This window comes from Oryza sativa, chromosome 10, assembly GCF_034140825.1.
Source record: "Oryza sativa Japonica Group chromosome 10, ASM3414082v1".
Lineage (NCBI taxonomy): Eukaryota > Viridiplantae > Streptophyta > Magnoliopsida > Poales > Poaceae > Oryza > Oryza sativa.
The window spans coordinates 750,062-891,921 of NC_089044.1; the positions used below are offsets into that span (position 1 = coordinate 750,062).

At 41.5% G+C, this 141,860-nt stretch overlaps 13 protein-coding genes, 2 long non-coding RNA genes and 2 pseudogenes across 21 annotated transcripts; 8 read left to right on the forward strand and 9 right to left on the reverse strand.

Moving 5' to 3' along the window:
• Positions 1-17,261: 17,261 nt before the first annotated feature.
• Positions 17,262-21,345, reverse strand: LOC4347965 (protein NRT1/ PTR FAMILY 8.3). Its single transcript, XM_015758372.3, has 6 exons — positions 21,212-21,345; positions 20,593-20,672; positions 20,295-20,397; positions 19,970-20,187; positions 19,352-19,884; positions 17,262-18,174 (listed from the first exon to the last, which is right to left on the reverse strand). The coding sequence occupies exons 2-6, from the start codon at positions 20,641-20,643 to the stop codon at positions 17,385-17,387; spliced, it is 1,695 nt and encodes a 564-aa protein (XP_015613858.1). The 5' UTR covers positions 20,644-20,672; positions 21,212-21,345; the 3' UTR covers positions 17,262-17,384.
• Positions 21,346-27,072: 5,727 nt separating this feature from the next.
• LOC9272029 (protein NRT1/ PTR FAMILY 8.3) lies at positions 27,073-31,800 on the reverse strand. Of its 4 annotated transcripts, none has more exons than XM_015757530.3 (6): positions 31,597-31,800; positions 30,691-30,849; positions 30,366-30,468; positions 30,050-30,267; positions 29,431-29,957; positions 27,073-28,051 (listed from the first exon to the last, which is right to left on the reverse strand). In XM_015757530.3, exons 2-6 carry the CDS (start codon positions 30,745-30,747, stop codon positions 27,256-27,258), a joined length of 1,701 nt encoding a protein of 566 aa, XP_015613016.1. In that variant the 5' UTR covers positions 30,748-30,849; positions 31,597-31,800; the 3' UTR covers positions 27,073-27,255. The 4 variants fall into 4 exon arrangements, with proteins under 4 accessions (XP_015613016.1, XP_015613015.1, XP_015613017.1 ...); XM_015757529.3 differs by having other exon boundaries at positions 31,534-31,673; XM_015757531.3 differs by having other exon boundaries at positions 31,501-31,622.
• A 5,817-nt stretch (positions 31,801-37,617) lies between these two features.
• LOC4347967 (uncharacterized) lies at positions 37,618-38,243 on the reverse strand. The gene is made up of 2 exons (XR_003239098.2): positions 38,112-38,243; positions 37,618-38,028 (listed from the first exon to the last, which is right to left on the reverse strand). It is a non-coding gene; the product is annotated as an uncharacterized lncRNA (long non-coding RNA).
• Positions 38,244-43,270: 5,027 nt separating this feature from the next.
• Positions 43,271-46,639, reverse strand: LOC4347968 (protein NRT1/ PTR FAMILY 8.3). 2 transcript variants are annotated; one of them, XM_066304908.1, is made up of 6 exons: positions 46,459-46,588; positions 46,312-46,381; positions 46,074-46,179; positions 45,738-45,955; positions 44,871-45,391; positions 43,271-44,316 (listed from the first exon to the last, which is right to left on the reverse strand). In XM_066304908.1, the coding sequence occupies exons 2-6, from the start codon at positions 46,375-46,377 to the stop codon at positions 43,485-43,487; spliced, it is 1,743 nt and encodes a 580-aa protein (XP_066161005.1). In that variant the 5' UTR covers positions 46,378-46,381; positions 46,459-46,588; the 3' UTR covers positions 43,271-43,484. The 2 variants fall into 2 exon arrangements, with proteins under 2 accessions (XP_066161005.1, XP_015614916.1); XM_015759430.2 differs by having other exon boundaries at positions 46,312-46,639.
• A 2,942-nt stretch (positions 46,640-49,581) lies between these two features.
• On the reverse strand, positions 49,582-54,773 carry LOC107275823 (wall-associated receptor kinase 2). Its single transcript, XM_015759429.3, has 3 exons — positions 53,809-54,773; positions 53,311-53,478; positions 49,582-50,872 (listed from the first exon to the last, which is right to left on the reverse strand). The coding sequence occupies exons 1-3, from the start codon at positions 54,728-54,730 to the stop codon at positions 49,749-49,751; spliced, it is 2,214 nt and encodes a 737-aa protein (XP_015614915.1). The 5' UTR covers positions 54,731-54,773; the 3' UTR covers positions 49,582-49,748.
• Positions 54,774-61,508: 6,735 nt separating this feature from the next.
• On the reverse strand, positions 61,509-65,342 carry LOC4347971 (protein NRT1/ PTR FAMILY 8.3). The gene is made up of 5 exons (XM_015757658.3): positions 65,186-65,342; positions 64,252-64,354; positions 63,941-64,158; positions 63,322-63,857; positions 61,509-62,457 (listed from the first exon to the last, which is right to left on the reverse strand). Exons 1-5 carry the CDS (start codon positions 65,231-65,233, stop codon positions 61,632-61,634), a joined length of 1,731 nt encoding a protein of 576 aa, XP_015613144.1. The 5' UTR covers positions 65,234-65,342; the 3' UTR covers positions 61,509-61,631.
• A 3,128-nt stretch (positions 65,343-68,470) lies between these two features.
• LOC4347972 (uncharacterized) lies at positions 68,471-69,249 on the forward strand. Its single transcript, XM_015757759.3, has one exon. The coding sequence runs from the start codon at positions 68,628-68,630 to the stop codon at positions 69,099-69,101; it is 474 nt and encodes a 157-aa protein (XP_015613245.1). The 5' UTR covers positions 68,471-68,627; the 3' UTR covers positions 69,102-69,249.
• Positions 69,250-71,713: 2,464 nt separating this feature from the next.
• Positions 71,714-77,448, forward strand: LOC107276375 (wall-associated receptor kinase 2). Its single transcript, XM_015758421.3, has 3 exons — positions 71,714-72,648; positions 75,302-75,475; positions 76,193-77,448. Exons 1-3 carry the CDS (start codon positions 71,721-71,723, stop codon positions 77,353-77,355), a joined length of 2,265 nt encoding a protein of 754 aa, XP_015613907.2. The 5' UTR covers positions 71,714-71,720; the 3' UTR covers positions 77,356-77,448.
• A 2,648-nt stretch (positions 77,449-80,096) lies between these two features.
• Positions 80,097-81,777, reverse strand: LOC4347973 (cell number regulator 10). Of its 2 annotated transcripts, XR_001540406.3 has the most exons (5): positions 81,519-81,777; positions 81,280-81,351; positions 80,934-81,152; positions 80,385-80,533; positions 80,097-80,293 (listed from the first exon to the last, which is right to left on the reverse strand). XR_001540406.3 is itself a non-coding variant. In XM_015757860.3 (4 exons), the coding sequence occupies exons 1-4, from the start codon at positions 81,706-81,708 to the stop codon at positions 80,454-80,456; spliced, it is 561 nt and encodes a 186-aa protein (XP_015613346.1). In that variant the 5' UTR covers positions 81,709-81,777; the 3' UTR covers positions 80,289-80,453. The 2 variants fall into 2 exon arrangements, 1 of the variants encoding a protein (XP_015613346.1); XM_015757860.3 differs by having other exon boundaries at positions 80,289-80,533.
• Positions 81,778-92,046: 10,269 nt separating this feature from the next.
• Positions 92,047-94,778, forward strand: LOC107276819 (protein NRT1/ PTR FAMILY 8.3). Its single transcript, XM_015758389.3, has 2 exons — positions 92,047-92,580; positions 93,152-94,778. Exons 1-2 carry the CDS (start codon positions 92,224-92,226, stop codon positions 94,463-94,465), a joined length of 1,671 nt encoding a protein of 556 aa, XP_015613875.1. The 5' UTR covers positions 92,047-92,223; the 3' UTR covers positions 94,466-94,778.
• Positions 94,779-95,557: 779 nt separating this feature from the next.
• On the reverse strand, positions 95,558-99,322 carry LOC4347974 (transmembrane 9 superfamily member 2). Its single transcript, XM_015758388.3, has 7 exons — positions 99,142-99,322; positions 98,441-98,481; positions 97,590-98,166; positions 97,250-97,387; positions 97,003-97,159; positions 96,399-96,883; positions 95,558-96,156 (listed from the first exon to the last, which is right to left on the reverse strand). The coding sequence occupies exons 1-7, from the start codon at positions 99,279-99,281 to the stop codon at positions 95,937-95,939; spliced, it is 1,758 nt and encodes a 585-aa protein (XP_015613874.1). The 5' UTR covers positions 99,282-99,322; the 3' UTR covers positions 95,558-95,936.
• Positions 99,323-103,637: 4,315 nt separating this feature from the next.
• On the reverse strand, positions 103,638-108,001 carry LOC4347975 (uncharacterized). Its single transcript, XM_015758385.3, has 2 exons — positions 107,657-108,001; positions 103,638-105,897 (listed from the first exon to the last, which is right to left on the reverse strand). Exon 2 carries the CDS (start codon positions 105,827-105,829, stop codon positions 103,895-103,897), a length of 1,935 nt encoding a protein of 644 aa, XP_015613871.2. The 5' UTR covers positions 105,830-105,897; positions 107,657-108,001; the 3' UTR covers positions 103,638-103,894.
• A 6,180-nt stretch (positions 108,002-114,181) lies between these two features.
• On the forward strand, positions 114,182-117,107 carry LOC136353722 (uncharacterized). Its single transcript, XR_010737115.1, has 3 exons — positions 114,182-114,618; positions 115,772-115,863; positions 116,806-117,107. It is a non-coding gene; the product is annotated as an uncharacterized lncRNA (long non-coding RNA).
• Positions 117,108-121,861: 4,754 nt separating this feature from the next.
• On the forward strand, positions 121,862-124,089 carry LOC4347977 (probable NAD(P)H-dependent oxidoreductase 1). Its single transcript, NM_001403940.1, has 2 exons — positions 121,862-122,650; positions 123,432-124,089. The coding sequence occupies exons 1-2, from the start codon at positions 121,910-121,912 to the stop codon at positions 123,654-123,656; spliced, it is 966 nt and encodes a 321-aa protein (NP_001390869.1). The 5' UTR covers positions 121,862-121,909; the 3' UTR covers positions 123,657-124,089.
• Positions 122,467-126,414, forward strand: LOC124946349 (uncharacterized; annotated as a pseudogene). The gene is made up of 2 exons (NR_175784.1): positions 122,467-122,650; positions 125,983-126,414. The product of NR_175784.1 is annotated as an uncharacterized protein (transcript).
• On the forward strand, positions 124,965-126,418 carry LOC4347978 (probable NAD(P)H-dependent oxidoreductase 2). The gene is made up of 2 exons (NM_001403941.1): positions 124,965-125,732; positions 125,983-126,418. The coding sequence occupies exons 1-2, from the start codon at positions 124,986-124,988 to the stop codon at positions 126,202-126,204; spliced, it is 969 nt and encodes a 322-aa protein (NP_001390870.1). The 5' UTR covers positions 124,965-124,985; the 3' UTR covers positions 126,205-126,418.
• Positions 126,419-137,576: 11,158 nt separating this feature from the next.
• The window catches only part of LOC107277249 (deoxymugineic acid synthase 1-B-like), a 24,499-nt pseudogene continuing 20,215 nt past the window's right edge, over positions 137,577-141,860 (forward strand).

Sequence of the window (141,860 nt, forward strand, 5' to 3'; positions counted from 1 at the left end):
TCTATGTTTTACATCTCAATCAAATCTAACGGTTTAGAATATTGGACCCACCATATTAACTAAAAATCAAGAGATAGATATTAATGCTATGTGATAGTTTGAGAGCGATTTTAGATTGCTACGTGGCGGTTTAGGAGCGTTTATAGCAAGTTTAATGGACTTTTAGTATATAATAGATAGATAAATAAATAGATATGGATAATGCTAAAAAGTCTTATAACAGTAGCAGCAGTAGTCTAGGTGCACTTCATTTAGGCTCTGTTCGTTTCCTGGAGTTCCCAACTCCCCCATCTCATTTTTTGCGCGCACGCTTTTCAAACTGCTAAATGGTGTGTTTTTTGCAAAAAGTTTATATACGAAAGTTGCTTAAAAAAATTATATTGATCCATTTTTTAAAAAAAATTAGCAAATAATTAATTAATCATGTGCTAATGGACTGCTTCGTTTTCTGTACCGGAGGGATGGGTTCCCAACTCAACCAAAAGAAGCCTTAGGTTGGATGGGAACCACCCAGGCGAGCCCCATCATGCGACGTGTCATTACCACAACAATGCTGAGGATGCTGGAGTTGAGATAGTTCCCAGCTGCAATGCCGAGCTGCCCAAGCACAAAGCTTAGGCTCTTCATGGTGTCTGGGGACTGGTCATATATAGAACAATTCAATCATGCCAATGCAGTCGAACAACTTGGCGGCGCTGAGGTTGAGGCAGGATGGAGCATTCCACATGATGCTCATTGCATTGGCTGTGGCCGGCAAAGTGCTTTGATTCGAGCAATGCCGAGTAGACCATAGCTATTGTAGAAAGCTACTCCATGGATGTGTGCAACACTACTCATGTTGGAGTGGCGATGCATATACGGACTATATTTTAAGTAATGGCAGGACCTATACTTTGCAAAACAAACATCTCACAACAAGAAAACAAAATTTCAAAATTGGAAACTTTCTTATTACCAACATGCAGCAGCTTGTATTTGGTGACAATTCAAGTACCTGAATTCACTAGTATGATGGGTCTTGAAATTTGATTCTGTAGTTAACGGTAACTCATGGAGGGTTGAGCTATCATCAGATAGTTGCAGATGTCAATTTCTTACAGACGCAAAAATCATCGGGAATCACTTTTCACTAGACTTTCTTCATCAGGTTTATTTCACTTGTACACCCTTCTACCGGCCACGAACACTGCGATACAGAGACTCATCAGAATCTGACCCCCCAACCAATGTTGTCCCACGCCTAGAGAAGCACAATTGCTGATAGCTGGGATCCGATGTTGATCAAGAAGTAGTAGCAGTTGAAGAATTAGTGATGAGCACTTTTTATTCGTCTCTAGTAGGTCAGCAAGATCAAACTGATCAGCCCGGAAGGCTGAAGTGCAGAACTTGATGCCTCCGGTTCCAAATGAGACAAGGTAGAGCCCATGATACACCGCAACACAATGAATGCCGAACAAATGCAAATGCACTAGAATTGATGCTGAAATCGTCGGAATGAGCATCCCGTGATTAAAAGATATATTACTATTGGCATATAAAATATGGCCCTAAATAGATTGGCCAGTTAATATTTTTCTTATTGCACTTACAATTATTTAAATTGAGAGAAAAATTATGATTACCCAATATTTTTCCCAATATGTATCAGCCAAGAAGCCAAAGAAGATTCAATATAGGTTGCTTTTGAATGTTAAAGAGGTCAAAAGAGGACCGTAAAAATGAAATCTTGAATCAACATGACCTTTTCGATATTACCTAAAATGAAAAGGCATGATCTCCAATTTCCAATCTTGAATCAATGCTATGCTTCAGAGCAGGCTGGTTGTTAAAATCCACCATTGCATCACTTCTATATTATGAACCTTCATCCTACATGGCAAGCTATATATCTAAAGTAACAAGGTTGACAAATTCAAAACGGTTGGATAAAACTTGAATTTGTCAACCTGGTTACTGGTTACTTTAGATAGTTTGAACAAGAAAAAGAAAATAATATTCACTAGCTTAGATAAAATTTGGAAATAATAAACTCAATGTACTGTAATGAACTCAGGTTGACAAATTCATCCTACATGGCATTCATTGAATTTGTCAACCTGGTTACTTTAGGTCTGTTTAATTTGATGCCATTTTCAACCTTACCAAATTTTGGTAAAGTTACTAAAAAAGTGGCTACATTTAATTTGCTGCCAAATTTTGGTAATTATATAAGAAATCCTACCAGTTGCCAAAATTTTGGCATTTGCCAAAATTTGGTAAGGTTTTTTTGGCATCAAAGTGAACAGGCCCTTAGATAGATTGTCAACCTAAAATTTTTTACTTTAGATAGTTTGCATTCATTTCGGTTAGATAAAAATTTCATAAAATTCAGAAAAAGAAAAAAAAACTCAGGTATTTAGTAGTATACTAGAATTTGAACAAATATTCACTAGCTTAAATAAAACTAGATGGGTGGCCCGCGCAATTGCGCGGCTAGCATCCAAACAAAATCATATATTTTTAGTATGATTTTAATTAAAATTTATTAAATAGCTATCTCATTGTCTTAAGACTTTGAAAGACCAAAACTTATCATCCCCGTGTTTTTAATTATATAGTTATTTAAAAGTCACACCAGTTGCTACCCATTATGTCATTTCCTTCTTTATTTGCTTGCTCGATCTACCACTATTTCTATCATTCTCCTTAGAACCTTTAAAAATTGGATCTTATAGTTTATAGAGTTTATTGTCACGTTGGATTTCGTTTTTATAATTTCTAGACGTCCCGTCAAACGTTGCCATTATACTCCTCTATGGCCTGTCCATTATCTCTTTTCTTTATTGTCATTGAGATTTTAAAAATCGAACATAATTATCGTTTGGGTTCAATTTTACTTTCTAAAAGTCCTGCCAAACCATCAGCGACTTTGCCATTGAACTTCTCTAGGGCTCGCCCGCTGCCTCCCTTCTTTATTGTCATTGAGATTTTAAAATCGAACATGATTATCATTTTTTTTTTACTTTTTAGAAATTCCGAACCTTTAAAAATTGGACCTTGTAGTTTTTAGAGTTTATTGTCTTGTGAGGTTTTATTTTTTATAATTTTTAGAAGTCTCATCAAACGATGCCACTATGCTTCTCTATAGCCCGTCCGCCGCCTACTCTTTATGGTCATTGTGATTCTAAAAATCAAACATAGCTATTGTTAGAATTCATTTTTTTATTTCCTAGAAGTCCCGTCAAACGTCGGCGGCTCTAGAACTATACTCCTATACACCCCGCTGTTGACGTAAAATACGAGGCCTGGGAGATCTGGTTAACTCCAGTACAGGTCCAAAACTCGCCTTCGGGTATGCTAGCGTGCCAGTTGATTTGATCCTGTAATCCACAAGAAATAAAAACAAAGAAACCGCGGTTAAACCTATAAACGATAGCCGATCGGCTAGGTGCCGATGACATCTCATTTATCTTTGAGCCGATGTCATATGTAAATCGATCGGTGGTTGTAAATAGATAATAAAGAACTAAATCTATTCGATCGGCTGTAGATATTTGACGGAGCTTGGGGCTCCTCACCGGGAGACCGCGCAGGCCCCCCTTTGCCGGTTCGGCCGGGGGCCCTGGGTGAGATTCTAAGCTCCTAGTCTATGTGTGGAAGGTTCGCGAGAGTGGAAACACACAAGACACGGGCGATGTATACAGGTTCGGGCCGCTGAGAAACGTAATACCCTACTCCTGTGTTTTGGTGGATCTGTGTATGAAGAAGCTACAAAGTGCCAGCCAGCCCCCGATCGTTCTGGGATCGTTCTTCTTTCTTTTTCTTTTTTTTCTTTCTAAGTGGGCAAGGTCCTCCTTTTATATCTCAAGGGGATACCACATGCACCATCTCTCCCTCTCTTTCTTTTGTGTGGGGACTCATCCTCTCTTCCCTCCAACTTGACTTCTCTTCATTAATGGACGGAGATTTGTATGGCTGCCGTCCGAATGACCTTCTGATGGGACGGCCCATACCTACCTCCACTTCCGCCGGAAGCAGGCGCGACGTGGGAACATGGCTGTCTGCTGACGACATGACCATTGTCAGACCGGTCACAAATCGGTCATTCTTGTCCACCACGTGTCAGTTTAACAATCTGCATGTTCGCCCTTCTTCATACAATATCTTGCCTGTAATGGTTAGGATAAAGCCTGGCATATATCTGACCGGAACCAATGTGCCATCTCCAGGAGCTAACACGCCGGCTCCGGCTAGGGACGAGTGCTTGGAGGCTCTCGTCCTGACGGGATGGGGCGAGGCGTGCGTCAGACCGCCTGTCGCCACCTAACCCACGATCTGATCGGTCTGTGACTGGTCACAGACCGGATAAACGAGCGCGCTGCACTGCGTTACATGCGGCGTGACGCGCTCGTCCAAACCGCAATAAATGTGGTTAGGTGAGCCCCGCTATGCTCACCTACCCCATATACGCGGCGCAAAACCCACAAGGGGTCAGGGCGCCTCGGCCCTCGGGGCCGAGACGGGAGCGGTCCGACCCCTCGGGGAGACAAAGAGAAGGGCGGCCGTATCACCCTCGGGCCCGACCCCCCCCGAGGGGGTTAGGCCACGTGGGTGATCGTGTCTGCCTCAAGTCTCTAAGTCATGATACTCCCGGTCCCATGTCACCGACAGTAGCCCCCGGCGTTATGCCAGGGCGATCGCCCTCCCCGAGGGAAGCGGTCGGGCGTGACGCCACTTCTAAGGCCTGGTGATAGGTGGGGCCGGTTCCTACAGGTGCCGTCGAACTACATCACCCAGAGGGCGGTGTGAGGCAGCTGCGATGGGCCCGAGCTGGCCTCGGGGGCGGAGACGAGCTCGGGAGCTGGGGTCCACTCCGCCACAAAGTCGGCGAGGGCCTGGCTCTTGATCGCGTGGCGTGGTTCAAAGCGCAAATCGAATTCAGAGAGTTCGATTGCCCATTTCACCATCCGTCCAGTACCCTCTCGGTTATACAAGATTTGGCCGAGGGGATAAGACGTAACCACCGTGACCCGATGCGCTTGGAAATAATGGCGCAGTTTCCTCGAAGCCATCAGAATAGCGTAAAGCATCTTCTGGGCCTGAGGGTATCGGGTCTTGGCGTCCCGGAGGGCCTCACTAACAAAGTAGACGGGCCGCTGCACCTTTCGGTGGGGCCGATCCTCTTCGCTAGGGGCCACATCCCTGGGGCGCTCTTTGTCCAAGCGGCCTCGCGGGGTGCACTCGTCTTCTGTGCCGACGACCTCGGGGTCGGAGGACGACAGGCGCGGCCTTCCCGCAGTGGCCTCGGGGCCATCCTGGGGGTCGGGGGCGCCTGGCACCGTCGGACAAGCAGGCGGAGGGCCAGCTCCGGCCGTCTGGGGCCTTGGGCCGCCGTTCGACTCGGGGGCCTCTCCTCCCTGCTCTCTCTCTCTTCGGGCAGAATCCCGGCGGTCGCAAATCGCGCGCATCAGCAAGGGAAAACCGACCGACAATAATGAGCGGCCCCTCGGCTCGCGTTTGCCTTCAACTCCGACGAGGAGTGCGGTGACGACGGTGCGGACGACAGCGACGGCGAGGCCGGCTACCCGGGCGCGTCGGAGTGAGCCCCCAGGCCTCCGCCAATCTTAATAGCTTTTCCTTCTTGTTCCGAGGCCTTCGGGCCCCCTTCTTGTATAGACTAATTTAATCTGCAATCAAATAAAGAGGAAATTTTTTGTGTCAATTCTATTTGTTGTGTGTATGAGACGACGATGCCTGTGCCACGGTCCTTTTGTGTCTTGGCTTGAACAAGGGCTCGTGCCCAGGTCCTAGTCCTCAAATGGCTCGGGTCGGGGCTAGTGCCTGGGGAGATCCACATGTCGAGACTGGCCAGGCCGGGAGCGTGGTGACCGAGGGTTATGGGTGACCCGATTGTGGGTTTTTGCCGATTCCCCCCCGGAGTTCATCACGCCCCGGGGCACGGCTCGGTTCTGGGCCCCGTTTGGCGATTTTAGCCGACCCGAGCCCCCGAGAGCAGGATTGAACACGAGTGACCTATTTCAAGTCAAGATCCTTTAAAAGGAAACAACAGCACAGATACAGCCTTTAGGAAATCGAAAATGCTTTTATTGAAATACAGAAGAGAAAAAAGATAAGCCCCCGGCCAACCCTGCACGCCCGGGGGGGTGCGGGGTTGGCCCGAGCCCAAGACCTGACACCCGACCCCCACTAGGGGTAGAAGCGACGAAGGTGTTCGATGTTCCACGGGTTAGGCAGCTCTGTGCCGTCGCCCGTGGCCAGCCGAACGGAGCCCGGCCGGGGGACGCCGATCACTCGATACGGACCCTCCCACATTGGTGAGAGCTTGCTCAATCCAGCACGCGTTTGGACGCGGCGTAGGACGAGGTCATCGACGCAGAGTGATCGGGCCCGGACGTGGCGCTGATGGTAGCGCCGCAGGCTCTGCTGGTAGCGCGCGGCTCGAAGGGCCGCGCGCCACCTTCGCTCCTCCAAGTAGCCGAGGTCAGGGAGCGTCGGCTTCCTTCCTTTTGTCGCTCACAGGCCTCCCCTTTCGGGTGGCCAGCGAAACGCCTTCGACGGCGAGGACATGACCCTCGTCGTCGGAATGGGCCGACCTCTTCTTCCTCCTCCTGTCCCGCCGCCCTGATCGAGCGGCGGACCCGGGGGCGGCCGAAGCCGCCACACCGGAACCGGAGAGGTTCCAAGTCCAGGCCTCCTCCTTGCGAGCCACTCGGTCCGCGAGCTGAAAAAGCTCCGCGGTAGTCTGGGGCTCTTTGGAGGCGATCTTTTCGAGCATGCGGTTGTGCCGCACACCCCCCCTGAACGCGTAGATCACCGCGTGTGCAGGGATGCATGGTATGGTGTTGCGGACTTGACAGAACCGCTGAATGTACGAGCGAAGTGACTCATCATCCCTTCGCTGTACTGCGTGCAGGTCCGCTTCTTCACCTGGGCGCGGATATGTGCCTTGAAAGTTCATGGTGAACTGTTGGCACAAATCCTCCCAAGAGTGGAAGGACGCGGGTGGCAAGTTCATTATCCAACCCCGTGCCTGTCCCTTCAGGGCCATGGGAAAGAAATTCGCCATGACCCTGTCGTCACCCCCGGCGGCCTCGATCCCGGTCGTGTAGACCTGGAGAAACTCGGCGGGGTTGACGCTCCCGTCATATTTTTCGGCGATGGTGGGCCGGAACCTTGGGGGCCAACGGACGTTCCGAAGGCTCGCCACAAAGGCTCTACAGCCGACACCACCAACCGGGGGCACGGAGGGTTGATCCCCGCGTCTGTGTTGATGTGACACTCCGGACGAGGAGGCGCCCTCCGTTGCGTGGGCAGCACGTCGGCCATTACGCCGGCGCTCGATACTGATGCGGGCATCCGGCCCCCCACGCAGATCTTCCTGGGTCGGAGGCGCTGACGAAGGAGTGGCGGCCGAATGGCGAGCTACAGCCGCCGCTCGCCGCGCCCTCCGCCGAACCGAGACCGCGCAGGCCCCCCTTTGCCGGTTCGGCCGGGGGCCCTGGGCCGCTTGGACAAAGAGCGCCCCAGGGATGTGGCCCCTAGCGAAGAGGATCGGCCCCACCGAAAGGTGCAGCGGCCCGTCTACTTTGTTAGTGAGGCCCTCCGGGACGCCAAGACCCGATACCCTCAGGCCCAGAAGATGCTTTACGCTATTCTGATGGCTTCAAGGAAACTGCGCCATTATTTCCAGGCGCATCGGGTCACGGTGGTTACGTCTTATCCCCTCGGCCAAATCTTGTATAACCGAGAGGGTACTGGACGGATGGTGAAATGGGCAATCGAACTCTCTGAATTCGATTTGCGCTTTGAACCACGCCACGCGATCAAGAGCCAGGCCCTCACCGACTTTGTGGCGGAGTGGACCCCAGCTACCGAGCTCGTCTCCGCCCCCGAGGCCAGCTCGGGCCCATCGCAGCTGCCTCACACCGCCCTCTGGGTGATGTAGTTCGACGGCACCTGTAGGAACCGGCCCCACCTGTCACCAGGCCTTAGAAGTGGCGTCACGCCCGACCGCTTCCCTCGGGGAGGGCGATCGCCCTGGCATAACGCCGGGGGCTACTGTCGGTGACATGGGACCGGGAGTATCATGACTTAGAGACTTGAGGCAGACACGATCACCCACATGGCCTAACCCCCTCGGGGGGGTCGGGCCCGAGGGTGATACGGCCGCCCTTCTCTTTGTCTCCCCGAGGGGTCGGACCGCTCCCGTCTCGGCCCCGAGGGCCGAGGCGCCCCGACCCCTTGTGGGTTTTGCGCCGCGTATATGGGGTAGGTGAGCATAGCGGGGCTCACCTAACCACATTTATTGCGGTTTGGACGAGCGCGTCACGCCGCATGTAACGCAGTGCAGCGCGCTCGTTTATTCGGTCTGTGACCAGTCACAGACCGATCAGATCGTGGGTTAGGTGGCGACAGGCGGTCTGACGCACGCCTCGCCCCATCCCGTCAGGACGAGAGCCTCCAAGCACTCGTCCCTAGCCAGAGCCGGCGTGTTAGCTCCTGGAGATGGCACGTTGGTTCCGGTCAGATATATGCCAGGCTTCATCCTAACCATTACAGGCAAGATATTGTATGAAGAAGGGCGAACATGCAGATTGTTAAACTGACACGTGGTGGACAAGAATGACCGATTTGTGACCGGTCTGACAATGGTCATGTCGTCAGCAGACAGCCATGTTCCCACGTCGCGCCTGCTTCCGGCGGAAGTGGAGGTAGGTATGGGCCTTCCCATCAGAAGGTCATTCGGACGGCAGCCATACAAATCTCCGTCCATTAATGAAGAGAAGTCAAGTTGGAGGGAAGAGAGGATGAGTCCCCACAAAAAAGAAAGAGATGGTGCATGTGGTATCCCCTTGAGGTATAAAAGGAGGACCTTGCCCACTTAGAAGGGATGGATGATTTTTGGAGAGAAGAACGATCCCAGAACGATCGGGGGCTGGCTGGCACTTTGTAGCTTCTTCATACACAGATCCACCAAAACACAGGAGTAGGGTATTACGCTTCTCAGCGGCCCGAACCTGTATACATCGCCCGTGTCTTGTGTGTTTCCACTCTCGCGAACTTTCCACAAACCAAGAGCTTAGAACCTCACCCAGGGCCCCCGGCCGAACCGGCAAAGGGGGGCCTGCGCGGTCTCCCGGTGAGGAGCCCCACGCTCCGTCAAGAAGGCAGGCTAGAGATTGATATTCTAAGCACGACTTAATAGATCAAACTCAACTGATGCAACATTAAGTATGAAAAGAAGAACAATATCTAGACAATCAAGCCGCTGGAAGTTTCATAGAGTGGTAGATATCTCATATAATCTAAGTCAACATCGATGTCTAACCTAATTGGTTGCCCTCTATCGATAGATGTTAGCCGATTGTAGGTTAGATAGCGAGATTGCCAAAGATTATATAAGATATATGATAACTCGACGAATTACATAAACAAGATTAGAGTGTCATAAAGATGGAAGCACTAATCCCAAGAACGCAAGCCGTCATAACAAGTTTTACCTCTTGTTAAAGATCAAAACCGATGCAGCTCAACCCGAAAGCAAGAACTCGTCGAAATAAAACTAAAGTGAAAGGGTGGCGATGCGCCGAAATTGTATTGAACGTGTGTGTTAATTGATTACATAGGGTTCGGGATCTATTTATACCCGAAAATTACAAACTATGTCCGTATCGGACACGACTCTTATCTCTAACAAACTCTAAGATACCATAAGTCTTTGCGGCAGATTTTTGCCCAAACATATCTCTAAGGAATTTACATAAAATATCCTAATTAATAGATACAATTGCCTTCTCAAGACTCTATCCATGCGCGACAATCATCTTGAAGCACATCAACTCAACCTGATGTTGCACACCAAGTCGTATTGTCAGAATCGGTTGTATCGGCTTACCCAGTCTGACTCGGACCCAGCCGATCCTGATCGTAGCCGATCCGGACTCCAGCTGATTCTTGCTCTGTTCTCAAATCAATCTCCACCTTTGATTCTGCTTTGTTCTTATCCTCATCTCCGATACTGATATAACCAAATTTGGTTGTTAACACCCGCCCGCTGCTTCTCCTTTTTATTGTCATTGAGATTTTAAAAATCAAATATGATTATCAATGGGGTTTATTTTTTTACTTTCTAGAAGTCCCGGCAACCGCCTTGTTCATTTGCTTCACGGCCTGCTTATCGTCCCTCCTTTTAATCGTCATTACGATTCTATTTGGTGTTTTATTAACAGTTTTTATATGTCGTATCAACCGCCACCACTCTACTCCTTTATAGTTATGTTGCTTAATTTATCTCGTCATGTGTTTTAGATGGTCTTTTCTTTCAGTAGTCTTTATGTTTATCAAAAATTTTAGTTATTTATAAATTGTATTCCTAATTGAAATCTTATTTTTCTTTTTCTAATTTCAGAATTTATTTTTTCAAATTTTAATTAATATCGTATTGTGTTCTTTTAATATTCTTATTTTTTATTTTCAATTTCATTTGTTTTAAAATTGTATTTCTACTTGAACTCTCTTTTAGTTTTTCTAATTTTGGATACTATTTTATTTTTATTTTAAATTTTAATTAATCTCGTATTGGGTTCTTATATGGATTCTTCTTTTAATATTGCTTTTTTTTAATTCTTAATTTCAGCTAATTTTAAATTGTATTCCTACTTGAACTCTTATTTTATTTTCTTTTGCTAATTTCGGATTTATTTATTTTTATTCCGAATTTTAATTAATCTCGTATTGGACTCTTATTTTAATATTTCTTATTTTTTAATTCCGAATTTCAGTTATTTTTAAATTGTATTCCTACTTGGACTCTCATTTCCTTTTCTAATTTTGTATTTTATTTTATTTTTATTTCAAATTTTGATTAATCTCGTATTGGGTTCTTATATAGAAACTTATTTCAATATTCCTTATTTTTAATTCCGAATTTCAGCTATTTTTAAATTGTATTTCTACTTGGACTCTCCTTTCCTTTGCTAATTTTGGATTTTATTTTATTTTTATTTTGAATTTTGATTAATCTCATATTGGGTTCTTATATGGAAACTTCTCCCAATATTGCTTATTTTTAATTCCGAATTTCAGCTATTTTTATATTGTACTTCTACTTGGACTCTCCTTTTTCTTTTTTTTTCTTTTTCTCCGATTAATGTGGGAATTTCTACCCCCCACAGCGAATGTGGTACCTCCTTTCAAAGCTGTTTTAATAATATAACTAGCTGGGTGGCCCGCGCAATTGCGCGGCTAAGCACCTAAACACAATTATAAATTTTTTGGTATAATTTTGCTTAAAATTTATTAAATAGCTATCTTGTTGTCGTAAGACTTTAAAAGACCAAATCTTATCATCTCCGTATTTCCAACTATATATTAAAATTTATTAAATAGCTATCTTGTTGTCATAGGACTTTGAAAGACCAAATCTTATCATCTCCGTATTTCCAACTATATAGTTCTTAAAAGTCAGACCAGCTGCTACCTCTTACTTCTGTCATATCCTTCTTTATTTGCTTAGATCTACCACTATTTCTATTCATTCTCCTTGAAACCTTTAAAAATTGGATCTTATAGTTTCGTTTTTATAATTTCTAGAAGTCCCGTCAAACGCTGTCATTATGCTCTTCTACGGTCCGTCCACTGTCTTTTCTCTTTATTGTCATTGGAATTTTAAAAATCAAACATAATTACTGTTCGGGTTCATTTTTTTACTTTCTAGAAGTCCCACCAAACTGTCAGGGGCTTTGCTATTGTACTCCTCTATGGCTCGTCCGCTGCCTCCCTTCTTTATTGTCATTGAGATTTTAAAATCGACCATGATTATCATTGTTTTTTTACTTTTTAGAAGTTACGAACCTTAAAAATTGGTAGTTTTTAGAGCTTATTGTCTTATTGGGTTTCATTTTTTATAGTTTTTAAAAGTCCCATCAAACGATGCCACTATACTCCTCGAAGGCCCATCTGCCGCCTACTCTTTATTGCCATTGGGATTCTAAAAATCGAACAAAACTATCGTTAGAATTTACTTTTTATTTTCTAGAAGTCCCACCAACCATTGGCAGCTCTGTAACTATACTCATATACACCCCGCCCGCTGCTTCTCCTTTTTATTGTCATTGAAAATTTAAAAATCGAATATGGTATCAATCGGGTTTATTTTTTTACTTTCTAGAAGTCCCGGCAACCGCCTTGCCTATTTGCTTCACGGCCTGCCTATCGTCCCTCCTTTTAATCATCATTAGGATTCGATTTGGTGTTTTATTAACAGTTTTTATATGTCGTATTAACTGCCACCACTCTACTCCTTTGTAGGCCTGCTACTTAATTTATCTCGTCAAATGTTTTAGATGGTCTTATACATGCATAGATCATACTGGCGAAGATATTGTACCTTAAATTTTATTTGCCATGTCTTATAAAATACGAATATGTTTAGGCCAGGGTGACCGACGGGGGTGGAGCAGGATCGAGCGCTCCCCCCCTCCCCGTGCGCACGTTCCCTGGCCCCACCACGTGTCTCAAAAAAATATTTCACCTGGTGTACTCATAATGTTTTACTATCTATAGATTTAATGTTGCAGTGAATTAAAATATTATTTTGTAACAAATCACCCACATATTTTGGAAACCCTCTATTAAGAAAAGTCGTTTCATTTATTTGTTCCACTAAAAATGTTTCACCTAGTGTACTCACAATGTTTCACTACGTATAGATCTAATGTTGCAGTAAACAAAACTTCTTTTGCAACAAATCACCCACATATTTTGAAAATTCTCTATTAAGGGAATTTGTTTTTTTGTTCCACAAAAAATGTTCCACCAAGTGTACTCACAATGTTTCACTATGTATAGATCTAATGTTACAGTGAACTGAAACATTCTTCCGCTATTTGCTAAAATATTGTTTTTATATAAGGTGAAATAACGCCGGATTTGATAATAAGCTAAAAAAATTTCGTCGGAATATATCCATGTGTGGTCTTGTTTTGAATATTTAATTGCAACGAATTTAATGGTGTAATCGGATCATGATTTGGATAAATAATTTAAGAGAAAAAAGAGTTTAAAGTGGTTTTGCACGCATGCATGGCTCTGACGTTATGCTGACGTTAGCGTCCGATTTTTTCACGCTTGGATGGGGCGCCCGATCGGTAGTCTCATCCTATAAAATAATGTATATCTATGTTGATTTCTTCGTAGCATACTTGCTTTGCTTCTAGATCGATTGTGGGCTATCTCCGCCCAATGTCTCTGCTATCTTGGCATGTGCATACGGCATGACATGCATGCAGTGTTCTCCCTCTTTACTATCAATGGCCATATATATATGGCACGTATATTTTCCAGCCACATATGAAACGTGGATCACTATAGTTCAATTTGCACTCTAATTACCATCTAAACATAGATTAATGTAATTTGTCTGATTACTGTCCATAAGACCATAGCATCCATACTCAGACAACCTGTCCGACTCCTAATCAATCAACATGTCCGACTTCTATTCATTCAACATGTCCGACTCCCATATTTCCTATTAGATCAAAGTTGCTTTCTATTTAGACTCAATATTGTCATGAATAATCTACACCACTAAAATCTAGTACAACTACGATTTAACGGTGTAAATATTTATCCTTTTATCCGATTAATGTGGGAATTTCTAACCCCCACAGCGAACGTGGTGCCTTCTTTCAAGGCTGTTTTAATAATATAATAGATAATAGATTTGGAACTTTCAGCCAGTAGACCATCCAACCAGTAACCATCATAAACCCAAAATTTTTGGTCCGAAATTGTGAATCCTTGTTATACTTAGAGATGCAGGATCACAATTCACATCAAGGTGATATAATAGCACCTGGCGAGAGGCTGGTGATGAATCAGAGGCCTCTGATCATCTGCTGCATCCATTATGGCCTCACTGCTAAAGCCTACAATCTTAATATTTTGGTACGTAAACCAACAATGCTAAGTAACTCGTGACGAAGGAATTACACACATCCCGATGTACTTGTCAAGCATCTCCTATAATCATCGTTCTCAAAGCTCTAAATGGTACTAAGAAAGCACCTTTGTTGTACATGTTATGGAGGGCGTGGTATGTCCGAAATGACCAGATTCATAGCAAAAGGCATGGCAAAAAACCTGGGTCTGTAGCCTTTCTTGTCGATTATGAAAACACATTGTTGCCGATCCGACAACTAATGATGACAAAGGGAAATGAAAGATGTATGTTGAACAAACTGAGAATGTAGGGCATGGTATCTCTGAAATGATCAGATTCATATCAAAGGCATGACCAAAATCAGCTTGTGCAGAATGAGAAATGGCAATGCCACCAGAAGGACATGCGAAGGTTAACATGGATGTCACTTTCAAGAAAGAAACTAGTGAATCAAGTGGTGGAATTAATTATCGTGAGAGATAGCAGGGGTCTGGTGTTGCTGGCAACTAGCCCTTGCAATTATGCAGCTCTGTGGTGCTGGCTGAGGCACTAGCCTGCTTAGAGTGACTCCGGGTGGCAATGGAATGGATTCATACGCCGCAGCTTCTCCACGCCCCCTTTGTCGGTTCAGGCATGCAGCTCATGTTGCGCCAGCCATGAAAATGATGGTCTTGTTCTTAGCGTCTGATGAGCTCGCAGACGCCGTATTCGTGAATCGTGATGGAGTAGGCAGCCATGGAGGTGAGGCAGGGCAAAGCTAGGGCACACAACGAGAGACGGGGGCGATGTCATTGGAAGTGTTGGCACGTGCTTTGCTCAACCAAGAGCGTGGGGGCAGCAGCCAACCTTTGGCCTCGTACATTACATCAACTAGATGATGCCCCGCGCTTTGCTGCGGGATATATGTTAGATAATGGAGAAATAATGAAATGATTTGGATTGAAATATTATGAAAATGATTTGAGAATGATGATCTAGCATGTGTATGTTTAGTTTTAGAATGAAGTAATTTGTTGGGCTTTGTGTGCTTAATGGGTTGATGCAGCATGCTTGAATTTAGGTTTTATAAGTGCTAATAAATACAATGCTTCCATGTTGAGCTTTAGGTGTTTATAATTAGTAGGCATTAGCTTCATAGAAAGAAGAGGTTAGAAATTTACATGGATGCCACAAATCTATTTTCCAGATATACCCTTGTACTACACCTACTACACCAACTTTCAGCTCTAGTAGAAATAATCTAATGGATGGCTCATCCAAGGGTACTTTACAAAATCCAATAATTTAGTTTCCTCAACAGCAGTAGTCCTCTGGTCATCCATCTACAGAACATCATCTAACTATATCATATAACCAAGATTAATTATCCACTCCTACCAAAAAGCGAGAGATTAACTTATTCACTGACAAGCAGGCCGAGGCATTAGATAGGAGCAGGTCGTTGTCTCCATTTCCCCATCTGTGTTAAAAGCAATTGAAATCCCCTACTAATCCCCATCACGACCATCTCCACCAAATCTGCCCCAAATCCAAATGGAAGAATTAGAATTCGTCACCTCTCCAGCCACTTCGCTTACTTTGAACAGTAGCAGCAGCAGCGAAGAGAAAAATAAAAAATCAACCGCAAGCGAGCACGGTGCAGGGACCAAGCAGATTGCAGGATAGCCCTCTGGGGAAGGTGATCCAGGAGGATTTGATGCACTGCTAGAAAAAAAAAAATTTTACAAGCGGACCAAAACGATTTTTTCAGGCAGCCATCCACTCCGCCTGCACTTCAAGGCTTGCGAAAATACACGATTTTTGCAGGCAGACATTTGCTTTGAAATTAAATTATTGTATGTAAGCCTTATTTGCTTGAAAATCTGCAGCTTGTATCCCAATGATAAGAGGTAGAAAATTGGACAAAGTTTGTTTTTTGTGAGAGAGATGTAGGATCGAATAGCAAGAACTAAGCCAACCAGAGAGGGTAAATGGTTGGTGTACCCAAAAACCAAAACTTTTAGCGGAATTAAAAGTTACCCACAAATCGATGAATCGCAGTCTGACCGAAGTAGATGCGCCGGTCTAACCGCCTGGAAACTGTCGGTCTAACCGCCGTAGTCGCTTTGGTCTAACCGCCGTTACCCCGTCGGTCTGACCGGTGGTGTCTCACCGGTTGGACCGCCGAACCCGAGCAAACACAAATTGAAGATCTCTCAAAGTAGATGACGACTTTATTACTTCTCTCTGTGTTTACAAAGTGCAACAACAGCACTCCTCACGAAAATCTTGATCAAACTCGAAACCCTAACTATTCTCATAACTCAATACTCTCTAAAGCAATACCGGGAGGCCACGCCCTTCCTTTCTATTTATACATGAGGTAGGCAGCCTAAAGCCACGAACCAAACTCATACAAGAAGTCCTAATCCACCTAGGAAACCTTCCCGTACAAGAAACCAACTTTACAAACTCCAATTGTACCAAATTTAGACTCCTTCCAAATTTGACTCCGCAACGCACACAATATCTCCATCGTATGTCATATGGAATCTTCACCAACCATGTGCATTGATCTTTAGCCTAAGTATTCCGCATGATATTTGACCATCCGGACGTCACCTTATCTCCAAGTTGACTCCCGATCCATCACCGGCAATACTCTCCTGAGGCATCAAGTCACCTACACATGAATCAAACAAAGAAACCATATTCTGAGACCAAGCTATCTCTAACTTGACTCATTGTTAGCAAACAACAGTATTACATACTCATAGTATCCATATAGAAGCTATAAACATGAACTATCCACGGATATCCAAAGAAACAGCCCGAAACCAAAACCGAAACTGATACAGAGTCCGCCGGACAAACCGTGGGCAGGCCGGTCCGACCATTCACATACCTCCGGTCTGACCGGCAGCACTTGCCCAGTCTGACCGGACCTGACAATCAGCAGCACCTATTCATCACCTGAAAATCCAATCATCTTCAAAACCACTTCACCAATAATCTCTAAATATGAAAACCAATAATCTCATATGCCAATTGTTCATCACACAAAGAAAGTTGAAATTATTTTGGGTTTCCAGTCATCTCCGTTTCCCATCTGTGATTAAATTTTGGTAAAATATGGCCGTGTTGCTTTTCAGAAATGCAAAATGAAATATATTACCTTCGTCTCAGAATAAGTTAATCTAGTACGGAATATGATATATCCTATCCAGATTCACAGTAGTGCGATATAACTACTAGGATATGTCACTTCCCGTACTAGCTTAACTTATTTTGGAATGGAGGTAGTAGGTTAAAGTGCCTCCATTGGCCTAGATTTCCATACAAAATCTGCATTTTCTTGCATCCCCAGTAAGTTGGCAAGAGATCAAAAAAGAGTGACAACAATTTAATTTTAGAAAATGATGACGAAAAAGAGTATAAATGTCAAGATGGCAGTGTGTTATTATTGGCCTCTATCTCTGATTGAGCAATGCAAGAACTGCAGCAGGTTGAGGACACTGACAAGAGCCATCATCCAGAAGAAGTAGTCAAGGTGCCCCTCATCGAGGTTGTCCGGGATCCACCCAGCGCCGCCGCCACGCGTCGTGGCCGCCACCACCACGCCGAGCACGCCGGAGTTGAGGTAGTTAGCCGTCGCGACGGCCAGGTGCGCGAGCGACGTGCCGAGGCTCTTCATGGACCCCGGCGACCTCTCGTAGAAGAACTCCAGCATGCCGATGCTGGTGAACACCTCCGCCATGCCCAGCACCAGGTAGCACGGCGCCTGCCACATTATGCTCATCGCCTCCTCCTCCGCCGCCGGTCGCCGTCGCCGCCTCTCCACCTGCGCCGAGTACGCCATGGCCACCGCGGACAGCGCGAGGCCGACGCCGATGCGCTGCAGGTGCGAGAGGCCCCGGTCGTTGCCGGTGGCGCGCCGTGCCAGTGGCACCAGCACGGCGTCGTAGACGGGGACCCAGATGAGGACGGCGACGACGTTGAAGGTGGCGAGCGAGGCCGGCGGCACGGTGAAGGGGCCGACGCGGCCGTCCATGGCCGCGCTCTGCTCGATCAGCGTCGACGACATCTGTGCGGTCACCACGAAGAAGACGAGCAGCGAAGCCCACACCGGGAACACCCGGAGCAGCATCTTGAGCTCCTCCACCTGCGACACCGTGCACAGCCTCCATGGGTCCGGTTGCACCGGCGAGTTGTCGTCGGAGTCGGACGGGATGGCAGCTTTGTCCAAGAACCTGGACACCATGCGGAGAGGGAGGGCAGGGGATTATGTTTTCTTTGAGATTAGATTTTCGAGAATTTGAAAATAGTGGGCCCATTGTTTGGTTCATAATTCTTAGACATTTTAGATAAGGTTGAGATTAAATTTTTATATCTTTGACATTCAATAACTTTAAATTATTTGTCTTACAAAGTACTATAATAAAAGGAAAATATATTTATTTATTGTATGTATTATAAGAGAAAAACATAGTTACATATATATTTTGTAAATCGTGTTAATATCAAAAATATCAAGAAGTATTATGGAACAGGCCAAGGGAGTAATAACTTTTAAGATAGCAAATAACCTTTACAAAAATTAGAATTGGAAAATCATTAATTAACATCTGTTAATTAAGTGGTATATTATCAAAGTAATCTATAGAGTGGCAAATAGTTAGAACATGCCTGGCAGGGGTTTAAGCTCATCTGGATCCTTATCCGGTAGAGCTGAAGCCCATATTCCTTTTCTTTAAGAGCAGAGCAGGTGAATCTAATTTATAAAACATTTTAAAATGATGGAGTTAACTTTTCCTAGGTCCACAACTCTAGATCCATTTCAGATTTTGGAGCTCTTCGAACATGCTGTTAATTACCCCATATGTCGCATGGCAAATCGCCTCAAGAAAGAACAAGGAATTATTCTCTGAGAGTAAATTAGAAACCGATGTATCCTTAAGTTTTTGGTTGCATTGGTGTTTTTAGGTGTTAAGTGTAGCTTTGAGGAATGATCTTGAGAAGTTTGTAGGATGGTGTTTTCCGTGTGATCCCTTTCTTGGTAACTCTTATCAATGAAATGAGACAAAGTTCTGCTTTTGTTTTCAAAAATAAACTGTTGATATCTCTTGAAGCAATCGACGAAGGTGAATTCCACATATAGGAAATTTTAGTCCACAAAACGCGACAGATTTTTCTTGGTAGGCGTGGTATAATTATAAGCTCAATGATCGTTCAATAAATTGTTATTAGAAGATTCCTGCTTAGTTTAAGGTTCAACACATACTCTAAACATAGTTGCACAAAATGCCACTCATATCATAAGAGTGATGGTGAAAAATATATAAGCTTATCACTAGGTTGTGGACCTTGAGGTTAATGTCTGCAGCAGTAACTAGACATATATTTTGATGATATGATGAGCAATAGTACCTGAATCGAGTGGTATGTTGAATCCTATAGCCACCTTCGGTCAGTGAAGGCAGCTCATGCAGGAGTGAGCTATCATCAGGCAACTTGAGCCTGTGATTCCTCGCAGCTGCAACCACAACCTGGGACACCCTTGTCAATGGACTCCTTCCCAGCTTCCTGTACCTGTACACCCTCCTACCGGCGACGAACATGGAGAGGCCAAAACCCATGAGCAGCATCGGAGTCGCGAAACCGATGCCCCACCCTATGTTGTCCTGCACCCAGACAAGCACGGTAGTGGACAGCAGCGTGCCCATGTTGTTTGAGAAGTAGTAATAGTTGAAGAATGAGCCCTTTGTCACCCGTTCTACCGGGTCGGCACCGTCGAATTGGTCAGCCCCGAGGGCCGACATGCAGGGCTTGATACCTCCAGCTCCAAGTGCAATGAGGTAGAGCCCTAGGTAGGCGACAACACGACGAATGTCGTCGCCATTGTTGTAGGAATCATGAAGGAGAAATGGAAGCGACGCTGAAGTCGTCAGAATGAGCATTCCCTGACAAAAATAGGAAATGTTCATGGAGCAATTTTACTTGATAGATTAGATTATTCAGTTAATAGCCTCTGATTGTTGCACTTACTATGCTGTAAACAGAGAGGCATATTACAATTGTCCTGTATCTTCCCCAAAATGTGTCCGCCAAGAAGGCTCCAATGAGTGGTGTGAAGAAGCAAGTTCCAATCCAAGTCGACACACTTCGGGCAGCATTGACATTGCTTTCCTGGAGCACACTCGTCAGATACCTGACTAAGTTCTTCACGACCGCAGAGAAGCACAGGCATTGAGTGAATTCAGCACCTAGTTCATATATGTTCAGACCCAATATATATTGGTTAAAAGTTGTGCAGGTTTAACAAAGAAAGTGTTAAATTTGTTTGGAATATTTCTGAACTTCTCTGAAATACCTAAAATGAAGAAGCATGCTCTCCAATTCCCTGTGCTATGCTTCAGTGCGGGCCTTCTGTCGATATCAACCGTTCCATCGCAGGTGTATTGCGAACATTGTTCCTGAATGACAATGCCAGTGCTAATTTTTATTACACAGAATCGGCGTTAAATGTATGTGCAAATTTGCTGCGAGAACTCATGTATTTCTTGTTTCTTTCTGATAAACTGAAGCCAAATTAATTATCGACTTTACATGTCATGTGTCACATGGAGATGCAATATATTTGGTACCAACTTAAGGTAATAGAATAGTACCTGTGGAGGCAGGTGATGAATTAGTGGCCTCTCCTCATCTGCTCCCTCCATGTGATAAACTTTTTGCTCCCTCAGATTCCCTACTTTGTAGACAAGGAAAGCATATATCTATAGTTACACATGCATTGAACTGTAGTAAAAAGTAATGAGCATCCATGAGTATATTTTTGTCAACTATCACAGTCTTTTTCTTGGATATTTAGATTTAGAGCTACCCCTGTTTCTTGTCATATTCAATCATAAAAGCCATTGTCTAAAAAAAATCAATCATGAAAATAAATAAACGAAAAACACAGAACTAAGAAGTGAAGTGTAAAACAGAAATAACCTTGAACAATTGTACTCTGTTTCATGAACTTTTTTCATTATAAGGTAAGACAGAGTTCAGGGAATAATCGCCAGTACATCGGCAAACAAAGTAACAGAAAGCACTGAACCATCCTTTGCAGAACGAAGGTTAACTGAATTAAGGAAACAGACCTCTCATTTTGTCAAGTGGAAAAAGACCTCTCACTACTAAAAAAGAACAAGTAGATTCATTCAATGCCTATATACTTTTTTTGTGCATGAAAAAAAGCTCATATGTAGAATTGATTCAGGAAAAAGAAGTGCGGTTTACCTGTAACATGCAACTCCCTAAAATGTTCTCAAACAATAGAATCCTACAATATGCTGCACAAGAAGTAGACTTTGCAAGCAGCCATGGATGATGGATCCTAGAAGCACTAGCAGAGAGAGAGAGAGAGAGCTGAGGAGAGTGAGGCAGTGAGCAATGGAGATGAGGGAAGAAGAGGCAGTCGGAGGTGGGAGGGGAGATGGTGAACTGTGGAGACTGGAGATTAGCGGAATATCAGTAGGTGAAACGACAGAACAACAAAAAGATCTATTTGTAGGAAACAGGATCACAGGAATCAGTCACATTGCAGGTATTCTCTTTATTTAATAACTAGTATGGTGGTCCGCGCAGATTGTGCGGCTAGCATCATTATATTTTCTCTCATATAATAGCATATATATTTTCTCAATGTATTATTCAAATATGTTAAAATGGCAACATAATTTTAAATTTTGTACTATCTTTACGAAACTACTAATGTGTAATATTCATATTGTATTTCATATATGTGTTAGTTATTAATTATTTTTAATATTAAATTTTAGTTATTTGTAGATTATATATATTCCTATATGGACTCCAGACTCGTCTTTTAATATTTTTTTTAATTCTGAATTTTCTGTAAATTGTATTTCTATATATACTTAGGCTCTTCTTCTAATATTATTATTTTTATTTCTGAATTTTTATTATTTCTAATTGTATTTCTATGTGGACTCTAAACTCATCTTTCAATATTCTTTAATTTTTAATTTCGAATTTCATTTACTTCTAAATTGTATTCCTGTATTGACTTTGCACTCTTCTTCCCATGTTTTTTTAATTTAGAAGTTTGGTTATTTGTAAATTGTATTTTTTTATGGACTCTAAACTCTAATTTTAATTTTATTATGTTTATTCCAAAATTTAGTTAGTTTTAAATTCCTATATAGACTCTATACTCTAATTTTAATATTCATTATTTTTAATTCTGAATTTCTATTATTTCTTAATTGTATTTCTATGTGGACTCTATACTCTACTTCTAATATTCGTTATTTTTAATTCCGAATTTCTATTATTCCCTAATTGTATTTCTATATGTACTCTATACTCCTCTTCTAATATTCTTTATTTTTTAATTCCGAATTTTAGTTATTTCTAAATTATATTTCTATATGGAATCTATACTCTACTTCTAATATTACTTATTTTTAATTTCAAATTTCTATTATTTTTTAATTGTACTTCTGTATGGACTCTGTACTCTACTTCTAATATTCCTTATTTTCAATTCTGAATTTCTATTATTTCTTAATTATATTTCTATATGGACTCTATACTCTTCTTCTAATATTCCTTATTTTTTAATTCCGAATTTTAGCTATTTTTAAATTGTATTTCTATATGGACTCTGTTTTTCTTTTTCCCTGATTAATATGAGAATTTCTAGGCCGTGAGAGCGAACGTGGAGACTTCTTTTTTTATTCCTTTAATAAGATAATAGATAATGGAAAGGCTAGATTCCTAGTGTATGTTGGCATGTGGGAATTTTTTTTTCTTGAAAACACACTTTTTGCATAGTGTTTTGCGTGAATATACCGATTTTAAGAACTTCTGAAAAAATATATTGGTGTCACCTCATATATAGCACGACACAGGTGTCACACTAATAGATTTCACGCTAACTATAGGATGATGGTGCCATAAGAGAGATTTCGTGCTAGTTTGGTTTGGTGGAGCGGTGGACGCAATTTTAAAAATGTCGCGCACTATTCAACCACTAAATTTTAAAACATTGAGCTAGGATTTAAAAATAAATAAAAACAATGACTGTGAGTAGTTCGAATATCACGATGGTGTAATCCAATACCACATAAATTCTAATAATCCAGTGCATCATATGAGTTCCTTTCAGTACGGAAATGAAGAAATACATGCACAAGGAAAAATATTACATTCGATGAATATTGCGTTCGGCTTTTTTCTCTATCACTTGTCGTATGTCCACATACACTTTTTTGAGCGCATATATATTTTTATAACTTAACAGAAAACAAAACTTCACTCATAGCTTTGAAATAGTAGGATGTATATGAGGCTATGATGCCCTTGCCATTATTAAATGAGGGGTACATGAGATGAGAGGCTGAGAGAATAGTTGCAAATAAAATAGGAAGAAATTTTTATGATGGGTGGTTGGAGGAAAAAGTAGTAGAGTAGAATACTTGATATTTAGGACAAAATTTGAATCCTTATATCCCCTTTTATCTGTGGAAACAGAGGGAGTAGGTTGGCGTGAATTACCATTGGAACTCCTGTTTTCCAGTTCACTAGTAACTTGGGTATTGGTAACCCACAATAGATCTATGTATCTATCTATACCTATACTAATTGGGCACTTTCTAGGAGTTCTCACGTTAATTAGAAATATCTAGCCATTAATTAATTTGTTGAATTATCATGACCGTAGATGAAAATAAAATCCACGTGTGATGTGGGCCACTTTTAAAGTCTATCTATTGACCCAACAGATCATAGCTTGAGAGATAAATGCATCTACTTAAAAGGAGATCACCGATCCTATCTCCTTAATGAGATATACGAATTCGGCTGAAAAAAAAAAGATATATATGGAGCAGCTCAATAAGAGATCTAACTCGCGGCACGACAGATTTCGCTAGCGACGGGGGACGCCCTCCAGGAGTCCAGGTTGCCCTTCGTTCTGATCATCGGCAACTATTTCGACTTTGTTGGCGTTGACGATCGAGAGACATGCATGCACGTCAGAGGTCAGGACACACTGCACTATCATCTGATGTTTGCATGCATGCGCACAAGTTCTGGGTCTCAGTGGGGAAGGCAAAAGGAGATCCATTTAGTGATGGCTGCTACCTGATCAATTAATCATGGGCACAATGCTTCATCTCGGATTAAGATTTTCTACAGGATTCGGGATGATGAATATTTCTTATTAGTTTTTCCGATAAAAGGAAATTAATTTGGAAGCAAACACACACACACACACACACATATATATATATATATATATATATATATATATATATATATATATTGATCTACTATGTTTCAGGTATTGCGATGTTGATCCTCTAACCGAAAGTTCACTCTTTCCTGCATGCACAGAAGATTTATACACCGTCATCGCTTCAAGGAATCCAAGTAGGTAACTTACATATTGTATGCAACCTATTTGAAGTATTCTTGATTTCTAATTTTCATAGAATAATTAATGATCATGTTACAATAAGTGTTAGGTAATCAGGTCCCTGAATATATAATTATGTTTATCAATAAGTGTTTAGGTAATTAGGTTGATCGATAGCAAAACTCCCATAGTTCACAAAAAAATTTGATCTATTCTATAATAATTTTAAAACAGAGAACTCACGTTAATCTCTATTTTTTCAGTGGCAACTAATAATTACTTTTCCATGTATGTCTTATCATGTTTCAAAAACTGTATGAAGCCTTATTGTTGACGTTCATGCAGTTAAATGTCGTGACTAATTCCAATTTTTAGAACTATATCATGAAAACTGTACTCATGACCTATTAATAACGAATTTCAAAAATATTAAATCAGAAAAAAGTTATAATTCAGACTGTCAAATTGGAACTATTAATTATACCAGGACCGAATCTACAAGTGAGACTCCAACATTTTTTTTCTTAACGGAACATCACAATAGTTACTTATCAATTCCAAATCAATAAATGAAATTTAAAAAAAACTAAATTGAGATTCCATCATTAGAAGAAAATGAGTAGTGAATGATTCCGATTTTTATAATTATTAAAATAGTGGAAATGCTATTAGTGATATCCCGAATGTATACATCTTGATCAACATCTATTAGTTATAAATCACAGAATTATTAAATCTTGAAAAAGGCTATACTGAGACTTTCAGACCAAATAAAACTCAATATTTTAAATATAAAATTTACAAATATTAAATTATGAAATAATATAATTTGGAATTAATAGCTGAGTTTCCTAAATAAGTACAAAATGCTACTTGGGATGGATCTTATGTTTATACTTTTTAATTTTGGTTTTTTGAACCGTTAATACAAAATATATTGTTTTTTCCTTTAGAGCTATAAAAAATCTACAAATAATTTTCAAAACAATATATTTAAAATTTTAATATTTAATAATTCTACCAATGATAGCCGTGCATCACACGGGTTGGCGACTAGTTACTATCTATCTATCTATCTATCTATACCTATGCTAATCGGGCACTTTCTACGAGCTCTCATGTTAACCAGAAAAATCTAACCGTTGATTAAGTAATTGATATTACAGTCACCGTAGATTATAAATCCAATCCGTTTGTAACTTTGTGGGCCATCTGTAAATCAATCTATTTTACACCGCTTCACATAGAGGAGATGAGGGAGTTATTACGCGAGTGAAAAGATGATTTCCGCCGTAAGATCTGTTCCAAGACACAGGAATACATCCAAAAAAATCAGCCACACCTGGCACAACCGGAATCAATCGGGTCGAAGCTATAGGCACACGCAGCGGCCGGTGTGGAAAGACCCATGATCGATTCATCAGTCACCGGAAGTTCACGTCCATGCAGCCAGCTAGCAGTTGCAGAGGCTTGATCATCAATTCATCATCCTTCATGCCATTGATCAGATCCAAAACAAGTGTGCAATGAAGATTTAGCCATCCAACGACCTCTTGGTGAGTCATGTATGTTCATGTATTAACTATTATGATCAAAAAAAATAATGTAAGTTAACGCCATTGATTTTTGATTAATCCTAATCAATGTTCAATTTATATCCATGAGTCATGCTGATTGCCTCGCTTTTGATATGTACGAAGGATTAGCTTGACGAAGGCTTGATCCAGCCCAATATTAAACAAGGAGGTTACTATGTGTTTACAAAATAATACTCCTATATGCATAATACACTCACATCATAAAGATAGATTGATCTATGCAAATCCAAATTAAATCGGAGCGTGGAGATCAGGTTATACTAATTCTTTTCTTAAATTTTGATTTTGTTAGGGTAGTTTTTTATACGTACCTATCTATTTTTCAATCAGTTGAGGACATGAACAAATTTTATGACCTAATTCTTTTAGGCTCTGCTTGCATTCGCATACAAAGGATGAGCACAAGTATATATGTCAATGATATTGTTTTTCTGATCTTTTATCAATTAGCCTTATTAATTTCTTTCACTATTATCACAATGTCATATACTAGGTTAGCTATATATTCGCCTACTTTTTTTACTGAACAAACCTCACATCATGGCCATCTTTAGTTGCAAATATTTCTTTTAATACTAGAGGGTATGTGTTTGCAATAATTAATTATTACTTCATATAGACGGGCAGAATTTTTTTCTGGTCTTTTTTGCCTACAGGTGAGTTAACCAAGACTAAACTATCTATTTCTAAATTCAATCCCATGCTGGGTATAAAAACAGTTGAAATCCAGGGGAAAAAATAATCACCTTCAATTGAATAGGTTAAAATATGAGTACATGTTAGGTACAACCCATCTATTACAATTTATAAATTCATAATTTAATTATTATAAGTTTAGATATTCATATTAATGAATTTAAAAGCAATAAAATTGGACTCAACTACAAGTATAACTTTGTACTTATCAGTTCTGATTCTGAATGCGATAATTTAAAACATAAGAATAACATAATTAGATCTACTAATCTAACCAACTGTTTATACTTACAAAGTACTATACAAACTCTTCATTTTTTTTCAGAACTTAATACTTTATGATTTCATAATTAAGAATTATGTTCCTATCTCATACTCTCAACTCAGTATTTTTTTTAGAGATTAATAATAGCAATTAGCAATTGATGTTAAGTGTTTTTTTAACCAAGTCGTTATAATTCATAAGATACCCAATATATAGTTATAATTTAATATTTACAGCGTGTTAATAAATATCCCATGCAACGCACGGGTTAACGGCTAGTATACTTAATTTGGCATGAACCATGACGAATGTGCACCCAAGAAGAGTGTAGGTATAAATGTCAAGACGACAGCGTGTTGTTATTGGCTCTATATCTGATTGAGCAATGCAAGAAGTGCAGCAGGTTGAGGACGCTAACAACAGCCATCATCCAGAAGAAGTAGTCCAGGTGCCCCTCGTCGAGGTTGTCCGGGATCCAGCCGGCCCCGCCGCCGCGCGTGGTGGCCGCCGCCACCACGACGAGCACGCCGGAGTTGAGGTAGTTGGCGACCGCGATGGCGAGCTGCCCGAGCGCCGTGCACAGGCTCTTCATCGACTCCGGCGACTGCTCGTAGAAGAACTCCATCATGCCGATCACGCTGAACGCCTCCGCCACGCCCAGCACCAGGTACGACGGCGCCTGCCACATGATGCTCACCGGCGCTGGCGCCGTCCCCAGCCGCCGTGCCTCGACCACCGCCGAGTACGCCATGGCCACCGCGGCGAGCGCGAGGCCGACGCCAATGCGCTGCAGGTGGGAGATGCCACGGTCCTTGCCGGTGACGCGCCGTGCCAGTGGCACCAGCACGGTGTCGTAGACGGGGACCCAGACGAGGACGCTGATGACGTCGAAGGTGGCGATTGAGGCGGCCGGAAGGGTGAACGGGCCGACGCGGCCGTCCATGGCCATGCCCTGCTCGATCAGCGTCGACGTAATCTGCGCGGTCACCACGAAGAAGACGACCATGGACACCCAGACCGGGAACATCCGCAGCAGGATCTTCAGCTCCTCCACCTGCGAAACCGTGCACAGCCTCCACGGGCTCCACTGCGCCGGCGAGATCTCGTCGGACAAGATGGCAGCCTTGTCAAAGAACCTGGATATATACCACGCAAATGTTACAAGAGTGGATGAACCCAAGATAGCCGAATTCCACCACAGTTTTGCATTTTTAAATTTTTTGACAATTGAAACTAATCCAGGATGTCCATAAACTGTCATGCTACTTGGTTCTTAAAATTTACTTCCTCTGTCCATGATTATAAGGGATTATTCCTCATTTAGCACTAACTAAGACTCTGTTTGGATCATTTAGTCCCTCGACTAAAAAACTTTAGTCCACTACTGTTTGGATCGAGGGACTAAAAGAGACTAAAGGCACGTGAACCAAGGGAGAGAGAAGAGAGAGGTTGTTACTTTAGTCCCTATAAGTACCTCCAAGAGAGACTAAGGCCCTGTTTGATTCAGCTTAGGATTATTATAATCTGGATTATTAGGAGTAGATTATTATGCTAGATTATTATAATCTATAAGCCAGATTACTATAATCCAATAATCTCCTCTAGAGAAGCTTTTTCCAGATTATTGAGTGGCTAAAGACCCACTACCCTTAGATGCCTCAAATAATCCAGAGAAACAAACAACTCGTAGCTTATTTTATGTTAGCTTATTATAATCCAGGTTAGAGTAATCTGATTTAATAATCTAGATTACAATAATCTTAAACTGAAACAAATAGGGCCTAAATGAATTAGTCCCACGAAGGAAACATGGCCTAAGGAAGAGGGAAAAAGTGCATCTAAGGACATATGGGGATTAGGGATGGTGGGAACGGGGTATATTTTATTTTTCCTTTACAGGGTGGGGACTGGGGATTAGTACTAGTAGTACACATGATTTTCTCTGTGTGTCTTTTCATATGTGAATGGATGGGAGTGGGATTATTGATTGCTGTTGTAATGATCCTCTCGGGATAAACAAAATCCTTTATAATTTTGGACAAACCCAGGGACCAAAATCCCCTATAATTGTGGACGGAGGGAGTATATGTTCAACCTTTTAATAATATTTGTCAGTATATTTTCAAAAGTGTTTGATGTTTGTATTTTGTATTTGACATTCAGGAATATTAGTAGAGGATCAATGTATATGTTTTTATAAATGAAATGATATGGTAAGTGATGACAAATTACCTCCTACGAGGTAAGAGTCAAATCAACTACAGATGATTTTCTAAAACGTATGGTCTAGAATAACGTGGGAGCCTTATTGACAGTGAGAATTGTTCCCGGGAAATACATTATTTTGTACTGTACTAAATAATACTACATTAAATATAACAACTTTTAGCTATTCAGATACATAGATATAGGTTGCTATATTTTAAGACGGGGAAAGTATAAGTTGAGTATTGTGTCCACAAACTCTAAGCTGTAACTAGACATAAACCTTGATGGTTGATGCAATGAGCAATACCTGAATTGAGTGGTGAGTTGAGTCCTGTAATCATCTTCAGTCACTTTTGAAACCTCATGCAGGAGTGAGCTATCGTCAGGCAATTTCAGCCTATGATTCCTTACAGCTGCAACCACCACCTGGGACACCCTTGTCAGTGGACTCCCTCCCTGTTTCTTGTACCTGTAAACCTTCCTACCAGCGAAAAACAGGGCGAGGCCGAACCCCGAGAGTAGCATCGGGATCGCAAAACCGACGCTCCACCCTATGTTGGCCACCACCCAGACAAGCAGAGTCGTCGACAGCAGTGAGCCGACGTTCATTGAGAAGTAATACCAGTTGAAGAATGAGCCCTTCGCCAGCCGTTCCACCGGGTCAGCACTGTCAAATTGATCGGCTCCAAAGGCTGGAATGCAGGGCTTCATACATCCACTTCCAACGGCAGTAAGGTAGAGCCCTGTGTAGACCGTGGCACGGCAAATGTTCCAATTGTAGTAAGAAGAATTCAGGAACAATGGTGATGATGAAACCGTCACAATGAGCATTCCCTGACAAAACACAACTCTTCAGAGCAGCAAATTACAGAGGAGACTGCAGCTTATATCATTCAGTTGCTACTGATCTGTTTTGTTGCACTTACGATGATGATAATAAAGAGGGAAATAACTGTCGTCCAGTATCTTCCCCAATATGTATCAGCCAAGAAGGCTCCAATGAGTGGTGTGAAGAAGGAAGTGCCGATCCAAATAGACACACTTTGTGCAGCGTCGATGTTGCTTTCGTGCAGCGCACTCGTGAGGTACATGACTAAGTTCTTCGAAACCATGAAGAAGCACAAGGTTTCAGCGAATTGAGCACCTATGACATGTTCAGGACTCGGTAGGTGAATTACGTATGTTTAATCAAGGAAATTGAGGAGCACAAACAGAATAATTTTGTGAACTTCTCAGAAGTACCTAAAATGAAGAAGCATGCTCTCCAATGCCCTGTACTCTGCTTCAGTGCAGGCTTTTTGTCACTATTAACTGTTCCATCACATGTGTATTGTGAACATTGTTCCTGAATGACAATGCCAAAACCAATTTATGTTACACATAATGACAATTTCTGCAAAGATTCGCTGAAGAACAATATACTGCAAGAACTCGTTTCTTGTTTCTGCGCCGCAAACTGAAGCCAAACTATCAATGGTAGAATGTAGATGTCTTGTGTCTCATGGAGATGCAATATTTTGTTACATACCTAGGCAAAAGAGATCATGGCAAGGTAGTAGAATAATACCTCCGGAGGCAGCTGCTGAATCAGTGGCGTCTCCTCATCTGCTGCCCCTGCCTCCATGTAAGCCTTGTTGGAAAGAACCCAACCACTAAAAGAACTCGAGATTAATTCAGTAGTATAATCCTTCTACTGATCACGCACTTCGTACAAGCCATCCTCCATCTGGGCAAGATAATATAGGAAAATGTAAGAAAGTCAAGAAGATTATATGGAGCAAATTGTATCATGACTCACACTTCTTTTCTGATAGATTTCTCATATCCGATTTTCGTCTTAGAATAACGCCATCACGCAATTTCGATATTAGAAGATATGTAACACTATTGACTGCATATATTGTGAACGACTAATTTCTTGCAAGCAAACACCATATTCTGTCAGCTTGGAACTTAAAAATTTAATGATAACAAAGATAAGTTCAACTTTTTTGGGGGGTCAAATTAACTACTTTGCAGGGAAGGAAGAAATCATATATTATAGTTTTTCTTCCATCCATATATATTTGCCAGCAGCTAGAATCTTTGACTACGATATTTAGAATCAAAGATACCCCTATTTCTTATCCTATTCAATCTTGAATGCGAATACACAAAAAACTACGAAATCAAGTTCAGAACAAAAATTAGCCCTGAATTATTTGATCCATCCCACAATTTAACCTGGGGGAAATGAGCTCCCTACTCATAAAGAACAAGACTGCTTCCTTCGATGCTGATATCTTTTTTTGCATCCATAAAAAAGTTCAGGTGTAGAACTAATACCACAAAAGAAGAAAGATTTGCTTGCAACTTGCATAGAGATATATATAAATACCTAAAAAATGCTCTGAAACAGATAGAATCCTACCAAAAAAGTGCAGAAGAACTAAATAAACTCTGAGCCCAACGGTAGAGAGAGAAAGAGAGAAACCTGAGGAGAGGGGGCAATGGAGGGCAGGGCAGAAGAGGGAGACGGAGCTGGAAATGGAGATGGTGCCATGTCCATCGCACTATCGCTGTAGCAGTAAATGAGACGACGGAGCTACCAAAGAATTGGGAGAGGGACTAAAATCAGTCACATTGCTCATAATTATTGTTGGACCACTGTGTTCTGCTGGGACCTTTTCTATTCACTGACACGTAGCTGCGTTCGACAGCAGCACAAAAGAGAGAAAAATCCACTCGTTTTCCATGCCCCGCGCTTCCTTAAAAAAAAGGTTAAACGGTGTTCTAACTTCGATATTAGCTAGCTGAGTAGCACGCGCAATTACGTGGCTAGAACCTACAAAATTATTTATTTTTCACATGATTTTACTTTAAATTTATAAAATAGCCATCTCGTTGCCTTATGACTTTAAAAGATCAAACCTTATATTTCTAAGGTTTCTAATTTTATAGTTTTTTAAAGTCATACGAGTCACAATCCCTTACTCCTTTATTTGTTTTCCTGACCTACCACAGTTTCTATTAATTCTCCTTATAACCTTTAAAATTTGGACCTTTTAGTTTTTATTGTGTCATCGGGTTTCGTTATTATAATTTTTAGAAATCATGTCAAATATCTCTACTATACTCCTTTACAGCTTGCCCGTTGCCTCCCCTTTTTAGTGTTAGTGGGATTTTAAAACTCCAAAATGATTATTGTTGGTTTCATTTTTTACTTCTAAAAGTCCTGCCAACCACCGTGCTTAACGGCATGCCTGCTATCCTCATCTTAATCGTCATAGGGACTCTAAAAATCATATATAATCATTTTTGAGGTTTTATTTATAGATACCTCATCAACCACAGCCACCCTACTCATTTATGAGCTCGTTGCTCCTCCTCACTTTATTTTCATTTACTACCACTATGTTTTATATTGACGGTTCTTTCAACATTCAACATTTTTCATTCTTACTTAACTTTTATACTGATGGTTTTTATTTATAAATTGTATTCCTACTTAAATTTTATTTTTATTTTTTATTCTAAATTTACATCATATTGTATACTATATGTGTATTGCTTCCTTTAATAATCAATTTTATTTTGAATTCTAGAAATTTCAAAAACCTAATCCTACTTGAACTCTCTTTTTTATTTTTTCTAATTTCATATTTTATTTTAATTTTTATTTGGGTTTTAATTAATCTCATATTAGGTTCTATGTAGAATCTACTTCGAATATTATTTATTTTTAATTTTGAATTTCAACTATATTTAAATCGTATTTCTACTTTAACTCTCTTTATTTTCTCTAAATTTATGTTATTTATAACTTGTATTCCTACATTAACAATCATATTTATTTTTCTAATTTCAATATTTTTTTATTTTTAATTTTAGTAATTTCAAATTTGTATTCCTATTCGAACACTCTTTTTTCTTTTTCTAATTTCAGCAATTTATTTATTTTTTATTCTAAATTTTAATTAAACACGTATTGGGTTCTTATATGGACTTTCAATATTACTTATTTTTAATTTCGAATTTCAATTATTTTTTAGATCGTATTTCTATTTGGACTCTTCTTTTCTTTCTCTTTGATTAATGTAGGAATTTCTAGCCTTCACAGAACGTGGTGCCTTCTTTTCGAGTTGTCTTAATAATATATTAGATATATTTTTAAAAAAATTAAAATAATTAATACTTAATTACTAATATGCTAATGGCTTACTTGTATATCTTTTTACCTTTTCCTTTCCTCTCCTCTTAAACACACCTTGGATGTATTTGAAATTACTATCTCCAAATTAAAATGTAGCTATTTCTAGCATAATATCTTGATCCAAAATAAAACTATTTCTACACCTACCTACTCTCAACCAATCAGAATCATTCTCTTTCATCTATTTTCTCTTTTCAACCAATCACATATATACTCTAATCATTCTCACCAACTTTCTTAATACCCGTGCCCACCTAAAAAATGTTTACATTTTGATACAGAGGAAGTATAAGTTTTTTTTCGGGGAAGAGAAAGTACTCCCTCCATCCCAAAATGTTTGACGCCGTTGAATCTTTTAAACATATTTGACCATTCGTCTTATTCAAAAAATTTAAGTAATTATTAATTCTTTTCCTATCATTTGATTTATTGTTAAATATACTTTTATGTATACATATAGTTTTACACATTTCACAAAAGTTTTTGAATAAGACGAACGGTCAAACATGTTTAAAAAAGTCAACGGCGTCAAACATTTAGGGAATGAGGGAGTATAAGTTAGCATCTTCTTCTCTCTCTTTTTGCGTGTTTTCCAAACAGATAAATGATGCGTTCTTTTTATAAAAAATTGTATAGGAATCTTGTTTTGAAAAGTTATGTTTATCTATTGTTTAATTTTTTACCTTCTATCTAACTAATTATTTGCTAATAAACTACTCCCTCCGTCAAAAAAAACCTATAGGTGTGTCCAGGTTCAAACTCAGGATTGAGGTTTTTTCTTGGGACGGAGGGAGTCCCTTAGAATTGAGTTTCTACGCCGAGTTCGAATGGGTTGTTGGCTGGAGGTTTGTGATGCACGCTGAGAATGCAAACCCGACAGAGACGTGTGAGTGGGCTCGTCCCGTGACTGGCCTGTACATGTACACCGATTTTTTTTATTTTTTTATTTTTTTAAAAAGATTTAAAAAATAAATTTCTGATTCGAAATTTTACAATAGTAATACTCCACCCGCCCTTTCGTTGGGCGGGGAATATAAATCACCCAAGGGGAGGGCAGGGAAAGTGAGGAAGAAGGCCGTGGCCACGAATCCACGATGACGATCGCGAAGCTGATCCCCCACCCGACATTGTCCTGCAGCACAGTGGTGGCAAAGCAGGTTTCCACTGTTCACCATGATGATGTATATATAGGTTGAAGAAGGAGGCCGTCCTCGCGCTGCTGTCGACCTGGTCTGCTCCGAACGCCAGCCGTTGCCTTAGAGCAAGGTCAATAGTGTAGCTAGCAGCTATAAGTTGGCTATAAGGGTACCCACAATGGTTATTTATAATCTCTCTACAAGAGATCCATGTCAGCATATTTTCCTACTTAGAAGAGATTAAATGAAGAGAGAGAGAAAACTATCTACTAACATGGAGATAGTCTATAGAGAAAAACGAGGCAATGGATTAGAGAGCTATAGATACCCATGTAGACATACCATTGAAGTGGTTTACTATTAATCTAGTCTATTGTTGAGGTGTACATGTTTTATAGATATTAATCTAGTCTATTGTTGAGGTGTACATGTTTTATAGATAGCACCTTACTTTACCATTGCGGGTGCTCTAAGCTGCCTTGGTTAAAGCACAAAAGCATTAAATATTTGTATGGATATATGAGCTGTTGTGATCAATACTAACCTTTATCTTTGTGTATATTTTGGTGCACCAACGAATGCACACAACATGATCAATACCAAATCAGGAACATGGTTTCAGACAATAAACCATTAGATACCATCCTCACATCGATCAACGGAGCCGGCTGGGGAGATTGTTGGGCATCAATTTGGCTTCGATTTGGCGGGAGAGAGGCATTTTCGCGCGCATCGGGGGCAAGATTTAGCGGGATCAGAGAGAGGCAATGGCGGAGGGCTGGCGTGCGGCGGGGCTATGGAAGAGGAACACGAGGCGCCGGCGATTTCGCGCGCACAGGCGGAGGGAATTTTGCACGCACGGGCAGAAGAGGGAGAGGAACGCGAGGCGTCGCCGGCGATTTCGCGCGCAAGGGGGCGGAGAAGATTTCACGCGCAGGGAGCGGAGAAGATGCGCGTCCAAGGAGCGAAGAGGAACGCGAAGGGAGGGGCGGCGGAGCGATGGGATTTTCGGTGGTTGAGATGCGGTGGAGGAGGGGATCAGGGATTTTTCTTGTGGGAACTACATAACGTGTTTTTAATCACCTTCGTGGGCTGCATGCGAGCGATACGGCTTCGGATGAAGCGCTAGCGCCCGGCGCCAGGTTAAGCGCCTGCTCATTTCTCTCTCTTCAATTTTGCTAGCTTAATCTAGGATTAGGAAGGTGATAGAAAATTTGGAGCCAGCTTAATCACGTTATTGTACCTGCTCTTATGCGACGAGGTACAGGCGTACAGCCCGAGATAGACCATTACAGGTTGAAGGTGGTGGCCATCATATCGCTGGAGGACGTCATATGCTCGTCGGGAGTGTTTGTGATATGCTCTAGAGGCAATCATAGAGATGATTGTATCACATACTATATTTACATATTTATCTGACTTTATTACTTGAAATAGATAGCTCATTATTGATTAATGAGTATGAGACTATTTATGTTGTTTGTTACTATTTCTAAAGGATCCCTGATCAAATATCATATGTATAACAAATATATTTAAATGATCAGCACATGTATTAATTGATGATCATGTCTCATGAATTATGGTATAGAGATAACAAATTAATAATGTGGACACATGTTGGGGAACATATTGTTGAATAGACCCAATATGAGATATTGTAAGAGCCATATGTGTTGTGTCATCAATGATCCCATTTAGTCTTGATGTTGGATCCTTAGACCTAAGATTATCATGATTCCTAGGGACCGCTAAATGCTACTCCGTAATTGGGTAGTTATAAAAGTAGTTTTCGGGTATGCTATGAAACATGTAGTGGGATATGAATAATCAAAATAGGATTTGCCCCTCCTATGGAGAGGTATCTCTGGTCCCCTCGATGTTATAGATTATGGAAGTGCATGGCCATACCAAAGGTGATTGAGGAGTCTATCACAAGTTATATAATATATCACAGGCTCGAGTGAATGATTAAGCTATTAGAGGATGGCACATATCTAGCCTTGAGCTTCATCGATATCGTGAGGCAAAGGGGTTCATACAAGTATACACTAGAGGTTTAGCCGATATGATCTTTATGTATGCCCAGTGGATCAATATGTTCTACTAGGGACCGCTGTTGACACGTGGACCGAAAAAGAGTTTTCGGGTTATAGCCGAGTGTGTATGAACCTACAGGGTCGCACGCTTAATGGGCCAGAATAAGGGGATTGGATGGAGATCCAATATGAGCTTAATTTGGATAGAGATCCGAATGGAAGTTCTACGGGCCTAAGTCATGGATCCTATATATTCGTGAGGGGTGTGACCGGCAGAGGTAATGCATCACGTGAGAAACCCTAGCTGCCACTCCCTTCCCTGAGCAAAATCCTAGCCGCACGCGGGTACTAGCATATCTGCGCGTAGTATTCTGTCCCTGTACGTGTGGATACTGGTAGAGGTGCCGCTGCTTTGCGGTGCTGATCGGCGTGGGATTACAGCGAGGAGAACGCACGAGGAGGAGAAGATCGAGCCGGTACGATCGACTACTTCCTCTACATCGACGTGCGCTACTTTGCGAGGGTTCCTTTGCCTTCTTAGCGCTTTCTTCCGCTGCGCAGCGCGTCGAGTGGTAACGATTTATGATCTAATACTTGCATGGTTCCTAGTTTATGCGCTAGAAAATTTTGATTTATACTATCATAGCCTGTGCGTAACCCAACAGAGAGAGATGTCGAGACCATACTGTTAAGACATAAAATTCCCTAACAAAAATGCAACCTTTTGGAATGGTAACTTTTGGACAAAAGTGACAGGCTTTTCAAACTACTAAACGGTGCGTTTCGTGTGAAAACTTTCTATATGAAAGTTGTTCTAAAATATAAGATTAATCCATTTTTCAAGTTTGTAATAATTAAAACTCAATTAATCGCACGTTATTACCTCCTCGTTTTGCGTAAAATACTTAATCTTTTATCTTCATCTTCATTTTCAAACACCATCTTCTTATCGCACTTATAATTATGTAAAGGAAAAAGTACGAATTACGCCCCTGAACTATCACGGTCGGTCGAATTACCCCCCTAAACTCGAAAACCAGATATTACTCACCCTGAACTTTCAATACCGAACGAATTACCCCCCTCGACCCAATCCAGCGTGGTTTTGTCTTACGTGGCCTACGCGTGGCAATCCAGTCAGCACCTTATTTATTAAAAATATATGGTCCCACGTGTCATACTCCTATTCCCATCTTCCTCCCTCTCCTCTCTCTTCTCTCGCCTCGTAGAGCTCCACCGCCGACCGGATGATGAGGACGCCTGAACCGGATGCCCGCCTCGTAGAGCTCCGCCGCTGACCGGATGATGCCGCCGTTGGCCTCCTCCTCGTCGTCGTCGTGGCGGCGGTCGTCTCTCCTGGCGGCGCCGCCGCCGCCTCTGCCCTGGTCGCCGCGTGGTCTATGGTGCTGGCCGCTAAGCAAGCTCTTGCGGAACAAGTCGAGCGGGTGGAGCGCCCGGTGTTCCTTCGCCGGTGGCGTCTTGCACGACGGTGAGATGAACCTCAGCACCATCTTGTTCACTTCATACTCGACGTCACCCTTTTTCAAGTAATCCGTTAATGGTGAGCTTATAGCTAGCAATGGTGGAAGAGAGATCGATCAGCATCAATGGTGTCCATTACCATTTCTTTGGGCTTCTTTGCTGGTCTCGACGGCGACGAGCTTCTGGAGGAGGAGGAGAGGCAGTTGGTTCTCGATGATGAGCATGTCGCGGCGGACGTACGGCACCATGTACAGCGCGCCCGTCGGCGTCGGCTCCTCGCCCACCGCTGCCTCCGCGCCCACTCACCTCCAGCCTCGGCTCCTCGCCTGCCGCCCGCAGCCATCCCCGCCGCTGGCAGCCCGTCGGCGTTGGCTCCTCGCCCGCCCGCCGCCTGCAGTGTTCAGTTGTTCACCGACAGAGAGAGGGGAGAGAAGGAGAGGAAAAAAGGTGCTGACAGCTGGGCCCCACCTGTTTATATTTTTTTTTTGCTGACTGTATCGCCACATGTGTGCCACGTAGGCTGAAAACCGCTTCGAATCGAGTTAGGGTGGTAATTTAGCCGGTTTTAAGTGTTTGGGGGTGTCAAATGTCCGGTATTATAGTTTAGGGGGTAAATCGTACTACCGCAATAGTTCCGGGGAGGGGGTAATTCGTACTTTTTCCTTATGTAAAGCGGGAGGAAAGTAAGCGCTGTCCAGTATCTACCCTAAGAAGTGTCAGCCGAGGAAGATGAGAAGAGTGGTGTGAGGTAGCTGCCATATCTCCTGCTCTCATACCAGGTAGCAGGTCACTAGATTCTTGGAGATCCCATAGAAAGCCAAGCACTCACTGAGCACATCACCTAATTAGTAATTACGGACAAATTAATTTCAGTGATTTGAATCAAAGCAACCAAGAAAGAAAACACACTAGTATCAGCTACATATGAATTGCTACCTAGGATCATGAAGCATGCTCTCCAATTCGCTGTGTTGCGCTCGAGAGCAGGCTGGTTGTGTATGTCCACTGATCCATCACCTTCTGAACCTGCACCCTCCTGCATAAAAAATCAGCAAAACTGTTGGCTGCAAAAACCTGAAACTACAAAGTGATTCTTGGATGTTAATTTGTTCTAATATAATGATATTTACCTGTGCATGAGGTTGAGGATAAAGCAGGGGTGCTCTCTCCTGATCATCAGCTGTTTCCATGGTAACCTACCTGAGATGAAAATATGTATATAAGTGGCCTGATCAGGAGACATGGAGAATTAATGTTGTTGCTGATGAAAATAGACTACTATTACTACATTATTTGCAAAAGAAATAGTTGAGCTATCAGCATTACATTATTGGGTTATTGCAAGGAGCTAGAAAGATGGGAGGGTCCAGTGGAGATAAAAATAACTTGTTTGTATGCAGAGGATTGAGGCGTCACAGTAACGTGCAGATCATGAGGGCATCGATTATTCATGACTTGTATTTGTATTTTTCCTTTGTTTTCTTGGCCATGATCAGTTCCTTGCAGTGTTGGTCAATCAATGTCGTCGTCTCCTTGTTGCATGGACATATCTGTACTTGAATAGAAAAGCACGATCGACCTTGGAATCTAAAAGAGCAAACATTCCCCATTTGCTATATTTATTTTATTTTATTTATATTGCTTTTTTTTTTGTTAATATGGCTTGAGCTGGGCTAGAGTTGCAATCTTCAGGTATGGTTGATACTTGATAGGTCACAGATTTTTGCTAGAGAACTGTAAATTTTCTAGCGTGGGTATTATTGGAAGTCCAATTTTAGGGTGAAAACAGGGTAAGTTTTTGGGTTCAACTACTACACGAGCGAATCTAGCTCGCGGGAGCTGACCCTCAATGTTGTAATTTGTGACTCTAATCCTAATGGAAATGAGAGCGAGAAATTCCTCACTTAGCTCTTTGTATCATGTAGGATAAGGATTTCTATTAGGACTGAGATTTCTAGGATAAGGAGTACCTATTTAGAGAAGGACTAGCACAGGTGTATCTAGCTTAAATTATCCTTATGACGTTGATGTTTTGTGTCATTTGCTACCGAACACTCCAAAATCATGTCTATACCATATGACACTCTGGTTTTGTCTTAATTTGCCAAAAGATTATTGTTTTATCTTTTTTCGCTTAATTGAAGAGAGAGGAAACTTTAGAAATGATGCATTTATCCCTATGCCAAGTTGCACGCGCAGCCGGTTATATTTTCATCCAAAATTGCAGATATCAAAAGTATTTCAAGGCAGGGGATAGAATGGAAATCTCTGAAAGGTGAAACAAAAATTATGGAAAATTTCAAATTTGAATATATTTTCACTGAATTTATTTCTTTTCTAAAAAACAAAACTCATGCCAAATTTAATTTGGTAGACCGATGCAATAAAAATTTCTGGAATTTCAAAAAAAGAAAAAAATATTGGCTGAATTAAAAATACTTAATTTTTTTTTCTGGGGAATGATATCCTAGCGTGATCGATCTAGAGGGAGAGGGGGAACAAGACCCGAATTTTCAGAAATTACTCGTCGAAATATAGAACTCCTTGCTGCAACATGGCAAAGGGGTAAAGTGTCATTTTCAAAATATCATCTTTCTGTAAATTTTATGATTTTACAACCACACTCCCTCCTCACTTAGACAAAGAAATAATAGGAATTATTCTTGGATGTATTTGAAAAATGTACTGAATTTTTTTAGTGTGCACAACAGATAAATATGATAATTGCATTATGTATTTCAGTAATTGAGGTTCAAATACGTTTAGATTAGGTAAAATTATATCCCCTACATCTGTGAAATGCTAAGGATTTGCCAAAATATTTAGTGGAACTGATGATTATCACAGAATTCATGAAATTAAATAGCCAATATTTATCCTTATGTAAGTATTCTAGTATTTCTTCTTTTTCTTAAAACTGAAAAACCTAGCAAATTGACTCGTATACCCATGTCGCCTTCTTCCTCATCACCTCTCCTATTCTTATCCACAAACGGGTGACAATCTCGCTGGGTTACTATGTCTATGTTCCAAACGGCAACACCATGGCGTTCAATAGCTCCTTCTATCATATCTCCTCTACAGTGAATTTTCCGAAATCCCATTTCTAGATTGTCCTGCTGGTGGTGCTAATTGTATCGGGATAGGAAGGTCTTTGGCTAAATATAGCTTTTGTTATATACGCCACTTTGACTATAGCCGGCTTTGTGTACTACATCATTTCACGTACGTTACATATTGACTACATCGATTTTTAGCTTCTATAAAAGGGTGCATATTGTATATTTTTGGTAATGGATTTAGGCTGAGTTTCAAAAATGAAGTTTTCCTTAATTTTTAGTGGCACACGAAACAACGCGAATCATTAATACATGATTAATTGAGTATTAATTATTATAAACTTGAAAAATATGTTTATTTGATTTTTTTTTTAAAAAAATAAAATTGCACGTTTTAGCAGTTTGGGAAGCGTGATCATGACAAACAAGGGAGAATCAACATCCAAACTCATTTTGTCTCAGCCTTAAACTAAACTTGGCCTTTGGCTATACATCTAACATAGATGTACAAGCTAAGAGAAACTGTATATATCTTGTAGAGAATTTTTACTCCTTGAGGTTTTGAGGTACCATGCGGTACCAAATCTGAACCGTCGATCCGGCCTCATCGGACGGATGAGATTGCAGCGTACCGCCTAGTACCGCACGGGCTGATATACGCGGTACCGCAGGTGGGGGGTAGGAAAGTAATTTCGCCTTATGCCGCAATAGCGAGAGAGAGGCCGATGATTCTGCTCGGCTCTTTCCTTCTCTCGTCCCTCTTTCGTTCTTTCGTCTCTCAAAGAAACGAAGCTGGCCTTCTTCTTCCTCCGCACATCTCGAATCCGGCCTTGGCACACATAGAGGTATTTCCTTCTCTTGTTTTTCTGTCCGATTTCATGGGCGCACGCAGAGGGAAGACCTCTCTTTGATTCTCTCAGCTCTCTTTCTTGATCTCGTATTTCTCTTCGATTTACATGTGGGCGAAGGCAGTTGGAGCAGCGCAGATGATGGGGGATGGCAGATCCCTAGATAGGTCCATCCGCTCGTGGCCCCCTTCGAGCAATGGAGGTGATCTTGCCGCATGTAGGGTGGGGCTGGTGTTTAGAACTACGCAACAGCGGGTAGATTGGCCGCGTGCATCTTCATTCAGTCGTGCCCTAGTAATCGTTAAGACTAAATGAAGATGTGCTTAGTCTTAATGTTCCTTCTATTATGTACTGTGATGCCTTTCTATGATGTAATTAAGTTAATGGATGAACCATCTACATATGTTTAATCCTAAATGGATGCTTCAGTATTGAAAATCTGGCTGTTTCGGTTCTGCCTATGATTTTTTGCTGCTGCTGTTTCTGAACTGACTAGTGTCTACTAGTTGCCCATGTGGAAGCTAATGAAATCTGATGTTTGTTTCACTGATGAAAGCTGGTGTTTATTTCACTGATGAAAGCTGGTGTTTCTGCTTCTGCCGTATAACATATTTGGCACTAATACACTTGCTAGCATGGATATTTGGGATTTAAACACAAGTACAAATCCAGGAACACAACATGTGAGCTTTGCATTCACTGATTAATAGATGCAATTTAACTGAAACAGCCAGATTTAAACACAAGTACAAATCCAGGCACACAACATGTGAGCTTTGCATTCAATACCGATGCAGTTTAACAACAAGCTGGGCAAAATACACCCTTAATCCATAAGAAAGTTTGCAAATATAAAATGCAGTACTTCTTGTGCAATACAGGTTTGGAACAAGTCTGCAAATAATAAGAAGCTGGACAAAATCAACCCCTAATCCATAAGAATGATGGCTGGCGGCGTTGCTCTGTCCGGGATGGCTGGCGGCGACGGACAGAAAAGTGCTCAGGCGGCGGGCAACGGCGGTGGGCACCTGTGCTCAGCCGGCTGTGGTCGGGCGGTGGGCGGCTATGGTCGGGCGCCGGCCGACGGCGGTGGCAGGCTGTCGTCGAGCAGCGGCAGAACTAAAAGCTCCCAGCCAGCATTGACGCCGGCGGCGGAACTAAATGGCGACACCGGCAGATGAGAAGGGGCTACGGCGGCGGAACTGCTGCGGCGGACGACGACTCGTGCTGGACTTGAAGGGATTGTTGCACCTGCTTTGGCGGTGTCGACCGAGTGGCCCAATGAGCGAGCCTCTTTTTTTCCGATCGTGCCCCTCCCAAATCAATGGCTAGATTTGATTTGGTACCTCATAATACTAGTACCTCATTGTACCTCATGGTACCTTCTCAAGGATGAAAAAAGAGCTCTATTTTGTATCAATAGTTAGTAGTTACAAGAGGTTGTAAATTAAATATGCTTTGTGTCTGAGGTTGCATTTACACACTTGGCGTGCAGTTAAAGGGGTTCATCTATGTAATATTAGTGAATCATAAAATATTTTCGAATTCAATTTTTGTACAGTCCTACAAATGCCATACATAGAGTGACATTTTTGGGTGGGTCGATCAAGAAGCAGCAGTGCTCCCTTTGTATCGCATGGCGCAGAAGACAAATAAGAGCAGGTCGAGGAGCAAGAGAGCAGCCATGAGCCAGAAGAAGTAGTCGAGGTGTCCCTTGTTGAGGTCGTCGGGGATCCATCCGGGGTCGCCGCCGCGCGTGGTGGCGGAGGCGACGACGGCGAGGAGGAACGCGCTGAGGTAGTTCCCGGCGGCGATGGCGAGCTGGCCGAGCGCGGTGCACATGCTCCTCATGGAGCGCGGCGCCTGGTCGTAGAAGAACTCCGACTTGCCGATGCTGGTGAACACCACCGCCATGCCGTGCATCAGCTGCGCCGGCACCTGCCACAGGATGCTCGTCCTGGCGGCGCCGGCGCGCGCCGCCGCCAGCCGCCGCTCCTCGACCAGCGCCGAGTAGGCCATGATGAGCGCGGCCACGGCGAGGCCGACGCCGATGCGCTGCAGCTGCGTGATCCCCTTGGGCTTGCCGGTGGCGCGGCGCGCCAGGGGCACCAGCGCGACGTCGTAGACGGGGATCCAGAGGAGGACGCCGATGGAGTGGAAGGTGGCGAGCGAGGCCGGAGGGATGGTGAAGGGGCCCACGCGGTTGTCCATGGCCGTGCCTTGCTCCACCAGCGTCGACGACATCTGGCTGCTCACCGAGAAGAAGAGCACCAGGCATGCCCAGATGGGGCACATCCGCACCAGCATCTTCACCTCCTCCACCTGTGTCACTGTGCACTGCCGCCATCGGCTCACCGGCGCCGCCGCCGCTGCCACGTTACCCTTCTCCCCGCTTAACGACGATGGTGTCACCACTATCGCAGCCTTGTCCAAGAACCTGATCATAATTTGTTTTATTACTGGCAGTAGAAATTAATAATCTAGATAGTTCATCGTTTTACAATCCAATGGATTAATATTAGTTTATTTTTGAATTCCAACATAAGGCTCATAAAGCAATGTTAAGTTCAATTCTATATACTCCCTCCGTTTCAAAATGTTTGACACCGTTGACTTTTTAGTACGTGTTTGACCATTCGTCTTATTCAAAAAATTTAAGTAATTATTTATTCTTTTCATATCATTTGATTCATTGTTAAATATACTTTCATGTACACATATAGTTTTATATATTTCACAATTTTTTTTAATAAGACGAACGGTGAAACATGTGCTAAAAAGTCAACGGTATCAAACATTTTGAAACGGAGGGAGTATTAGCAGTACTGTAAATGTACCCAGTAACCAATTATATCAAAAAATTTAAGCCGATAAAGAAATATGAGCAGGCTATAATTTCTATTTAATTATTTCGAGACTTTTGACTCAAATCCATCACACGTTGATGCTCAAATAAATCATATTTTGACCAATAATAAAACAAAGGAATACCTGAATTGATCAGTATGCTTAATCCGGTGATCTGCGACTTGAGCCTCATACAGAAGCGAGCTATCATCCGGCAACTCCAAATGCCATTTCCTGACGGCGGCGACCACCACCTGGCAGACACCGGTGAGTGGGCTCCCCCTGACCGGCCTGTACCTGTAAACCCTCGAGCCGGCGAAGAAGACGGCGAGGAAGAAGGCCATGACCACGACGACGATCACGAAGCTGATCCCCCAGCCCACATTGTCCTGCAGCCAGACCAGCACCGTGGACGCCAGGAGCGACCCGCTGTTGATCATGAAGGTGTACCAGTTGAAGAAGGACCCCTTCCTCCTCAGCTCCGCCGCGTCACCGCCGTCGAACTGGTCCGCCCCGAACGCCGACGTGCACGGCTTCACGCCGCCGTTCCCGAAGGCGACGAGGTACAGCCCGAGGTAGACGGCGACGCTGTGAAGCTGGTGACCGGCGTCGGAGGACGTCATGCTGGATGGGAGTGACGTCGACGCCATTAGAGTAAGCAATCCCTGACAGAATATGCGACGTTTCAGAAATCTCACACAAAACAATATCCATTTCTCAAGGGCAATGCAAATCACATGTCTATTAAAAATTCACTGAAGTAAGAGAAGTTTTTACCAATTTTGGAATGCAAACGCCATAAAAATTCTCAAAAAGTAAGCAGGTCAATTCTCAATACAGTGAAAGAAAAAACAACTCCTGACAAAACGAAAACAACATGTCTATATATAAAAAATTCAGGAAAAAAACAAAACAGTTCAAATCTCAATACAGTGCAAACAGTGCAGAGTTGTCTTTGGGAAGGATAATGGAGTTCAGTCCAGCCTCTGCAACAGAGTATTCAATCCTTACCAGGATGTAAATCGGGAGAAAAGTAAGAACAGTCCGGTATTTCCCCCAATATGTGTCAGCCAAGAAAGCTCCAAAGAGTGGCGTGAGGTAGCAGGCGCCCGACCAAGCAGAGGAATTCCTCGCGGCGTTCACTTTGCTCTCGTGGAGAATCTTGGTGAGGTAGGTCACCAGGTTCTTGGAGATCCCATAGTAAGCCAAATTCTCACTGAATTCGACACCTGGTTAGGTTGAGTGATTAACTTTAGTTTGCAATTTTAGTTCAAAAGGTTGTGAGAAACAGATATATGGAAGATCAGCGATTTGAATTGAATTGCTGTTGCTAATTATTCTTGGTACCTAGGATCATGAAGCATGCTCTCCAATTCCCCGTGCTGCGCTTGAGAGCAGGCTGGTTGTTGACGTCCACCGATCCATCACCTGTATACTCTGAATCTGCATCCCCCTGCAGAAAAATCATCCAAACTATGAGCTGCAGAAGCTGAAACTTGAAGCAAAGAATCTTGGTGGATTGTTCGACTTTGTTCCAATGATATGCATGCAGAAGTCAAGAAGCAATGGTAGGTAGGTTAGATACCCGTGAAGGTTGAGGTTGAGGTTGAAGCAGAGGCGCCCTCTCCTCATCTGCTGCTTCCATGGCCATCTACCTGATGAGAACTATACCTTGAGAATTCAGAGTGAGCAGAGAGGATGGAGTAGGTTGATGGTGAAGAATTAGCTGTACGGAGCAGCTCGATTCCATGGCAGCATAGCTACTAGTAGTAGTAGCTGAGCAGGAGGGAGGCAGGGAGAGATGGAGAGGGGAGGATAAGAAATTTTGTGTGCACGGGAAGGATTGAGGCGTCAGACTGACGTGCACAACACAGTGATCATGTATTGTTGACCTGTATTATTTTGTTTTCGTTTCTGCATGTGCAATGATCTGTTCGTCCTATTGCAGTTAAGTCCCTGTCGCCTCCCTGTGGGTTGGACCTACAAAAATAAATAATAATTTAGATCTGGCAAATCGGTACAAGAGCTAACATTCTCTGTTTTTGGTTTGATATTTCTCCCTTTTTTTTATTTGTACCTTTTGCCAATATATGCCTCGATCAAGTTTTTTTCTTAACCTTTCAATACTTAAGATATTTTTGCTAGGGGGTTGTAGATTTTTCTATCCAGGTTATTCTAGGAAGCATGGCTTTGATACTAAAATTGGTAAATTATGATACAGCTACTACACGTCTAAGGTTGTGTTTGGAACTCAAGGTTCCCAATCCTTGTCCATCGTATTCCGCACGCACGCTTTTTAAACTACTAAACGGTGTGTTTTTTGTAAAAAGTTTCTATACGAAAGTTGCTTAAAAAAATCATATTGATCTATCTCTTTTTAAAAAAAAATTAGCTAATACTTAATTAATCACGCGCTAATGGACCGTTCCGTTTTCCGTTCTTACTATGTACGCGGGAACGTCCGATTCCGAACACAGCCTTAACATTGGTTGTTTGCTTTGGTCTTGGTCAACGTTACTGCTCTCAGAGTCATTGGCGGCTCCATGATTTTTTCGCAATTATGGTTCTCACAGTCAAAATTATGGCTAGGAGCGTTTGGAACACAAGAAACAATAAGATTTTCAGAAACAACTCTCCTTACTTCCAAGTTTGCTTGGATCTTTTCAAAAAGGAATCTAGCAAGGTTATCTATAGAGTAAAAGATTGTTCAATACCCCAAATGCAACAATGGCTGCAAAGTTTGTAACATATCTTTATTGTACAGGGTAAATATTGTTTCTATTAAATATATTTATGCACTCCTACAGTATTTTCCCTAAAAAAATATGCAACCTTTCACAAAACAATTCATTTCTCAAAGCAATGCAAAGCACATGTCTATAAAAAATTCAAAAAAATAAGACAAGTTTTACTATTGCCATGAAACTTCTCAAAAAATAAACATGTCATTTCTCAACACAGTGAAAAAAAACAATCCCTAACAAAATGCAAACCTCGTGTTGGCCCCCTTTTCCAACTAACACGAGACTCGCCTAAAGATTTGTGGTGTTAACGAAGTTACCAACTATCTCTATTATCGAATGGACAACTGCGTCACGCCGAAAGGAGTGGTTCTCTCAACAGTGATTAAAAGTAAAGAACAATTGTATTGCTTAGTGAAATTTTGTTTGGATCCCCCTATTACATGGCCTAATGGGGTTATTTATAGCCCTATTACAGGTTCCCCTCTCTAGCGTTTAGGCTTTACAGGGGAATTTACATGGTTATCCTTATGATAGGGACATTATTGGGGGTACACAGTGTCCTTTACATGTATGGGCCCCTATTGGGCTAAATGGCTTGGCCCATTTATTTGGCAAATCCCCCCGAAAGCGTAACGGCCCGCTGGGCCTCCTCACGGTGGGGTTTGGTACTTGGCGAAGCCCGTGCCTTCGCGCCGAGGCTTTTGCCTCACCGTCTCCGCCCGTGAGGCCCTCCGATGAGGTCCTTGACTGGTGAGGCCCGTGTAATGCCTTGCCACGGCTTTCACCCTGTGGCTTTCGCCCATATGGTTTTCTTCTCGACCTTCACCGCTTGCCTCCGGTCTGAGCCTGTTGCCCAAGTTCTTGGTTTCGGCAAGTCCGGCCGAAGGCCCTTCGTGGTATACCTCCAACAATCTCGATTTAGAAAATCTCTTGACCAAGATGGGTTTAGAAAGATCAAAACCAGTTATCGGAGGCAATTTAGAAATCAAACCAGCCTCTAGGCTGATTTTGATCGATTTCAAGCTAGACACCCTTCCGTGAGCGAATAGGAAGATTTAGGGAACAAGCCTACTGTCCATGGGCATTGGACCATAACACCTACGAAGTGTATTGCACTGTTGCAGTGAAGGCAAAAGATTTATGGTGCAAATCAACAAAGGTAGATGAAACTACGATAAAGTAGAAAATATGGCTGAAAAGTAATAGTAAAAGTAAAAGTAAAAGAACGATTCAATTAATTGTGTAGGGGGTATGGTCAGGGGTTAGAATTGAATCAGCCATAGCCCTTATAAAGGGGTTGGTCTTGCCTTCAGAGGGCCTTCTCCATGTCCTATTTGCATTAGAGATCAATTAGAATTCAATAAACCTCGAGCCCAAGTAAGGAAACATGAGAACTCTCTTAATTGGACTCGGACTCGACGCTGGGTCTGACTGCCGAAACACCATAGTTCACCCTCTAGTCTATTCGGCCACACAACGGCAGTAAGACCGCCCTTGCATTCTATGGGAAGAATCATACTATGGTGCTCTTTACTGGTAGTAGAAGTTTATCTCAACCCTTCATCTTTTCTCATCCAAGGGATCGTATTTTTTCATACTACCAGTTTAATTAGTGGTAGTAAATTAAGGAGGGGTATACTTGCCCACTAAAATAAGGTGTGGGAGGGTAAAATCATAAATTTGGCTCTCCTCATTGATCGGCCGAACCTGAGGGCCATGGAGGCTGCTTGCGTGCAGCAGATGAAGGCTCAGAGTCTTGGGGGCCGGTGGTGCGTCAAGCACCTCCGAGGAGGGCGACATACCCATCGTCTCGGTGGACCGAAGCAAGGCTACATGCACAACCAATTTAGCAAGGATAAATAAATTGGCCACACATACATTTAATTAATATGGTTGCAAATCAAATAGGAGTATTATTCTTGTATACCTTGTCAACAAAGTGTTTACTGTATACATAGCAAGAAATAGTGCGGTATATTCATATATACGGAAGACTTCTACATCACATGCTCCGATAGACGCAACAGTAGAAAACACGACAAGAGCTTTGACACTATTGTATAGATTGCAGTATTGCACAATCATGTACTATACACATGTTGTTTCTCTGCTTTAAATTACAAACAACATAAACAAGAAATACATGCTTTGAATCACTCTATTTCAAATGAAAGGAAATTGATTGACAAAGTAGGTCACACAAAAAAAAAGATATACATTGCTTATTAACCCTCTTCTCTTCCAATTCTCAGTCTATGGGCTAGAGAGTTCGTTGCTACTAAACTGAATGCAAAAGAAGCGTTGTGCTGCTACTTGTTCCGATATCAGCATCAAAGCTCTTGCAATTTTCCTCGATACTAATCTCCTCAAAGTACTGTTGAGGACTTACATTGTAGTTTTCTTGTCCAAGGTTTCTAGATCTTCGCAGCATCATAAGCCGTGCAGCTACCTCCTTCATATCAGGTCGTTCCTCAATCTTTTCTTTTAAACAATCCATTGCCAACCTACCAATTTCTTCTAAGATCAAGACATCTTCTTCAATTGCAATCTCCTTATCAAACAATGCTCTCCCACTATTTTCTCGATCATACGCCTTTTGGAACTCAATGACAAGGCTATAGTTCTTGTCATATATTGTTGGCTTTCTGCTAATGAGCTCCAACAACACAACTCCAAAACTATATACATCACTCTTCTGTGTTAAATGACCAGTCATATAGAAGATTGGGTCTATGTAGCCCATGCTCCCTGCCACAACCATGGTAAATTCTTTGTCTGCAGTAAGAAGCTTGGATGTTCCAAAGTCTGAGATCTTCGCAATGAACTTATCAGTTAGAAGTATGTTAGCTGGCTTAATATCACCGTGTCGTATGGTATGACTTATGGACGAGTGCATGTACCTTAGACCTTCTGCAGATTGAACTGCAATATCTAGGCGTAGGTCTAGTGATAGAGGAACTAGACGATTCGCATCACCATGGAGAATGTCTTTGAGACTGCCATTAGCGGCAAACTCGTACACTAACATTGGAACATCCACTTCCAAGCAGCAACCCAAAAGCTTGATAATGTTATTGTGCATCATTTGCGATTGTATGATAACTTCGTTTGTGAAATCCTCTTTTCGAGCTTCATTTACCTCAATGGAAGTCTTCACAGCCACCAGGGTATCATCTTTTAGTCTCCCTTTGTAAACCTTACCAAATCCTCCTTCACCAATAATATCAGAATTGTTCTTTAGGATTTTCTTAACCTCATCTTTGGAGAAAATCATGATATTGTCCACTTTCTGTAATACTGAACCACCATTCTTCTTGAAATATTTGTTCATTTTTCTCTTTTGAAGCATCATTAGTGTGAAAAGAACAACAACAATCAGGAAGGATAATCCTAAAGTGATACCTACAAAGATCATAAATTCATGTGAGCCAATCAATGAATTGGAATTTCCATTTTATAATCTAAAGTGAAGCAAATAATGCTCACTTGGATGAATCTTGTCATAAGCTGGATGATACATACATTAACATTATGCATGTACAACATTCATGTTTAGCTCAACAATTATTTACACATGGCGTAACATTTTGCCACAGCATGTAGCAAGCTAGGGGCCAATATATGTCTCTCCAAGGATATAAGAAAACCTAGTATGAGAAAACCTCAAATCATTGGCCTCTATCATGTCTTAGTTTTTGGAATTTTAGTTTTCCAATACTATATAAAGTCTTGCTAAGAGTTTTGTTGTAACATCTCAATTTCCGTTTTCTAGTTGCTCAAGAGTTTTATTAGAGATCATCAACCTCAGAATGTTCTACTCCCTCCGTCCCAAAATATAAGCACTTTTGGACTTCGACATGGTCTTCGATATGCTACTTTGACCAATGATATTTATAAAAGTAAGATGTTTTAAATAAAAAGAATTACATATTGTGATAGTTTGTTTAATGATAAATCTAATAACATCAATGTTACATAACTGATCTTTTTTATATTTTTGCTATTAATAGTCAAAGTTACAAATATTTGACTTGACACTATGCTAAAAATGCTTATATTTTGGGACGGAGGGAGTAATGTTTTTCTCTCCTTCCATTTTTCTCTATTTCCTCTTCTCCTTTATTCTCTTGCTTTATCCCCCATGTAGGGGATTCAATAAATAAAGACTTGAGAGCACATAACAATTTTGTCTAGCAAGTTTCATAACTAATTTCATTGTAGAGTGAAGTGCATGGGCAATCCCTAAACTTGTGCAGGTGTGTCATCTAGTTCTTTAACTCTTAAAATGTATTTTTCAGGTCCCCGAACTTGTCTTGGTAGTCATATATATCCAAACGGAATCCAATCCACAATGTACATTGACGTGACATGCCATGGCGGCACCTACATGTTAGTGAGACCCACATGCCAGACACATTGAAAAAAGTAAAAATAAAAAGAACATATTTTCTCCTCTCTACCTTAGAATTTTTTATTTACTTTATCTTTTCTCCTCTCTACCCAAGAGGAAAAACTGTGATTTTAATTTTTTTTATATGTGACTGACATATGGTTCCAAGCTACTAACATGTAGGTGCCACTATGGCATTCCACATTGGCGCATGGAGTGTGTCGGAGCCTATTTGGATAAGTATGACACCCCACCCAAGACAAGTTCGACAACGTGAAAATATATTTTGAGAGTTCAAGGACCTGATGACCCACCCACACAAGTTTACGGACCACCCATATACTTTACTTTCATTGTAACTAGGTGATCCCCGCGCTTTGCTGTGGGAATTACTAAGTAATTCTCAATATATTTTTTTTTGACAATCAAGCTAGGAGTGAAAAGGAAAAAAATAATGAAACATGTACCATGAAATAAACAAATGATACCCACGCTTTAATGTGAAACATATTGATAAGTATATGTTAAATATTATAAAAATGATAGATAGATTTGTTAAAATATAATGCAAATGATGTGAGGGGTGATGATTGGATATGCTTGCATATTGATTTGTAGAATTAAATAAATTGTAAATTGATGTTGTATGCTTGCATGATGTTAAATATGTAATTATTGCTAGTGAGTTATGATGTGGCATGGTTGCATCTTGAGCTTTAGATTTAGTGGGCTATAACTTTATAGAAAGTATAGGTATGCCCATTGCATTGAATCTCTTGAGGCACTTGTAAACATTTCAAATTAAATAAAAAAATTAATGGAAAGTAGTTGGGTGAATTCCGTGTTACACTAGGTCGAGTTTTCCTTGTTTCACTTTACACCAAATTTAGTACATGTCTACACTTACAACATGGTATATTGGGATAAATTTTACTTTGTACTAGGTTTATGTCACTGAATGTGTGGGACATCTTGTAAAGCATAAGCGGAATCCATGATACTCCATGAAGTTAGATCATTTTTTCATGAAATTTCTGTATGTTGATTAATGGTGTATGATGACGTACGTGTTAGCTGAAAATTATTTCAATACACGTTATCGTGAATGGAAAGCCTATCATCACGAAGGTATTAGTGAAATAAGGTACTACCTCTATATTTTAATGTATAATGTCGTTAACTTTTTGTCTAACGTTTGACCATTCGTCTTATTCAAAAAATTTATGTAATTATCATTTATTTTAATGTGACTTGATTCATCATCAAATATTCTTTAAGCATGATATAAACATTTTTATATTTGCATAAAAATTTTGAATAAAACGAATGGTCAACGTTGGTCGAAAAATCAACGGCGTCATACATTAAAATTAAAATAAAAATACGGAGGGAGTATAATTTTGTGATACGAATGCAATTTATACTTAAAAAGTATGTTGAAGGCAAATACCAACAGCAAGCCGTGCTGGAAAAGGAAATTTTGAACTGCACTCCTGTTTCTTTGGACCATCACCACTTGGCTGGTAACCCGTGTGGCAGCGGCACTCGTAATCTCCTGGAGTGTTCCTACAGACACCGTGGCAAGGATACTTGTTGGGGTGTGCGCACTCATCGATGTCTGCAGATTTATTCGAATATAAGAGTTAATTTTGGCCTCTAGAGGCAGTACGAGATTCCATATATGGTTAAACCATTGCTGTTTTTTATATATGATATGTAGTTGTCTTTAATAATTTGTTTGACTATTTGCAGTTCATAAAAAAATTGTGCAAATGGAGAAAATTAATACTAGGTATGTATGCTTAAAGTATTTTAGTTGATATATATCTCAATATATATATAATATTCCAAATCTTCTAACCTTAATTAACCAAGTAATTAAATAAATATTGTTGTCCTAAGTTTAAACTATATATGTCACATATTAAAGAATTAAGGTAGTAGTTACCTTTGCATCCTTTATTGGGATCGTCGTCGTAAGGGTTACCCTCGTAGCCACTGCTGCAGTTGCAGTAGTATCCGAGGCCGTTGGTGGAGTTGACGCACGTGCTGTTGACGCTCACGCAGGCGTATCCAGCTGGCATATTCTTCTTCGACGTCTCCACCTCCGGCGCCGGGCAGGACGCCACGTCGCGGATGGCCCAGTCCAGCCACACCGGCATCCTCTGTTTCCGGTCCATGTTGAGATCAGACCTCTGGAATTGGTACTCTTCCTTGTCGACGAGGAAGGCGTAGTCGCAGGGGCTGAAGTCCACCTGTTCGCCGCGCGGCCATTGCTGGAAGGTGACGACGTTGTCGGTGAGCTCCGGCGGGATGTCGACGTGGCAGCAGCCGACGCCGGCGCACTTGCCGTTCTTGGCGCTCAGCGAGTCGCTGCAGTAGGTGACGCAGCCGGCGTAGTAGAGGCTTGTGTAGAGGCCTTTTCCCTCGCTGTCCCCGTGCTTGTTCCATGCCACGGTGTTGCATCCCAGGACGACGAACTTGTTGCGCTCGTCGGAGATGCGGTACACGCCGGTCTTGTTCAGCTCCACGTCGCCGTAGAACTGCTCGGTGACGTTGCCGCTGGAGTTGTAGCACCTGTACGCCACCGGCAGCATCACCTTCACCTCCGGCCGTGGGAACACCGTCAGATTCTGCACCTGGATGGTGTCGTTGGCGGCGGCGAGGGTGGGCACCAAGCCGCCGTTGCTTGTGTTGCAAGCGATCTCGAAGCCCGCGCTGCGGAAGCAGCCGCCGCCGATGCCGAACGGGTATGGAATGTCGACGTCGCCGCACCTCGCCTGGCAGCCGGCAGGCCGGCCGGCGATGCCCACGGCGGCGGAGGACATCAGAATGAGCAGCACTCCGGCCAATAGCCGCAACGATGCCATCCGATCGAGATATCACGTACGTGTGCTAATTATCGATCTCGGTTGATTCCTAATTGCTTCGTTCAATATATATATATGTACTTGCTCTCACCCGCGCTTGTTCATTGCCTGCAGCTTTATTATACTCCGATCGACGACCCAGTCAGGAATGGCAGAAAATTAACGACATGCTAGCTAATTACTTTCTTAAGTTTTCTTTTTAGTCTTGTCTTAAATCAAACGTTTATACTCGCTCTGTTTCGGAAAAAAAACTTGTCGTTCAGAGCAGGTACAATAGCAGGCTACAAGTTAGCTGTAAGCACATATGGAAGAGAAAAGATAGGATACAAAAGGAAAGCGGGTTACATATTTATAACTAACTGCAGCATAGACTCCAAAATATTGTGTGTATGAGAGGTGAGACCATATATTAATGTTGTAGTATATATTTATATTGTATGAAAGAGCTATTAGATTTGCTATAGATGACTTGGAGCTGGTAGCTGGCTATACTATTAAACTTGCTCTTACACAAACCGCAAAAATGTAAAAGATTGTGGGGATAATCTCATTAAATATATCCTAATTATTTTTTTCAAAGCATATGAGCCAATAGGAGTTGTGACTGTATTTATATATGATGACGAGGGTAGACAGGAAATATCATTTTTAAAAATGCTTTGCAATGTGACAACGACAACCAATGATAAGTAATATAAAATGGAAGGAGTAGCCTATAGATAATCAATTTTTGAAATTAATACAATTTATGTTGTAAATTATATATTATAAAACCATTTTCTAGAATCTAAGAACCGAAGTTTGAAATGTCAGATTTAAACTAAATTAAAAAAAACTATTGTAATTTGAAACGGAGAAAGTAGATAGGATCTAGGATTGAAAAACTAAATGTGAAAAGGACTGCACAAAACAAAAGAACAAGACAAGGTCGAGACCACAATGTGCCACATGGTGCAACATGCGAAGAATTGTCTAAGCTTGCAAGCCTGGCATCTATATGTTGAAAACACGCCCTTTTTTTTAAGAATTCAGAACTTAAAAGGAGAGGATTTCAAAGCTGTCTTAGTCGGACAGTCAGAATGAGAGCATAAGTGAGAAATATTTTGACAAACTATTTGATTCAGATTTTGTCTAGATTTATCCCTGGTTTTTTTGGCAAGAAAGTCAGCCATCTTATTAACCTGTCTTAAAATCCATTTGATGTTGAGAGCCTGTGTTCTGGAAATAAGTTCTGAAAGTAAAGGATTTAAGCTCTAATGATGATACTGAGAATAATAGACTTGAACCTGCAAAAGGCTAACTAATTCCCTATTGTCTGATAAAAGAGTAACATCAATAATATTTAACTTTCGACAAATCAAAAGTTAAAGCAAAAGGGATCTACTTGTCCAGAATATTATCTCAAGAATACTGCTTTGACTTGTACGTAGGTATATAGAGTGGCAGCAGACAGATTCCTACCTAAAAATTTGTTTAAACGTCCTAGAACTTACTCCAAAGGTGTGTTTAGTTCGCGTCAAAATTAGAAGTTTGGTTGAAATTGAAACGATATAATGAAAAAGTTGGAAGTTTATGTGTGTAGAAAAATTTTAATGTGATAGAAAAGTTAAAAGTTTGAAGAGAAATTTTGTAACTAAACTCGGCCTAATTTAGGTATGCATGTGAACTGTACCGAGTTCACAAAATCAATTGACTGCTGCGCCCACAATCACGTGGTAATCACTTGGGACACCAATGGCATCTTTCATGAGACCCGATTTGGTAGACAGGGTAATTTGTAACGATTTGTGATAGAGAAACGGATTGCTCTAGCTGCTGATGTGGACAGTATATCCGGCAACTAAATATCTTTTTTATCGTTACTGTTCTCTAAAAATAGATGCTACGCTGTAACGTATAAATGGTGGGAAGTTGGGATCCGCCCCAGGGGATATGTTGAACATCGATATGTTGAAAACTTTTGTTCCACACAAAAGTTTTACACCCTATCATATCGAACGTTTGACAATGTGGTGCTACAGTAAATATTTGCTAATGACGGTTAATTAGGCTTAATAAACTCGTCTCGCAATTTACAGGTGGATTATGTAATTTATTTTATTATTAGATTACGTTTAATACTTTAAATGTGTGTCTATATCCAATGTGACACAGCAAAAAAAATTTACCCCGGATCTAAACACATCCTAAGCTTGTACACCATTTTTATATCCAAAAAATCTCGGTAGAGAAAGACTTCAGAGCTAAACAGTGTTTCAAACCTTGCTTGGGCTAGGTAAAATAGTCAAAGTAGCTTGCTTGGTTCTCTAGCTAGCAAATATCAATTTGTGATTACAATTATTTTTGAAAATAGGAACGTTAACATAATAAGTGTCAACTTATCTTGCAGTATTTCAAGTCCTAGCTAGCTGAGCCCTTCTATATATATATATATATATATATATATATATATATATATATATATATATATATATATATATATATATATATATATATATATATATATATATATATATATATATATATATATATATATATATATATATATATATAAAAAGCAAATCCAGACATGAATATAGTACTGACACTATAAATCAAAATTGTGTTTTTTTTTGTGTGATGTGTAGATTGAATTTAGTACTTATTGTTTGTAAACAATGTAATTTTATGTATGTTTGAGATAATCGAATGTTACATTAATTAATGAAAACAATCTGTGCAAGTAGTACCAAATCGAGAAAAAGTCTAAATACTAGATGTGACAAAAACATCTATGCAAGTAGTACCAAATCGAGACAAAGTCTAAATACTAGATGTGACAAAAATAACAGGGTCAATGTCAGCTAGTGAGATGGCGGGAAATAAGTTTTATCGTCGAGAGAAAAGCAACCCAGTTTGCCCGCTGTTGACGGAAAACACGGCGGTCTGTGATCTGCTTAACTCCAGTGTAGATCCAAGGCTAGTCTCGAGTGTGTTAAGGATGTGTGTTAACAGTGAAATTTGGTAAGCTCCGAAGTCATCATCGGTCTAGTGCCAATATCGGTTTCAGAGTCCTGGAATCGGCCGACGGGAATTATCAAGTCGCCAATAGTCGGATTATTGCTATATTCGGTTAAAGAAATTAATCTACTAAAGGAAGTTTATCCAGAAGAGACCGAGTTCAAAGATGATGCGCCATGACAATTTATCTATTAGTTATGAATAGTCTGTTAGTTTCCTTTTATCTTTAGGAAAGTGTGTTTAGTGTCCAATAAGGACTTCTATCTTTAGGAGTCTTTTTTTCCAACAAGAACTAGTTATCTACCCATGGGTATAAATATGTACACTCAGGATCATTGTAAACTATATTCACATATCAATAAACTTCGTCGCATCGCTACTCTTTTTACTTTTCTACATTTTCGGCGAGTTCATGCTCCGACAAGGAGTAAGACTTGTTATGGTTGTTTTTGCATCGGCGGGGCTAGGGCTTCGACACTCCGATCTTGTCAATATAAGCACTTACTATCATATATCTTAGTTAATCTAGCTTGGTAGTTCGATTTACTTGTATCGGCTGAGATTCGCTTTAGGTTTTTTTGTCAGGATCAGCTAAATCGCTTTACCAGATTAGATTAGCTAATATATCTACCACCCTGAAAATCAGTCAAGGACTTGATTGTCTAGATATTATGTTTCTTTTCATACTTAGTGCTGCATCAGTTAAGTTTGATCTACTAAGTCGAGCTTAGAATCATAATCACTAGTCTGCTTGTTGATTGCCAATAAGGGTTTCATTGGGGTTTTAGCCGATGAGATATCTGGATATTGCATCGGCTTATAAGGATTGCATACAAGTTGGATTTAGCCGATAAGAATAAAGGTTTTACTATTTATCTAATCATTTAGAAAAAAAAAAGTGTGTATACGAACAACAGGCCAGTACGTCAATGGCATAACACCTATCAGTCTGGAAGAATTATACTAAGTACATCTAAGGACTGAAGCTAGTTCTTATTCCTGAAACAATCTATTGACTTATTAAAGGTATAAAAAAAAACCCTCCACGTTCGCTCTCACGGTCTAGAAATTCTCATATTAATCGGAGAAAAAGAAAAATAAAGTCCATATAGAAATATAATTTAGAAATAATTGAAGTTCGGAATTAAAAAAAGGAATATTAGAATAGGAGACTAGAGTCCATATAGAAATACAATTTCGAAATAACTAAAATTCGAAATTAAAAAATAAAGAATATTAGAAGAAGAGTATAAAGTCTATATAGAAATACAATTAAGAAATAATAAAAATTTAGAATTAAAAATAAGGAATATTAGAAGTAGAGTATAGAGTCCATATAGAAATTTAAAACTAACTAAAATTCATAATAAAAATAATAAAATTAAAAGTGGAGTTTAGAGTCCGTATAAAAATACAATTTACAAAGAACTAAAATTCATTAAAAAATGGGAATAAGAGTTTAAAGTCAATATAAGAATACAATTTAGAAGTAATTGAAATTCGAAATTAAAAATTAAAAAATATTGAAAGATGAGTTTAGAGTCCGCGTAGAAATACAGTTAGAAATAATAAAATTTAGAACTAAAAATAAATAATATTTGAAGAATATAGAAATACAATTTACATATAATGAAAATTCGGAATTTAAAAATAAAAAATATTGAAAGACGAGTCTAGAGTCCGTATAGGAATATAATTTAAAAATAACTAAAATTTGATATTAAAATAATTAATAACTAACACGTATATAAAATACAATATAAATATTACACATTAGTAGTTTCATAAAGTTAGTACAAAATTTAAAATTATGTTATCATTTTAATATATTTTAATAATAAATTGAGAAAACATATATGCTATTATATAAGAGAAAATATAATGATGCTAGCAGCGTAATCTGCGGGGGCTAGAATGCTAGTTTAATATAAACGACGACCTTCACTAGAAATGGTAGTAGTGGCCTCTTGCACGGAATTTTTTTTTGAAAATAATACAATTTTAATGGAAAATTACAAAAATATATGTCGGTTAGACGAAATTATAAGTTTAACACCCTGTCAAACAACCGTGGTTTGACAGGGTACCTATCGAACAACCGTGGTTCGACAGTTGATAAAATAATTAAAAAACAGAATAAACACTGTAGCCCCTATCGAACGCTGCCCATTCGATATGTCCTCCGATCGTTCTTTGCTGGTTCGATATATCCCTACCGAGTACTCATGTACTTTTTTTTATTTTTTTCCTGGACCACCTACTCCACAGTTCGACAGGTACATGTCGAGTTGATCTATATTTTAACAATTTTCTATTAAAATCATATTATTTTTTTAAAAAAATCTCTTGCACGAGGAGGAGGATGGCGGCGACAGCTATCCGGTGGTGGTGTTTGTAACTGTGGTGGCAGCTTCCTCAGCGGTTCGACGAACGGGCTCCGGACGAGAGAGGCGGCAGCGGGATCATGGGATGGCTCGTGCTCGCTCCCTCCTCCCCTCTCGTGCGTAGCACCGCCGATCTGCCAATCTGCCATGTTTATTTGTTTGCTTGGCCTTTTGGTTCGTTGATTGTAGCTGTGTTTAGATCCAAACTTCAGTTCTTTTCCATCACATCAATCTATCATACACACACGACTTTTCAGTCACATCATCTCTAATTTCAACTAAAATACAAATTTTGAATCCAACTAAACACAGCCTGAGAAAATTAACCAGGCTCCTAGATCTCGTAAATCTCGGATTGTCGGTTGGGTGGATGGATTCGATATCCCATATTCCAAACTGATGTGCACAAAAAATTGCCAGTTGCTTGATTTTTATTGAATTACAAAATTCATTTCTGCAACTAGTATAATCTCTTATGTTATTTTTGGGACTTGGGTGCTATCTTTGAAGTGAAGACTAGTCAAAAATGTACTATTTGGCTCACGAGCGAAACGAGGTAGCTCGAGGTGCCATGCGAGCTGACCTCCCGTCATCACCCGCACGGTTGCCTGTGCTGACCCCGACCTTCTACTGTTGCCAGCATCGTCCTTGGCAGCCGCTAGCCACCACCTGCCTGCCCCGATCCGAGCGAGAATATATGCCAGATCTAGCTAGCCAAGGGAGCACCGAGATCTGACAAGGAAGGAAGGAAGGGATGTCGGATCTAGCCACAGGAGCACCGGACACAAGCTTTGCGACCCCGTACCCGTAGCGTGAATTCACGACGACTAGCTCTCGGCGACACCGCGGCGGCGACTCATGGGTCGCTGCCTCCTCCCTTCCTCCTCGGCGGCGAGCTTCTGGGTGCAAGCTGTTCGGCGGTATGCCTAAGCGGGGTGCCCAACCAAACTGCAACTGACGCTCAGGTCACCACCGCCCAACTCACAACTGATTTCTTCTTCTTCTTTCTTCTTCTTCTTCTTCTTCTTCTTCTTCTTCTTCTTTCTTCTGCAAACCAGTAGTAGAATCTTGCAAGGGTCTGGTTAAGTAACTAACACACGCCATTTTCTGTTTGCTCGGTGGGAAAAAAACTAGTGACCATAGTAACACTCTTATTATGTGTTCTGCCTCAATTGAATTTATATATTTCTTTTTTTTTAGTGAAAACTTATATGTCCAAGTTGTAGTTTTGGAGGAAATGTTTAAAGAATTTAGACCTTGATCGGTTAATCCCTACCACAAGGGGATTAAGGGGGATTTGGAGGGGATTTATTCCACCCCTCCAATCCCTCCCGATTAACCAAACAAGCCCTTAGGGATGTAGATGGTCATGTGTTTCTTCAACACTGATGAGATTCCCTCTAGATTTTATAGGCCAATTCATTAAAATGATAATTGTATCTCTCTTGTATAACTCGTTGATGTTATGATAACCCTCTAGATTTCGTTGGTGCTTCATGTCTTATGTATAAATCTGGTCATGAAGCTGTGTTCTCTCTGTGCCTCGTGGAAGAATACACAAACATGGCAAGATTAAGTAAGCTAAGGGTGGCCATCATCCAGAAGAAATAGTCCAGATGGCCCTCATTCAGATTATCCGGAATCCACCCAGGTGCTCCACTGCTCGTCGTGATCACTGCGACAGCGCCAAGCACGAACGTGTTGAAGTAAGCTCCTGAAGCGATTGCGAGCTGCCCAAGCGCTGCGCAAACGCTCTTCATGCTGTCTGGCGCCTGGTCATAGAAGAACTGTGACATACCGATGCAGCTGAAAATCTCTGAAACCCCTTGCAGAAAGTATGCTGGTGTCTGCCACAGGATACTCATTGGAGCAGCTACATTGTGGTCTGCTAAGCCACTTGATTGCACGATTGCCAGCCGCTTCATCTCGAGCAATGCTGCGTACACCATCATGATCATGGACAGTGAAAGGCCGATTCCGATGCGCTGCGCATGTGAGAAGCCTTTGTCCTGTCCGGTGAAATGCTTCACCAGTGGCACTGATATGATCTCATACACAGGAACCAAGACAAGGACGCTGAGCACGGCGATGATGGTGAGGGATGCAGGTGGGATTGCAAATGAACCAACATGGTTGTCCATGGCCATTCCCTGCTCAATGAACGTTGAGGACATCTGCCCATTGACCGCGAAAAAGATCACGAAAGATGCCCAGGTGGGGAACATCCGCAGCAGCATCTTCAGCTCCTCAACTTGTGTCACTGTGCAGAGCGACCATGAGCTCATGGGCTTGATGCACGTTTCGTCTGATGGGGGCAGTACAATGGCTGCCTTGTCAAGGAACCTGAAGAACACAAGAACATGGTTATAACTTATAAGGAGGATGGATTCTAAAATGGTTATGAAAAAATTCCAAAAAAATTTGAACTTACATGTTTGTGAAGTGATATATTACATATTAACCTATCATGTTAATTTTTTTGAAAATTTTTCATAACCATTTAGGTGGCATGCAAGAAACGGGTGGACGTCCACCCGAGTGTTTAAAACCATAGTTATTAAGACCAGACCGGAAAAAACCGGAACCAGAGCCTCCAGTTAAAAGACCGGATATGCAATCAAGCCGGTATAAACCGGTTAGGCCGGCCGGTTTTTATGAAAAACCGCTATGGAACCGGAGAGAAAACCGTTGCTGAACCGGCCTCAGGCAGCATGTGTATGCAAGGGAGCGGTGGGGGGAAAATGAAGGTAAAATATGCTTTTGGGGGGATTCGAACACAGGACCACGTGCGAGGGAGGAGATTTAGCAACCACTGGGCTAGCATCCTTGTTGTGTTAGAAAGGAATAAGTAATATATTTACTAACTATTGAACCGGGTTAACCACAATGAACCATCAAACCAAGAGCCTCACCGGTTCAATTACCGGTTCGGTTTCAATAACTATGTTTAAAACAGTTTCCCAACTTATAAGTGGTAATTTCTGTTCCAACTTTGCAATTTTCAAGTGGCATATTCTACCGACATATTTATTTCAATATTTCCTAAGATGATTCAGGAGCAAATTTGTTGTTTGTCACCCTCTGACCATACTTGCAATATTTCATAAGCTCAAAACATGGTAACTGTTCCTCAGATGTCAAGTCTTACGTACAGTTTTTTTTTTTTTTTTTTTTTTTGGGGTGGGGGGGGGGGGTTAATTGAAGTACCTGAATTGATTGGTGGGCTGAATTTTATGACTTGCTTCAGTTGTTGAAGATGAATTGGATGGCTCATATAAAAGTGACTTATTTTCTGGCAATTGCAGATGGCACTTCCTAACAGCTGCAACAATCACCTGACAGAGGCTCTTGAGGGGGCTAAATCCCAGGTTCCTAAACCTGTAAACTCTTGAGCCGGCAATGAATACAGGGAAACTGATGATCATGAACACAGTCGGGATTGCGCAACCCACCCCCCATCCAACATTGTCTTGCAACCAAACAAGCACTGTGCTTGACAGCAAGGTGCTGACAGTAGTCATGTAGAAGGACCAACTGAAGAAGGAGGCCTTCTTCGGTAACTCCTCCAGATCAGTGCTATCAAACTGGTCGGCCCCAAAGGATGAAGTGCATGGTTTCATTGCACCACTCCCAAGGGCAGCAAGATAGAGCCCTAGATACACTACGGAACGATGAACATTGCCATGTTCAGAAGATGTCAAGAACATTGGAAGTGATGCTGAAACTGTCACGATGAGCATTCCCTGACAAAATGGAAATATTCAGAGTCTGCAGAAGGTACTAGCTGATAGTGCAGACCATATCTGTGAGCTGCATTTGCGCTTACAGTGATGTACACCGGGAGGAAAACAACAATTGTCCAGTATCTGCCCCAATAAGTGTCTGCCAGAAAGGCACCAACAACCGGTGTGAGGAAGCAAGCTCCAACCCAGGCAGAGACATTTCTGGCAGCATCGACCTTGCTTTCGTGGAGCACAGTGGTGAGGAATGTGACTAGATTCCTCGAGATTACAAAGTAGGTCATGTTTTCACAAAATTCAACACCTGGTATGCATAAAAACATTCACAAATCACAACAGAAGAAGACAAACAGTTTGAAAATGATGTTTATTTGTTGCATCAGTTGCTCTCTAGTACCTAAAATCAAGAAGCACGCCCTCCAGTTCCCTGTGCTGTGCTTCAGGGCTGGCTCCTTGTTGATGTCAACTGAACCATCCCTTGTGTATTCTGAACCTACATCCTGCATTAGAATACAGAAATCCTTGAGTTTTCAATTGAAAGCTGCAAAATCAAAGTGCTCCCTTTACATGCTGATAAGTTTGGGAGATTTGGTGTGAACGAAACCGGCGAGTTTTCAAAAAACTCGCAATGCCACACTAGGTGACGAAGATATGGATGAAATCCAACACATGGATAGGATCTGGGGCAAAAGATTTAGCGAGATTAATGCTGTAGCCTTCCTGCGATACTTGTAGGTCTGCTTTTTTCTCTGCTCCCTCTTGTCTGTCCGTCGTCTCCTCTGTTTTTTTTTCTTTTGCTCCTTCTCTGTTTCTCACCGTTTTCGGTGATGCTGTACAGTTTCCTCCCCGTTTAATATAAAACCAGCAAAGCTGGCTCAGGAAAAAAAGAAAGCTGCAAAATCTTTTCAGACAACTTGAGAATAGGAGACCATATTCTTGCTTCTTATTTTTCACTCAGAACTCATAATATTGTTGATGCACTCCTTTAGGAAATATGGATACCTGGTATATCTCTCATTTTCTGTGTGTAATCAAACATGGGGTCCTATATGTGTACTGCGCACTATTAATTCTTTTTATCCTTCTGGATATTCAGAAATATCCCAATTATTGTCCAATAAAAACATATAAGATAGCCAAATTGCTGAATTTCTCTTTTGAAATTGATTTAAGACCTGCAGGTCGTCAGATGTTATAACTGAAGGTAAATTCCAAAGGAGAAATGATACAACTGATGGAGAAATTCTCTTCTGTCCCAAGTTCTCAGCTGAGGCAACTATCAAACCGAAGCATTGTATATCTTGATAGAAGAAGATAAGAGAAGAGAATACCTGAGATTGGAGAGGAAGCAGAGGCCTCTCCTCTTCTATGGCGGCCATGGCTGCAGGCTAAGAGATGGAGCACAAAAAGGTGAGAACGAGAGGAGGTTTAAGCAACGGGAATGGGCACTCAACTTAAAGACAACCAGTTTGTTGTCAAGCGTCCCTACACAAATCGCTCACTCTTCCTAGTGACACATTTGAGACTTTGGGGACATAAAGAATCCATTGAAGCTATATGTCCTTTTCTTCAAACTTTTGTACCACACAAATTGTCCTTCGAATGCTGATAACTAGACACCTTATTGATGTATTGAAGATTTTTAAAAAATATTATGAAAACACTTAGTGCCCCACAGGAGTGGATACTGGATAGCAGTATTAGTGCCCTCTTAGGTACGGCCTGTACTACCGAGCTTCTTCATATTAGCTCTGTGATTTTGACATGTAACTGCATGGGCAGAATCAAAATCACGGAGGTAGTAAATAAAGATTTACTTCCTCCATTCTAATATAAATGTAAAATAGTACAAATACGATATATTCTAAAACTACGAATCTAGGTAGTCAACGGTTCAGATTCAGTCTTAGAATATATCATATATGTACTACGTTGCATTTGGGATCGAGAGAGTATTTCAGTACTTTTGATAAAATTTAACAGAAAATGTGAGCAACCATAGACTAAAATTGCCATGATATTTAGAGCCTGCGCCGACATGCTGATGCAGGTGTAACTGTGGAACCCATGGCCAAAAAGATAGTATCCCTGGTGAATGCTCTCTTTTATTTATCTCGTTTTTACGTTCTTCCTGCCAACGTCGAATATGTGGTTGAAAATTTTTGCCCGTGGTGTGTTCGGAAATTTTGGCCCGTTATCCATGGGCCTTAGCCCTTAGACCTGCATACCACAAACACGGCTGTCCATGTGGACAGAGTACAGAACAGTCCAATCGGAAGTGGGCTGCTAAATACCATATCCTCCTATTATGTTCTTACTTTGTCGTCCATTTCAGGTGAAGTCCAATTTACTCCTTTTAATTATTGCAATAGTCTTCTATAAAAAAACAAAAGCTATTGCGATACTCCGATCTTACTCCATAATTTTGATATCGGACACTTGGTGTCCTTAACTTTTCAAACCGAATGAATTGCTCTCTCAGTCACAAGTAGAAGACGGCTTAAGCTTAGGTGAGGCCCGTAGTAGACATATATCTTTGGTTCATCGGGACATTTAATTATTTGTCACTGTTAAGATCTGCCAATTAATGATTTGCCACTCGTTGTTTATGATATATGGGCCCTCATATGTGGGTCCCTATGTGTTTATAACATGTGGATGTGGGTCTAGTGACAAATTATTTAGAACTACTCGTAAGAGTGGCAAATAGTTAATTATTCTTGGTTCATAACTCTGCATATGCAATGATGTAGTTATTTTGAAGAACGCTCGCTTAAGTCTCGCTCGGTTATTCGCAAACTTAGGCATATTGAAGGGGATTTTATTTCATGCTTGTTGTAATGTGAAATTATTACTTTTTTAATCTTATTCGGTTAGTTTCAAAGAGAAAGCGATTGGAAGGGATTAAGGGGAATTAATGCCACACCTTAGAGCAAGTATAATAGTGAGCTATAAGTCTACTATAATCTTACGTGGAGTAGAGAGATAACACAAATATCAAGGGTGTTGACTCTCATGTAAGAGCTAGCTTAACACAAACTTCCAGACAAATACATTAAATGTATAAGTGAGATAAAGAGAGGAGAAGAAAATCGTAGCCAACCTTGTAGCTAATCTATTATATATGTTGGCTTTAAGATGGGCTAATAGCAGGAACTGAGCTCTATTATTTATCTTTGCTCTTAAAAGGTGTGTAGTTATTATCTTCCAAATTCTCCTTAATCCTTTTGTTGGTAGGATTTTAATCGAACAAATGTCTTAATTACCTTTAATCCTTTTCTAGACCTTCCTTTAGGGATTAACGGAACAAAATTAACCTTAGTTAGAGCAGGTTTAATAATATCGTCAATTTGCTAGCTATAAAACAACCACATCGTCTATAGCCCGTTACTATAGGCTGCTCATATAACAATGGTCTTTATTACTATCATTTGTGGTAACAGCTAATATATATTTTAATTGATATGGGTCCTACTAATTACTACATTATTTACTATTGTTCCAAGCACGAACCAATCTCCATCAGGCTTATTTCTCTTTCTTCATTGCACCGCGTGCTACAGCCGGTGATAATTCTATCGTCGACTCGTGGTCTCTCTCTACCATTCCCAACGCTATCGCCAGTCCAGCTAGGTTGGCCTATTAGACATGCTCTTAGGTCAACGTTGCAACATATGATACACATCCAAGATATCAGATTCATCTCGTGTGCTTTAGTTTTGATGACTGACCGACAATATATGTTTCAACCACTGTACAACATTGATGTCGGAGATTATTTCATTACACTCGAAGGTTGACGTCACAAACTATGCACCACAAGTTCGGCCGGGTCGTGCATTCTGTTCTGATATTTTCGATATGATTGGGACGGCACAACCGTACATTGAAATTTTGGCATATTTACCAATAGTTTTCATGCAATTTGTGCCAATCATAAAGGACGTACGTAGTACGTATACCACTGCCGTCAGCAACAGTTGTGTGGAATTGCAGCTGTTGCGCATATATTTACATTGCCAAATATGCCATACGTCATCCAATGGTGGTGACGATTTTTTTTTTAAAAAAAAATAGCATACATTACAATGTCTCCACAAACACGTAATAACATTAATTTCAATCTACACATCATATAACCAAAAACACAAATTTGAAATAAATAGTACTATCACGAATTCACGATGCATCACCGAATTTGTTTATTATATATTCTTCATTTTGAATAAATTAATTTTGAAGTTGATCTGTTGTATCACTACTAGAAAAAAGATTTTTCATGGCGTTGCCCTATGATTTTCGCTGGCGGAAAAAATACGAAAACCGCCAACAAGTACATAATGAGGGGGGTGAGGGGCACTTATCGCCAGTGAAAATGGATCTTCACTGACGGCAGCGTTAGACGGGCCGCCAGCGAGATATCTTTATTTTCACTGGCGAACCACTTAAACCACCGCCAACAAAAATGGAGAATCTTCACTAGCGTTTAGTTAAGAGGTCCGATTGTAAAAATAAAGTTATTTTCGCTTGCTGCTGCTAAAGAGGACCGCCAGGAAAGTTAGCCACATGATAATATAAACGCGTCCCCATCGATATTTTCTCTCTCTCTCTCTCTCAAGTCTCAGCACTGCACCGTGCCTCCTCCTCCTCCACGCCCGCGCCTCTTCCCCATTCCCACACCCACGCCTCTCCCCCTCCTCTCGGCAGCCGGCAGCCTGCGACGGCGACGCCAGCGATACGCACATGGTGCACGGGGCGCGGAGCTGACCGTGGATGGTGCGGCCTCCCCTTGCCCTCCAGATCTGGCGAGTCTCCTTCCTCCTTCCTCCTCGTCGAGCTGCCGCATCGACCGGCGCGAGAGAGGCGCCGGCGGCAAATCCGGCCGCCAGAGGGCCGCAGGCGGCAAATCCGGTCGCGGGAGAGGCGCGGGCGTCGGATCTGTCCGCCAGACAGCAGCGGGAAGTGCTCGGGCGGCGGGAGTGGCGCGGACGACGGATTCAACGTGGTGAGGGTGCGGGCTTCGGCAGGCGGTGGTGGTCGCGTGCACGCGCTTCGGCTCGGGCGTGGGCTTCGGCGGGTGGCGACGATGGCGGCGGCGGTGGTCTCGCGGGCGGGCTTCGGCGGGCAGCGACAACAGCGACCGCGCGGCGACCACGACGGCGGCCCTGGGCTGCCTTGAGCGGGAGCTCGACGACGGCAACTTGGCTCCCTCACCGATGGCAACCTGTTGTTGTTTTGGGATTGTGACTGTGATTTACTTCTGCAGCTAAATGTGAACTGTGATTGGGGATTTGGGACAATGATTTAGGATTTGGGGACAATAATTTCGAATTTGTGATTTTCTGCAGGTTGTTATGGATCCAAATTTTCAAAAAAAAAAAATTTGCTCCAAAAATATATTCGCTGTCAGGTCTCTTAACTCTGCCGCCAGCAAAAACTGACTTTTGCTGGTGGCTATCTTAGCTTGGCCGATTTTCGCTGGCGGCCGACTTAACTTTGCCGCCAGCGATAACTGATTTTTTCTGGCGGTCGGCTGTCCGCCAGCACAAATGACTTATTTTCACTGGCGACACTGGCGGCACAGCCAGCCGTCAGCGAAAACATGTTTTGGCCGGCAGGAAAAACCTTTTTTTAAGTAGTGTATGATCGATGGATGATACATGCTATGTTAATACTCCCTCCGTTTCGTTTTATTTGACGCCGTTGACTTTTTATCACATGTTTGACCGTTCGTCTTATTCAAAAACTTTTGTGAAATATGTAAAACTATACGTATGCATAAAAGTATATTTAATAACGAATCAAATGATAGGAAAAGAATTAATAATTATTTAATTTTTTTGAATAAGACGAGCGGTCAAACATGTGCTAAAAAGTCAACGGTGTCAAATAAAACGAAACGGAGGGAGTATAATGTTGCTAAGCAGGCAGGGCACACTATAAGAAAATGGATCAGTACGTGTGAATGTTGTGCTGGCTAAGGATACAAGAAGTTCAACGTTTGAGTTTGACGATTTGAGGATGGTGCAATCTGCTAGTGCTAGCTAGGTTTGTCCACACAAATTTAAACTATAAAAGGTACTCCAATTTCTCTCTTTGATATATTAATTAATGGACAATATGCATGTACACAAGAAACGGGTACCAATCTAATCATATCCACATTTTGCTCGATATATCGTACTGGCCAGTACTGCCTCTTAATTATCACTACGTAAGCAAAATTAGTAATACTAATTGTATTATTGTATTGCCAAGTAGTGACAGGTGTAATGGGAAAGTGGATAGGAATAAGGTGTTATGAAAATTAAAGATGCCTATAAAAGTGAAGATTTTTATTTGCTATTTAATCAAAGGAGTTGTGTTGACTAAAGATAATTTAGCAAAAAGAAATCGGAATGGTAGTACAAACTGTTGTTTTTTATGTATAATGAAACTATCTAACATCTATTCTTTAAATGTCATTTTGCTAAATTTCTATGCAGAGCAGTCTTCATTTCCTTTGGTTTGCGAAGTCCCTGTAATGTCTCTCACATTTTGGGAACCGGCCTGTTGGCATGAAGTCAAAAACCAAGAAATATATTTTAATTGGTGCATTTGCATTATGTTAGGCTTAATGGCTTAATAGAAATGACATGGCTTTTAACATAACTCCAACAAAATGGTATATGTAGGTATTATTCAGATCAATATATTGGCTTCGATTCTGGATCAAGCTACAAAGATGTGAAGAGGACAAGGAAGCCATGCACACCGAATGTAGAAATTTAGAGTTAATTGTCATGCAGATTTTCACCAACTTTGTATAACGATTTAGCAATAGACTTGAACTTTGAATTAGATGTTCATTTCTTGTGATTGGTGTTGGTGTGTTGGTTTTTGTCATCTTTTTGTCTCCCTTTCTTTTATTTTGTTATACTTTACTTGGACTTTGATCCAAGAACTAAGTGGCTGAAGTTTAACTCAGTTGAAGCAAAGAGTGGGTTTACAACTACTCCCTCTGTTTCATATTATAAGCCATTTTGACTTTGGTATAAAGTCAAACTACTTCATATTTGACTAACTTTATAGACAAATCTAGTTATATATATTTACAACACCACACTAGTTTTATTAAATCAATAATTGAATATATTTTCGTATTATATTTATCTTGGGTTGAAAATATAACTATTTTTTTATATAAACTTGGAGCAGTTTGATTTTGACCAAAGTCAAAACGACTTATGATCTAAAAAGCGGGGAGTGTTATGTAAAACGCATAAGTTCAAAGATTTAACCAGGTGCAATATATATGCTAGGTGCTCCACACACTATACAAGGTATTTTCAGTCTCTCTCTCTCTTTTTTTATTACACGCAACACCATACTCATATATCTACGAGTACGTCCTCTAACACAAACTATACAAACTATAAGAGACGAAAACCAATTATAATGGACATAGGAAAAAGTACCAATATATTATATCTGCATTAATTTTCCTTGATTATATATATTGGCCGCTTACTCTTATCACTATGTAAGCAAAATTAAATTCATATTTCCTCCGTGCCAAAAATAAATTTATCTTAGTGTTGGACGCTCAAAACAAATATAGTGGAAAAAAGATTAAAGAGTCATTCATCAGTACCAAAGCAGTATTATTGGGTGGATTGGTAAAGAGTATGGAAATAATAAATTTATCTTAGTACAAAGGGTAGACGAACTAAATTCTAGAAATGGAGTTATTTTAGTAGCAAGTGACAGATCGTTGATTTCTGCTCTCCATATATATATATATATTCCTTGACTGGATCATATCGTCGTCGATCCAATTGAAATATAAATATGCGCGGGAAGAGGTAGCTGTTGCACAGAAGTTGAATGGCGTTCTGGCTAATTGCCGCCGGCGGCCTGCTGCTTCTTCTCCGTTTCGCTTTCGCCGCCGACGGAATCACCGGCTGCCCGGATAGGTGCGGCGACGTCGATATCCCTTATCCATTCGGCATCGGCCCCAACTGCTCCCGCGGGGACGGCTTCGACATCGCCTGCAACACCACCAACAGCACCGGTGTCCTAGTGCCCACCCTCGCCGCCGCCCGCCGCCATGCCATCCAGGTCCAGAAGCTGACGGTGTTCCCGCGGCCGGAGGTGAAGGTGATGCTGCCGGTGGCGTACACGTGCTACAACTCCGGCGGCAACGTCACCAGGCAGTTCGACGGCGACGTGGAGCTCAACAACGAGGGCGTGTACCGCATCTCCGACGAGCGCAACATGTTCGTCGTCATCGGCTGCAACACCGTGGCGTGGAACCAGCACGGGGACAGCGGTGGCAAAGGCCTCTACCGCAACCTCTACTACGCCGGCTGTGTCACCTACTGCAGCGACTCGCGGAGCGCCATGGACGGCAAGTGCGCCGGCGTCGGCTGCTGCCACGTCGACATCCCGCCGGAGCTCACCGACAACGTCGTCTACTTCGAGCAATGGCCGCGCGGCGAACAGGTGGACTTCAGCCCCTGCGACTATGCCTTCCTCGTCGACAAGGAGGAGTACCGATTCCGGAGGTCGGATCTCAAAATGGAGTTGAACCGGAGGATGCCGGTGTGGCTAGACTGGGCCATCCGTGACCGCCGCGGCAACGACTCCTCCGTGGCGTCCTGCCCGGCGCCGGAGGTGGAGAAGAAGAAGCCGGCCGGGTATGCCTGTGTGAGCGCCAACAGCGAGTGCGTCAACTCCACCAATGGCCCGGGATACTACTGCAATTGCAGCAATGGTTACGAGGGTAATCCCTACGACAACGATGGATGCCAGGGTAAGAATGTTTGCTCATGCATTTAATTCTCTACAACATTTTTTTTAGTCAGGTTGGGCCAGAGCCCAACTAAATCTTATTAAGATTGGAGAGAAAAAGTTACTCCCTCTGTTTCATATTGTAAGACTTTCTAGCATTGTCCACATTCATATAGATGTTAATGAATCTATATGCACATATATGTTTAGATTTATTAACATCTATATTAATGTTGGCAATGCTAGAAAGTCTTACATTATGAAACGAAGGAAATATATAAATAACAATTTACATCGATATTAAGCCAATGAAAACGCACTACCACATAACCCCTACTTATGTCAGTGCACCGACCCACCTAACATAATATATTAACGGTCAGAGATGACGTGGATCATCTACATATGGAAATTGGCATGTGGGCTAAGGCCCATATAGACAATAATTGTTAGGGAAATCATTAAGACCCATTTCAAAAAAAAAAAATGGATGTAGTATATATGTAAATATTTAGTACCATCGTCTTGCTAATTCTAGAAGATGGATAACTTCTTAAAAGAGGGTGAGTGTGCGCTCTCCTAGCCACTTTAGTAATATGTGGTGAAGATAGCTAGTGAAACACGTGCTTTCGCTCGTCTCGCATGTGCACGCGATAAACACTTGAATGGTTCACCATGGTGACCCCATCTATAATGGGTTACCAACAAAAATAATAATAATAATAATAAATGGTGACCCATAACTGATCGCGCAGCCAAGATAAAGGAAAATGCAACCAAAAAATGTGCTAAGATAAAGAAAAATACAACAAAAAATGTGCTGAAAATACAACTAAAATTGTGCCCGTAGGTCAGCTCGCCAGTGCTGTCAATATGCCTGACTACTCGTAGCTATTAGCTGCTCCAGGGAGACAATATGTCAAGGCAGGCTGTCGCTATCCACATAGAGGAGCAAAATAGAGATTATGCATCGAAGGAGAGCAGGGCAACACCAAGGAAGCTTGAGAAGAGGGAAGATGGTTGACTAATCAGATCTGTCACCATTGTCATGGCCCTCAGAAAGCCCACCTTCTATTGTCAATGACATGCATTGGAACCGGAACCTCGATGAAGATGGTTGACTAACCAGGTCCCTCACCGTTGTCATGCCCCTCGGAGTTCCATCACCATCGACACGAATGTTGCTATTATTGCCATCGTGCGTTATAACCGGGACCTCGATGAAGAGGATTGACTAACCAGATCCATCACCATTGACATCCCCTCAGAAGCCCATTGCCATTGGCACGAAGGTTGATTGTCGCCACTGTGCATTAGAACCGGGACCTCATGCCATTGCACCATAAGGAAAGGGCAGACCAGTCGCACCCACCATGACCTTTAAAGCAATCAGATTAGGTGCCCCTGGGATTGGGGAATCCAAAACGGGTCTCCCCAAGGTCGAGGGATGCCGAACCCCACCGCCTCGAGCTCGGGGGTTGCTCCATGAGGCGATGGAGTTGAGGGCGTTGGCGCAGAGGCCAAGAAGAATCGATAATTAATAGATGGCAATGCTAGTGCGGAGGGACATGGTGAGCTTGGTCAAGGGGATTGCCAGTTCTCAAGGTGGAATGGAGAAGAGCCAGCGAAGGTGAGTCTTTGCTAGGTTGGCTCAGTGATGAGAAAAGAAATCTCTTAGGTGGCGCCAACCTCGATGTCTACAAAGCACATATCTGGCCTTTGGCATTAGATTGGAGTGACATGGCAATGAGGTCGGTGAGTTCTTGGGTGGCTAAGACCTTGAGGACAACGGATGGCCTCCCCTCCTCCCTAAACCCTAATCCCTTCTCCCAAGGCATAGGTGGAGCTAAATGAGATAGGCACCAATGGATCTGGTAAGGAAAGAGTGGTGGGCAGTGGTAGAGGAAGAGTGGTGGACTGCTCAGAATGAGAAAAGAGAGAGACCATGCGAGAGGAAGAGAGATATATAGAGAGAGAGAGACCATGCGAGATAGACTCGGGGATGGGCATAGGTGGTCATACATTACGTACCATCCATCGTCACATATGTATCTTATCATCTATGATGGTTCACATGTTGCCTTGTGTCACAAATGTGTTTGTGACGGTTCGTAGTTACCATCAATTACAAATAATGCTACATGTACAACGGGTTGACCCCTATGACCATATCTTAAAAGGGTCACTATTTGACCCATCAGAGATGACATTATTGAAAACAAATCTGTTTAACTCATCACAGATGATCCATCATCGATACCCATTTTTGTAGTAGTGCCAGTTGTGCATTAAAATGAAGACATTACATTAAAAACCACGAAAGCTACATAGCTTCCTTAATCAACAGGTTCTTTGAATAAACATGCTTGTTTCCAACTTTTTTTGGTGTTTTTATGTGTTTACTATAACTTTGGAGAACAATCTTGAGATGCTTGTATGACGACGTTTCAGTATGAACCCTTTCTTGATAGATGTGTATCTCTTCTTTATCAGTAAATGAGGCCGACCTTCTCTCTTTGTTTCAAAAAAATGTTCGTTTTCTCCTTGATGTTGCCAAACAATTGTCTGGATGCCCATGAGAATTTATTGAACATCCTCATATTTCTTCCTTCTAAACTAAGGTTAACTTCGAATGAACCGGCCAATGAATAGTTTATATGCACCCATGTATGCAGATATCAACGAGTGCGATCCATCCAACAAGGACAAGTACCCCTGCTATGGGGTTTGCAAGAACATTGTAGGAGATTACGAATGCAGCTGTCATACTGGTTACCAGCCAAGTGGTGGTGGTCCAAAGAAACAGGAGTGCAATCCAAAGTTTCCAGTTGCAGCACAGCTTGCCCTTGGTATGCGACTATTTATGTACCTCCGTGTATACTATTTTGAGTAAATTGAATTAATTTTACACTGATTTATTTTCATGCATACTTTGACTTTACGTTGAGTGCAATCACTAAACACCTAGTACCTAGTGTAAAATAGAAGAAGGTACACAGCGTACACTCAACTACTTTGTTTCAAGTTTGGATTTCCAGCTTCTCAAAAAAGAAGTTTGGATTTCTAGTTTTAAGGAGCCAAAATTAGGGTAGGAAAGTGCATGCAGATGCTATTATGTTGTTATAGATTAAAATAATTCTAATATAACATGTCCAATGTACATATATAATATTAATACAACAATAGTTGATAGTTATGTTCATGAAAGTGAGAATTCGCCTCTCTTTCTATTGTCACAAAATCAACTCCCTCCATCTCAAACCATAAGGCACAACCCAATTTCTTCATATCTCGTAATATAAGGCGTGTATACATGCATATATTAACTAGAACCTCTTTCTCCTCTAAATTCACTTTGTTTTAAATCCTCTACCCTCAACACCCATCTCCCCTCCCCCCCCCCCCAATAATCACATTACTTGCATGCATTGAGGTGGTCCAACCAAGGGAGTAATTAAATTATTTATTAGTCTTTGTGTTAGTGTACCTTATAGTTTGGGATGGAGGGAGTAATACAAAATCATGAATTTATTATATTAGCTCACATGAATTTGTGATCCTTCTAGGTGTCAGTTTGGGATTTTCCTTCCTGGTTGTTGTTGTTCTTTTCACACTAATGATGCTTCAAAGGAGAAAAATGAACGAATATTTCAAAAAGAATGGTGGTTCAATACTACAGAATGTGGACAATATTGTGATTTTCTCCAAAGATGAGATGAAGAAAATCCTAAAAAACAATTCAGAAGTTATTGGTCAAGGAGGCTTTGGTAAGGTCTACAAAGGTAGACTTAAAGACAATACCCTGGTAGCAGTGACGACTTCAATTGAGGTAACTGAAGCTCAAAAGGAGGATTTCACAAACGAAGTTATCATACAATCGCGAATGATGCACAATAACATTATCAAGCTATTGGGCTGTTGTTTGGAGATGGATGTTCCAATGTTGGTATATGAGTTTGCCGCTAATGGTAGCCTAAAAGACATTCTCCATAGTGATGCCAGTCACCTAGTCCCTCTCACACTAGATCTACGCCTAGACATTGCAATTGAATCTGCAGAAGGTCTAAGATACATGCACTCGTCCATAAGTCATACCATACGGCATGGTGATGTTAAGCCCGCCAACATACTTCTAACTGACAAGTTTGTTGCAAAGATCTCCGACTTTGGGACATCCAAGCTTCTTACTGTAGACAAAGAATTCACCATGGTTGTGGCAGGAAGCATGGGGTACATAGACCCAGTGTTCTATATGACTGGTCACTTAACACAAAAAAGTGATGTGTTTAGTTTTGGAGTTGTATTGCTGGAGCTCATCAGCAGAAGGCAAACAATATATGGCAAGAACCGCAGCCTCATTATTGAGTTCCAAGAGGCATATGATCAAGCAAATAGTGGGAGGTTATTGTTCGACAAGGATATTGCCATCGAGGAAGATGTCTTAATCCTAGAAGAAATTGGTAGGTTAGCGATGGAATGTTTAAACGAAAAGATTGACGAGCGTCCTGATATGAAGGAGGTAGTGGCACGACTTATGATGCTGCGAAGATCTAGGAAGCTTAAACAAGAAAACTACAACATAAGTCGTCAACAGTTCTTTGAGGAGAATAGTATAGATGAACTCCCTAAGAGCTTTGATGACAACAGCTCAAGTAGCAGTGCAGAGCTTTTATCCAATCTAGCCACAAAGAACTCTCTAACCTATAGATCGACGACTGGAAGAGATTAGGTTTAATAAGCAATATATTTATCTTGTGTTATATATGTGTAACCTGTTTTATAAATCAATGTACTTTCATTTGAAATAGATTGATTTCAAGCATCTATCTCTCATTTATGTTCTCTGTATTTGAAAGCAGAGAAGCAACTTCTGTGTAACACAAGATTGTCTAATCACTATTGTATATGTAGTGTTTAACTCAGTTCTGTGTTATGTATATCTATTACTGCATATATGTTTCACCTCAATCTAAGTTAAAATGGTTCACCTCTATCGAAGTTAAAATGGACTTTCTATAAATGACAAGAAAAACAGTTTTTATAAGCGGACTTCTTGAAAAAAACACTCTTTAAATGATTTTTATTGGCAGACTTCTTAGAGAGCTACCTATGAAATAATTTTCATATGCGGATCTCTTAAAAAAAACTGCCACTGAAAATGGAGGCACTACTAAAGTGAAAAAAATCATAACTTATATGAAGTTGAATGATGATAAACTTTGTAACCAAATTTGTATCTCTTGAAGAGATCTTCAACATTTTAGTTGAACGTTTTTCATTTGAGATGTTAATATTTCTTACATGCTCTCAGATCTATTTTGATTTTTTTTTTGAGTTTTTCAAATTACCTCAATTGAAAATATGATCGATATGATAGTTGTAGAAGTCGACGGGATTTACAGGTTTGTAGTTAAGAACCTTTGTATTTAATATCATTTAGAGTATAATAATGTGCCAAGTTTTGGAGAGGTGAAGTTAAAAGATAGCATCCAATCCACATTCACGAAGTGCTTCATAGGTGAGATGGTAAGAGGCTAAGCAAGAAGAAAGAGTTCTGGATCAAATCCTATATACGCACTTGTACATATTTTTTCAGATTATTTTATGCCTACAAAAATAAAAAACTACAAATTGGTTCCTTAAGGGAGTTGCATGTGAAATATTAAGCGGTTCTAGGATCCGTCTATGCAAATATTAAGCGGTTCAAACAATGCCTATATAAATAAGTTATGGATCGCCATCACAAAATGTTTTATGTGCCAGTGAATTGAATTACAAAATCAAATTAATTTCACTGAAATCCATAGTGTTGTATTTTTTTTTCAATAAACTCGCTTAAAGTTAGGAAACCTTGACATAGAACAAACCTAAAATAACTTCTCATATGTATGTAACGGAGGGAACGTTTATTATGGTATTCTGGTAGGCTTTGTAAAATCAAAGGTATTGGTTGTAGAAGGGTAAAGGACCTAAGATATAAGTCGGGGAGCCCCTCACCTCAATGGCTTTTTGGGTGGGAAATGCCCTTTACGATCCTACAGGCTTGATCTTTTAACTTCTTTTTCCTATTTTTACATTTTTTTATTAAAATATTTACAAAACAGATTTTCGTTTCGAAATTTACAAATCTAGATGCCTCACGCCCTCTGGGAGATCGTTTTCTAAAAATTCCCTTTCCAGAAGGCGTTAAGGGACTTAAATGTAAATTTTTTATTTGTCATTCAAACCCTTTTCACCGGTTTTAATTGCTTAAAAACTAGTGAAGCTTATTTGACACTGTAAATGATTATAAATGGAAAAGTAAAAAAACTACGTCGAGATATACAACTTTTATATAAAGTTTATTTTCATACCATGTCTTTTGAAATGTAGATATGAGATTTTTGTTAAAATAGGTTTTAGATTTTGTAACAAACATTTGGACATCTAAAAGATCTTAAATGAAAAGGTTGTTTAAGTTCTAGATCTTCTCAAGCTCTACAATTTTAATATAAAGTTTGATTTCATCCAATTTTATATGATATATTTTTAAATTACAAAATGATAGAGTTCACAAGCTATATTGGAAAAATTACACTTAGGTCCCTTAACACCCTTTTCAAGGGCGCGTGAGGCGTTTAGATTTGTAAAGGTTTGAAATGAAAAATTATTTCTGTACATTTTTTAATAAAAAAATGTAAAAATAAAAAAATTGCCGAGCCTTCAAATGCAACTCCTGAAGAATGGAAGAACTTTCGAAGACAACAAGGCCCATTTTCGCCGCTCCTACCGGAGTACTGGCCCATCCAAAGTTTCGTCGGCCTGCTAAGTGCAGCCTATAGCAGGCCAAACGGGCGGCTCGGCCCAGCACGACACGGCACGGCCCGTTAGGCACGGCTCCTGTAGCGGGCCGTGCCGTGCCGGCCCACGTGCCAAGGCCACGGCCCAAGCACGGCCCAAGAAGGTGCTGGGCCGTGCCGGGCCGGCACGGCTACTGTAGTGGCACGTGGGCTGGTAGCCGGCCCACTAGTACATGTGGCCCATAAAAATTGAAATTTGAGGGGAAAAAAAGAAAAAAGGCAGAAAAAACATAATATAAAGGAAAAGATGATAAATATAGGATAAATGTGAGGAAAATTTAGGAAATATATCATAAAATATATGGTACAAATAGGATAAAATGTGGAAAAAAATAAAAAATATGAGAAATATATGGGAAAAATTAGAAAATCGTAGGAAAAATAAATGGGCCGGTGGGCCGTGCCATGCCTGGGCCGTGCCGTGCCGGCACGCTACAGTAAACGTGCCGTGCCGTGCCAGCCCACGGGCTGAGGCATTGGCCCAAACACGGCACGGGATAATGGGCCGTGCCGGCACGGCCCACAGGCTGGCGTGCCGTGCCGGGCCTGGGCCGGCTACAGTACTGCTGTGCTCGGGCCGGCCCGGCTTGGCACGGCCCAGTTGGCCAGGTATAGTGCAGCCCAATGCTTGTGGGATGTGGAACTCCTTATGTTTTTATTTACGTTTTCCAACAAGCCATTAATACATAGTTTTTTGAATTTCTAGTATTATGTACAAGCATTAATTGTAGCAGCAGGATAGGATCTAGACTCTAGAGTAATACGGGGTGCGCGCGGTAAGGAGGGAGGAGGGCGGCTGTGTCTTTAAAATAGCAGAGACAACTTAACCTGGAAAACAGAAAAAAAAATATGTTTATAAAATAAAATAAGCGTCACACATCTATATATGTATTGCCACTTTATAAATCAAAGGGTGTACATGCTTGTAATAGCTATATATCGTGTGTATGTATTGTTTGGTCGATCGAGAGGTGATGATGAGTAGTTGTTATGAGGGAGTTGTCATTCCTTCCATCGCTTGGTGTTGGGGAGGAGTCATCATCGTCCTCCGCGAGTTCACCTCCCATCCTTCATCACCCCACATTAATTAGTACAAATTAATTAAACACATTGAGTGAATTAATGAGTTACAAGTTACTAATTTTTTTAAGATTGGAAGATCGGAATATATATCTTATTAGACCCTCTTGTTTAGACTTATAAATCAGTCTGTGATCACAAAAATCTAAACCTAAACAAAGATATTTTTTTCTGTTTGATTTTTTTAAAGTCATAAGTCACCCTTACACTTTTAAGCTAAAAACTATATGTTGAAGAAACTTTTTTTTGACTTATATGAAATGGATGTATGATTATATCATTAAACTTATGTAATAAGATGGATGTACGATTGAGCTACTGGAAGTAGGAAATACAATGTAAAGTTGAGTTTGAGAGGTGATAGAGAGAGAATATAATATACTCGTACCAAGGTTAGGGTCGTGGCCGCGGTTCTTGAGCTCACGGTGCATCTGTGCGATGGAGCAGGTCTGGCAGCAGAAGGTGACGAGGCAGTCGGAGCAGGGCGTCTCCGGCAGGTCGTACGCCGCCCGGAGGCGAGCGCGGTAGGCGCACGAGTACACCCACTGGCACATCCCCGCCGACACGTGGAACACCAGGCAGTACAGCACCGCGTTCAACGCGCACGCTGTGCAAAACGTACAGGATCTATTTGAGAAATTATGAAAATTGGGGGAATTTCAAACAGCATCGATCTGCACAGTAAAATCATATTAATGATAAGAGAATTTGAGTCGATGAGGTTAATCAATTACATGATGAGCCCCTGTCGACGATTTCTGCGATCTGGCCGACAGGGATGCACGGGCACCAGCACGCCATACAACCTGCAGCATATATATGCATCCGTTAATTAATTCATTTCATAAAGATTATATATAATTAATCGTTGTATACAGACTTGGAGCATGATAATTAAGCTGATATGTATGGGCTAACTGCTAATTAATAATGATATTAACTAATTTGCTTAAAGAAGAAAAAGAAAGCTTACAGGTGTTGCAGTCGTCGGCGCAGTCGCAGAGGGCGGTGGTCCACGCCCCTCCAGCCGCCGGCGCCATGCGGCACGACACCACACGCTCCATCGGCGGAGCAGGGTAGAACATGCCGACGGGGATCCCGGTCACCGGCTCCGGCGCCGCCGCCGACGACTCGCCGGACTTGGACGGATCAGGGGGATACATGGCCGTGTAGAAGTTAATTTGACTAGCTAGCTAATGGATGGCTACCTGCTGTCCCTGAGATGTGATTTAAGTACTGGACGTTCTATTCGTTGATGGATATATAGATGGGGAATATTAGTCATGTTAGTTAATTAAGTAATTAATTAATTGACTAGTTAGCGATTAAGCAGAGGGACATAGTAGTTGCTAGGAAAATACTGGGTTTGAAACTTTGACGCACGCATGCAGCGGGATTGGCCTGGCAAACTATGTCCTGCAGTCTGCAACTGGAGTAGTAGTTTTCTTACATGCAAATGTCACCATTGACTTGCAGCAGGAGTATTACTGGCCAGGTGCATCTATCTGCTTACCTATCTCTACAGAACCGTACCATATTATAATGTTTTGTTCTCTCTATCTCTTGACTATTGTCTAGCTTAATTCACTAACATCTATATAAATTTAAATACATATATAGATAGCATATATACTTGAGATAAAGTCTATTTTCCTTCATCGAACTAGTTCACTAGATCATACAACCCCTAAACTATTTTTTCCCTCATTATATAACCTATACAAACGGTACACGTTACTCTATAATGGTATTTCTTTTTTTTCTCTCCACATTGTCATGGTTATGGATTGCACATACCTAATAGTAGTTGACTAAATCTCGGAAGGACCCACCACATATCATGTCCTATACGGAAACAACCTGCGGATATGGAGGGAGTTCCGGATAAGGAAAGACAACCAGAGTTCTACATGGAAACGACAAGGACTACTCAGATTGTATCCATATTGGTTTCCCACGTTCTACTTGTACAAGGGGACACCTATGGGTATAAATACAAGACCCCCTAGGAGGAGAGGGGAGAACCACCATGGAAGACACCCATGACAATCAACACACGCCCACCAGAAGCCACAACATACAAGCCTACATACGCCAAGACACGCCGCCGGATATCGACTTCAGGGATAGGCATGGCTATTCCCCTACGGTGTCTCCGGATACCGTCAGGAGATACGAAAGCGCTATCTCTGATCTCGCCGGGCACGGATTCGAGAAGGAAGACTACCCTGTTGTCGACTACGAGTCAGACCTTCAGATCAACATGTGGACAACAGTTAGATATGCTGCCCACATATTGTACTGGTGTGATTATGGTGAATAAAAGCAACTCCGGCTCCGGCCAACAGGATGTAGAGTTATTACCTGACAGCTCAGGGGCCTGAACCTGTATAAAAATCCCCGTCTCCGTCTCTTTTACCTCAGTCTCGCGTATATCCTAGCACCGACGATCCCCATACTGTCCAAATACCGTAGTCGAAACATCAAACGTCGACAGTGGCGCGCCAGGTAGGGGGATTTTGGTACTTCAGGATTTCGACGAGATGGGTTTAAGAGATGGATTCTCCAACAACAAGCTACTTGACGACTTCCGACCAGGAAGATTCAACCCGGCCAGAGTACGTCTCCCAACGAGATTGGAATCATCGTCACCATCTATTCGATCCGGTGAGATCGACCAAGCTTCGACACGTCACCACGGCAGAGGGCCATGGTGTCAGCGGCATCTAAGACTGATCCAACACCAATCCCTCGACGCGTGGGACATCGACTGGCGTAAGGCATTGGCTGCCCGAGTAGCCAAACTCGGCTGGCGTGAGGCATTGATCTGTTCATTGGCTTGTAGTCTAATCGGAGTTGAGGAGTTCCTGTGATTGCACTAGAATTCAATTCCTAGTTGGCAATCGAGCTGCTCATTCTGGTGACGTAAGCCAAAAGCAAATAGATCAACTAAACAGCCAAAAAGCCGCAGTACAAATTCTAAGGTAATTAGTAAGATTAATTTCCTAATTAATCTACTAATTTCGTAGATATATCCGGCATATATCTACAAAGGTACGCAATATTTTATATATAATTTACCGTACCTATTTTCAGATTATACGGCATTGTCAGATCTATAATTTATTATGTTTACCTAGAGCATGTTCTTTATACAGTATATATCGCGCGAGCGTCCCCGATGTTAGGCCAACTGCGGTCTAACGCTGGAGCACGCTCTGTTTTCCTCTGTATAAATCATGCTTGTTTACGGTTTACATAATGCCTAATATTTAATCTGCTCGTTATATCCTGATAATACTAGAAGATCCATGCAGTTTTTCGAATACATACTCGATATTATCTGCTATATATCTTGTCTTCTAGAAAATATTTTTCAGGAACAACTGAGCACTCGACTAGGTTATGGTCGAGTACACTCCATTATCGAGAACATTCTCGACAAATGCGGAGTTATCGCACCCAACCTACCAACAAAGACCGACGACCTATCTCATAGCACCGGCCATGGCTGGACTACTCGAGAAAAGGTTGTTAATGGATAATTCCTCGCGAACATCGTCGGCTTGATCACCCGACATGATTGCGAACGGACATCCGGATATGCTGTAAGTTAGGCACGTGAGTCATGCTGGCCACATGAGATACACTTGCAATAAACCAACTCTAGCACCTTCCATCGGTGTTCGAGAGATAATTCCGCTCGCTCACTGGTTCTCGCACCAGTACGCAGCAATCTCTCGCACCGCACCTTCCATCGGTGTTCGAGAGATAATTCCGCTTGCTCACTGGTTCCCGCACCAGTACGCATCAATCTCTCGCACCGCACCTTCCATCGGTGTTCGAGAGATAATTCTGCTCGCTCACTGGTTCTCGCACCAGTACGCACCAATCTCTCGCACCGCAACTCCCATCGTTGTTCGAGAGATAATTCTGCTCACTCACTGGTTCTCGCACCAGTACGCAGCAATCTCTCGCACCGCAACTTCAGATGGTCGAGGTACGACTACAGCAATAACGTAGTGGTCCTCGTACCACGACTCAAAATGATCGAGAGACACCTACTCACCGGTTCTCAACCAGTTAATCGTAGTGATCTCTCGTACATTTGCTTCTAGTGGTCGAGTTACGACTACTGCCTGGTCCTCGACCAGCGATGTAGCGTTTCTCCCACTTTCCACTTTAAGTGGTCGAGTTACGACTACTGCCTGGTCCACGACCATTTCTCCCACTTTCCACTTTAAGTGGTGGAGTTACGACTACTGCCTGGTCCTCGACCAGCGATGTAGCATTTCTCCCACTTTCCATTTTAAGTGGTCGAGTTACGACTACTGCTTGGTTCTCGACCAGCGATGTAGCGTCTCTCCCACTACTTCCACTTTAAGTGGTCGAGTTACGACTACTGCCTGGTCCTCGACCAGCGATGTAACGTCTCTCCCACTATTTCCACTTTACGTGGTCGAGTTACGACTACTGCCTAGTCCTCGACTAGCAGTGTAGCGACTCTCCTACTACCTCTATTTCAACAAAGTTGATAGCAGGTACACAATATCGCCAAGTGTTTTACCCAGAGATCCCTTACCACGACGACCTAGCGTTGAAACCTATCCTACTGTCCCTTTACGCCGTCTTGACAAGGCCTCCGAGGAACCTAAGGGATCTTCCGTTGGGGATGCCCAGAGCCGATAAGGCCTTGTCGGATCCTTCAGAGACGAAAGACCATGTAAGATCTGGTCGTGTAAGAGTTCTCGCCGTGCGTATTAACCAAGCCGTGTAATCGGAAGTTGACTTTTCCAACTTCACGGCTGGGGGCTAGGATCAGTGCTTATTCAACCAAGGTAGGTCAAGGGTCCAAGAGCCTTCTCCTCCGAAAATGATTCTCCGACGACAAGGCTGGGGGCTAGGGAGAGTGTACAACTCAAACGACTGACCAAAGTCGTTAACTGAGAACACACTCTTACACAAAACATTGGTCGGTAAATTTGATTCATTTTCAGTTTACCATACATATTATAACATGTCACCCTTTGAGCATTCGCTCGGGGGTTATTTCTATCTAATATTCTTTTCTGAGTATTGATTTTAGGAAAATTCTATTCGACATTGACAAAGACTCCATGTCTCTATGGTTCTACACCAAGATCGACTAAGGCGAGTACGACCAATGTTGGCAAGGCTCCGTCGCAGACTCTACGCCTTCTCGGTCGCTCGAGAACGGTTGCTGGATCTCGACAAGGAATACGAAATGAAGAGATGGTGTACCCACCAAGAAAGAATTTCTTGACTTCAATCCAAATTCTCGATTACGGCAAGACGGGAGACTTAGTCGTACGCTATGTACTTCATTGGTTGACATCAGAGAATGACTTAGACAAACCCTTTCGGTGCCCGCATGAGGCTGACAAAGGAAGTCCAACGTTATCTCTAATCTCACCGAGAACGGTCACATAAGCTCGATAACAGTTACTCCAATGTCTGTGCGCAGTTGAGAATATGAATTCGTTCATTTGCATCGAAGTCGGGGGCTACTGTCATGGTTATGGATACCACATACCTAATAGTAGTTGACTAAATCTTGGCAGGACCCACCACATACCATGTCCTATACGGAAACAACCTGCGGATATGGAGGGAGTTCCGGATAAGGAAAGACAACTAGAGTTCTACATGGAAACGATAATGACTACTCAGATTGTATCCATATTGGTTTCCCTCGTTCTACTTGGACAAGGGGACACCTATGGGTATAAATACAAGACCCCCTAGGAGGAGAGGGGAGAACCACCACGGAAGACACCCATGACAATCAACACACGCCCACCAGAAGCCACAACATACAAGCCTACATACGCCAAGACACACCGCCGGATATCGACTTCAGGGATAGGCATGGCTATTCCCCTACGGTGTCTCCGGATACCGTCAGGAGATACGAAAGCGCTATCTCTGATCTCGCCGGGCACGGATTCGAGGAGGAAGACTACCCTGTTGTCGACTACGAGTCAGACCTTCAGACCAACATGTCGACAACAGTTAGATAGGCTGCCCACATATTGTACTGGTGTGATTATGGTGAATAAAAGCAACTCCGGCTCCGGCCAACATGATGTAAGGTTATTACCTGACAGCTCAGGGGCCCGAACCTGTATAAAAATCCTCGTCTCCGTTTCTTTTACCTCAGTCTCGCGTATATCCTAGCACCGACGATCCCCATACTGTCCAAATACCGTAGTCGAAACATCAAACGTCGACACACATAAATCATATTTTTGCATTGAAATTCAAAACGATCGATAGATGCATATTACAACTTACCTCTTAGTAATATTTTTTTAAATTTGGCCACTTTTTGCATAAGTCGAAAACACCTAAGACTGATTCAAACAAATTTTAAATTTCAATGAAATAATCATGAAAGAAAAGTGAAGTACTTTGGAACTTTGATACGTATGTCATTTATGTGTCATAAATGGCTTAATAATTTTCAGTTCAAAATACAACCCATATAAAATATAAACCATAAAGAGAAATGCTAAGAATAAAGTGAAACATTTTTAATAGTTTAGGAGTAAAATGAGCTGAATAATAGTTTGAAGGAGTAAAATGGACGAATTTCCTTAATCCGTTTGTTCTTTGGTTAATTAACGATGAGTGTATTTGTAGTTGAGTGTAGGCATCATAGGTGATGGAAATATTATTTAGTGCACGCTCGCTACTTCTGATTCTAAAGCACCACTTCTTTTAATTCAGGTGACTCTTAACATATCACACGACTCGCACAGAGGACTCCCAATGTGCGAATGAGCATTCAATGAGTACTTCTTTAAGTAATTTGATTTTTGAAGTGATTTTGAAAAGATTTAACATTTGGATAGAAATTTTTTAGTTGCACAAGGTCCAGTTGAAAAACTATACTCAAAATTTGAAATCTTTGACTTCAATTAACACTTCAAAACTCAAAATTTAACACTTTCAACTATAAATTTTAAAACTTCCTCCCAAATTCGGAACTCTCAACTCAAAATTAAAACTTTTACCAAAATATTTTAAACCTACCCAATCCAACTCAAAATTTCAAATATTCACAGAAAATTTTTAAAACACTATCCAAATTTTGAACTTTCAACACAAACTTTTAACCTTTCAACTCAAATTTTGAATTTTTTTAACTTAGTAATTTATTTATAATTATTATACAATTTCATCAAGGGGAAGAAAAAAAAGTGTGTTAGCGCATTGTCCCCTCACTACTCGCGACTCGTGTGTGACTCTGATTCAATTCGCCAGACATAGGACAAGCTCAATTTGCGTCAACTAGCCGCCCCCAACCAAAAGCTTTTTGTTGGCAGTGATTATTTCCAAATTACTCATTGTTGCAAATACAACGTGTGTGCCTTAGTTAGTTAGTTAGTTATTCAGTTATTTCTGCATTTGTTTGATTCAGCTTTGCATGAGCTTGCCGAAACTTGTGGCAGTCGTGCTCCAGTTGAGGGTCGCGAGATTAGCTCATAGAGCCCGCATCGTGCACCGAGAGCGTGACGCACGTTGAGCAGCTGTGGGGATGGACGCAGCGAATTGCCAGCGTGAGAAGCGGTCCTAGTGGTTTTGATTTCATTGTAATCCCATTTTGTTATATAAGGAAGTAAACCAGAAAAGCAGCTAGCTGTTGCGCTACGCCAAAATTCTTCTGCTTCCTTTCTTTCTTGTGTTGCCGGATCGGCTACAGTACGCGCGTAAGGTGCTCGTCTGGGATCCTCACGATCTCTAGGCTTCCTGACACTTTTACCTTTTTTCTTATCGTCGTTCTGGACAACGACACACTTAAGACATGTACAAAGGTAAATACATACTCTAGCACTTAGAAAACTATACTTCTACAATAGTTGAGACAATAAGAACTCTTAGGCTGTGTTCGGGAGGAGGAGGAGTCCCTCCTCCTCCCCGGCACGCAAAACAAAGCACCTATTATTGTATGATTAATTAATTATTTGCTATTTTTTTAAAAAAATAGATTAATATGTTTTTTTAACAACTTTCGTGTAGAAATTTTTTGCAAAAAAAACGCACCGTTTAGCAGTTTGAAAAGCGTACGCGTGGAAATCAAGGGAGGGAGGTTGGAAAAGGAAGGTACCAAAATATTTTTTTACTACCCTTCTTTCCTTTTCTCCACCCTGCAACAAAATTCTCTTTAATAAACATTAAAAGTCGACTCTGATCCGCTGTGATGCGTAGCACCCATGTTTCTTTTTCCTCTATCTCTTTTCCACGTCATCAATTTTACTTACATGGTAATGAAGAGAGGTTGTTATTACACAACGTTGTACATAGCCTTACATTATTCATATGGGAATTATAATCATATGAATGTATTTTTCCATTGAAGCATATACTTCAAATTAATTATTTTCACATAACAAATCTTCATAAATTAATTTTATCTGTTGGTGATTTAAGATTTGAAAGTTTGACTAGACGTATTTTAATATTTCATCTATAATAAGTAAAGAGGTGATAGAAGTGAGCTTATGGGCCACCCCTTGATTTTTCAGGGATGCATATGCTATAGTCAAATTATTGGCAACTGACTGGAAAGTGTGGAAACTTGTTGTCGAAGAAACAAATGGAAGTTAAAAACAAATGTTTTCGGATGCTCTTGATCAAAAGGTACTTAGGCTGTGTTTTTGCGCGCATGCTTTTCAAACTACTAAAGGATACGTGTTTTGTAAAAAGTGTCTACAAGAAAGTTGCTTTAAACATCATATTAATCCATTTAAGTATTTTATAGTTAATACTTAATTAATCATGTGTTAATCTATTACTCTGTTTTGCGTGTAGATGGGAAGGGTTCCCAAGAGGTAAGTGTCATGGTTACGGGTAAGATACAACCTTCTAACCTACGACTTATGGAATATACGGATACTGCATACCTTCGTATGTACGATATGTTTCCCGATAAGGAAATCGACAAAAGATTATGGAAATAATCCTCATAGGCAAGTGTATAACATAGTCCTACTCGGAAAAGGATCGGGATTCAGGATTGTACTGTATCGTGGTGAGTTCGGTATCTCCGAGTTCTACTTGGAGATCAAGGTAACTCACGGTATAAATACACATCCCTAGGGGTCCTAAGGTATCGAATCATACGCCAACACCACCACCATAGCCTACAAATCGGAGGATGTGAAGCCTACTCGCTGGGAGATCTCGTCGAAACCATCTCGACAAGGATCTCGCCGGTAATCTTGGAATCGTCGGTCTTCTATTGGAATCTATGGTTTTCCATGTCAATCTCATACAAACTGGACTAGGGCTATTACCTTACGAGGGATCTAAACCAGTATAATCCTTGTCTTCTTGTTTGCTTGATGTTGTATCGTATAGATCATCGTACCAACGTACCCTAAAACCCTATTCATCCTGTCTTGGGGTATCCACGTCGGCAGTAAGTAAAAAGAGTAATTTTACTATCTTGAGAATATATTCAAAGGTACCATATTTTTTTATGATAAAATTTAATACTTTAGGTAGTGGAGATATTTTTTTAAATGTAAAATTCGGTGTACTACAAATTTCCTAAAGTGCAGTAAAAATTTCTCCCATAAAAAACATGCATTTTTAAATTAGATGTACCATGAATGCCGAAATGCACCAATTAGCCGAGTCATAGATAGTGGTTGATTAATAGCATGTCCAATAATTAAGTTGATCCAGGGAATGGTTTGAGCTAATTCGTGAAAAAGAATAGGCGACAGTCGTTTATTCAAAGACCACGTTAATTTGGGGTGACTTATCCATCTGTATGTGTAGTTATATTAATTGTGTACTTTCTCCTTTTAAATTCATCGTCGTTTTAGTTATACTTATTAAACTTTTTAGCTTTGACCAACATTTTTTATAAATTTATATGTTAGCTACAATCATTAGAACTTCTGTCCGGTCTTACTCCCAACAATATTTTTATTCACCACATATTATTTAATGAGAGATATCATAGTTTTTTTTTTCTTCATCTAGAATTAATGTGTGCTACTACCTACTTTTTCTGTCTAAGAACATATTGCACAGTTTGCATGGAAATTGCGAGACGAATCTTTTGAGTCTAATTAGTCCATGACTAGCCATAAGTGCTATAATAACCCATATGTGCTAATGACGGCTTACTTAGGCTCGAAAGATTCGTCTCGCGGTTTCCAGGCGAGTTATGAAATTATTTTTTTCATTCGTGTCCGAAAACCCCTTCAAATATCCGGTCAAACATGCCACGTGACAGTTAAAAAAAAATTCGTGAACTAAACAGGCCCTTAAATCCTACAGATGAACGTGGAAAGAGGAACAGAGGAATGACTAGTCTGCCCAGTATAACCGCTGGCACTGTGAGTGTGATGGAGACATGGAAATTAAGGGCCTGTTCACTTTGACGCCAAAAAAAACCTTACCAAATTTTGGCAATGCCAAATTTTGGCAACTATGCCAAAATTTTGGCATAGTTGCCAAAATTTTGGTAGGATTTCTTATATAGTTATCAAAATTTGGCAGCAAACTAAATATAGCCACTTTTTTGATAACTTTATCAAAATTTGGTAAGGTTGGAAATGGCATCAAAGTGAACAGGCCCTAATTAACCTTGTCGTGCGGTTGGTGGTTTGCGTGGCTCAGATTTCAGGCCCTGATTAGATAAGACTAAAACTTTTAAGTCCCTATCACATCGAATGTTTGGATACTAATTATAAATATTAAACATAGACTATTAATAAAACCCATCCATAATCTTGAACTAATTCGCGAGACGAATCTATTGAGCCTAACTAATCCATGATTAGCCTATGTAATGCTACAGTAAATATTCTTTAATTATGGATTAATTAGGCTTAAAAAATTTGTCAAGTGAATTAGCTTTCATTTATGTAATTAGTTTTATAAGTAGTCTATATTTAATACTCTAAATTAGTGTCTAAAGACAGGGACTAAAGTTAAGTCCCTGGATCCAAACCCCACCTTCCACATGAACCAATCAAATTCTACGAATGCAGCTTGCGCATTTTTTCTAAAGATAATTGAAATGCGTTGCCTCTATCATTGCTGAAATTAATAAGGTTTGTAGAGTAGCTTTCTTTGCTGAAAGGAAAAATACATTAGCTAAAATAATGGCTAGTTCAATCTCCGTTAAGGAAACCAGATTCTAACAAATAACTCAATAGATATTAGTACTACATACACATTTCAAAAAAAAAAGAAAGAAAAGAAAACGTCAACTATCAATTCTATGAGTGCAACTCTATAGTATAGAACCCCATTTCTCCTCTCATGTAATCATAGACCAATAATAAAATTAGATGAAAGAAAAAAATAATCTATATAAGGTTAGAATTTTTTTTTTATTCTTAAAATACTCCATCATTTCAGCAACGCTAGATTAACCAACACAACAGGCTAATCGTAACAAAAATCCTTTTTTTTAATAAGTTGGCATGTACACTACCTTGAGTCAAATCCCAAAAATCAATTTTGGCAATTGCAGCTTGTGCATACACCTAACTCCTCTCTCCAATCTAAATTTCCCCCACTAAATTCTCATCAAAATTTCTTAAATATTCACTCGGAAATACGATATGACATAAGTCCATGAGCTAGTAGCTCCTAGCAAGACACACAGACACAGTGGAAGCAAAATCTCCATGGCGGCGGCGGCGGCGGCAGCAGCAGCAGAAGACGAGGAGAAGAGGCCTCTGCTGCTTCGTCCGAACGGCGGCGGCGGCAAGGAGGAGGAGGACAAGGGCGGCGGCGGTGGGTGGAGGGCGTGCGTGCTGATACTGGGGACGGAGCTGAGCGACTGCCTGGCGTTCGCCGGCATCGCGAGGAACCTGGTGAGCTACCTCACCGGCGTGGTAGGGGAGAGCAATGTCGCCGCCGCCAGGGACGTGTCGGCGTGGACGGGCACCTGCTTCCTCACGCCGCTCGTCGGCGCATTCATCGCCGACTCCTTCTTGGGTCGCCGCACCACCATCCTCCTCTTCCTCTCCATCTACTCCATGGTATACTTTTTTATTTATTAAGAAAAGTATGCTCAAACAAGTTTTTTGTTAATGCGAAAAACTGAATGTTTGAAGAGATTTTTCTTAGTTTTTAATGTGAAAATATATCATACTCCTTTATTCAATTTTCATTATTCAGACATTTTTGTGAATGAAATGTTTTTACAACAAGATTTAGATAACAAACAAAAGCATATCAAATATGACAATAGAGAATTTCGGAATTAAAGGTCAAGCAAAGCTTAAGAAGATTTTTTTTGGGCAAATTTTTTTATGGTCTTCATGCTTTACAGGGACTGAAAAAGAGAGAGAACAATAAATTTCTTATGGCAATCAAGAATTTCTGCGAAATGTCAAGCAAAAATTAAGAAGATATTATGTTTTTTTTTCACAAGTTCTTTAGAAAAGAACATCTTCTTATGGCAATCAAGAATTTCTTAAAGGTCAATCAAAATTTAAGATTTAATTTTTGTTTCACAAATTATTTTGATGGTCTTCACCAGTGGACTGAAAAAACAATAAAGAACGAAAAATTTCTGAAATTTCGTTATAAAATTTCAATCTGTGACAGGGGATGATCACGCTCACAGTCTCGGCGTCGTTCGCAACCCCACACCTTGATGCATCCTCCGATGGCGTCCTCCGCGCCACCGTGTTCCTGGGGCTCTACCTCGTCGCCCTCGGCGTCGGTGGCATCAAGCCGTGCGCCTCGCCGCTGGGCGCCGACCAGTTCGACGACGACGACGCGGCGCCGGCGGCGAGGGCGTCCTTCTTCAACTGGTACTACTTCTGCATCAACGTCGGCTCGCTGCTGGCGGCCACCGTGCTTGTGTGGGTGCAGGAGCGCGCCGGCTGGTGGCTCGGCTTCGCCATCCCGGCGGCGGTCATGACCGCCGCGCTCGCCGCCTTCCTCTTCTGCTCCACCCTGTGCGGCCTCCGGGCGTTCCACACGCCGCCGGGGAGCCCCCTCACGCGGCTCTGCCAGGTGGTCGTCGCCGCCGTCAGGAATCGCGGCGTGGAGCTTCCCGGCGACAGCTCGCTCCTGCATCAGCTCCCCGACGGCGACTACCGGATCATCGAGCACACCAATCAGTTCGCGTTCCTGGACAAGGCGGCCGTAGTGGCGTCGCCGCCGGCGGTGGCGATGGCGAGCCCGTGGATGCTGTGCACGGTGACGCAGGTGGAGGAGGTCAAGATGCTGCTGCGGCTGTCCACCGTGTGGCCGACGGTGGTGTTCTTCTTCGCCGCCACGGCGCAGATGTCGTCGACGTTCGTGGAGCAGGGGAAGGCGATGGACACCCGCGTCGGCCCGCTCGACGTGCCGCCGGCGACGCTGTCCACCTTCGAGGTGGTCAGCATCCTCCTCTGCGTCCCGGCCTACGACGCCGCGCTGATGCCGCTCGCCCGCCGCGTCACCGGCGACCGCCGCGGCCTGTCGCAGCTGCAGCGGCTCGGCGTCGGGCTGGCGCTGTCGGCGCTGGCCATGGCGTACTCGGCGCTGCTCGAGGCGAGCCGCCGGCGGCGCGCGGCGACGAGCATCGTGTGGCAGGCGCCGTCGTACATGGCGCTGGGCGCGGCGGAGGTGTTCACCAGCGTCGGCCTGCTCGAGTTCTTCTACGACCAGGCGCCCGACACCATAAAGAGCCTGTGCACCGCGGTGAGCCTCGTCGCCGTGGCGGCCGGAAGCTACCTCAACTCGGCCATCGTCGCGGTGGTCGCGTGGGCGACGGCGCCGGAGAAGGGCGGCGGCGGCGGGTGGATTCCCGACGATCTCAATCGAGGACGGCTGGATTGCTTCTTCTGGCTCATGTTCGGCCTCAGCTGTGTAAACCTGCTGGCGTTCGTTTACTCTTCTACGAGATACAGCTACAGGGTTGCTAACTAATACTTCCTCTGTTTCACAACGTAAGTCATTCAATCATTTCCTATATTCATATTGATGTTGATGAATCTAGATAAATATATATGTCTAGATTCGTTAACATCAATATAAATGTGGAAAATGCTAGAATGACTTATATTGTGAAACGGAGGGAGTACACACACTCCTAAATTTTACTGTGTATAAAATTTTCTTTCAATTATAACTTTGTCCTTTTTAAAATCATATGGTATTAGGCCGTGACAGAAATTTAATTGAATTTGCACATGTTTTTAAGCTCGTGTGCTAATTCATATGGCATTGAGGTATAAATTCATATGAAAGTTTTTCATCCAAAAAACTGTCAAATGTTGTATAGCTATTCCGATTCGTTTGAGGTAGAAACCAGGTTGTCTTTTACTCCGAAAATTCTTCTGTGGATAATTTGGGGATAGTTCCATCTGTGTTCCTGCACACTTCTTCTAGGCTGCCATCTGCAGCTTTGAAGCCCGTCGCTTCTTGATTTTCTTCTATTTGCTGCTGCTTTTGTTTTAGCTGACCTGAAAGTGAAAAGAGTAAAGTATGTTCCTAATGATGTAAGGTCGGGAGATTATGATCAGTTTTTATATTAGCTGTTAGTTCCTCTGCATTCTAAATGTTACTACTATACTGTTCGTCATCTTGCAACTTTCCTGTCGATTCAGTCATTGAATCGCAAATTGCTGTAGCTTCTCTGACAACTCCAGCTGTGGAGTTGTTTCTGGGCATTGCTAATATATGTTTTAGTCTGAAGGAAAATTCTATGAGCATCCTGCTGATGTTTCTGGACGATGTAACATTCCTGAAAGGAGCTGTTCCTGTTATTCGTGTGCTTGTCATTGCTTTAATCAAGTACCATAAATTGCCATTGCTTTAATTCGTGTGTTCTTTCAGTTCATAGGTCATGATATACATAACAGAATTGGAACTTTAAAATTATTTTGAATGATTAGTTTATCAAATACCATTGTTTGCAACAAGTGTTTTCAGATAACTAATTTTAACTTTAAAAACTATTTTGAACGACTGGTCTATCAAACCGAAAGTTAAAATATGGAGTACCACATGTTGCTAGTGTTTACAGAGACTATAGTGGTCACTCAAGGGTAACAAAACAATTACAGATGTCATAGTTTCTATTGGTTTGTTTCGGATCAAGCTTTCAGGCTATAATATTCAAGAGGTTGCTCCTCTGAATTCTTACAAAATTCATCAGCACTGTCTCTCAACATCAAGGGAATGGAATGGTGTAAAATTGCTAAGCACGATTCCTTCAACAATGATGCAAATTACAAGGACATAACACATAAAAAAAGAGCCGCAAAATTCACCACATCAGTCGTACAAAATGGAACAGATTTACTGCTCACTACCTTTTGCTATGAATAATGGCTAATCAATTGCATCAGCTACCTCTGGTTTCTTTCATCTCTGGCCTTCACCAACTATGCATAGTCTACTCACATTTGATGGATTTGTATATATGGCGAACGAACAGCAAGGCGGCACGGAAACCAACCATGCCCAGCATGAGGAAGAAGGCGTAGCAGATGCAGGCCATGTAACCAAAGAAGAATGATGTCTGCATGAACCCAGACATGTCAGACCGTTCACGGTAGTAGTATAAGCAGTAAGCGAAGACGAAAAATCCAGTTGATCCACCACAAAGGAATGACCTGCATCAGAGGAAAAAAAAAAGAAAGGATAAGATGCATTAGAACTTGCAAGGCATAGCAGGGAATGGCTTCTTGAACTCCTGAGAGACAACCAATTGGCAGAAAACACACAATTACTGTGATATCTAATGAGGAAGACAACTCTGTTTTTTTTTTAAATGAAGACAACTCTGTTTTGATGCTAGAATGGAAATCATATGCAATCCAGCAAGTACAACAGTAGAAGGTGAAAGAATGCATACCTCCACCACCACTCGTGGTCTTCAGCAGTAAGCTGAAAGTAGGTCAGAGCAACAGTAATGAAGGCTGTGACAATAAGGAGGATGATAAAGACTATAAACAGAATGCTGTAAATTGTGTAGATCCTGTGTCCCCAGATGCTTGCAAAGATGTAGTACAGCTCAATGTAAATGGCACTGAAAGGAAGAAAACCGGCCATCGCCATCTGCGGAATGGTTCTCCGGTACCAGGCAAGTGGTGGAACCTCTCTCAGGAATTTGGTGGTGCGGCAAGGAGCCTGGAACTCATTTTTGCTGTTTTTCCCAGCAATGCCTCCCAAAACAAGCAAAGGAAATGTGACCAGCGTCCATATGAGCACAATGACACAGATAGTACCAAAGGGCAATGCTGCCGTTGAATTGTAAGCAATAGCAACAGTGTTCAAGAAACAGAATGTCAGAAAGAGAGGTCCACAAAACAGGCATCCAGTCAATAGCAAGTTCCTCACCTACAAACAGAAGAAACTAAGATGTTAATTGGCAGAAAATAGGAATAACAAGATAATACGACCCCTGATTCCAAGGCATTTATGCAATGCTAATCTGTAATATAGATAATAGAACATACCCAGTTTTTTCCTTCGAACTGACAGTAGAAAGAGGTTGCACTGTACCCAGCAATTCCTGAAGTGAGTGCATAAATGACAACGAGTGCAGTAAAAAGCGCACCCCGGTTGTAAGGATAGAATACTCCGACCAGTGCAAGTAGGAATATAAATGTTGTGCTGCATAGGCCAGCATATGAATTGTTAGATAAGTCCGTTAAAAAACTAACACTATAGGAAATTCAGTGTGTAAAACTAATAGGGACTTACAGAGCAAATAGCTGAGTGCCTGTACCAAGAGCAGCAGAAAATAACGATTTGTTAGTGGGGAACCGAAAGACATCCCCATGGATATATTTCCATCCTGTTTCTTCCTGGTCATCAGGTTCCTCCTCATCATGTGAATACCTTCAAAGGGAATAATATTAATAGAAACCTTGAGAAATCAAAGCTACGAATGAAGCTATATAAACAAGTGTCCAGGATATTTTGTTCTTAGTTATGAATGAAGCTAGAGAATCCCAATATATAAAAACCTATCTATATTGTCACTAGAAAAAATTTCAATCTTCGAATCAATCACCACAAAGGATAGGAAATGATAACTTACTTGACAAAATCATTCTTCAGTACACGCATGAGGATCGTTGCCAGGAATCCTGTCAAGAGGAGAACTGTGACACAAGAGTTTACAATTGAGAACCAGTGAACTTCCAAGTGATGTGGCATGACAGATGAGCTCGAGTACTTCTCCATCCTCTTCTCAAACGGTATCTGTGTCTCCTTCCACTTGGCTGTATAAAGGAATTCGACATCAAGTTCCTTGTCTTCTGTCAAGTCCACTACCGCGTTCTGGTCAGTGTGCACATTGATCTCAATTACACGGTCCTTATTGTAGAGGATGTCAAAGATGATGTGCCTGTAAAGATAATACTTATCCCCTGCATCTGCCTTTTCTGGCTTAGTCCCAATAAATCCCCAAAAGGGAAGGTCATCATAGTACATCTGGAAGTAGTAGTCCTTGGAAACAGCGTGTCGGAACTTGACCACATCATCCTTGGAGAGCCGTCTACTGCAAACAGACTTGGCATCAAAATCTACACGGAAATCAAGCTTGTAGGGCGCATCAACCAGACGATCCCCATTAAGGACTTCACCAAGGGCTTCAATCTTGTCCTTTACTTTCTCTGTAGTTGATGACAACACAGATAACTTGATTAAAAGAGAATGGAGGTTAAGTCAGAACTTCATCTTTCTGTAAAATTGAATAAGCATCAGAAAAACAAGTCTAGTTCTGTACTAGAAGGTGTTAGGAATCAAAATTCAGCTTAATTGCAAAGAATCTTTCTTGTTTATAGTAAAGAAGTCAATGGCCTCCACTTGGGAGATGACACAGTTCACTAAGTAAACATAAGGCAGATTACAGCTAGCAACACCTTAATTAATTAGGGAGAATCTAACCTGGGGCACAAAAGGGCAAGTCAAAGTACCGGTACGTCTCACTGCAAGGGGCAAAATCAATGTGTGAGAATAAAATAAAGCTGAACCTTGTACATCTGTGATTCACTCTACAATATACATCAACAACTAGTAGAAAAGAAATTATGTATAAATCCACTTGAAGCATTTGACAAATCTAGCGCAACTGACGGCATCGCTACTAGAGAAATATTTGCAGTCTCTAGTAGCAGCTGTCAGATAATGAGATCCATTATATCATCTGCACATGAACAGTGTTGAGAATTTTTTGGTTATTCAGCAAGGTATGCACTTAAAGGTATTACTTATTATATCCAGGAAAGAAAAAAGAAGACAAAATAGGGAGCCATTGTGGGCGTCTTAAATTTCGGTAGTATCTGTCCTGGGAGCAATGGATATCATAGTTTATTACCCTACTGAAAGAAAGCAAATGATCCCTTGCATAATTAAATTCTTTTATCCTGAATTATTCCAAATTATTTCTTGTTTTCAACAATTCTGCAGGTTTGTTAATAGGATGCAGTATTTCAGAATATCGCTTGTACAGTACTATTTCAGAAGGAATCTAATCTTGCTCCTACAAATTAAATTGGTACTCGTATAGATTCGTTGTGGGGATTGGAACAGGAAAGATTGAGAAACTCCGAATTAAGGAAGATTGAGAGGCGGAGGGACGGACGGACCTGGGGTTGTGGAAAGGGCCGACCTTGTTGGCGTAGAGCGGCACGGCGTCGCCCGGCCTGTAGCGGTGGCTGTCCGCCGCGGCGCACCCGACCAACATCACCAGGCCGAGGAGGAGCTTCGGCGCCGCCATTGCTGCCATCTCAATCGCGGTGGGGGATGGAGGCAGTCAGGCAGAGCAGCGGAGAGAGAGAGAGAGAGGCGGACGAGACGCGTTTATTAATAGCAACCGCACTCAAGTGGAGTATAGGCTGAGCTGCACCTGCAAACGACTGATTTTTCTTTTCAAGCAAAATTTGTTCCGTTTTCCGTCGGTGGTGATTTGCTGCCCAACATGCCAAACATCTGCCATACTTTTGGTGGTGTATGTATCTAGGGACTAAATTTCATATAGAATGTTTATACTAATTAGAAGTATTAAACGTAAACTAATAATAAAACTAATTGCATAAATGAGAGTTAATTTGCTAGATAATTTTTTTAAGTCTAATTAATCTATAATTAGCACATGTTTACTGTAGTATCACATAAACTAATCATAGATTAATTAGGCTCAATAGATTCGTATCGTGCATTAGTACAGAGTTATAGAATGAGTTTTATCATTAGTCTACGTTTAATACTTCTAATTAGTTTCAATAATCCGACAGGGGTTAAAAATTAGTCCCTACATCCAAAACAGGATCTTACCTTCATGTACCTTCGTGTATAAGATCAATGTGCCTTACATAATATAAACGATTGGTTGGATGAGATTTAACATTTACTCGCTCCATCTCATTGTAAATGTAAGTTTAGAAGTGAGATGAGAAAATAAAATAGAAGGAAAATTATCCAAAATACCCCCTATTAAATGACAAATGGTACGGAGTGAGATGGTAGCTGACTGTAAGACGAACAGAAATTTGAATTAAATGTGATTAATGTCACAATAATAAGTAGTATAGTTGGATTGTCCTTATTTTGAGACAAAATTTAAATATAGAATTGTATTTATTTAAATATATGACCCGCACCTACATGGATAATACCTATCGATTTATAGTGACTATGAGTAATGCAAATATGTCTTGTTTTCTATCAGTTGACCGAGATTTTCTCTTAAGTATATACTAGCTGTAGGTTATCAATACAATGTCTGTTAATTCGAAATCATTTACTCCTCAAACATATATTATACAAATTAATAAAGGGTGTTTACAAAATAATTTAGGGTATAATTGTACCCTCTATGTCACATGCTGGATCTGCCCCTACATTGGTCCCACGCATAAAGGATTTTACAACCGCATATATCAAGTATGCGAAAAGGGTATCGGAATAAATTCGATAAAGGTATATGTTTTTCTTTTCAAAAACAGGAAATCAAATTGATATTTAACCTAAAAAAGCCAAATTTTTCTAGCAAATTCTACTAGAAGATGCGAGATTAAGTGATGAGTGGGTGTTGGCTCTCCTCAGCACTGTACTTTAGTGTGGTCATACCAAACCGTACGTTAACGCGTGTTAGCTTCTGGTTCGGCAAATTGGCACCATTTTCTTTCTAGCTTTTGTTTGGTTTGATTTAGCTGCTGAGTGGTGTCCGATTAATTAGTGGAATTGGGGTTTAATTTCTGCTTGATATATGACAAGTTTGGCCACTTGTCCAGCTACTTTCATGTTTGATAATCTCATTATGTTAGGACCTGAATCCTTTTCTTTTTTGCTAATCAATTTGCTACATACGTGTGTGCTACAAGGTTTAGTTAGTGGGGAGTGGCACTGCCATTACGGGTGCATCGCCAGTGCATGACAGCCTAACAAGTATATGAGATTTTGATTTTCTAGTGTCAACTAAGATCGATTCATTAAGGGTTGTAGTGCTTGTTTTTTTTTGGTAATATATATTTTTTTGCCTCATAGAAAATAGTTGTAAAATACTTTAAGATGACTGTTATTTATTATCTCTTTGGGAAAAGGCCTGGATCATTCAAGCCCATTACACCAAATTGAGGAGGGACTAAGTTAACTTTAGGTCCCTCAATTTATCGCCCAGCCTGAATTTCATCCTCAATCCGGAGAACCGGATACAACGCATCCTCCAACTTACAAAACCAGTACAAACGAGGTCCACGGCAGTATTTGACCCCGGTTTTGACTGACGTGGCACTTACGTGGATCGTTTGACTCGGCATTTGTCCTACGTGGCATTAACGTGGCACTTACGTGGCAGTTTGATCCCAAGAAAATAAAAAATAAAAAATTGAAAACCAAAAAATTAAAAACAATATTTGAGGCTCATGTCAGTCAAAAAAAAATAGTGGGATCCACATGTCAGTGGGTCCCACTTCCTCCACCTCTTTCTCCTAACCTCTATCTTCTCTCTCTCTACCGACGCTCTCTCATCTCTCCACACCGGCAAGCGCAGACGAGACGGGGAGGCCGGAGGGGCTACCGGCGCTAGGGAGGACAGGAAACCCGTCCTCGCCGGCGGTGTCCCTGCATCTCCACGGAGCCACGCCTTTTCTCCAGATCCGGTCCGCCTCGCCGGTGATGGTCGAAAATCCGGTGGGGTCCCGCTAGCGGTGTGACGCCGGCGAAGATCACGGATGGCTCTCCTCCTCCGCCGCCGGTGGTCGCAATGACCACTTCGACCGCTTCCGTCCTCGTGGCATTCGTACCCTCCGCCTGCAGATCGAGCTCCTCGCCGGTGAGATCAGCGTGGAAGAAGGCGTGATGCTCAAATGGAAGGCGGATTTCGGATCCACGCTTGGCAGCTGCGTCATCCTCATCGCGTCCTCTGCCAGCAAGGACGGCACACGGCAGCTGCATCCACACCGCCGTCCTCCCCCGACATCGCGGGGCATGCTGCTGTGTACTCCACGATGGGAGGAGGGGATAAGGAGAACTGGAGAAGGGGAGGAGAGAGAAGAGAGGGGATGTGGGGGAGGTAGTGGCCCCACTATTTTTAAATTTTATTATTTGACTGACATGTGGGCCTATATATTTTGTTTTATTTTTTAAATTATTAAATTTTGTTTCATGTGCCATGTTAATGCCACGTCAGATGAAGATCGAGTCAAATTGGCCACGTAATCTAAAACCGCTATGGGACCTATATTGTACCGGTTTTAATAGTTGAGAGAATTATTTATCTGGTTTTTCGGTTGAATGATGAAAATCGGATTCGTTGACAAGTTAAGGTATCTTAGATGAACTTATTCCATTTGAGGAACAACGGTTGAACTTCACGGCCCATATAAAATAGTTATAAAATCACAGTAGTTCAGGCCAATTGGATCGGAATTGGATTTTGTTTTGTTAATTTGCAGTAAGTATCAGTAGAATTTGATCATGTTCTGCTAAAAGTAAAAGGAATTTGATGAAAAAACAAATTCTGACCATGTTGACAAAACAATACTTATAGTCGATGCCGGATGCAGAGCTACAGTATGATCCTTGTGATGCATGTACCACCATAGAATGGACCAAGGCCCATTACCTGCATACACTACTAAAAAAACATCGATGCTTCGTTGTTTCGCCGCATGACAGCGTCTACTTGAATTCTGCCTTCCCACGCACGTCTTTTGTGAAACGACGGCGGCAACCGGCGGTGGCGATTTGAAGCAGAATCAAACACCGGCAGCAAGGACGAATCTACAATGCTAACATTGGTGTCAGGCGATGCCGATGACTTTCAGCAAAACTTATAATTAAACTGCTTATCCATATAACACTATATTCTAAGTATATATAATTAGTATGCTATGACATCAATAGACATATTATGACCGCTGCCTGTAGGCAACATGTTCTCATCTCCTCCCACCCTCGAGGTTCAATTTCATTTTGATACTGGATTTCCTATTAGAATGGTAAATTTAAAGATATTTGGTTCATTTTATTATACTATAGATGTAATATGCCAACGTACAAGTGTAGAATTTACGAAACGCAATCTGATCAAATAAAAAAACGTTGGCACATTAAATCTATAGTGTTCTTAAAAATTGTTGAGCTGGGCCACCTAGCCTGAAATCCTGGATATGCCACTGGCCAATGGGAGTAACTAGCTAGCTATTCGAACTGAACCATAAATAATTCAATCCATACAAAAACAATTATGAACTGTGTCATTGTTTTGGCAAAAATATTGTCACCCTCTGATATGCCTTGCAGTCCACCAGAACTTGAGCCCTTGAGGTGCTACTGTTGGGGGGAAGATAGGGGGACCTCCCCCTAACCGACTGGCTAAACTCTATCGGTGTGGAGCCTCCTAAAAGCACTGTGGCCTTCCTTCCACTCAACCTGGGGAAGATGAAGGATGCGGGCTATAAGATATAGCCCCTCCGTAGAATAAGAGGAGGACCTCCGATACCTTACATGGTCCACAGGTGCAGCACAATCTGTTCATTCACTAAGCTGCACGAACTGAATAACAATGGAGTACATGGTTTACATATATAGCTTCATGATCGCAAATTATTTATAAACATGTATTAAGGGAAACACCACTACCAACATTGAACATGAATTTTCTATATCCACTAGTAGAACCAAGTTCAGATAAACATCATGGGATCGACCGCATAAGAAGCAGATTGCATGCAAGTTCAGATAACATCATCCGAATGGCAGCATATACTGCAAGATGTTCTGGTAACAAATAATATATTACAATTCACACACAATGCTTGTACACGATCACTTAGAGTGAACCAAGTGTACTGTCAAGTTCAGTTCCTTGATCAGCTCTAGTGATATATATGAGATTTAATTAGTTACCAGTGAAGCTCCATCGGCTGTGCAATTATTCTTCCAACATCTCCGAATGATCCGAAGGTGTTGTGCCACTTGTTTCATTGTTGGTCTTTGATCTATTTCCAAACAAATACACTTGAGCAATAGCTTCCCTATCTCTTCGAGGAGAGCAACATCTTCGCTACGAGTTGTGATATCATCGTCGAAAAATGCCCTTCCACTGTTATCTGCCTTGTAAGCTGCAAGGAATTGCGAGACAAGGTGTTCGTGATCCACATAAAACGCAAAGTTCTTCCTACTAATGAGCGTCAAGACAAGAACACCAAACTGATACACATCGGTTTTCAGTTTTAGTGACACACAGTACTTATCATGATCATGAATTGCGCTGTCATCATTGTTGAGCCTCTGCGCCCATGAGAATCCCGTCAGCTTTGGCGTGAAACTGTCATCAACAAGTGTCTTGGATGGTGCAACATAGCCATGTCTGATCATACCAGCTGCTGAGGAATGGAGGTACTCTAATGCTTCTGCTGTCTCAACTGCGATCTTCACGCGTAAATGCAGTGGGAAATCTTCACGGCCATCTAGAATGTCAGAGAGGGTTCCTCTAGCAGCATACTCGTACACAAATGCGGGACAATCAGCATTCAAGCAGTAACCCAAGAGTCTGATGATGTTCTTGTGGACAATTTGAGATAGGATCATCCCTCCGTTGATAAACGCCTCTTCGAAACCCTCAAGTGCCTCGGAAAATATCCTCACCGCTACCACCGTATTGTCCTCAAGCGTTCCTTTGTAAACCTTACCCGAAGTACCTCCACTGAGTAGACACGAGTAATTCTGTGTGATTTCATTTAGCTCCTCCTGTGTGAAAATTCTCATATTGCCGAGTCCCAATAGGATCTTAGAAGAATTGCTAAGATTTCTCTTGAAAATGCTCAAACTCTTCTTCAGTTGCATCCTAGAATTATAGCTCGGCCCCTGGTTGTCATTTTTTCGCCATGAGCGGTGTGATGCCAAAATGTGTTCTGAGTATCTTCCATGCATGTCTTTTAATTCTTTTTTAAGTGTACGAAGGCGTTTTGCCACAACATTCATTTGAGGACGTTTATGAATGTCCAGTGTTAGGCATTCAATTGCCAATTTCCTCATTTCTTTTAGAATCTTCATATTGCTCCGGTTTGCTATCTCAGCATCAAATATTTCTCCACCTCCAATGAGGTTAATGTCACCTTTTCTTACCCTTTTTCGAGCTATTAGTTCCAAGAGAACCATTCCGAAACTATAAACATCACTCCTCGGAGTAAGACAACCCTCATGAAAGTATATAGGATCCATGTAAGATACGCTTCCTTTTATATGTACAGTGTACTGAGTGACACCACCTGAAAGAAGCCTTGACACTCCAAAGTCTGACAATTTCGATGTCAGATTGCTATCTAGAAGTATGTTGGCAGGCTTAATATCACCATGACAAATAAGACTGCCATTCGATAAATGCATCGAATGCATGTAGCTCAATGCGTCCGCACATCCTATAGCAATACCCAGCCTTACATCCAAAGGGATGGAAATGTCACTGTTGTGGAGTATGTCATCAAGGTTTCCTTTGGAGATATACTTAGTAACAATCATTAGAGTACTTTCTCCAATGCAATAGCCTATGAGCTCCACCACATTTCTGTGACTCATTTGACTATGGATGCTTACTTCTTCCATAAACTCTTTCCTTAAATCTTTGCTAATATATCTCTTCACCGCAACAAGATCATAGTCATCATCAAGAGTCCCTTTATACACTTCTCCAAAGCCGCCTTGTCCGATCGGAATGCTGAAGTTGCTAGTAATCCGTTTAATCTCATCTTCTGTGAAAACCTTAATATTCTGATTGATGTCTACTTTGAACTTCAACTTATCATAGCATCGTGTGATATTTCCAATCATAATCTTATTTTCTGCAAGCTGTGTCGTATACCAACATTACAGATCCCTCAATGTTGACCACCCTGTCTCTGCCAAAATAATTAAAAAAAAAGATAACATGGTAAGCATAAGAATACCAATCTTAATTAAAATATGTTGAACACAGAAGCTGCAGGACCAAAAGGAGTAGATTGTCAGTTGTAGGATCAATTCTTCTAAACTTGTTTTAATAGAAACAATATAGCAAATTTCACAGGTATATAGAGCAAATTTGTGATATAAAAGCACACATGTTTGTATTCCTGTGCACAAAACATATGAGAAAACCTCATATTTTTAGCACTCTCCATTTCAAGCATGCAAGCACAGTACTTGGTAGCAATGGAGGGCTAATATTGTGTTGCAGAAGTGTGAGCTAATTGATGTAACCGATTCTATGTAAATGCAGCATCAGAGCTATACATATTAAAGTCGTTAAGCATACACGTCATGAAGAAAAAAGAGATAAGGTTGATGAAAACACCTGTACCAGTTGAAGCAAAGCCTTTTGCGCGTGTAACTATTTGCTTCCTTCTAATATTATATCAATGCATAAGTCTTTTGCGTGTTTGCAAAAAAATGACCTAATTAAGTCAAGAACGAAGCTGTTGCCCTCCTTGCTACTCTCAGCCGATGGCCTTGAACACCTCCAGATGGCGGATGCCTTGTTGCCGACGCCGGCGGTGAACATTAAAGGTTCATTACTTTTGCTTTTGTCGGATCTGACTCAGTGGCTCTCTATCTCAGCAATCTTTGGCCACCTAGAAAGACAGAAGCTCCATCACAACCATCTGTTTAACTTTGTGATATTGGCTAGCTGTTCTTTAGAATCAAATTTCCTTTTGTTCGAAAATAGCAGTATCCATGCTGGGTCTACCGTTCGGGTTGAGCAATTTTTGCTCCTCAGATTTAACAGTGGACTCCGTGGAACCACTTTGCTGAGTCCGGTGATGCATACACCAAAATCTACGGCTCAGTATCAAACCTCCGATTTGTGCCGTTACCGCGGTGGCAGGCGTAGGAGCCTTTCGGTCTGTCAAACGGTGTGCACACCAATGGAGGCCCAAGGATTCAGTCGTCGCGGCAGTGCCGCAAAGCTCCGTCGATCTGGTCCTCTTCTGCTGTTTAGTCGCATCTGGAAGTTTGTTTCCTTAGATTGGTTAGTCTCTATCTCGTTAAAGATGGTGTTTCTGCTACCTTTGTATCCATCTGTGGATGTACTAGGGTGTATCCCCTTAACTCTGTCTTTGTTAATAAAGTTGTTTAAGTTTCAAAAAAAAAGTTAAATAAATTAATTACCATGATATAGACTCACAAATTAATTCCCCGAAGGTAATCAAAGAAAACATCAGATTAATCTAGTATTAACAAACTCGCAGAAAGAAGCTCGATCAATTGCTGCTCGGATAATCCAATATAACAAATCTTGCTAAATTCGGACCCAGAAATTAAATCCCCTTAGTTAGTAGCCTAATGAAGAATTGGCCTTGATCCAGAACCAGTGCAAGCTGGAACCTTAATTGCTATTCAGCATAGCAGCGCACTACGGCGTTTGCGCTGACTTAATTTGCTCTCTCATGTCATGCGTGTGCTCATATGGAATGGAGATTGCTAAATCATCTTGGTTTGTGCTTACTAGGCAATTTCACGAGGTTAGGTTAATTAATTTTGTGCAGAAGAACAAGTACATCAGCTATGGTTAATTTTGAAGTCCATATAGCTAAAGCATACCACTCCTCCTCTAAATATATGATGCTACTTAGTTCGAAACAAAAGAACACGAAGGGAATTAAGGGAGTAGTAACATACCTTGGGCGATATATAGGATTATTCCACAGAGATTTCAGTATGGTGGATGCATGGTGATGGTCCTGATCAACGCCGGCGCCGGCGATGGCTGACACGATCGACGGACTTATATATATTAGAGGTACTTCTCCGGCCGGCCGGCCGGCAGCGAGCTAGCAGCTAGCAGCTTCTTCTGATCCCTCCTCTCTCTCTAATAGCTATAGCTTTTCCTTTCTTCTGCAGCTAGCTAGCAAAGCAAAGGAAACGACCTTGAGAGATTCAACGATACAATATTTATCTACCTATGGACTAGTTTTCTTCGATCGATATCTGTAGTGTAGCAAAGGAACCTTCAGATTTGAGGATACAATAATACTTCAGATATAAGGAGTATTTAATTATCTATAGTTGGTACTCAAATTGAAGAGCTGACCCTGACTTTGCGCGCATCGACCGTCTGGCGCGAGCGCGACTGGAATGGAATCATCCACGTGGGGCGTAACCAGTCTTCACTCTCTTTCAGAATGTAAACGAAAGCAGCTAGTGGTCGATACTCGTTTTCCGTAACTATACTTAAGCTGAACCCCTCCTCCGGCATGTAAAACGGAGCACGCATTATTGCATGATTAATTAAATATTAGCTATTTTTTTTAAAAAAAATGGATTAATTTGATTTTTTTAAGCAACTTTCGTATAGAAACTTTTTGCAAAAAAATCACCGTTAAGCAGTTTGAGAAACGTGCGCGCGAAAAACGAGGAGAAGGGTTGGGAACTTGAAGGAAAGAACACAACCTTAGAGCAAGTTTAATAGTATAACCCACTACTAGCTCCAAATCATCTATAGCCAATGTAATAGTCAATTCATATAATAGTTGCTTACTATATTATTAATACATGGTCCCACCTATCATACATACATTACGTCTTGGAGTCTGTGCTGCAGCTGGCTACAAATCTGTAACCCGCTGCTCTTCTCTCTCTTCCTTTATCTCTTTAAAATATGTTTATAGCTGGCCTATAGCCTGCTGTTGTACCTGCTCTTAGGGTGTGCTCTTGCCCGAAGTTTCCCAACTCATCTCCCTCGTTTTCCGTGCGCACGCTTTTCAAACTGCTAAACGGTGTGTTTTTTTAAAAAGTTTCTATACGAAAGTTGCTTAAAAAAATCATATTAATCTATTTTTGAAAAAAATAGCTAATACTTAATTAATCACGCGCTAATGGACCGTTCCGTTTTCCGTGTGCTAATGGCTGGTTGGGAACATCCTCCCGCGAACACAGCCTTAGGCCTGTTTGGATCCAGCGACTAAATTTTAGTCCCTATCACATCGGATGTTTGACACTAATTAGAAGTATTAAACGTTGACTAATGACAAAACCCATTCTATAGCCCTGGACTAATTCGTGAGACGAATATATTGAGCCTAATTAATCCATGATTAGCCTATGTGATGCTACAATAAACATGTGCTAATTATAGATTAATCATGCTTAAAAGATTTGTTTTGCGAATTAGCTCTCATTTATCCAATTAGTTTTATTATTAGTCTATGTTTAATAGTTCTAATTAATGTCCAAACATTCGATGTGACAGGGACTAAAATTTAGTCCCTGGATCTAAACACCACCTTAGGCTGCGTTCTTATCCCAAGTTTCCCAACTTATCTTTCTCGTTTTCCGCGCACATGCTTTTCAAACTGCTAAACGATGTTTTTTTGCAAAAAGTTTCTACACAAAAGTTGCTTAAAAATCATATTGATTCATTTTTCAAAAAATAATAGCTAATACTTAATTAATCACGTGCTAATAGGCCGTTCCGTTTACCGTGTGCACTGTTTCAGTTGGGAACATGCTCCAGCGAACACAACCTTATCTACCTGTTAAATGGTACTCCTACTATCTCCTTTTTTTATTAAAAGCACTTTTTTTATAGGAGTTTCTTTATAAAGCTAAAATAAATCTATTTTAAAATTTATAATACTCTCTCCATCTACTTTTAATAGTCATATTTCATCTTGACACATAGACTAAGGATAAGTAATTCTACTTATCAGTTATTTAAACATGCTACTAGTCATTCCTCGTAAACAAGCGATTCATTAATATTTGCATTTCTCGATACCTATGTAGCCAATCTTGTATGGAAGAATGGAGAGTCACACATTAAATGCGAGAAGGTCATTAAGATGATAGGTTATTAGATTGAAATATGCCTATCAAAAATAATTTTTTCAGATTTGGAAATATGCCTATCAAAAGTAGGTGGAGGGAGTATTAGTTACTCCATCCATTCCAAATTGATCTACATATAGTTTTTTTGAGGTTGTTCCTAAATGATCTCCATATTTGTGTTCATTTATTATATCTATTCGTTATTTGTATATTGGAGTAAATGGACATTGATGCATGTATCCATGTACACATGTATTTATAACCCACATGCAATATCTTGATTTGCTATTGGCTAGGAAATAGTGGGGATGGTGCATGCATTGAGTTTGTTGCTAGAGTAAATATAATATGAGAGAGTTATTAGCTTTTCTTGGTCTTTGTGTATCTATGAAATATGTAGATCAATTTGGAATGGAGAGAGTAATACTTAATTAATACTCTCTCCTTCCAAAAATTTGAGACCTATTTCATTCCTTGTTTCTCCAAAAATCTGAGTCTTATTGATAGTCACCATGTGCTAAATTAAATTGTTGATCGAAAAACAAGAAATCATTCTAATACTTATTGGTTGCATGCTTATTGGTTTTGTCACATAGTGAGTGAGTTTATTGCTTCTTGATTTTGATAAAAAATAAATAGGTCTCAGATTTTTGGAAGGATGGAGTAATATGCTACTCCCTCAATCTCAAAATAAGTGTAGTTTTAACACTGTTCATGCTCAACGTTTGTCCGTTCGTCTTATTTGAAAAATAATTATGATTAGTAATTTTATTGTTATTAGATGATAATAGATGAATAGTATTTTATGTGTGACTAATATTTTTAATTTTTTTCATAAAATTTTTAAATATGATAGACGATCAAAACGCTGGACTCGAATATCTATAGCTGCACTTATTTTGGGACGGAGGTAGTAATATATATACGTTCTTTTGCGTGCTTCGAGAAACACTGGGCAATAATAAGCTGTACCGAATGAAGCCTTGTCTTACCGTGGACTCAGTCAACTCTGGATGAGGAAGTTTCTTAGATGGCGAGAGAAAAGAGCCGCCGCTGTGGAGTGTAGGACGGATTGGTAGGAGTAATAAATTTAATGAATTGAATGCGCTGCTAACGACAAATCATTGTGCATACACACTACAGGCACTGTTCAACTGTTCACCTGCACCACACTGTAGACGGAGACACGGTCAAGACCGCGTCTCGATATTAGAACATGAGTTCTCGTTCAGGGGGTGATTACATACAGCCGGGTAAAGTTTCAGCGTTTTACATAGCATATTATATAAGGTATTGTATGGGGTCTTCGAACACTAATAAAACAACTAATTACAGATTCCGTTAGTAAACAACGAAACAAATTTATTAAGTCTAATTAATCCGTCATTACCAAATATTTAATATAGCGCCATATTGTCAAATCATTGAGCAATTAGGTTTAAAAGATTCGTCTCACAAATTAGTCACAATCTGTGCAATTAGTTATTTTTTAGCCTATATTTAATACTTCATGTACGCCATCAACTCATCATCAGACGCCAGTCGCTGACGATGCTACCTCCGTGGCAATGGCGCCTCCGCCTCCGCCGCCCGCGGCTTGCTGACTCCCCAACCCACCCCCTCTCCCCCTCCCCCCGCGCCTAGCTCTCCTACCGACGCCGACGCCCTCCCCTTCTCTTGTGTCGCGGGCCGGCACCGCCGACAGCCGAACCTCTCGTGACCTATGGGCCGTGGCTCCGTGCACACCCGCCGCTCCGCTGTCGTGCTTGCCCATCGATGCTCTGCCCACCGCCGCTCCGCTGGTGAAGAGAAAAGTGAAGAGGATAAGAAGAAAAGGGAAGAGGAGGAGGAGAAAAGAGAAGAAAATATATGTGAATCTTACATGTGGGCTCCACGTACTTTTTTTATTTTTTTTCTGACTAGGATGCCACGTCAGCAAAACCACCCACGTATGCTGTTATAGGACCTTGAGTGTACGGTTTGTGTAAGTTTAGGGGTATATATTTCTGGTTTTGTGGTTAAGGCACTAAAATAATCTCGCTCTTAAGTTGAGGGATCTCCGGTGAACTTATTCCTAGTACCGACGACAAAGGAAAAGCGAGAAAGGTTGGGCCAAGCTTGTTAGTTAGGAAGGCATTTGTTACGATGGGTTGTGGTCCGGCCCGCAACAATATTGTGGCCCGTTGTGAGAAATTCATGCCGCTTTGCTGCCAGTTATTGGCGGAGCCATAAATTTTTTTGGGACCGCCTATGCATCGCTCGGGTGATTTTTGAGAAAAAATCACCCAGATTTTTTCTTCCCTTGGATTTGCATCCAACGGATTACAAAATAAAATAACTAATAAAAATTTACTTACACAACATTTTTATCAAAATTACAGTGCACTTATATGTCATATCAACTAAATTTTCATATGTAATTTTAGTTATATAGGACTGTAATTTTATATTTGAAATAAAATAACTAATGCAAATTTACTTACACAATATTTTTAATAATATTTTTATCAAAATTACAGTGCACTTACATGTCATATCAACTAAATTTACATATGTAATTTTAGTTATATAAGACTGTAATTTTATATTTTAAAGAAAATAATAAGTACATATTTACTTACACATTATTTTTATCAAAATTAAAGTGCACTTACATGTCAAATCAACTAAATTTACAAATGTAATTTTAGTTATATAGGATTGTAATTTTATATTTTAAAGAAAATAATAAGTACATATTTACTTACACATTATTTTTATCAAAATTACAGTGCACTTACATGTCAAATCAACTGAATTTACAAATGTAGATTTAGTTAAATAGGATTGTAATTAATATCAACTGAATTTACATATGTAATTTTAGTTAAATAGGACTGTAATTTTATATTTTATTTTAGTTATATAGGATATTTACACGTAGCTAGGATGTAAATTTCTTGTGAATCGTGATCAGCGGCAAACGTGTAACCCACGAGGTCTCCTCTCCACCTCACGACAACATCGACGCAGAATCGTGTACTGATCTCGACGCATAATTGTAGGGGCAAAAATCTGTCAAATATCAACGAAAAAATCACCCGTGTGATGTTTAGCAAAATCGATTTTCTTGAGGCTGGGCAAGCCTAGCAAGAGATAAAAACTATGGGCCTGTTCACTTTGTTGTCATTTTCAACCTTACCAAATTTTGGTAAAGTTGTCAAAAAAGTGGCTACATTTAGTTTGCTGCCAAATTTTGGTAACTATTTAAGAAATCCTGTCAAAATTTTAGTAAGTTGCCAAATTTTTGGCAACTATGTGTAACATACTAAAAATTTGCTATTTTCTAAATATGTATCATGCCGATTCTTCTATTCTTAATAACTTCCTAAACTTAAGAAATTATAATTAGAGGGACCTCCTAAAACTAACATGCATAAAATCCCTGTCTAGTATTTAAAATTTTTCGTGGTTTTTATTCTAAAAATTGATCTTGTTAAATCGAGGTATTCTCTTTGATTTGATTTTGCATCTTAAACCTTCTTTTGACCAAAATTTCCTTTATTCAAATTTAGTCTAAAAATCCTTTTTACTTTTATGAATTGTGGTCCAAGAAATCCTCCAACAATACCTTTGAACCTAAACCAAAGCAATTCCAATTTCATTGGAATTAATTGTCGACCCATCCTTTGATTTCAGACCTATTCTTATTTATCGCCAAATATCCAAGTTTCCCATTAGCCTCAAATACTTCTCCAAATTCTTGCCAAATAATTTGAGGCTAACATCCTATTTATTTCCCTTCCCTCTCAATCGAGTGCATCAAATAAATTCCGTTATATTCTATCTCTCAAAAGATTGCACTCAAATAAATTAGAACATCCTTATTTTAAAATCCCTCTCCGAATTCAAATCCTTTTTAAAATCTAGCCATCCAAATTCCTCTAAATCAATTATTTGAATCTCTAGGAAAATTAGACTTTCTTTCTTTCTAGACTGGGCCGAAACCCTTTCCCTCCTCCAGCCCAAGCCGGCCCAGCCACCACAGCCGAGCCGCCCTTCCTCCTTCTGCAGACGCGCACACGCACACGCCGTCGCCGCTTCCTTGCCGTCGCCGCCAAGTCGCGCCGCCACCGTCGCCGTGCCTTACCCTCCAACTCCGCCGTCTTTCCTTCGCCGCTAAGCAACTGCCGCCGACGTCAGCCGCCACCTCACGCCGCTGACATCAACCGCCGAGCCGAACCGCCTTCGATGGCCAATCAGCGGATAGAGTCGACGCCGTGCTCCTGTTTCTGTGCCGCCGCAGCCGTGTCTCCTCTCGCCTTCTCCTCTGAAACCGCCATAAGCAACCGACATCCACCGCCTTTAAATAGCCGGCGAGATCGTCCTCCCCTCCTCACATTATCAGAGCTTGAATTGAAGCTCTTCCTCTCTCTCTCCTGTCAAGTCCGGCCGACGCCGCCATCGGTCGATCTCCTCCTCTATAGTTCCCCTAGCCAAATCCTTGCACCACTGACTCCCCCTACCTCCGGCGAACCCATTTTTCCCATTTTCCCCTTCTCCCCCACCCCATAGCAACCACCACAACCACTTCCTTTGCCGGCCGAAGAGAGCTCTTGTTGTCGCCGTTCCGGCCTCCTCCCTAACTCCCTCTACTGGCCACCACCATCCTCGGATGCGCGTTGCGCGGGAACACGCGTGGCCGCCGACTTCGTCGATCCCCGGCCACCGGAGCCCCAGCACCCCTCCTCCCTGTTACTCGGCCAGAAGAGAAGAGAGAAGGAGATGACGGGAGGAAGAAGAAGGAAAAGAAAAAGAAAAAGAAAGGCTGACAGGTGGGCCCATGAACAGTGTATTTTTGTCTTTTCTAGATTTAATTCAAAACCCAATCTTTAGAAGCCCATATCTCCTAAACCGTAGATCCGATTCCAGTGAAACTTGGACCTAAATTCATCTAAATTCAAAATCTACATTTTGGTACCAAATTTGCTATTTTAATATTTTATTTAAATTTCCTTAATTTATTCAAATACCATTTGGATAAATATTTGATCTTATAATTGAATTTACAATTTAAACTTATATTTGCTTTTCGAATATTTCCGTTTATTTTCAAAATACCTTTTAGCCACTAAAAAGCCGCCGGTTGGAACTTTACGCCTTTCATGGGGACGTTCGTGCGGTCTATCGACCCCGACGTTGGACCGTTGGTTGTAAAGCCTGGCAAAACCCAAACCCAAGATCGAAATGCTGCTCCTGGCACCCCACGCCTTGATGCGTACAGCGGTCGGAGCTTCACTATTCCCTCGACCTCCACAGCACGCCGCACAGTTAGCTCTTGGGCTCTGTGTGATCCTAGCCGCTCCGCCGCCACTCACGGTTGTCGGAGTAACACTTCCGCCCCACTAAACCCACACAAACCTCCTATCCCTCTAGCCGTTATACTGTCTGTTGACATCGGCTAGAGAAGATGCTAAGTCTAGTCGCCATGCTGCCCAACTCTAGCAACGACTAGCAAACACCTAAACCCTAACTGATATTTATCCTACCTCAATCAGCTTGCTATCTAGACTCCACGCCAGCTACAATATCATCCCAACCATTTACCCTCCAACTACTCATAACCTATACATGAAATACGAGCCGATATGCTATCCTATTTCAGCATCGACTCGAGAACAAGTAAATCCTAGCCATTCTTCTACCAAAGCCCAACTTCGACCATTACTAGCCACATACTCACTTAACCAGTTATATCCCTTACTCTCCAAGCAACTAAAACCCACAGATGAAATATAAGCGACAAATGTTGCTTAATCTCCTATCCACTTTAGTCTCCAATCTTTTAGAACCTACACATATTAGCCCAGTAATCCTTATACCTTATAAAGGAGATAGGTTATACCCTAAACCCTAGCCCTTTTAGTCGTTTATCGTTTTCTTGTTATTTTATGGATTTTATTGAATTTGGCTCTTCCTCTTCTTCAGTAGAGTTTATTTTATTTTGGATGGCAACTTGTGGTATTTCAAGGATCAGATAATCAGGTTGCCTACCTTGGATTTATTCGCGTTGGAGCAAGGCAAGTTATTATTCCTCCCCTTTGAGCATAAATGCCCTATATTCTATATCTCTTATATTCTATGCATTAGTCATACATGATTTTGAATACATAACCTGAACATAGCAAACCAGATATGCTAGCTTTGCTTAGCCCTGCCTAGTTAGTTTGCATAAAAATATAATGAACTTAGATTGGGACAGTACGTACGAATTGGTTGATTTCCGGGTGGCTAGTACTGTCTCAGTCGATATAGTTATTACCAACTACTTATGTCAAACGAACGAGTACGACCGCAATTCTAGAATGGGGACAGACCTTGCAAAGTAGGTTATCTAGCAAAGGTGGTACCTCTGTACAGTGGTTCTTATTTAAGTCCTCGCGCAGGAGGCAAACCTATGCCGCGAAGGGCAAATATAACATTTACCGAGGCGCAGGTAAATGATTTGTTGAGCTCAAGTGTGTGTGTATTGTGAAAACCTGGTTGAGATGACGGGGGTCTCTCAACCAGTTCTCTCTCTAAAAACCTCGGGAACGCCAGAACTCCTCTCGCTGCTGATAACGTTACGTTCAGAGCGCATGAGGATGAGAGTTCATGGAACAGGTGCCACTGATGTTAGTAACCGAAAAGCTTTGCCATGACTAAGCTAATGAATATTGGCATGTCATGGATTGCGGGTAAAGCGTACATTTACTGCAGTAAAGTAAACCTGAATCTATTCGAATAGCCGTGCTCACGGAATTGAGTATCGGGACTCATATGGTACTTTGGTTAGAAACCTAATTCAAGATTTTACTAAATGCTGCTACATTTAAAACATCAGGCTTTCTATTTCTATATTCTCTGCCTTCTGCAAGTAATCGTAATCCTACTCAAATATTACCTTTTTATACATTCATTATTGAATATAATAGCTTGGTGAGTACGTTGTACTCACCCTTGCTTCAAACCCCTTTTTCCAGAGTTAAATTGAAGTTCTTGCCGAAGCCAGGAGTTCAATCATATAAGTTAGCATTATTTCAACCTAGTTTTCAAATCTAGATTAGTTAGATGGTTTAAGTCTATAGCAAAATATTAGAGTTGAGACACTCTATAGCTTCTGCTGTAATAGTTAGCCACAATCTTGTAAATTCCCCTATTAATTTATGTAATAACATCTCCTTTGGAGCCTTGTTCAAATGTACGCAATGAAAATCCAGATTGTTGAAGCTGTATCAATCTACTGATCCAGGGCTTGATACAGTTAAACATGTCGGTTTCCGAATATTTAGTTTTGGGATCCGACACTGTGCCAATGCCAAAATTTGGTAAGGTTTTTTTTTGCATCAAAGTGAACATGCCCTATATATATATATGGAAAATTGTACCGTTTATCTAGACTTAAAGTTGATTGTTGCCAAGTTACAATTTATCAATGAAATGTTGGTTGTTTATTGTCAAGGAGTTAGAGTACGGGGCTACTATACATCAGGAAAGCAAGATTAGGATGTGGTACAACTCGCTAGTCATCTAATTAACCTTCCTTGGAACCAGGAAGCAAGGTAATTATGTAAGCAATTAATGAGTAAATGATGTTTATGCTGTGGAGCAATGTGTGTTGCGATGGCATGGAGCCCGGGCAGCTGCCTCCGCCACTGCTGCCAGTACACACTTTGGGTCAGTTTGAGTTTGGTACGTAAAGCTCCTCCTCCTGCTTCTGATTTTCTGAAAGGAGCGTTTCTGCGACTGAAAGTGATTCACTAGGTTAATCAGCAGAAGCCACTTCTTTTTACTAGCTCCGAAAATCACTTCACCGAATCAGCCTAGAGCCCAACAATCACTCCTCTGTAAAAATATCGTTTGGAAGCAGCTCAGCGAGCTGTGCAAAACATGCCGCCCAAATATTTGCCAATACACTACAAATTCTCAAAACGCATGCTAACTGAATAAGGAATGTAAAACTAGTTTCCCCTAAAAATTCTCTTGAAACCAGGTTTATTAAAAATAAAAAGTGACTATCATTTCAGAGCCTTAAAAGTCTTCTTTAAGCCCACAATTTGTCCTCATCGGCATGGGGTAGTTCGCTTCGCCTCCCACCCTCAATGACACGTCGGACCGCGATTGCCCCAGCTGCTGCTCATCGCGTTCAGCACGGCGTGGCTGGCACTTGAAAGGTGAGAGGGATTGGGAAAAAAATTGCAAATATACTTATTCTTAATAATTTACATTTATATACATACATATAAAAATATATCCGTCCCACGGAACGAAAACGCGGAATCGCGACAGTCCCGCAGATCCAAAACACAAAACCGATGGTCCCGCGGGACGAAAGCGTGGGACCGCGATAGTCCCACAGCTTGAAACTGCGGAACCACGATGACATCGAATTTTTTACCGCGTCGGCACTGTTCAATCACTGTTTGTACACTGTTTTGTACTGTTCATACGACGGTTCTGCGTAACCACAACGCGGGATCGTCGCTCAAACAGTGCCAAACAGTATGAAGCCGTGTCAAACAGTGTGAAAACAGTGCCTGCACAGTCTCAAAAATCGCTAGGCAGCACGGTGCACGCGGGACCCGCATTTTAGCGGTGCGGTACCACGACGGTCCTCCGCAACCGCCGCCGCCACGATGGCTGGATCCGCCGCCTCCGCCGCCACCGATGACAACAAGGAGGCGGTAGGGAGTGGCGCCGCCCTCCCCACGTGCGGCGGCCGCGGATTTGGTGGTAGGGGATGTGGGTGGCGGCAGATTCGGCGATGGCGATGGTGACGGCGACAACGGCTTCTAGGGTTTGGGTTCGGATTTTTTGATTTTATTTTTTTTGGGATTTTTATTTTACGTGCAGGTGATATAAGCACCCGCACGTGGAAATCAGATTTTTCCGTGCGGTCCACTTAACCTGACCACACGGAAAGATGTATTTTTTCATGTGGTTGATCGCCCGCATGGAAAAATATTTATTTTCCCAGACACCTGATGCAGACGGGTAAGATCTCTGTAGAAAAAACACTTTTTGAACCCACGGAAAAATGCTTTTCGTAGTTGTGTTTTACGCTAGTCGCCATGGGATGCAACGAACCAGGTAAGCAGCCAACAGTTAGGCTGTGTGTGAGGGGAAGGCTGTTTTCTCCGATAATTCCAAAAATTGGTGGCTAGTGGCCCCATCTTTTTGACACACGACGGGCAAAGAATTTGCATGGAAAGAAGCAACAATATTACTGCATCAGCACATATCTTCGCGCCTCATTAAACTTTAGTAGCACCTTAAATCCTGGGTTTGATTTTTATGGGAGAGAATTTTTTAGATTTTAACGGTTTTGTGCTTTTAGTGGCATGTGATGCACCCGTCCACAACGAGACGTCTGTAGTAACTTCGTCAGTCTTTAGGATTTATCAGCTCAGTCTTCAAAGATGCTCGTAGGAGTAGGGTTTACGTGCGTGCGTTTATAGGGGTGAGTGTACGTATGTTGTGAGTGTCTGTGTTGTACTTTATAATTATTTTAAAAAAGCATATATCTTCAAGCGGAACAATGTCATCAGCCATCAGCCACTTGCCTTTCTGTTTCTGGTCAACCAAAGTGGCCGCCATAAGCTAGCTCTAGCTATAGCATACTTGACCAAGAGTTATGGAGTATATAGCTGACATACATCCTGACAAAAGCAAGAGCATACATGGATGCAGGGTCGGATAAAGAAAACAATTAGGGAGAGACATATTTTTTAATCATAGAATTTATTCCCATCTTTTCTTTAAAAGGCTATAATCAATCATTATAGAGATTACATGGACAATGATAACAAGACATACTAGAGAGTGAAGAATCACCAAGTCCAATTCCGTACATTGTACTGGTTGAATTAACCATTTTCCATGTTTTGGAGGAGTAGTTTTGTTTTAATTTTTGTTTTGAATTTTAAAATAATATTGTGTATTGTTTTATATTGACTCGGAATTATTTTATTATTTCATTTTAATCCAAAGTTTAATTTAGTATTGTAGGGACTCAAGTTTGGTAACTCGTATTGAATTTCAATTGCTAATTTTACTTTATCTTCCATTTCTAATTTCAATTAATCTCATACTGTGTTTACATCTATTCTTCGTTCCACAATTCAAATTTCAGCTATTTATAAATTTTACTTTTACAATACTCTGTCGTTTAATATATTTACATTGTTAATAACATGTAGTACTCACTCTAGAACTACGGTTATAGATTTCACTCTATTTCGTTCTCTAGTTAATATCACAACATTTTACACGTTTTCAGATTATGGCCTTATTTAGTTGGAAAAATTTTTTGGGTTTGGTTTTTATATTGGATATATGAACACACATTTGAAGTATTAAACATAGTCTAATAACAAAACAAATTACAGATTCCGTCAGGAAACTGCGAGGTGAATTTATTAAGTCTAATTAATCCATCATTAGCAAATATTTACTGTAGCATCACATTGTTAAATCATGGCTAATTAGGCTTAAAAGATTTGTCTTGCAATTTACACACAATCTGTGTAATTGTTTTTTTTAGTAAATTGCGTTTAGGGCCACCGTTTATTACCAAAGCTTCACTTTATACCACCATTTAACACATTTTTTCACTTTGGGCTAGGTTACTTTACCTTTATTTTACTTTGGACCACCCCATAAACTTTTTAGGAATACATAAATGACTTTTCCAACTTTAAACACATCAGCAGCCCGTAACCCGGTAATATTTTCCAACTTACACAGGCAATTGTTTACAATATTATAGAGTAGATGCAGCTAAAGAAAATGACTTGGGCGGTCCAAAGTGCACCAAAGATAATCTTACCTAGTCTAAAGTAAAAATATGAGCTAGAGGATAGCCTAAAGTGAAACTTTGGCAATAAAAGGTGGACCAGAGTGCAATTAACTCTTGTTTTTTTCCTACATTTAATACTTCATATATATGTCCAAACATTCGATGTGACAGCGTGAACAATTTTGTTTTGTGACTAAGGGTGTGTTCGGACCCAAGGGTTCCCAACACCTCTCCATCGTTTTCCGCGTGCACGCTTTTCAAACTGCTAAACGGTGTGTTTTTTGTAAAAAGTTTCTATACAAAAATTGCTTTAAAAAATCATATTGATTCATTTTTGAAAAAAAAAGCTAATTTCTAATTAATCACGCGTTAATGGACCGCTCCGTTTTCCGTGCGAAGAAGATTTGTTCCCAACCTCCCCAAGCAAACACAGCCTAAACAGGGCCTAAACCTCGATGCGTTTTTATCATTTCTGAATAAGGTAACTAATAGATCGTCATAGTCTTCGTCAGACTTCTATCTCGATCGCTTTCAACGGGGCACATCAGCCTAGGCGGCTTTGGGTCATGGACATGTACAGGTAGGTGCAACTAATCATACATTTTGCAAGTTTTCATGGACTAGTAAAATAGAAAAGGTAAAAATGAATTAGTCTTGTGTTGGTACTAACTAACACAGCATTTGCAAACCTGTAAGCTACCGTAGCATATATAAATAATTGTTTAAGATTTATCCATGCCACTAAATAGTTTATTCCAAAAAAAAAAGTTACTTATGGTTAATCTTGTGGCAAAAAAAATTACTCATGATAACAAGAACAAATCTCAGATGCTCATTTGTTTATCCCATGATATTTCAGGTTTATATTGCAAATGAACTTTGTACCGCATATTGATCTCTTACTAACTTACCCATGCAGGGGCGGAGCTAGTATATATTAGGGGGTGCTCAGGAACCCGATAAAGAAAATTTTTTAAACTATACCTTATCTATTTTCACCGTATATGTACCCCCTTAATACAAACTTAGACATTTGTATTAGGTTAAACTTTAATCTAAAGTAAAGTAAATTAAGAGAGTAACACCACATTCTGTTTCGCTCTAGCTCTATCCCTGCCCATGCTTCACCTAGAAAAATGTTACCTTCATCGTCACTTGTGTTGTTTAAGTCTTGCAGCACGAAACCTCAAGGAGGAGATCCATTCTTTTCCTATATATAGCTACCCACAGAGAAAAACCTCATTGTCCTCCTCTCCACTACACTACACTGTGCACTTCTGCAGGTTGCAATGGCCACCATCCCGGAGGTGCCGGCGAGCGAGCTTATCCAGACCATGCCGCGCGTCGGCATGGGCACGGCGGCGTTCCCCTTCACCTCCTCGGAGGACACCACCGCCGCCATGCTCCGCGCCATCGAGCTCGGCTACCGCCACTTCGACACGGCCAGGATTTACGCCACCGAGGGCTGCGTCGGCGAGGCAGTCGCGGAGGCCGTCCGGCGTGGCCTCATCGCCTCCCGCGCCGACGTGTTCGTCACCTCCAAGATCTGGTGCAGCGACCTGCACGCCGGCCGCGTCGTGCCGGCGGCGAGGGAGACGCTCCGCAACCTCGGGATGGACTACGTCGACCTGCTCCTTGTCCACTGGCCGGTGAGCCTCACGCCGGGCAACTACGACTTCCCGTTCCCCAAGGAGGTGATCCTGCCGTCGTTCGACATGGAGGGCGTGTGGCGCGGCATGGAGGAGTGCCACCGCCTGGGCCTCGCGCGCGCCATCGGCGTCAGCAACTTCTCCGCCAAGAAGCTGGAGCAGCTGCTGTCGCTCGCCGCCGTGCGGCCGGCGGTGAACCAGGTGGAGGTGAACCCGATGTGGCAGCAGAGGACGCTGCGGGAGGTGTGCCGGCGGGAGGGGGTGCAGCTGTGCGGGTACTCGCCGCTGGGGGCGAAGGGCACGCCGTGGGGCAGCGCCGCCGTGATGGACTCCGGCGTCCTGCAGGAGATCGCCGGAGCCAAGGGCAAGACGCTTGCTCAGGTTGGTTGATATACTTATTTTCTAAATTTTGTAGGAGAAAAATTCATACCATATATACTACTCCCTCCAATTCCATTATTCTTAAAATTTTTAACAAGGAAAAAAGTCCAAATACCCCTCTAAACTTTGGATGCAAATCCACCTAGCACCCTAAACTTTAAAACCGAACATCTAACCCCCTAAACTTTGCAATACCATCTATATTACTCCCTAAGATAGTTTTGGAGAGTGGTTTTGCATATTTTGGATGTTTAAAAGAACAACTCTAAATAACTAATATAACATATTTACATATCATCAGTTGTAAGCCATCAATTTATCCTTATACTGTGATACCATACTATTATTATGTTTTTACTTGTTTGTAAGTGAAAGCTAGTAACCGGTAAAAAGAAAACTTTAAGTGAATATTTCAATATATATGTCTAATGTTTATATCTCGTGATCAAACTCAACCAACTTATATACAAATTACATAAAAAATCACTATGATAAAATAAATAAATAATTTTTTATTTTTATTATAGGATTTTGTAAGACAAATCTAAATATGTTGTTGTAGTGCTTTTAAAATAAATATTTAAAAATTATCGATAGTTAAAATTATAAAAGTTTGACCCAACCATGTTTAAAACGTCAAAAATTATGGAATCAAAGGATGTATATCAAAAGTGATCAAAACACGAAAGTTTAGAAATTAAATGAATATAAAATATTTAATTAAACCAAACAAAAAATCAGGTCAAATAAAGTTTCACTATATAATTACTCTGTCGTGCAGATTTGTTTGAGGTGGTTGTACGAGCAAGGTGATGTTTTATTGGTGAAGACATATAATGAGAAGAGAATGAAGGAAAATCTGGACATTTTCAACTGGGAGCTCACAGATGAAGAGAGGGAGAGGATCAGTCAGCTGCCCCAACTGAGGGGCCTGCCTGGATTGGAATTCATCTCTGACCATGGGCCTTACAAATCAGTTGAAGATTTGTGGGATGGTGACGTCTAGCAAGCTACTTAGATACAGTGGAGTATATATCTAAATAATCATGATGGATCATGATGTGGATCTATCTTAATTATGTGCGGCAGGCATGGGCACGGCACCATTCCCGTACACGTTCTGCGATCAATTAATGTATGGACCATACATGTATATTAATTGCTGTATACCTATCCACTTATTTAAAACACGTCGACACGTTCACGAAAAATGGTTACTCCCCTGGTATACATATATAGGTCCATAGATGATGCATTGCAAATTTAATTAGCTACCTAGAAATTTATTTAGGATGCTAAATTTAAGATGGTAGATTTAGTTTAAATGTATACGACTCTTGATCTATTTTTGTTGGATTTCACTCCACCCGTGGTTGGGAACTATTAATTAATTCCCTGGGTCTATAATGATTTTGGATGCATTCCCGACGAGCTAATTTCATTTCACTATTTTTGTTGTGATTTTAGATACATGTTTAAAATTTTGGGTTTATTTTTAAACCACCTATCTCCTTTACTTGCAGTTATTTATCATTCAATTAGTGAAGCATAAACTCATTCGATATTCTGATATTAATCAAAATTAATATTATTTAATTTCCTTTAGAAAGAAAACATTTCTCATTTAGGAAAATTCTTGTTTTTTTCTATTTCTACCTACTCAAGGTATTCATTATTTCGGTACAACTGTTGGAGCAGAATAACAATTGATTCGTATACAGGGAGCTTGCGCGTTCGAAAAAACAAATAGCCATGACTGTTAGAACCATCCACATCTTAGGTATGAGTGGAGTCCCCAGACCCCATCTCACTAGCCGATGGCGAGGATCGCATATCGTGGACGAACAGCATCCTGATCGTTGCCATCCCGGTTGGTGCGATTGTCGAAATTTCTAGGTTGTCAGAGGGAAATCGAATCATTATTTATATATTTCTTGATAAGATACTAAAAGATTTATATATATTTCTTGATAAGACAATAACAGATCTCGTCTTGGTCACAGCCTTGTGTACAAATCACTTTGCACGTGACATAGCTTTGGGCATTACATGTACAGTTTGTAATTAATCATTTTGCAAGATTTGCATGACTAGTAAACTAATAATAATAGTACAATGTAAATCAGAAAAACTGAATTATTGTTGATAATTCAACGTGATCAACTACTCAGCTACGAAAAATCAAGCCGATCGAATTTCTCTTTCATTATTTCTCCTTCATTATCGTCCCATGTGTTGTCTGCATTGCGGCATGCGTTGAACAGAATCCATTTTTTCTTTATATATAGCCACACACGTCCTTGTCTAGTCCACTACACTACACTGCAATACGGCAATGGCAATGGCGACCATCCCGGAGGTGCCTGCGAGCGCGCTGCTCCCGACCATGCCGCGCATCGGCATGGGCACGGCGGCGTTCCCCTTCACCTCCTCCGAGGAAACCACGGCGGCGCTGCTCCGCGCCATCGAGCTCGGCTACCGCCACTTCGACACGGCGAGGCTGTACGCGACGGAGGGCTGCGTCAGCGAGGCCGTCGCGGAGGCCGTCCGGCGCGGCCTCGTCGCCTCCCGCGCCGACGTGTTCGTCACCTCCAAGCTCTGGTGCAGCGACCTGCACGCCGGCCGCGTCGTGCCGGCGGCGAGGGAGACGCTCCGCAACCTCGGAATGGACTACGTCGACCTGCTCCTCGTCCACTGGCCGGCGACCGTGGCGCCGGGCAGCTACGACTTCCCGTTCCCCAAGGAGGAGATGGCGCCGGCGTTCGACATGGAGGGCGTGTGGCGCGGCATGGAGGAGTGCCACCGGCTGGGCCTCGCGCGCGCCATCGGCGTCAGTAACTTCTCCGCCAAGAAGCTGGAGCAGCTGCTGTCGTTCGCCGTGGTTCGGCCGGCGGCGAACCAGGTGGAGATGAACCCGATGTGGCAGCAGAGGACGCTGCGGGAGGTGTGCCGGCGAGAGGGGGTGCAGCTGTGCGGGTACTCGCCGCTGGGGGCGAAGGGCACGCCGTGGGGCAGCGCCGCGGTGATGGACTCCGGCGTCCTGCACGACATCGCCCAAACCAAGGGCAAGACGCTTGCTCAGGTTGGTTCCACTTGAAACATTCACTTTTTTCTTCTCACGTATGAAACACTATTTCAAAACGTCAAACACATATATGTTTTATTAGAATATTATATTATGAAATTTTGTTAAGAGGATTTAATATTAACGGTGCAATCAGATCTTCAATCAGATAAATAATTTAGAAAACAGTTGTTCACAGAATTTAAGGTAAGAGATTAAATGGGCATACCATGTTAATTGAGACTTCAATATTTAATTTGCGGTGCAGATTTGTTTGAGGTGGATGTACGAGCAGGGTGATGTTTTGTTAGTGAAGACATACAATGAAAATAGGATGAAGGAGAATCTTGATATTTTCGACTGGGAGCTCACTGAGGAAGAGAGAGACAAAATCAGCAAACTCCCCCAGCAGAGGGGTCTGACTGGAATGCAGTTCGTCTGTGACAATGGGCCTTACAAGTGCGTCGAAGATTTGTGGGATGGTGCTTAACATGTCGCAGGCTGGCCCTATGCACCAATAATCTGGATGGATCATGCTTGCTGGGGATCTAGCAAAATAATTTGTAATTCAATTTTAATCTTCTGTCTTCTCGCAAAATAATTGTGTGAAATGGAGCGCCAGATGTGCTCAATTGTTATCTTTCTTCTATTCGTAATCGATAAATATGGTATTTTCCAAAATAATATTGAAATTTCGAGATATTGATACCGAACATGAATACTTTTTTATCTAGCATTTCTTAAAAAGTCATCAATAGATATCATCTTGGTCACAGCCTAGGATGGTCGTTTCAGGTTGATGTATGAGTATTGCTGCAACGATTTTACCTGCCGCATTCAATTATTCTGTTCAGTATTAGCTAGTTATGAAAATGGAACAGAAACGGATGAAAATTTGATCTACCATGTTTATTTTCATTTTTTTCAGAAACATAATCAGAATTGAAAACTTGTATAAAAACGTAATAAAATATTATCAATAAAGATATGGATCGAATATAGAGTGAAATGAATACGGTAATGAATATCTCCCGGGATATAAAACTTCTCAAATTGAGCTTCCTTAGACCCCCGTTTTTATAACAGGAATTAATCGTGTAAACAGTACCATTTCCCTGGATCAAGTAGTCTGGTACACACGAACTTATAGCTGAAATATCAAGTGCACATACATGAGAGTCTAGTACGAATTATTACATCATAAGCCCGCAGGCACAGTCTTAAATCATCGGACCGAGCGGTCCGGAATACATTTCAAAAACAGAAGTAGGTAAGGCAGCGGAGTTAAGGCAGCGGCACGCTATTGCCACAGGCAACGACCGTAACTAAGACCTATTGAGCGCCATCGTCCTCATCACCCTCCTGGTAATAGGCATAGGGATCCTCCGAAGCTTCATCTCCGGCCTCTGATTAAGTTTGAATATTGCAAGGGTGAGTACCAACCGTACTCAGCAAGCCACCACAGCAATAATGCACATGACAGAAGAATTCAAAGGATGGCTATGGTTCTTTTGCGCAAAGCAAGTTTTGTAATTCTTTTCATAAGCCTAAAACCTAGCATAGACTGATCAAGTTTTAATACCAGTGTTCACATTAAACAACGACGGTTCTGTCCACCATCCATTGTGATCCCAAGGATAGCTTTCCGCCATTGAGTCGTCATGGTTTTCTGAGGACGTCCACATTCCCACCTCTCAGGAAGTGGCTCCATCAGCATAAAAATCATCATGTAATATCCCATCCCACACAAGTTAAAGAATTTATAGTCTAGCCAAGTGTAATACATGTCCCGGTACTCAATAACCGTGAGCACGGCTATTCGAATAGATTTGGTTTACTCACACTGTAGTGGATGTACACTTTACCCGCACTCTGCGACTGCCCAACACATGAGCCTCGTCCCAACACATGAGACGCGCCATGGCAAAGCCTTTTGATAACCTCGCATTGGCAGTACCCGCTCCATGAACTTAAATCCTCATGCACTCTAGGCGTCCATGTTTCTAGCAGTGAGAGGAGTTCTAGCGCTCCCGGAAAAGAGAAGTCTCACACACATATTAAATTATGGTTCAAGTTAAGTTCTCTCTCACACACTCATGGCAGTCCTACCAATGGCGACACCGATGTAGAGCATGCCTCTCGGCCCTACCTCAACGGCTGCCCCACCGTAGCGCGCCTGCCTCACTCAGGGGTGAACCATCTATGCAGGGATACTGCCTCCGCTCGGCTATCTAATCCGCTAGGTCTATACCCATTCGAGAAGTACGGTTGTACGGGGGTCGTTTCATGTTTAACTTCATGGCTCGGTCCTTAATTGACCGGGGACGGTACTAGCCTTTTCCAGATACCACCCAAATCCTCCGTCTGCCCCAGTCGAAAACGGTTGTTTTCATTTTATTTTCCTTTCCCAAATCATGTCATCAATTTCATGGCAATGTGGTGCTCATGTCTCCACATGCCGCATCTCAATTACCTTCCCAAAGGTGATTGCCCAAGCATTTAGCATTTGATAAATATGAGTATGCATGATTCTAGAATAGCATTTCTAAGCAATTGTCATAATTGACTAGGGACTCATACGTAAATATGGTTACGAAGGAATAAGGGGTAAACAATAATCAAGGCATGGTATAAACACAAGTAGAATGTTCATCATTGCATGCAATTTTATTTATAAACGAAATAATTTCGCAATTGGGATCAACGTGTTCAAGGGATAGTGATGACTTGCCTTGCTCAAAGTCTTGCGGTTCTTGGTCCTCGCTTGGATCCGCAACTCCCTCGGGCTCTAAAATTACGTGCGAAGAAACGATTTGAATTCGGTTAAAATTCAAATAAAGATCCAAATATACGTCTAAAATTCCTAGTGATTAAATCCGAACTTCTACAGTGAATCGATTACTTATAGAGATTATCCAAAACTAATCTGTAATAGTCTAAAAAAATTCATCTAATTGTTTAGTCGTTAATTACATCTAAACTACTACCGCGAATTGATTTTTTTAGAAATTACCAAGAATAACCTATAATTTATATTAAATTTTGCAATTCTATGACCATAATTAATCTATAATTAAATTCTAATTATTTTAGATTTTCTTGAACTATTAACCTCCTTAATTTCTTCCTAATTTTCTATTTATTGTTCCTTTTCTTTTCCTCCATTCTCTCTTCTCTTTTTCTTTCTTTTTCTTTCTTTTCTCTCTTTCTCTTTTTCTTTCTTTTCTCTCTTTCTCTCTTTTTCTCTCTGCCGGCCTCTCTTTTCCTCTCCCTCTCTCTCTCGGCTCTCTCCCACCCGAGCGGCGGCAGTGGTGGACGCGAGGGGGGAAGGAGGGCGGCTCACCGGCGGCAGCAGCGGCGACGACGGCGGCAGCGACGACGGCGGCGGCGACGGTGGCGCACGGCGGCGCGGGAGCGGCAGCACGGTGGCACGGGAATGGCGGCGCAGCGGCACGGGAACGGCGACGCGGCAGCACGGGAACGGCGGTGCGGTGGCACGAGAGCGGCGGCGCAGTGGAGAGGGAAGAGGGGAGGTAGGGTGAGATGGGGTGGGGGGGAAATGGAGAGAGGGGGGGTATTTGTAGAGAGGGGAGAAGGAGAGGGGGAGGGGCGGCGGCGTAATGGCGACGCGACGGCGGCGCTCGGGGCGGGACGACGGCGACGCGCGGGCGGCGACGCGATGGCAGCGCGGGGCTCGGAGCGGCGATGCGACGGGCGGCGGTGCGGGGCTCGAGACGGGCGACGCGACGGGTGGCGTGGGGCTCGACGCGGCGATGGGACGGCGACGCGGCGGGTGGCGAGCGTGCGGCGTGACAGGCGGGGCGACGCGACGCGCGCGGTGGCACGGGGCTCGGCGCGATGGAACGGGCGGCGCGGCAGCGGCGCAGGGCGACGGCGAGGGGACGGCCACGCGGCGGGGCGTAGGCGCGAGGGGACGGGCGCACAGCGGCTCAAGGCGCGAGGCCGACGGCGACGCGACAGTGACGGCGCGGCAGCGGCGGCGGCGCGCGCGACGGGCGGGCGACGCGGCGCACGCGGCAAGGGAGGGGGCGGGGCTAGGGGGACCACGATCGAACACCTATGCCGCAATGAACAGTAACTTTTCCTATTTATCCCGATTTTAGCCCATTTTCTATTTAAATATAGCCCTATAAATTCTAATTTTTGCATAAACAAAGTTTACTCCATATTTGTGTTATCCTAACTAAAAATTCACCCTAATTTAATATCACTCCTATTTTGTTTATATAATTTATTTGAATTTTTAATTAGGGTTAATTCTCATTCCATCGTACTAAAATTTAATTATTGCTAATATGGTCGTGATAATATTTTTTTTATTTCCAATCCCACCTAATCTTTATTTTAATTTATATTTTAATTATTTTTTTAGCCAACTTGATTTTTAGGGTTTATTCCTAGTTAGTTATTCATTATTCGCGATTAATAAATTCCGAGATCAAAATCCAATGAAATAGACGAATAAAATCGGCATGATGCAATTTATTACTTAAAAAGTTTTTGAAAATCCGTATTTTTGGTGTTTTGATTTCGTTGGTCGAATTTTCAGGGTGTTACACTTAGTTAGTGAAGACATATCGCTTTATTATTTTCCTACAACAATAGGTCAATATTTCTAAATTTTATATATTCAGTTTTTGTACGCGGTCCATCAACCATTTGCGAAAATCTATTTTTATATCCATCCTTTTAAGAGACCCATATCTAAACCTATACCTACCTATACCTAATAAAAAATACATAATGTTTGTGTAATTTTTTTTTCGTCCATCGGTATCTGCCTTCGATTCCTAATTCATTGCTGATTCGCGCGGTACAAAATCCGGACACGCGACATGGACTGTGAAGCGCCGCAAATCTATAATAACTATAATATAAATATTTAGATTTTTCCGGTCGTCGCCCCCTCTATTCGTTCGTATTTTCGTCTGTTCCTCAAATTCCAATCCGATTTCAATTTTGTGAATGATAAAAAAAAATGAAAAAAAAATGAGTCCGTCTTAAAAAAGAGCGAAAAAAATCTTCTCATTGTCCGCGCCCCCCCCCCCCCCCCCTCTTCTCTCTAACCGCTTCGTTTCGTTTGTGATAAGGGCGAGGAAGCGTCGCTTCGTTTCCAGCGGCGGATATGGAGTCTACCCACACACGAGAAGGCTCGGCCCACTAACTGGGTCACGTAATTAACGCTAATCAACTTCTTAATAACTTTTTTTTATTTAACGCAAATTAAATTCTTAATAACTTTTTTAAATAAATAAATAAATAGTTGATTGAAAGTTTTATAATATCTATCTCTTCTCTATCTATCAATCTATAATTAATATAAATATTTGTATTTTTCCGATCGTCACATTGATCCTAATTATCTAATACATCTTTTGGTCACTGTACACACTCCGTTCCGTTCATCATACAAATTTTCATCCGTCGCCTTTTGGGTAAAGACAGTCGCATTGTTCGTCTATCCATTTTCTCTCATGCTACACATCATCCAAACTAAACACCATATATATTACGCAAATATATAGCAGATTATTTATCCAAAAACAAATAATTTTTTTAGCAGATTAATTGTCTAAACCAAACAGTATACACACTCTGTAATCACCACCTGGTACAACGCACGGGCACTTTTACTAGTAATAAAAGAGAAAAAGAGAAAAATAGAAAGCTACTCCACGATATTGTACAGCACGAAGCAGCAGCAAATAGCAGCCGCAGCCCAGTAGCCAGCCCACATCGCAGCAGCCCGACACAGTACAGCACGATATTGTACCAACCGATCACAGCAGCATCGCAGTATTGTAGCACGAATAATACCACCTTGCTTTTCCCGCTGGAGCAGCACCAGCTTAAATAGGAATTGGAGAAATAGTAATGCAGTTTTATAGACGTGACTACACAGAGCTATCACTCCATCTATTATCTATGAAAATAGTAATACAATTTTCTCTTAAACTACTTATCCGATCTACGATCCGATTACACTGTTGTATTCGTAATAATTATATCTTTATAACAAGAACTCACATGATTATATTTTGATGAAAAAATATAAATTACTTTTATAATATATCTAACTTACTTTTAGATTTCACTAAGTTACTTCTTAAACATATAAAAGTAAATTTAATAAAGTTTTAAAGTAATTAACATATAAAGTAATTTGTGATTTTTTATTAAAATATAATCATGTGAGTCTTGTTGTAAAGATTTAATTGTTACGAACACAATGGTGTAATCGGATTGTAAATCGGATGAGTAATTTAAGAGAAAATTTTATTTGAAGCATAGATGGTAGAAATATTTTTTTTACTTGCTTGATCAATTAGTACTATATTAAAGTAAGATTCTTAAAGACACATATCTGGACAAATGGCTGATCGTATTTGGACAATAGCTGATAAGGTCGCTGGTTAGGGCTAAATCGAGAGCGCTCTTGATTTAGATTTTGCACAATTTTATATAGTTATAAGTAAAATAGAAACAGTTACATGTTTTTTTAATTGAATCGGGTTTACATATCCTAACCACATCAAGTTTTTTCTTTCCATTTATTGTATGATTTCCTTTTGATATTTAGAGTGAAAGTGATTGCGGGATTGGAGTGAAGTGAGCTTGATCTGATAGCTAGCCAAAAACATTTCTTCTACTATGACTAATCTTTACAATATGAAAAAAATTGTCTATCAATATCAAGTGCTGAAAAAATAACCATACATTGCAACCTACTCCTTTTTGGCTTCACATAGTGTAACGCATGGGTATTTTGCTAGTGTAAAAGTAATTTTTAACTTCCTAGTCCGTTGATTGAACCCAAGACCACCTTCCTCAATGCACAACTTATCATCTCACTTAGCAAGTTTTTTTTTCTAGATTGAAGATACTATTCATCTTATTTTACCCCTTCGAAACCTATAATGTTTGTTTTGCGCTTCAAATATTCTTAAATAAAGAAAAAATCAAAAACTATAAAATAGTACTAGATTTCATTGAGCTCTGTACTTTGTTATAGAGGACATCTCCATCAGAGATCATTTGAATCGTATGTGTGAGTTGTAAAAATACATATGGTATTTCCTAACGAATATTTAAACCCCAAAATAATCTCAGATGATAAAGTTGCCTGCAACAAAGTTGTAGATCTTGTCTAGCTCTACAATTTTAATATAAAGTTTATCTTCATCTAAATTTATATGATAAAGTTATGCATATATACTTAGTTTTTAAAATTGATTGATACCTGCTGATATATGGAAAAGAGATGTTTTTTAATAAAATTGATTGCTACCTGTGGAGATATGGAAAAGAATCCGGATAGTTTCTGACCGTTTCAAATTTCTACCGGATACTGGTCTTAATTACCATATCTCGTCTTTCCAAATTTGTTTCCATTTAAAAAAAACTATCTGTACTCATTTTCAAATCCGGTACTATAAAAAAAAAATCTATTCGAGACTATCCGTTTCTAAAATACGTGCGGGTATCGGAAACTATCCGAACTGATTTTTCCCCTAGTATTTGCTACCTCGCGCTAGACTAATTTTGGGTTGTTGGTAGCCGTCCCAAACAAAGAGAGGCCTTCATGCTACAGGAGCTGTCCTTAATTAGGCACATTTCCTTCGACATATATTTAACAGTACAGACTACAGAGTTTGGCATCAACATTGCAGAATAAGTTTTGTGAATAGTTATTTGTTAAATAAGTTTAACAAAGTGTTAAATATGAGATGCATCTTAAGATTAAGATCTTTATGTGGTACTTGCTTAAACGGGTTGTGTTAACTAAGAATAATTTGGTAAGGAGGAATTGGAATGGAAGTTTGAGATGTTGTTTCTGTATAAAAAATGAGCCCATTCATCATCTGTTTTTGGAATGTCATTATGCAAAATTTATTTGGAGAGCAGTTCAGTTATCTTTTGGTCTATACCCTCCTAATAGCATATCTCATATTTTTTTGATGATTGGCTTTAGGGAGTGGACAAGAAAAATAGAAAAATTATACTTATAGGAGCATCTGCTATATGTTAGGCTCTATGGTACAATAGGAATGATAAGATTTTTGACAAAACACCATATGTTTCATATATTTGGGTAATTTTCAAAGCAATACATTGGCTTAGGTCTTGGATACAACTACAAAGGTGTGATGAAGATGGCGAGCTTTTAAAGATTGCATGTCGTAATCTTGAGAAAACGATTATGCATCTGTTTGCCAATTTCGGATGGAGGTTTATAAACATAATTTAATAATTGTGTACTCTTTATCTTGGGTTGGTAGTATTTGGTTTGTTTCTTCTTCATGGTTGGTGTCTTTTATTTCTATAATTCTATTTGAACTGCACTCATTATGAGTGTTAGGCTGTAATAATTGGTTGTAGCTTGTTGAGCAAAGGCTGGAATGCTATGTTCCATTATATAAAAACAAAGTATTAAGGTGGAAAAATTACATCTAGCTAGGTGACACAAATGCATACACCTAGTGATAAGGCCGTGCGGAAGGATTCCTTATTTAAGTACCCACACATAGAGGACCAATGGGCGAAAAAATACACCACAGGATCAAAGAAGTCGTATGATGGACAAACACATCGACAAAAACTCTATAATTTTTTATAATATAAGCCTTTAGTATGAGGTTCCCTCGTAGAGGAACCTCCAATTTGTATAAGGAAAAGATAATTTGCTATTGTATTACTGGTTTATTTTTTATAGTAAAATAATTTAATGAAAGTAGAACGCTATATGCCCCCACTATAGTATTGCCAGATCAAATAAATAAAAAAACTTTGCATCATAATGTGGCCCAGCATTTGCAAGACCGGCCAGTTCATAATCACTTCCATTTGCCCTTGTCAGTGCAAGCTTATGATGAGTACAAAATTTATCTGGATGATCTTTCACAGATTTCAGTCAATTCACAGCCTGGTAGATGGAGTTATATATATGGGGAAATGAAATTTACTCCTCTCAGAAGTTCTACAAGCTTTGCTTTTGGTCTCTACAACCCTAGTTACTTTGCCTTGTATTTGGAGGTGTAAAGCATATATGAAGACAAAAGTTTTTGCTTGGCTTATGTTTTTGGACAGAACAAATACAAGGGATCTCGGGATCTCTTAGAGAGAAAGCATTGCAAGCCCCCAAATGTACCCTCCTTTTGTGTCATGTGTACCTTAGGATCAAGAGAGACAAGAGATCATTTGTTTTTTGAATGCCCCTTTGCTGCAGCCTGTTGGAATATGATTGGGTTCTCATGGGATACTTCTCTTGATTTTCATCAAATGATTCAAGTGCAGAGGTTTGGTTTTGTCTCCTTTTTGCTTCATGGAAATCTTCTTAGTGGCTGCTTGGCTCTTGTGGAGGCAGAGAAATGATCTTATATTCAACAAAGTATCTCCCTCTCTCAGTAGATGGAAAGCAAGCCTGAAAGAGGAGCTAGGGCTGGTTTGGTTTGTGGTCTAAATTGGCCTTACCAATTTTTGTCAATGTCAAATTTTGGCAACTTTTGGCATGGCTAATTTTGGCAAAGGAAAAATTGTGTTTGGATTGAAGCCAAAATAGCCTAAATTAACTGTTGAAATGGCCTATTTTCTTAGGCATGCCAAAATTTGGCTCCAAACCAAATAGACAATAAACACTATTGAAATTGCCAAATATTGGTAAGGCCAATATAGGACTCAAACCAAACCAACCCTACATTTACCTAGACTTCGAGTAGTTTTGAGACCCTCTTTTCAATCATGGATTGACAATTTGTAATCTTTTTTTACAGTTCCTTTATTTAATGAAAATTACCGTGGGGGATTTCCCCACTATTTTCCGGTCAAAAATAAATTGCCAATGTTACCAGCCGAAATAGTGAAACACTACGTCACTACCACAGGAAACGTCTTCAGTGCCGTTTATAAGCAGGCATTAGCTCCGGTTCTTACAACTGACACATAGAAATATACATACCCCTTCATCACTGTCGGATGTGAGGCATAGTTTCTTATCCATTCCATCATCCCTTTCTCTCTCTCTCTCCCTTCTTCTCTCCACGCCTTTTCTCTTCTCTATTTGTGAGGCAACGGGCTAGCATTCACGAAGAGCTTATCGCTCATGGGTTGGCAAAAGAGCAAAGCCATGGTAGTGGTGGTGGCAAGGACGTGGCCAAGCTTAGCACAGCGGCAGCCACACGGATGTGGCCCTGCTCGGCGTGGCATCGGGCGATGGTGTTGCAGAGTGGCCACAGGAGCAGGTGGTAGAGATTCTTGAGCATTTCTTCGGCCACAGCGTCATCTCCATAGGTGCACGCCGGTGCCACCTCCTCACCCATGGCGGCACCCCGACATCGATGTGGTGGCAAACCACCGGAGCAGAGGGAGGGGTTGATCTAGTTTTTTTTTTTTATTTGAATATTTGATGTTTCAGTTCATGTACTTGGATGTTTCATTAGTTAAATTGAAATGTTGTTGTGGGGTTTTCCATGGTGTTTCATTTTTTTCGATGCACTTGGATGTGTTGTTTTATATATTGTACCAAAATTTTTCATTGTATGATTTGATTGATTGTGTTTTACCATTTTCAATATTGAAACATTTTTTGAATACATCTTGAGAAATAACGTCGGGTGCCCGATTCGTAGTCACCCCAAAAGAATAACAGCTGCTAGCTGCGTTTCAGATCCGCTCTGCATGGGAGAGAGAGGGAGAGAAAAAGAAAGAGTGTGGTGAAAGCTGAGAGAGAGGCAGGGAACAAAAGTTTGGACTGAAATTTACAAAATTTTGGGTCTATTGGATCCCATACAAAATTATTTCACCTGGAATTTTTGGATTTTTGCAATATTCGTGAATTCCACAAAAATATTTGAATTTGATCAAATTTTGTTTAAAACTTCAAATTATTTCGGATTAAAATAACCGAAATTTTGGAAATTGTGACCATATCGATACCCCCGATGCAACTAACTAAATTAAAAAATTGAACCCTAAAGAGAGGAGCAGGATAGAATGACTTAGCTTGTAACTGTCAAGCTCAGGTGGATCTACCGTAGTTTTACCACTGCCGCTCACCGTGGATCTGCCGCCGTCACCGTGGAAATAACCCTCACACCGCTTGCTCCACCGCATTGGGCTGGTTCGAGGTGACTGGTTCCATTGGCTGATGCACCACATAAGGGCAGGAGAGGTGGGTGCTGCTCACCAAAGAAGTGAAAAAGGTAGATGAGAGGGAGAGGAGTTGAGCAGACGGTGTGGTAGAGAGTGGGTTTAGGGTTACTGTCAGTGCGGGTCAGGTGGGTGGACAGGAAACCCTCCCTCTATTATTAGTGTGAGTTTTTCTTAACCGATGCCGATAGGTGGCACAGTTGACTGTTGACATGTTCTCCATTAGCGCAAACACCAAACAGTAAGAAAACTATGCAGGGTGTCACACCCACATTGTGTTAACTGTACAGTTGTTGTAGATAAACTAGTGTAATTAAGAAAACAAATTTTCTTATTTTCCAAAAATACAATAACAGTGTGTGTGGATGCTGTCATACGCTTGATTGCTGACATAGACACGTTTGGCTCTTCCAACTTGCAGCCACTCCCGACACGTATGGGCAAACATTCATACTATAATATATATAGCATTATAGCTCTCCATGCATTAATTAGAGGCTGCGGCGACAACACGTATTTAGACATACATATATATATATATATATATATATATATATATATATATATATATATATATATATATATATATATATATATATATATATATATATATATATATATATAGTTAGTAGTATGGACACACAATATATACTTCATCAATCCTGTATCTCCCACAATTGCCCCTTCGATCCCCCCATGGCTGCGGACGGTGCAGAGGGAAAACGGATGCCGGAGGTGGCGCTAAGCTCCGGCAAGCCGATGCCGTGGGTAGGCATGGGCACGGCAACGTTCCCGCTAGGCATATAGCCGATCCGGTCGCCGTGACCGAGGCCGTCCTATGCACCATTAAAGTCGGCTACCGTCACTTCGACACGGCGGCCAATTACGGCACAGAGGCTGCCCTTGGTGAGGCCACGACAGAAGCGGTGCGCGTTGGCTTTGGTTTCATCGCGAGATGAACTCTACATCACATCCAAATTATGGATCAGCGATGCACACCCCGGTCGTGTGGTGCCGGCACTCCGTAGGACACTCCGGTTAGCATGCACCAATAGTTAGAGCTCGCTATATACTCCCTCCATCCCCAAATATTTAGCGCCCTTAACTTTTTTTAAAAAATATTAGATCGTTCGTCTTATTCAAATAATTCAAGTAATTATTAATTATTGTAACGTCCCGCTTATATCTGGCAGCTTTTATAGGTCATAGAAAGCCCTCGCAGACCAACACAAATCTTTTCTGCACACTTTGTCCTCACTCGTGCACCCGCTAAGAATTTCCCGGTCGGTCACTCATCCCGAAATTGCTCCAGGCCAAGCACGCTTAACCTTAGAGTTCTTCTGAGATCGGCTTCCGAAAAAGAAGTTGTAGTATTCTATTAATCCTATTAAGCTCTGGGCGGGGATGTCACAATTATTTTCCTATCATTTGATTTATTGTTAAATATACTTTTATATATACATATAGTTTTACACATTTCACAAAAGTTTTTGAATAAGACGAACGGTCAAACATGTTTAAAAAAGTCAACAGCGTTAAACATTTAGGGAAGGAGGGAGTATGTTCATATATATGTTTGACAATTGATAAAGGCAGGCATTTTCGTAGTTGGTTTGAGCAATGGTTCATGTATGTAGGAATTTGCAAGTGGAGTACATCGACTTGTACCTGGTTCACTTTCCGGTGAGCCTTGGAGTTCCAGAAGGCCCACCATCGGCTGTGTTCGCTAAGGAGGACCTTGCGGTGATGGACATGGAGCGAGTATGGAGGGAGATGGAGGAGTGCCAGATGCTAGGTCTTACCAAAGCCATCGGTGTCAGTTGTTGGAAATATAGTCATATATTGACATATTTTAATCTAAAATATTAAGACAATAATCATGGCATGAACAAAGTGGGGTGATCTAGTGATAAAATCTAACATAACCAGAAGCATGCTTAAGATATAATAAGCATCATGACCATACAACGAACGCAATAGAATTACGACTAACAGAAGTATCAAAAATTGAATTAACAGTATGCGAAGGTTATACCCTGTGAATGTCTCTCCGCTGGATTGTGAGGCAAACTGCCTCCGTTGATATTGTCGTTCACAGCGGCTCCGGCTCCCGGCGCTATCAGGGTTACGGGTAAGGTATACCCTCTACCCTTCGATATACGTCACGTATCGATATAGTATGTTTGCGCGTATACGGACGTTCTCAGCATAGGTTAAGGAAGTCCATCATGGAGTCTACAGATGGAAAGAGTCCTACTCGGATAGAAATCGGCCGTCATTATATCGTGTCGGGTCCGATGTCTCTGAGTCCGACATGGAGACCAGTTGACCTACGGTATAAAAGGGACCCCCTGGGAGGACCTAAGGCATTAAATCTTAGAGCCAACACATCTACCACAGCCTACGAAGCCAGAGCTTATCGAAGCCAAGTCGCCGGGAGATCTAGTCGGATCAACTCGACTACGATCCTGTCGGTATCGTCGAGCTTTACTATTCCCTTTGTAATATGTGGTTTCCATCATATAATCCCATATCAACTGGATTAGGGCTATTACCTACCAAGGGGCCTGAACCAGTATAATCCCTGTTTCCTGTTTGCTTGATGTCGTACTACGTACATCCTCGTACCAGCGTACCCCAATACCCTCTATATCCGGTCTACGGGTATCCCCCGTCGATAGTGGCGCGCCAGGTAGGGGGACTTGGTGCTCAAGGTTCTACTACTTTGACATCCAGATTCGTCGACAACAGCGTCAACACCAACCTCAACCAAGGAGTTCCAACTTCAACAACACTGGTGTGGACTCAAGTCGGCGAAACGTCTTTCCGGTTTACACCACAATGCCGATCTCAGCCATGTCGAAGGATTAAAACATGTTTTAATGAAAAAAAAGAATCATAAAAAGTTAACGAAGATCCATGTTTTTTTATTTTTTTTTCTTTTCATGTTTTCAACTCCATGTCGAAGGATCCTCCCACCGAAGCGGAGATCGGAACGTTAACGACATCCAAACCCGAGAAGGATCCTAGTGCGGCCAAGCCTTGTCTTTCCGACAGGAATCACGAGCCGACGAGGATTACTTCCGAGGTGACAAGGTCCTGGTGTCCTATCCACAAAACCAGGAAACACACCCTGCAAGCCTGCTGGGTCTTTCTCAACGTCCATGCTGAAATTCGTGCCTGCGAAGAGCGTGGAATTCAGTGTACCTCTCCAACTCGTGATGTCTATTGTCCTATTCACAAGACAAAGAATCACGACCTCTCGAGCTGCAAGGTCTTTCTCAGCGCCATGAAGACGCCACCTCCTAAGGTCCAGCAGTCACGCATCCCCATCAGGGATGAGGACAAGGAACAAGGAGCGACGCCGATTTCAGATCGATTTGTTGGGGTAATCGACATCGATCCCCATGAACCATCAGTCTTGCACCTACTCGAAGACTATGGATCATCGACAACGAGTACGCCTCGTGAGGTATTGGCTATCGACGATGTCGGCACGTCAGCACGCACCAATGCGGAAGCGGAGAATCAAGTGACTACTCCGGCCCAACACATCAGAGCCGTCAACGCAATTAGTGACCAACCTCAGCAACGCGTTCGAAGAGGCCGCTGCTGCAGCGCACCCGAAACAGCCACCAACTTGCGATGCAAATGGTGAAGACCCTGAACGGCGGAATCACCTCATCGAGCAACCCCTCCACCTCGCGGCACCGGCGATCTCCGCGATCACCTGAATGGCCGCCGAGAGGCACGACGCACACGAGACAACGAGAACCGTTCCCGGCGTCATATCTCTTCACGGCGTCACGATAACGAAGATCGAGGAGGTCATTCAAGCGAAGACCGAGACCATGATAACCGCCACAACCGCCACGATCACAACGATCGCGAACGGCGGGTACTGGGCGATACTGGTCGAGGACGTCGCAATAATGACGGTGATGATGGAGATCGGCACCGAGATAACAGCGGGAGACGACGACAGGATTCTCGAGAACCCGGCCGACGTCCCCGTAATCGTACGCCGGAACTAGACGACCCATCGTCATCGTCATCATCCTCGTCATCTTCATCATCGGATAGACATCCACGAAGGACGCATGATCGCCAACAACCCACCGCCCCCAGCGTTGGGTGTAGAGCTTTCGGTTGTTCACTTCGGGATGTCCGATGGCCCGAAAGATTCTGACCTGGAGCAATAGAGAAATACGATGGGAGCACCGACCCAGAAGAGTTCCTTTAGGTTTACTCCACGGTACTCTGCGCTGCCGGAGCGGACGACAACGCGTTAGTGAATTACTTGCCAACCGCATTTAAAGGCTTTGCACGTTCATGGCTGATGCATCTTCCCCCCAACTCGATCTCTTCGTGGGCAGACTTGTGGCAGCAGTTCGTAGCCAACTTCCAAGGAACTTACAAGCGCCACGCGATCGAAGATGACCCACATGCGTTGACACAGAACCCGGGCGAATCCTTGAGGGATTATGTTCGGCGCTTTAACGAGTGCAGAAACACAATCCCCGAGATCACCGATGCTTCTGTAATTCGCGCTTTCAAATCCGGTGTCAGAGATCGCTATACTACTCAGGAGTTGGTAACGAGGCGCATCATGACTACTCGGAGATTATTCGAAATTGTCGACCGATGCGCTCATGCGGATGACGCACTGAGATGCAAGAACGACAAACCAAAGACCGAAGGAGAGAAGAAACCAGCCAAGGACGCACCTGAGTCAAGCAAAAAGAAAAATCGCAAGAGTGGGAAAAGGAAAGCTCAATCAGAAGTTCTCGCAACAGAATACGCGGACCCTGCCAAGCGCCCAGACCCACAAGGCAGCGACACGAAGAAAGCATGGTGCCCTATACACAAGACGGACAGACATTCTCTAGAAGATTGCCTCGTCTTCAAAAAGTCGCTCGCCAAACACATGGCATCGGAAAAAGGCAAGCGAGTACGCGTGGTTGAGAAGGACGCTAAGGC

Coding starts and splice junctions, on each gene's coding strand:
- LOC4347965 (XM_015758372.3), bottom strand. CDS start 20,643: ATGGAGGGAGCAGATGAGGAGAGGCCACTAATTCATCACCTGCCTCCA. Junction 20,398..20,592: donor TTCATCACCTGCCTCCACAG/GTACTATTCTAT, acceptor ATTGTCATTCAG/GAACAATGTTCGCAATACAC. Junction 19,885..19,969: donor GCCTCTCTGTTTACAGCATA/GTAAGTGCAACA, acceptor TATTTTTGTCAG/GGAATGCTCATTCTGACGAC.
- LOC9272029 (XM_015757530.3), bottom strand. CDS start 30,747: ATGGAGGCAGGGGCAGCAGATGAGGAGACGCCACTGATTCAGCAGCTG. Junction 30,268..30,365: donor AGCATGCTTCTTCATTTTAG/GTACTTCTGAGA, acceptor AACATGTCATAG/GTGCTCAATTCGCTGAAACC. Junction 29,958..30,049: donor CCCTCTTTATTATCATCATC/GTAAGTGCAACA, acceptor GTGTTTTGTCAG/GGAATGCTCATTGTGACGGT.
- LOC4347968 (XM_015759430.2), bottom strand. CDS start 46,377: ATGGCCATGGAAGCAGCAGATGAGGAGAGGGCGCCTCTGCTTCAACCT. Junction 46,180..46,311: donor CTCAACCTCAACCTTCACGG/GTATCTAACCTA, acceptor ATTTTTCTGCAG/GGGGATGCAGATTCAGAGTA. Junction 45,956..46,073: donor AGCATGCTTCATGATCCTAG/GTACCAAGAATA, acceptor CAACCTAACCAG/GTGTCGAATTCAGTGAGAAT.
- LOC107275823 (XM_015759429.3), bottom strand. CDS start 54,730: ATGGCATCGTTGCGGCTATTGGCCGGAGTGCTGCTCATTCTGATGTCC. Junction 53,479..53,808: donor TCCCAATAAAGGATGCAAAG/GTAACTACTACC, acceptor ATAAATCTGCAG/ACATCGATGAGTGCGCACAC. Junction 50,873..53,310: donor TCCAGCACGGCTTGCTGTTG/GTATTTGCCTTC, acceptor TGATCTTTGTAG/GTATCACTTTAGGATTATCC.
- LOC4347971 (XM_015757658.3), bottom strand. CDS start 65,233: ATGGCCGCCATAGAAGAGGAGAGGCCTCTGCTTCCTCTCCAATCTCAG. Junction 64,355..65,185: donor TGCTTCCTCTCCAATCTCAG/GTATTCTCTTCT, acceptor ATTCTAATGCAG/GATGTAGGTTCAGAATACAC. Junction 64,159..64,251: donor GGCGTGCTTCTTGATTTTAG/GTACTAGAGAGC, acceptor TATGCATACCAG/GTGTTGAATTTTGTGAAAAC.
- LOC4347972 (XM_015757759.3), top strand. CDS start 68,628: ATGGTGCGGCCTCCCCTTGCCCTCCAGATCTGGCGAGTCTCCTTCCTC.
- LOC107276375 (XM_015758421.3), top strand. CDS start 71,721: ATGGCGTTCTGGCTAATTGCCGCCGGCGGCCTGCTGCTTCTTCTCCGT. Junction 72,649..75,301: donor CGACAACGATGGATGCCAGG/GTAAGAATGTTT, acceptor CCATGTATGCAG/ATATCAACGAGTGCGATCCA. Junction 75,476..76,192: donor TGCAGCACAGCTTGCCCTTG/GTATGCGACTAT, acceptor TGATCCTTCTAG/GTGTCAGTTTGGGATTTTCC.
- LOC4347973 (XM_015757860.3), bottom strand. CDS start 81,708: ATGTATCCCCCTGATCCGTCCAAGTCCGGCGAGTCGTCGGCGGCGGCG. Junction 81,153..81,279: donor CGTCGACAGGGGCTCATCAT/GTAATTGATTAA, acceptor CGTTTTGCACAG/CGTGCGCGTTGAACGCGGTG. Junction 80,534..80,933: donor CGGCCACGACCCTAACCTTG/GTACGAGTATAT, acceptor GGGGTGATGAAG/GATGGGAGGTGAACTCGCGG.
- LOC107276819 (XM_015758389.3), top strand. CDS start 92,224: ATGGCGGCGGCGGCGGCGGCAGCAGCAGCAGAAGACGAGGAGAAGAGG. Junction 92,581..93,151: donor TCCTCTCCATCTACTCCATG/GTATACTTTTTT, acceptor AATCTGTGACAG/GGGATGATCACGCTCACAGT.
- LOC4347974 (XM_015758388.3), bottom strand. CDS start 99,281: ATGGCAGCAATGGCGGCGCCGAAGCTCCTCCTCGGCCTGGTGATGTTG. Junction 98,482..99,141: donor GGCCCTTTCCACAACCCCAG/GTCCGTCCGTCC, acceptor TGCCCCTTGCAG/TGAGACGTACCGGTACTTTG. Junction 97,160..97,249: donor GGCACTCAGCTATTTGCTCT/GTAAGTCCCTAT, acceptor TGGCCTATGCAG/CACAACATTTATATTCCTAC.
- LOC4347975 (XM_015758385.3), bottom strand. CDS start 105,829: ATGATTGGAAATATCACACGATGCTATGATAAGTTGAAGTTCAAAGTA.
- LOC4347977 (NM_001403940.1), top strand. CDS start 121,910: ATGGCCACCATCCCGGAGGTGCCGGCGAGCGAGCTTATCCAGACCATG. Junction 122,651..123,431: donor AGGGCAAGACGCTTGCTCAG/GTTGGTTGATAT, acceptor TCTGTCGTGCAG/ATTTGTTTGAGGTGGTTGTA.
- LOC4347978 (NM_001403941.1), top strand. CDS start 124,986: ATGGCAATGGCGACCATCCCGGAGGTGCCTGCGAGCGCGCTGCTCCCG. Junction 125,733..125,982: donor AGGGCAAGACGCTTGCTCAG/GTTGGTTCCACT, acceptor TTTGCGGTGCAG/ATTTGTTTGAGGTGGATGTA.